The following is a 144,179-nucleotide window of genomic DNA, read 5'->3' as shown; positions in this document are numbered from 1 at the left end:
TTTCAGCTCCTGGTCTAACAAAGTTTGTACCACTGCAAAGTCTCTTCAAAGGGTGCCCACTTTGAAGGAAGTTCTCTGTCTCCCTCAGATGTGTTTCACCTATCCCCACATCACCACCCTGTACCCCATCCCCCTTTATCTGCAGCTCCCCTTACACCCACCCCCAGTCCTGAAGAAGAGTTACACCCAAAACATTGGCTTCTCCACCTCCTGATGCTGCCTGGCTTGCTGTGTTCTCCCAGCCTCCTCCTTATCTACTTTGGATTCCAGCATCTGCAGTTTTTTTTGTTTTTAATCTTCACGAGCCATTTTTATTTTCTCCACTTTCCTTCTGTTCAACACCGCAAATAGTTTTGATAATTACAAACTAGTAATAGATTCATTTGACACATGCACAATGTTGGCTTGGCTTCTATTCCTGTCATCATTTGTAGGTGTTTGAATAGAGAGAGGAAAAAAATACATCTGTGATTACTTCTGAGTGAAAAGCTTTTTTTTAATATTAACGCAGCTTGTATATATTAAAGGGGAGGTGGGTGTATGTAGGTTTGGAATTAAATTTAACTGAATCATTGTAAGATCTGGTGTGAATATTGAAGCAAATCAAGATAATATTATCTGACCTGGTTAGCATCAATGTTTGCTTTTTAAATGTCCAAATTCACAAGAGGTATAAATCAACAACAACAAAAATTGCATTCAGAAAGCACCTGCCAAAATATGCCAGGCAGTTTCACAGGAGCATAACAAGATGGAAATTGATACCAAATAAAAGGAGACATTAAAATGAGTGACACTCTGAGAGATAGAACTTAGAGGAGAAAACATTCAAGGTGGCAGTGACATGGCAGGGAATGCAAGTATGGAGAAAGTTATTAATATATTGAGCATTCCTGCATTTTGTATTACGAGATTGTAAACTTCTTCACAATGAAGTCATTATACATGACACATGCTATCCCCTCCACTGTTTCATACTGGTTGTAGGCAGTACATGTTTTTGTTTCAGTCAGCTGGATGTGTGACATACACTGAAATGTGTCACAATAAATTAACCATTAACTGAAAAGTCCAAGGTGATTTTAACAATATAATCAACCAATAGGCAGAATTTCTTGTGCTCAATAACACACAACCTGTAATTTTCTATATACACATCTAATGGTAGTGAATGCCCAGCCATTGGTCAATCCTGAAGTTATCCTTCTTGCACACCCTCTACAGCAGGAGGTCCTGAAGTCCAGCAGTAGAATCCCTACCTCTTAGTCAGGAGCTGTGGCTTCAAGTTACAACTCAGGCTTGATGGACACAGTGTGTCATGATTCATCCAAACAGCTTGAGAGTCAATCTGTAAATTCTTGGTAGTTAGGAAGAATGGGAGAAGTTCCTGAACAGCCAGAGCCATGTGGTAGCTGCAGCATAACGTCCCCCCCCCCCGCCCCCCCCTGCCCCACCCCGCATTAAAAGTCTCCAAGTGCTGATTCTATGCCATGAGCAAGCATTGTCCTTGTTCCAAGGAATAAACATACATACACACACATTCTGCTCTCCTCCCACCACTATCTACAGACCACACCCCTGGCTCAGACATTAGGCACAGTTTGATAAGAGCTAAGCTTTAGGAAATTCCAAGCTTATTCACTTTAACTAATTCAAAAAGTATCATGTTCCCCAGCAGACAGTAACTGCCAGTTCCTAAAAAGGAGCCAGTATGGATCCAAAACATTAACTTTGGTTCTCCTTCCAGAGATGCTGCCAGAGTTTCTCCATCACGTTCTGTTTTTATTTCAAAACTTCAGTACTTGCAGTCCTTCACTTTCACAGTTATTGTTGTTAACAATCATAGAAATGTACAGCATGGAAACAGACATTCTGTCCAACCCGTCCATGCCGACCAGCTATCCCAAGACAATCTAGTCCCACCTGCCAGCACCCGCCCATATCCCTCCAAACCCTTCCTATTCATATACCCATCCAAATGCCTCTTAAATGTTGCAATTGTACCAGCCTCCACCACATCCTCTGGCAGCTCATTCCATACATGTACCACCCTCTGGGTGAAAAAGTTGCCCTTTAGGACTCTTTTATATCTTTTCCCTCTCATCCTAAACCTATGCCTTCTCGTTCTGGACTCCCCCACCCCAGGGAAGAAACTTTGCCAATTTACCCTATCCATGCCCCTCATAATTTTGTAAACCTCTATAAGGTCACCCCTCAGCCTCCGACGCTGCAGGGAAAACAGCCCCAGCCTGTTCAGCCTCTCCCTGTTGCTCAAATCCTCCAACCCTGGCAACATCCTTGTAAGTCTTTTCTGAACACTTTCAAGTTTCACAACGTCTTTCTGAGAGGAAGGAGACCAGAATTGCACGCAATATTCCAACAGTGGCCTAACCAATGTCCTGTACAGCAGCAACATGACCTCCCAACTCCTGTACTCAATACTCTGACCAATAAAGGAAAGCGTACCAAATGCCTTCTTCACTATCCTATCTACCTGTGACTCTATTTTCAAGGAGCTATGAACCTGCACTCCAAGGTCTCTTTGTTCAATAACACTCCCTAGGACCTTACCATTAAGTGTGTAAGTCCCACTAAGATTTGCTTTCCCAAAATGCAGCACCTCACATTTATCTGAATTAAACTCCATCTGCCACTTCTCAGCCCATTGGCCCATCTGGTCCAGATCCTGTTGTAATCTGAGGTAACCCTCTTTGCTGTCCACTACACCTCCAATTTTGATGTCATCTGCAAACTTACTAACTGTACCTCTTATGCTCGCATCCAAATCATTTATGTAAATGAGAAAAAGTAGAGGACCCAGCACTGATCCTTGTGGCACTCCACTGGTCACAGGCCTCCAGTCTGAAAAACAACCGTCCACCACCACCCTCTGTCTTCTACCTTTCAGCCAGTTCTGACTCCAAATGGCTAGTTCTCCCTGTATTCCATGAGATCTAACCTTGCTAATCAATCTCCCATGGGGAACCTTGGACAAACGCCTTACTGAAGTCCATATAGATCATATCTACCACTCTGCCCTCATCAATCCTCTTTGTTACTTCTTCAAAAAAACTCACTCCAGTTTGTGAGACATGATTTCCCACGCACAAAGCCATGTTAACTATCACTATCAGTCCTTGCCTTTCCAAATACATGTACATCCTGTCCCTCAGGATTCCCTCCAATAACTTGCCCACCACCGACATCAGGCTCACTGGTCTATAGTTCCCTGGCTTGTCCTTACCACCCTTCTTAAACAGTGGCACCACGTTTGCCAACCTCCAGTCTTCCGGCACCTCACCTGTGATTATTGTTGATACAAATATCTCAGCAAGAGGCCCACCAATCACTTCTCTAGCTTCCCAGAGTTCTCAGGTACACCCGATCAGGTTCTGCCGATTTATCCACCTTTACCGTTTTCAAAACATCCAGCACTTTTTCCTCTGTAATCTGGACATTTTGCAAGATGTCACCATCTATTTCTCACAATATATATCTTCCATATCCTTTTCCACTGTAAATACTGATGCAAAATACTCATTTAGTATCTCTTCCATTTTCTGCAGCTCCACACAAAGGCCAACTTGCTGATCTTTGAGGGGCCCTATTCTCTCCCTGGATACCCTTTTGTCCTTAATGTATTTTTAAAAACCCTTTGGTTTCTCCTTAATTCTATTTACCAAAGCTATCTCATGTCCCCTTTTTGCCCTCCTGATTTCCCTCTTAAGTATACTCCTACTTCCTTTATACTCTTCTAAGGATTCACTCAATCTATCCTGTCTCTACCTTACATATGCTTCCTTCTTTTTCTTAACCAAACCCTCAATTTCTTTAGTCATCCAGCATTCCCTATACCCACCAGCCTTTCCTTTCACCCTAACAGGACTATACTTTCTCTGCCTTCTCGTTATCTCATTTCTGAAGGCTTCCCATTTTCCAGCCGTCCCTTTACCTGCGGACATCTGCCCCCAATTAGCTTTTGAAAGTTTTTGCCTAATCCCGTCAAAATTGACCTTTCTCCAATTTAGAACTTCAACATTTAGATCTGTTGTATTCTTTTCCATTACTATTTTAAATCTAATGGAATTATGGTCACTGGCCCCAAACTGCTCCCCCACTGTCACCTCAGTCACTTGCCCTGCCTTCTTTCCCAAGAGTAGGTCAAGTTCTGCACCTTCTCTAGGAGTTACATTCACATACTGAATCAGAAAATTGTCTTGTGTGCACTTAACAAATTCCTCTCCATCTAAATCTTGAATACTATGGCAGTCCCAGTCTATGTTTGGAAAGTTAAAATCCCCTACAATAACTACCTTATAATTCTAACAGATAGCTGAGATCTCATAACAAGTTTGTTTCTCAATTTCCCTCTGACTATTGGGGGGTCTATAATACAATCCCAATAAGGTGATCATCCCTTTCTTATTTCTCAGTTCCACCCAAATAACTTCTCTGGATGTATTTCCGGGAATATGCTCCCTCAGCACAGCTGTAATGCTATCCCTTATCAAAAATGCCACTCCCCCTCCTCTCTTGCCTCCCTTTCTCTCCTTCCTGTAGCATTTGTATCCTGGAACATTAACATGCCAGTCCTGCCCATCCCTGAGCCATGTTTTTGTAATTGCTATGATATCCCAGTCCCATGTTCCTAACCATGCCCTGAGTTCATCTGCCTTCCCTGTTAGTCCCCTTGCATTGAAATAAATGCAGTTTAATTTATTAGTCCTACCTTGTCCCTGCCTGCCCTGAATGTTTGACTCGCTTCTGTTCTCAACTGTACCAGTCTCAGATTAATCTCTTTCCTCACTATCTCCCTGGGTCCCACCCCTGTCACCACCACCCCCCCCTCCCCTTACTAGTTTAAATCCTCCCGAGCAGCTGTAGCAAATTTCCCTGCCAGTGTATTAGTCCCCTTCCAATTTAGGTACAATCTGTCCTTCTTGTACAGGTCACTTCTACCCCAAAAGAGATTCCAATGATCCAAAAATATGAATCCTTCTCCCATACACCAGCTCCTCAGCCATACATTCATCTGCTCTATCCTCCTATTCCTGCCCTCACTAGCTCGTAGCACTGGGAGTAATCCAGATATTACTACTCTCGAGGACCTCCTTTTTAAATTTCTGCCTAACTCTCTGTAATCTCCCTTCAGAATCTCAACCTTTTCCCTTCCTATATCGTTGGTTCCGATGTGGACAATGACCTCTTGCTGGCCCCTCTCTCCCGTGAGAACATTCTGCACCCTCTCTGAGACATTCTTGGTCCTGGAACCAGCGAAGCAACACACCATTCTGCTTTTTTGCTGCTGCCCACAGAAACGTCTGTCAGTTCCTCAGAGTACAGAATCCCCTAACACAATTAATCTCTTGGAAGCCGATGTACACCTCATTGCATTCGAGCCAGTCTCAATACCAGAAACTTCGCTGTTCGTGCTACATTCCCCCTATCACCCCGTACATTTTCCAAAACAGCATACCTGTTTGAAATGGGTATATTCACAAAAGACTCCTGCACTAAGTGCCTACCTCTCTTATCTTTCCTGGAGTCAACCCATCTCTGTGACTGTATCTGAGACTTTCCCCCCTTGCTTTAACTGTCAATCATCACATACTGTTGTTGCAAATTCCTCATCGCTTCTAACTGTCTTTCCAACCGATCCATTTGATCTGATAAGATTTGCATCCAACAGCATTTATGGCAGATATAATCTGCAGTAACCCTTAAACTCTCTTTAAACTCCCACATCTGACAGGAAGTACATATCACTGTACTAAAGACCATTTTTGCTCCTTCACAATCTACAGACCCAGAAAATTAACACTGTCTTATTCCTCTACAAGACACTGCCCCGGATTAAATTAATAGTTATGGCTTATATTTTAAGTTTAATCAAGAGGCATATCTCCAAAAACATATAATCAAGAAAGAACCCACTCTACTCACTACTGCAGCCTTTCTCTTGGACAGACTTAAAACAACGAATAACTTATCTGATTCTGTGCTGTGAACTCAGCCCAAACAGGTTCCTCCAAGATTAGTTGTGAATTTCACTGTTTGGACATCGGAGTGCATCTGGGAAAATTAACAGTGATACATTAATTCAAAACAGCAGAAACTGTGCAGTTGCCTTATTGCACTCAACATGTTCATCCAGAGTTTTCTTGTTCACATCATTGAGTTGAATTGACAGGTTAAGCATCACAGTAGAGTTTAGATCAGAGTGGTCCTGGAAAAGCACAGCAGGTCAGGCAGCATCCGAGGAGCAGGAAATTGACGTTTTGGGCAAAAGCCCTTCATCATGAGGGGCATCCTAAGCTTTGGCCTAAGCATCACAGTAGTCTGGCTGACTGGTCAATCTCCAAAGATTGAGGCCAGCCCCAGTAATTCTCCATTCTCAAGACTTTATTTTTGGAGCAAAACAGGTTCTACATTAATATAGGGGTGGGGGAGACGGTGCTGTTATGCTGCAACTGCCACCTGGTTCAGGCTGGTCAGGAGCCTCTCCCATTCTTCCAAACTACCAAGGTAATTATTGGAAGAATTTACAAACTAGGAGTAGTCCACTCAGTTCTTTGAACCTGTTTTGCCATTCATTAAGATCATAGTTGATCTGATTACTCTGCCGTCGTGCCTAGGCCTGCTGACCTTTCATCCTTTGCTTGTCAAACAGTTATCTATCACTGCATTCAGACTATTCATTTCCTCCATCTCTTCAGGAAGGGAGTTTCAAAGACTCATGACACTCTGACAGAAAAGGTTTCCCCTTACCTCGGTCTTAAATTGATGAAACCTTATTTTTAAACAAAGCCCCAAATTTACATTTGTTTTCCTTCCAAAAAGGGATACTTAGATCATCAGATAACTGACAAGTATGGGCTTGAATCATTGTTTGCAGAAGGAACCAGAAGTCATCCAACATGGCATGGTGAGCAGTGCAGTTGATTATAAAATATGTGACTAAAATGTGCAGCCTGTAATGAGGCAATTTATATGAGCAATCTGTAAAAACAGGAATTGAACCCAAGACATGCATTTCTGTCCTTTATCATGTTTTCTTTCGATTCTGTATACTTTAACAATCTCATTGTGGTTTGTCGAGGTGAAAGATTGATCTGAGATTATTTCAAGACTGGGAAAAGATTGTAATTTACACTTAAAAGATCTTATCCATGGCTCCCATCCTCCCTTCTTTCCAACTCAGTGCCATTTTCACACCAACGTCTCATGGTCATTGGAAATCCCATGTCAACTCAATGCCAAATTATGCCTTCATCCACCTTCATGGCACCTTATGTGCCCAAAACTAACCCAATGCAAACTCATAACTCCCCCAACTCCACTCCTAATGGTTACACAGTACACACTATATATAGAACTAATAAACTTTATAGCAATAAAGACATGAAACTGATTTAAAAACAATTAACTATAATTTTGAGCAAAAACTGGTGTTCCCACAGCATTAAAATTGTCTAACAGTATATTGAACTATCAATGACAACACATAATAGCTCTGAATCTTTTGCAAATAAGCCATTAACAAAAGAGATCATAGAAGGAAAAATTAATCGTAACCTCAGAGATTTTTAATCAAGTAGAATCCGATAGCGAGGAACAGAGGGATATGGACCAAATAAGGTCAGAAGGTTTCGTTTGTAGTTTAGTTTAGGATCAGGCTTGGAGGGCCGAAGGGCCTGTTACTGTGCTGTACTTCTCTTTTTGTTCCTCTGTTCTAGAGTCAACTATTTTTAGTACCTGAATAAACAAGGCCCATGCAGACATACTCTCTTTGGGAGAGTCTAGGCTGTCAACTAAACCTCATTGTGCATGTTTGGTAAGTCTGACTCCATTCCACACCCCTCTTCCTGGACCAAAAATAACATGTAATGGAATACTTTATACCAAGAAAGTTCTGGTGCATCAGGAAACTTCCCAACTCAAACTACCTACCTCGGTAATGGAAAACAAGTCCAAAATGTTTATTATAATCTGTCCAAGCATAAGTATATTATTTTGGGATTTGAATTACCATGAGTGTCTGTAAATGTAATATCTGATTCCGTGTCTTGCTCTTCCATTACTATGAAAGCAATGAACAACATCAATGATGATGTAGTCAGTTTCTATTAAACTTTACAAGCATTTCTCAGACATTCTTCAAAGTTCAATTTAACCGAAGGCAATACCGTTTCATAACTGGCTAAAAAAAAGCAAACAGATCATATTGATTGCAGTGTCGCATTTATATTTCAAACCAATAGAGGAAACAAAAATCACAGTAATACCTATGGGTTATTAATTTCTGAATTGCACCCAAAATATAAACAGATGACTGGAGGGTTATCTACATCTAATGTAGTCTAAATCCAAGTGTCTGTCTAATAAAACTGGAACTTATTTCCTGAGAGCGAGAAATCACTCATTCCCAGGCAAAAAGAGTGGCCTAATTTATGTATCTGTAAATTCTCATAACATTTTCTTTTGGAAATGCAAATTTATTGCTCTTGATGCACAAGCCTGAAGACAAGATCTCAGTGAGAAGAGATTTCCTTCTGTGTCGCTAAACACTTAGCCATGCTGAATTTTCTCATTTAATAAGCAATAGCGTTGTTTTCAGAATTTGCGTGTTCTCCATTATTCCTAATCTCATTTCTTTTGATAAATTGGCAATTAGTACTGGATTTGCAAACTTAATTTTTGCAGTTATTTTCATAGCTAACTGAACTGTGTAGTTTTATTGCTTATTCCTTATAGCTGTTTGTAATACACAGATGCACAGAAATAGGAATTGTCTCTTCTGGTCACAGTTGGTTAGTGCAGTAATAAAACTAATCTGCACTGACAGTTGTTTTCTGCATTAGTTTCCTTCACCATTCTCCTGCCCCTCATAGTTCTGGACTTATGTATCTTTTCCCAAGAAACTGTAAAGGTTCTGGTCAAAAAGGAGGATTTGAGTTACTATAAATGTATCAAGGGATAGGTAGAGTAGACAGACCACAGTCCACCTTCTATCCGCAAGAGCTACAAATGGTGGGACTGGAGCAGGAAGTCATTCCCACTCTCATGTTATGAACCATACCCCATATGATTCTAATTCAAATTTGAACCCCTGGTGGTGATGAGTATATGGGAGGTATGTGCGAGAATGTGGCAGGGGAAGATTTACATTGGTGATGTCCTCCATCAAGGTGACCATACAGCAAGTATAGAAGGAACTCCTGGTCAAACAGTGGAGGCAGCTTATCATGGTCAAACCCCATTGCCTCATTATTTTTATGGTTCAACGATCTTACTGTCTCTCTTCCGACAACACTGCCTACGTTCTCAATCACTGGCAGTCATCATCAAACCAGAGATGTCAGGCTCTTCCCATTTCTCTCTTCTGTGTCTTCAAACTCACTCTACACTACATCCCGGATTTAACTTTGACGTACCCCTACTGGTCCCAAATCTTGGTATAAGCTGCCATCCTCCTGCTCCCAGCGGGAATTTAGTTGAGGAAAGTTTTTGGATGGGCCTTTAATGGTGGAAATGTGATGGGCTAGAATCAAACTTGCAGTTTCTTGGATCGCGGTGCAGAGATGAAGGCAATAATCTGGCAAATGTGAGTTCAGCCTTAAATTGTCATATAATTGGCTCCTGTTTATAACACGTTTAGATGCCAAAGATGTTCATTAAGACCTTTTACAACAAGTAAATGAGAGGGAGAGGGAGAGATGTCCCACTTTCAAGTTTAGTTTAGTGTTCCATGGGCAAAGTGCAGAGAAACGGGGTCTGTGTGGATGGACATTTTGGATTCCATGGACTAATGTGAGCTGAAGGGCCTGTCTCCATGCTGTCTGATTCTATGATTCGATGAGGATTTAATGTCACTGTTTCACAGCTAGTTTAAAGACAGCCTGCAACAATTGGCTTTATGTAGTTGTGTCTTAGATCAGAGGTTTTCTTTATTGAACCCTGCATGTCCAGCCCTGACTCACCCTGGCCAACCTTGAACCTCTGTCTGAGGGTGTCATTCTCCTGCTCGCCTCCCATGAGCCTCGGAGTTCCAACCTTTGACCTCAGGCTCAATTCCACAAAGCTGGCCATTCCATGTCACCTTTAAATAAACAGATCAACATGGATTGTAAAACATTCTTTGGGAATCTTTGATCTTGATAGCAAGCGTATCATCGAGGTGACAACTGGGAATGAAGGGAAATTGTATCTTTTGTGCTATCGAATAAACCAATAAGAAACTGGAGATAGTGGTTAAGAGATTGGGAGAAGCAAAATCCAGAATTTCCATGCAAATCAGAAATTGTAGTGGCGATGAAGAATGTCCTCTCTGCATCATTTATGACCATCAGGCAAGGCAGGGGTTTTCCTGCTCCTCGGATGCTGACTGACCTGCTGTGCTTTTCGAGCACCACTCTAATCTATTCTTCATTGGTGTTTTGTGTGAATTGTTTATCGAGCTGATCAATAATTACTCTTGGTGCAATTTAAACTGAAAAGCTGATTTCATTGGCACAATCTTGTATTTTTCACCAAACTGTACCTCTGATGCCATCAGAATCACAAAGCCGATCTTACCATGGGTTTCCCTCTACCCAGATGAGTTTTGAGGAGGTGAGGAATACTTTGCAGTCCCAAACATCAAATTGCTGCAGTGAGACTACTAGGACAGTAACACTAATTATCATCAAGGCACAATTACATATTAGCTACATTTGCATTAACTTCTTACATCAGAGCTGTACGATGGAATTTTCCAGACCCGTCCAGCAATTTTAAAAAGGCAATTGCACATGGGGCAAAACAAAATCCGTTTTCTGAAAGCAAGTTCTTTCAGAAAGGTCAGGTTTCTTGACTGCCATTGTCAGGGTCTTTCTTTGCATTAATTAGACATATCCTAAATACCCATTAACACCCCAGGCCCTGGGAATTACATCCAATTTTGTCAGTCAAAGACAGAAAACACAACCAATTCACAAACCTGATTATGTAAATATGAGATGTGAATTAGGTGAGGTAGGTGCTTTCTTCCCAGCAACTGAGAGTGTAGCTTTTTTCCATCAAAATGTCTAAGCCTTTTCTTTCTGCATAAGCTTACAGTGTCAGGGATCAAGCCTCTCTATGCTGTTCCAGTCATATGCCAGTATAGCTTGTTTCTACTGAAAATACTGAATGTTGAGTTTGAATCCTAACTAAGTTAGTACACTGGGGCCTAGGTTCAAATTCCATCATGGCTGATGATGAAATTTAAATTCAGTACAACCTGGAATTAAAAACCTAATGTTTACCCTGAAAACGCTATCAGTTAGTATAAGCGCCCATCTGTTTCATTAATATCCTTTAGAACATAGAACAATACAGCGCAAAATAGGTCCTTTGGCCCTCAATGTGTGCTGACCTGTGAACTAATATAAGCCCATCGCTTATGCAATGCCCCGAATGTGGCTGAGTTAAGAACATTGGTCGGCAGGGCATTCCATGCCTTTACCACTCTGAGTAAAGAGGAGAAAGTGAGGACTGGAGATCAGAGCTGAAAATGTGTTGCTGGAAAAGCGCAGCAGGTCAGGCAGCATCCAAGGAGCAGGAGAATCAACATTTTGGGCATGAGCCCTTCTTCAGGAATGAGGAAAGTGGCCGCCTACTTGCGGAACATTTCAGAGAACACCTCTGGGACATCCGGACCAACCAACCCAACCATCCCGTGGCTCAACACTTCAACTCCCCCTCCCACTCCACCAAGGACATGCAGGTCCTTGGACTCCTCCATCGCCAGACCATAGCAACACGACGGCTGGAGGAAAAGCACCTCATCTTCCACCTAGGAACCCTCCAACCACAAGGGATGAACTCAGATTTCTCCAGTTTCCTCATTTCCCCTCCCCCCACCTTGTCTCAGTCCCAACCCTCAATTTCAGCACCACCTTCCTAACCTGCAATCTTCTTCCTGACCTCTCCACCCCCACCCCCACTCTGGCCTATCACCCTCACCTTGACCTCCTTCCACCTATCGCATTTCCAATGCCCCTCCCCCAAGTCCCTCCTCCCTACCTTTTATCTTAGCCTGCTGGACACACTTTCCTCATTCCTGAAGAAGGGCTCATGCCCGAAACGTCGATTCTCCTGCTCCTTGGATGCTGCCTGACCTGCTGCACTTTTCCAGCAACACATTTTCCACTTTGAGTAAAGAGCCTGTCTTAAATTTATCACCCCTCAATTTGCAGCTATGCCTCCTCATACAAGCTCATGTCATCATCCTCGGAAAAAGACTCTCACTGTCCACCCTATCTAATCCTCTGATCATCTTGTATGTTGCTATTAAATCTCCTCTTTACCTTCTTCTCTCCAATGAGAATAGACCCAAGTTCCTCAACCTTTCCTCATAAGACCTTCCCTCCAGACCAGGCAACGTCCTGGTAAATCTCCTCTGCACCTTTTCCAATGCTTCCATATCCTTCCTGTAATGGGGCGACCAGAACTGCATAAAGTATTCCAAGTTCGGCCGCACTAGCATTTTGTAAAGTTGCAGCTTGACATCACTACTCCGGAACTCAATCCCTCTACTAACGAAACCTAACACACCGTATGCCTTCTTAACTGCACTATCAACCTGGGTGGCTACTTTCAGGGATCTATGTACATGGACACCAAGATCCCTCTGCACATCCACACTACCAAGAATCTTTCCATTGATCAGTATTCTGCCTTCCTGTTATTTTACCCAAAGTAACTCATCTCACATTTATCTGCATTGAACTCCATTTGCCACCTCTCAGTCCAATTCTGCAATTTATCCAAGTCCTACAACCAGTGATATTATTCCATGCTGTCCACTACTCCACCAACTTTAGTGTCATCTGCAAACTTGTTAACCCATCTATCTATGTCTGTGTCTAAATCATTTATAAAAATGACAGATCCTTGTGGCACTCCACTTGTAACCAGACTCCAGGCTGAATATTTTCCAACAACCACCACTCTCTGCCTTCTTACAGAAAGCCAGTTTCTAATCCAAACTATTAAATCACCCTCAATCCCAAGCTCCACATTTTCTCCAAAAGCCTACCATGTGGAACCTTATCAAAGGCTTCACTGAAGTCCATGTACACTATATCAACTGCCCTACCCTCATTCACATGCTTGGTCACCTTCTCAAGACACTCAATGAGGTTTGTCAGACATAACCTAACCTTGATGAAACCATGCTAACCATTTCCAATCAAATTGTTGCTTGCTAGATGATTATAAATCCTATCTCTTATAATCCTTTCCAAAACTTTTCCAACAACAGACATAAGGCTCACTGGTCTACAATTACCTGGGTCATCTCTATTGCCCTTCTTGAACAAGGGCACAATATTTGTAATCCTCCAGTCGTCTGGTACTAAACCGGTAGGCAATGATGACTCAAACATCAATGCCAAAGTCTCCAACACTCCTCCCTAGCTTCCCAGAGAATGCTTGGATAAATCCCATCTGGCTCAGGGGATTTATCTACTTTTACACCTTTTCAAATTGATAACATCTCCTCCTTACTACCCTCAATCCTTTCTAGTCTAATAGCCCATATCTCAGTCTTCTCTTCTACAATATTCTCCTTTTTCTGAGTGAAAGTTGATGAGAAATATTCATTTAGCACCTCTCCGATCTCCACAGGGTCCACACACAACTTCCCACTTCTGTCTTTGACTGGTCCTATTCCTACTTTAGTCATCCTTTTGTTCCTCACATACCTATAGAAAGCTTTAGGGTTCTGCTTTATTCTACCTGCTAAAGACTGTTCATGTCCCCTCCTTGCTCTTCTTAACTCTCTCCTTAAATCCTTCCTAGCTAATCTGTAACTCCATCGCCTCATCTGAACCATCTTGTCTCAATGTCACATTCAGGCTCCCTTTTCTGCTTAACAAGAGATACAATTTCCTTAGTAAACCACAGTTCCCTTACCTTTTCACTTCCTCCCTGCCTGACAAGGACATACCTATCAAGGACACACAATATCTGTTCCTTAAACCAGCTCCACAGTTCGTTTGTCCCCAACCTCTGCATTTTGCTACCCCATTCCATACCTTCTAAGACTTGCCTAATCTCATTATAATTGCCCTTCCACCATCTATAACTCTTGCCTTGTGGCATGTACTTACTCCTTTCCATCGCTAAACTAAGTGTAACTCTCTCCAAAGTGCTCACCTACCACTAAATCAAACACCTGGCCTGGTTCATTCCAAGTACCAGATCCAGTGTGGTCTCCCCTCTTGTCGACCCTTCGACATACTGTGTCAGGAAAACCTCCTGCACACATTGATGAAAAACAGATCCATCTGACATACTAGGGTTATAGCATTTCTAGTCAATGTTGGAGAAGTTAAGGTCCCCCATAATGACCACACTGTTCCTTTCACTCCTACCCTCAGAATCATTTTACCAATCCTCTCCTCCACATCACTGTTGTCAGAGGCTGATTTAAAAAAAAAATTCCAAGCAGTGTGGCCAAGCTCCAAGCTCTACTGTTTCTAACCTCAGTCCATATGACCTCAGTAGACCAGTCCTCGTCAAAAGTTATTTCAGCCACTGTTATACCGTCCTTGACCAACAAAGCCACACCTCCTCCTCTTTCACCACCTTCCCTGATTTTAATGAAAGATCTAAACCCTGGAACCTGTAACATCCATTCCTGACTCTGCTCTATCTATGTCTCCAAAATGGCCACAACATCAAAGTGCCAGGTACATATCCATGCTGCAAGCGTGGGGAAGGAAATCTGCCATCCTTACCTGCTCCGATCTACATGTGAGTCCTGACCCATAGGAATGTATTTGACTCTTAACTGCCCTCTGGGCAATTAGGGATGGGCAATAAAAGCTGGCTTACCTCTGGTCAGGTTTGCTGCATCCTAGAGTAAAAGCCGGTTTAAGTGAAGCAGCCAGGCTGGCTGGTGCCAGCAAACCTGACCAGAGGTGGTAATCTGGGTGAACTCAAATGAGACTCAATTCAAAGGGTTTTTTTGTCATTGTGCACTTGTCCTATACAAGTCATTGGTGCAAAACTATTGGATGTGTTCTTTCTCTTAGCTGTGACGAAAAGTCAGTGACTTGATGGTATGTGAATTAATGAGTGCTGCAGTTCCTTTATGATTTAGGTGTGAACCATGGCAGATGTTTGAGAGGCAGGACCACAGTGGTGCCAGTCTTGCTACACTGATGGTACAATGGTGAGCTACATTGATTGAACATGAGGCTCCAGATGGAGATGGCAAGCACCTAACTTCCTATGTTACCACCGTATGCAGTGGCAACCTTTCAATGTTAACACACACTCACAGAAGCATGAAGCACTCAGTAGACATTGGTACCTGCCAGTGTTCCCTCTAGGCTGCATGGCCAAGCAGCCACTCAGAGGGTCAGTATGTACTAATCAGCCCAAGGACACATTGATTCCAGTTCCGAAGTTGCAATAATACATGGACCTTGGAAGTCTGCGCAGCAGTAAGAAAAATTGGAGGAAACATGGCTATATACTCTGGCAGAGTGACCCATATCATTCAGCCTCTTGCAACGGTGAACTGGAGCCACCCAGGAGCACTGATCTCCATTGTTACTTCAGTCCAGGCTGTCTTCATCAGTCAAGATGGCTATTTGGTGCCACCCTTCAATAAAAGTATCTCCCTACTCTCCCAGACAGCCTTAAGAAGAATCTCAAACAAGCCATCCTGAAGTTTGGTGCTGTGTTTTGCCTGGTCTCTGACACCTTCAAGGGTGGGTCGCAATGATGAGCTCAGCTTGAGTGACGTTCCTGGGATCTGAAGAAACTGAAGAGATTTCTGATGCTCATTTTATATACAGCTGATGGATGTTGGAGCCTTGAAGATTCTGGTTCAGTATTTATATGCACACGAACATGTAAGGATCTGATAAGACTGCAATCACAGGTGGAAGCTTGACACCACCACCCTTGTCTTCCGAAGCATATGACCTTCTCATTTTCTGGGCCCACTGTGATAGTTAGCCTCAGAAGAGATAGTTAATCCAAACTGAACATTGTGTGAACTCAGTGATCTCTCCTGAAGGAAATCATACCCCAAGGCTGAGAAGATGGTCATTATTCTTCTGAAATTCACTAATGGCACTTGATATCCAGAAATGTTTGGAGGCACAGGAATCCGCAAAGGCAATGGGCCCTGACATCATTCCAGCTATAGTACGGAAGACTTGTACTCCAGAAATCATCGCTTTCCTGAACAAGCTGTTCCAGTACAGTTACAACACTCTAATCTTCCTGACAATGTAAAATTTAGCTCATTGCTAAATCTGATGAGACCAAAGGAATCCCATTATATCCAAGATATGTTCTTAAGATCAATGCTAAAATGAAGTGTCTTTTGGTGAATTTACTGACCTTTGAGTATCAGTTGAGTACTGAGTATCAGTTGAGTACTGACCTTGAGTATGTGAATGATTGGCAAGAAGCATTCATGTAGGTTAAAACATTTGGAAAGCTACTGTTCAACTTGCTCTCAAGTGCTGCATCTCCTACATTAGTAAATGTATAAATAGGATGATAATTGATGGACAGATTACTGTGGTTTCAAATGCAAGTATGATAATTTATAAACAGGTTTGAGGTAAGCAATTAGACTGAAGCCACTGGAATAATTAGATCATTTCATGTCATAGTCACTAAAAGTAAACCTGTGAATTATGACGGTTTTCAAAGTTGTTTTATAGAAACCTTTGACGTTTCAGGCTTTAGCATACATATCCATGTAAAACTCAAACCTTTAATTCAACGGATATGGTTGACTTTTAGACAAGTAATGCTTTTGAGGATTTATTACATGTTTAATTTGGGTTCAAATGAAATCCATGGAATAAAGTAAATACCTACAACACTAAATCAAAACATGATCTAACATTTATTCATTATATAACATTATGTATTTTATAAATTTAAATTGAATTATTAATATTGTCAAGATACTTGGTTTCTGGAATTTTCGGAGTTTTAAACACTTAGCGTCAAACCTACACTATGGCTGGAACTGTTCTAACTGATGGTCATAACATAAGTAAGTGCTCATTTACCCCTTTGCATTTTTTCCATCAAACATCTGATGCTAGAATCTCTGTGGTGCCTCTGTTGAAAAAATCCAGGTAGGACACTAAGCTGGAGAGGTAAAGCCACATTTCCCAAAATATGGCAACACCAGCTGACTGCTCTTTAAGGGCATTTGCAGACAACATTGGTGATTGTATCTGCAAGGTAATTTCATTTAAAACACTGCAGCATTTTTCATGTATGACATAGATTTTTTTTCCCTGATTCTTTAATATCATTGTTATTTGATTTTTTGAATTACAAATAATTTTTCTTATCAATTTTAAACATTCAATGTTGTTTAATGATTCTAAGTACAGTCATAGAGTCATAAAGCATGGGTACAGATCCTTCAGTCCAACTCATCCATGCTGACCAAATTTCCCAAATTAAGTTAGTCCCATTTGCTTGCATGTGGTTCATATCGCTCTCAACCTTTCCCGTTCATGTGGCTGGATGGTTTGTTTGAAAAACAGAGTGACCTCAACAGTGTTGGTTCAATTCCTATCATTGGCTAAAATTACCTCAAAGAAATCTCCTTCTCAACCTTTTCCCTTGTCTGAGGGTATTGGAGCCCTTGGGTTAAATCACCACCAGTTATGTCTCTCTTTCATGAGAGAGCAATTGTATGGTCTGGTAAGACTATGGTGACACCACAACAACTTGTCCAAATGTCTTTTAAATGTTGTAACTGTACTGCATCTATCACTGCCTCTCCATATACGAAATACCTTCTGGTTGAAAATAGTTTCCCTTCAGGTTCCTTTTCAAACTTTCTTCCCTCACCTTAAAAATATGCCGCCTAGTTCTAAACTCCCCTACCCTCGGGAAATGTTTTTTGCTATTCACCTTATCTACGTCCCTCATGATTTTATAAACCTCAACAAGATCGCCCTTCAACCTTCAAGGCTCCAATAGAAAAAGTCCCAGTCTCTCCTTATAATTCAAACACACCAGCCCTGGTAATATCCTTGTAAATCTTTTCTGTACCCTCTCCAATTTAATAATATCAATAGTCAACTGATTTTCTGTGTAATGTCAATAACAATTCAGCCGTAACATTAAATGTAATGGTTCCTGAGCCAGGAAGGTTTGTTTAACTCAGTTGGTTAGATGGCTGGTCTGTAAAACAGTACAATCTCAACAATGAGAGTTCAATGCCCATCATTGGTTGAGGTTACCATGAAGGACTGAAGTGGAATCATTCAAAATAATATTTAACACTTAAAATTGATAAGAAAAGTAATTTACAGTTAGGATCAAATCATATTAAACCTTTAAAAGAATTGGGTGAAAATATCTGTCGAACATGAAAAATGCTACAGCATTTTCAATAAAATTACCTTGCAATTTCAATCCTCAATACAGTCTGCTAATGCCCTTCAGGAGCATTAATCAGGTGTTCTTGCATTTTGGTCAGCACTCTGCGTGCCGAAGTCAGCATACTGTGAAAATGGCAACATGATAACATTCAGGGTATACAGCGTTCCAAGAGCAGTGAGATGGCAACTTTCAGTTCGAACTTGTGATAGTACAAGGTACTTTGCAAAATTTATAATAGGTCACCCTTTAATATTTAGCAGTCATTGAAAAGCAATTGTGGGAACACAGTGAGTTGGTAAGGGAGAAAGAAGTGTTTGTGTTTGGAGTGCTGAGTTTTTAAACTGTCCTGCAGGGAAAGAGTTATCAGCAGTTGATGATCCCATTGCTGAAGGAACAAACTCGAGAAGAATTCTTGGCATTAGTAAGCAACCCAGAGTTGAAGTCAGGACTCGGAAGATGTCATGGAAAAATTCAGAATCTAGTTTTGTGTTGGCAAGCTGTCAGAGGCTTGGCGAAAGTATAAGCATTTATACTTCAGTGCAACTGAGATGGAGGATATTGACAATCCCATACATTGTATTTGTTTCATATGGCTGAAAAGGTTACAGCTCACGGAAAACCCAAAGACCTATCTGGCCTCATGAAGTTAGCTGTCAGTGAAGTCAGAGCTGTACTTATGATTAAGTACTGTAATAGAGTTTTCAGATTATAGGGAAACATGAACCTATGATAGCAGGGTGATCAAGTAGAACAAGAACATTCATTGAAACAGTCCATGATAGAATGTCTCTTGTGAGAACATTTCAAGGCTAGATAGGCAATAGTAAAGAATTATAACTCCTTGTGAAGCATAATAAGATTTGGTCACTCATAGCCTGGGGAAAATGACTGAAAAATCTATTAGATCTGTTTTGATCATATTTGTTATTTGATGTGTGTTTTGGAGGTTCAACCACAGTATACTATCCATATTTAGTATGCGTTAATTCTAGGTGTTAGAAATATATTGTACGTTTATTGTTTGTATAACTGTGTTAACTTGTGCTTTTGTTTACTCAAAGCTGCAAAATCTTGTGGCTTTATTGTAAGTCCTCACAAACTCACCTTCTGTCTACATTAAAATTTTAAAAATCTATTGGTCCCTAAAGATTATTACATAATTCAATGCTCTCTTCTGAGATAGTAATAATGAAGGGGCAGTCTAGTCAAGAATCATAGGCAGCATCTAAAAGTCCTCAGTAGTAAATGATGTCCTCTAAACATGTATCTGGAAAGATACAATAAAACTATTTTCAGAGTCTGATTAATACTTGGAAGAACTAGCTTTCGAAGAGTTGCTCATTCACAACCTCCTCAAGAAGGAGCAGTGCTCCAAAAGCTAGTGCTTCCTAATAAACCTGTTGGACTATAACTTGGTGATGTGATTTTTAACTTTGTACATCCCAGTCCAACACTGGCATCTCCAAATCATGGTTAATACTTGGCATCCAACAGCCTCTCCCTGCGCATTCTGGACAACAGCAATCCAGTGCAGATATATTTGCTGCTGGTCACACTTCTCATATATAAGGGGATAAATTAGACACAAGGAATTAGGTAAAAATGAGGATTGCAGATGCTGCAGATTAGAGTTGAGTGTGTGGTGCTGGAAAACACAGCAGGTCAGGTAGCATCCAAGGATTAGAGTCAAAAGTGTGGTGCTGGAAAAGCAGGTCAGGAACTAGGGTTCCCCACTCTAAAACCATCTCTGTTACCCCATCATTGCCCAGTATTTCACTTTTTATCATGAGAGATCATTTTGCTCTTTTCATTCCTTTGTGTGTTTCTTATCCATTGTAATATTGACCTCTATATTTAATTGCTCACTGTGTTCTGTTACATTTGACCGGATTTGTTCTTATTTTTGGTATTTATGCCTTCTTTAAATGTACATTGCTCCGCCTCAGATCATTTGCCTATTTGGGTTATGTAGTTCATTTCTAGTTCTCACATTTATTTTTCCTGATTGAATGACATATTTGCAATAGATTTATAAAGCTTTCTGAAAAATGTTATTCACAGAAGAATAAAGAAAAGGGATACAAACTCTTAATTACAGTATCTGAGAACACAAACTTTCACTTGGACAATTGAACTATAAATTTTTCAGCAGTATCTGTCTCTAAAGTGAGTAACTGGCTTGCCTTAAGAGAACAGGTTTCATGTCTTGTTTCAGAAGGGAGTGAGGGACAGACAGAGAATTTACACACGTTAATGTCCAAAAGCAGGAGCAAGCAGGTGATATCTAGCTATCTTGGTGATGGCCAGATTCTGGACCTCCTCATGTGCTCAATGAAGCATGTCTGCATCTGGACCCATGGTGCACTCCTTTAATCCCTTCCTTCATTCATGATGCTAAGTCAGCCTAAGAGCGAAGAATCTGTTCTTTCTGGAACTGTCCAGTGCACAACAAACTGTTACAATTCTGGAAACTCTCACAGAAAGTGCAACCTGACCTGTCCGAGCACTAGAAATTCACATCCTACTGTCATCTGCACTATCTGATACAACCATGCACAGCAACACATCATTCCTGTATTTTGTTGCTGGTCTTCTAATATGGCATCTAGAGCCACATGCTCAGCAGATCTCCCATGACATGCTGAAGAGAGCTGAAAAGTTTTGATCGCATGAACATCTTCTGCACACATACATAGTTGTGATATCCTCAGTATCTATTGGAATGAATATCTCTACATTCAAAGATCTCATCCAAGGTATGTGAAAAATAAGATTTTGGGGTCAAAACTTATGTGAGTGAATTTTACACGAGATGGATTTTTTTTTTTACAAACATATACAGCACTTGCTCTACAATATCTATGGATTGTGGGTTTAAATAATGTATTCCAAAGACAAAAAGAAAGTGTTAAAGAAACTCAGCAGGTCTGGCAGCAACTGTGGAGAGAAAAACAGCGTTAATGTTTGAGTCCAGTGGCACTTCGTGTTCTGATGGATGCGTTACTGAACTCAAAATGTTAACTCTGTTTTTCTTTCCACAGATGCTGCCAAACCTGCTGAGTTTCTTCAGCACTTTGTGACTTTGTTTCCAATCTCCAATGTCCACGGTCTTTGTTTTCTTTTTAATGTATTCCAGAGGTCTGGGACATACATTCTACTGACATAGGTTCAAATCCCTTCGAGTAGCTTGAGAAATTTAATTATTCTAACATAAATCCGTTTCAATAATAATGATCACGCATTACCAGATTGTTGAAAACTCCATTGGGTTCACTATCGTCCTTCAAAGGATAAAATCTGTTATCCTCATCCGTTCTGGCTTTTGTGCTTTGTAATGTCTAATGGTTTGTTTTCATCCACTTTTGATTATCCTTGTTTGATCACTGATCCTTATACATTGCTTGATTACTTAAGTCTGCAAGTATAAACAATTCTGGAAAACCTGTGAGCTGGGCAAAGATAGTTATGTGAAATTTCTGTTGACTTTAAAGTCATAGAGTCATAGAGATGTAAGCATGGAAACAGACTCTTCGGTCCAACCCAACCAGATATCCCAACTAGTCCCACCTGCCAACACCCGGCCCACATCCCTCCAAACCCTCCCTATTCATATACCCATCCAAATGCCTCTTAAATGTTGCAGTTGTACCAGCCTCCACCACATTCTCTGGCAGCTCATTCCATACACATACCACCTTCTGCGTGAAAAAGTTGCCCCTTCGGTCTCTTTTATATCTTTCCCCTCTCACCCTAATCCTATGCCTACTAGTTCTGAACTCCCCCACCCCAGGGAAAAGACTTTGTCTATTTATCCTATCTATGCCCCTCATAATTTTATAAACCGCTATAAGGTCACCCCTCAGCCTCCAACGTTCCAGGGAAAACAGCCCCAGCCTGTTCAGCCTCTCCCTGTAGCTCATATTCTCCAACCCTGGCAACATCCTTGTCAATCTTTTCTGAACTCTTTCAAGTTTCACAACATCTTTCCAATAGGAAGGAGACCAGAATTGCATGCAATATTCCAACAGTGGCCTAACCAAGGTTCTGTACAGCCGCAACATAACTTCCCAACTCCTGTACTCAATACTCTGACCAATAACGGAAAGCATACCAAGTGCCTTCTTCACTATCCTATCTACCTGCGACTCCACTTTCAAGAAGCTATGAACTTGCACTCCAAGGTCCCTTTGCTCAGCAACACTCCCTAAGACCTTAGCAGGACTTATACACTTAATGGTAAGATTTGCTTTCCCAAAATGCAGCACCTCGCATTTATCTGAACTAAACTCTATCTGCCACTTCTAAATGAACTGATATGATTTAGAACCATCCCAGCATTCCTCCAGAAAAACAAGTAGATAAGATGTATAGAAATTCAATCCAAGCATAACATAACTCCAGACCCACAACAACATAAATGACTGTTTATTGATCTCTGCACAACACTGTCTTCAAAGGTATTTCGAATGTTTGCTAGGCGTATACTTGTGTGAATAAACAAAACAAGAGTAAAGCTAATCTTTAATGCGGTGACTGAATCAAATAGTTAAATCCTCTTGCTGCTTCAGCTGTCCTGCCAGGAAATCTGCTGCTATGGTATACCATACTTATCTATTTGTGGCATTGTCACACACTCACCATTGCTCATCTACAACTGCTCTGTACTATCCATCATCCAACTGCACTAAGGTTGACCGAGTGGACAACAACACATTGATATACAACTCGTGATTATTTAAACAACATGAAAATCCAAGTAAACCAATTAACATTCAGGCTGTGTAGCAAATAAAATACTTGTGAAAGGTAGACAGCTATATTTATGATGCTGCATGCTTCCTTTTTATACAAAATCAGTGGTTTTCCAGTTTGTGGGAAAGTATCCAGGCAATCTGAATCAAACAGATAAAACTTTCTGCTATTGACTGACACACTTTCTCAACCAGGGAACAAAAGATAGAAATACTTAACTAACACAAATCTTCATGGTCATCCTAAGTAATATTTTAACTTCATACTTTGCTACTTAATTTTAATTTCTTCAGCTGCTGTGAATTGAAACTGATGTCACTGGATCATCAATTTAAATCTTTTTGAATTAATAGTCCAGTAACATAACTACTGTGCTAACATGCCTCTTCCCATACTTGTGTGAAAATATTATTTCACCAAAATGCCTTGCTACGGGACTCAGGCTTTGTTGGAAATAAATACCTTTAATATTTTTCACGCTATGTTTTGCCTGCCTTTCTCATATCGCCATTCACAAAAAAACTTTCTTCAGCCGGTAGGATGATTCAGTGTAGAAAACAGACTTATGGTATTAAAAATTACACCATTAACAAAGTAAAATGTGGATAAATGAACAATTGGTTGGCCGAGAATTGCAGAATTTTGCTTATGCTTTCTTTAGAGCACAATAAAAGCCGATTTCATAAATCTTCCCACTGTAATTCATTGGCACTTTTTGAGTACATCAATGTTGACAAGACCAAAGGAAAATCCTATCCAATAATTAGATGGTTGAAATCTGTTTCCATCTACAACATAGATCCATGGATTGCTTTTATTGTACTGATTTGATAAGGGAAATATACTGGGATCTGGACATTATTACAAAGTTAAAATTTAACGTTTGGCTATTTGTCGCTCAATTCCAATCTCTATGCTGGAATAGAAGGTCAGAGAAGGGCCGATGAGGGACAGCACCACAAAATTGCTGGTATTGAATGAAAATACCTTGGTTTATGAATCTTATAGAAGCACAACAAGAATAGCAATTATGGTTTTATTCTGTATGAACAATTTACACCTTTGTACATGGCCCATATAACACATGGCACATACTTTGTGTACTATTTGTCTATCATCTAGTGAAAAGATAAACATTAAGATCTTGAGAAACAAAACTTTAAAGACTCAAATTGGATTTTTTTTCAAATTGATTTCCCAGAAACACAATAAAATAGCTCATTAAGTAGATGATCAAGACAAATGAGAAGCTGTATAGCTAACAGTGGGACTAAAAGCCAATTAGAAATCTATTGTTCTGGTAACACTGTTTCTGTGGAGTTGTGTGATTTTTTACTGCTGCCTCTGTCTGCCCAATTTTTTTTTTATCATAGTGATACATTCTGACAGAGCACTTAGAGAAAAGAAAACTTTGGAAAGCTTGTCCTTGTGAAATTAAAGTCACAACTTCCACAACAGGATGCAGCTGGCATAAACTGTTAGAATTTTAAAACAACCTTCTATTTGTTTCCCATATGCTGAACTGAGCTCTCCTCTCTTTATTCATTTCCCATAGTCTCTCCCTTCCTCCTCATTCTCTCCCCTCTCTCTCATACCCTTTCTATTGTCTGAGTACCTGTACTTTCTATTATGATCAAGTGACTTTTAGCTTCAACACCAAATAACTACAAAAAAAATGAAGGCTGTACACCAAGAGGAGCCTGCAAAAATAAAATAAAAGACTTGTATTTATTTATAATGCCTTTCACACGTACCAGATGCCTTGATGTGCCTTAAAGACAATTAAATACTTTTGAAGTATATTCACCATTGTAATGTAGAAAAAACTGTCAACAATATATGCACAGCAAGTTCCCATTTTCAGGTATGTGATGAATGAGTAATGACCAAACAGTTTAGTTATACTGATTGAGGGATAAACATTGACAAGGGATAAACATTAACTCCTCTGCTTCAAAATAATGTCACAAGATCTAGGACATGTATCTATGAGGGTTGACAAGTTCTAATGTTAACATCTCATCCAATAGACAAGACCACCAACAGTGCAACACTGCTTCAGTCCTCAGCTGGAATGTTAACTTTGACTTTTATGGTCAAGTCCTAGAGTGAGCAAACTTGCAATCTCAGTCCTCAGCTTGCACAGCAGTTTGGAATATATCACAACATGTAATCAACCCAGTTTCCATGTGTCTCAGTTTTGTTATCACTAGCTGTATCTAACTCTCCAAAGGCAACAATTAATGGGCCACCAGAAGCTCTATTATATACATTTCTCTTATGTGTCACAGAATTCAATGGTCCTATGGTTCATTATTATTATTTCACCCTTTCCAAATAAATCCATGCCAACTGCACCCTTAGCTGCATTCGACCCACCCCATCAAAACCGTTGGCGTTCATTCTTGTCAAGGGGCAGAATGTAATCCAAGAAGTGCCAATAGGAATTATGGCAGCCCAGTATATTTAACTGCATGAGTAACTATATATTAATCACCCAGCAGCCATCTAGAGGCATCCATCATTCTAGGGCACTCCATGTCCAAACAAGGGACCAGGCATCACGTCATGACCACAACCCCATGTCTCCCTGTTTATGATTCCTGGAGATGTCCTCACAGTACGACTGCCAGCAGCCACTGCTCCTAGTGATTCTACCACCAGTAGACAGCTGCTTGCCTCGGACTGACTTGCAGCTCTCAGAGGGTGAGATGTTTATTGCCAGGATCTGAAATGGCAGGGAAGGCCCTATACTGCACAGCTGACGTACTGAAAGACATTTAATTCATTTGGTGATTGTTGCAACTTCCCTCCCCACTCCTGCCACTTCAGAAACAAACAAATTTCCGATCAGTTCCTCAACTGTTAGGAACGATAAATTTCAAAAATTGTGTGTCGATCGGTAGGAAGGTCAAAATCCAGAGACTGGACAGTTGAGGGCCAAATCATGCAATTTAAGGTGAATGGCTAAAGGACTAAACAAAACATGAAGGGAGGTTTTTTTGCTCACTGAATTCTTAGGATCTGGAATGCACTGAGAATGAAGTGGAGACAATTCAATCATGGTTGAAAAAAGGAACGAGCTAATTATCTGAAGAGATAAAAAAATGTGCACTCTGTGGAGAAAGGTAGAATTTGTGGGACTCAATGATTTGTTCTTGTCGAGAGAGTGTGAACAGGAACACAATTGGCTGCATGTTTGCATCTGTGCTATAAGCATTCCATAATTCTACTTTTGCAAGTAGAGCCACAATTTAACAGGGGGTTGTGGTGTAGTGGTCATGTCACCCCTGTAGTAATCGAGAACCCCAGACTAATGTTCTGAGCTTTGGGCTCAAATCTCTCAATGACAGATGGTGGAAATTTGAATTCAATACAGGACGTTGGTTAAGCCATGTTTGGAATATTGGGTGTAATTCCGGTTTCCCTCCTATAGGAAGGATTATGTAAACCCTGAAAGGGTTCAGAAAAGATTTACAAGAATGTTGCCAGGGTTGGAAGGTTTGAGTTATAGGGAGAGGCTGAATAGGCTAGGACTGTCTTCCCTGGAGCATTGGAGGCTGAGGGGTGACGTTATAGAGGGGCATGGATAGGATAAATAGACAAGGTCTTTTCCTTAGGTTAGGGGAATACAGAACTAGAAGCCAGATGCTTAAGGTGAGAGGGGAAAGATTTAAAAGGGACCTAAGGGGCAACGTTTTCATGCAGAGGGTGGTGTGCATATGGAGTAAGCTACCAGAGGAGGTGGTGGAGGCTGGTACAACTACAGCGATTAAAAGGCATCTGAATGGGTACATGAATAGGAAGGGTTTCGAGAGATATGGGCCACATGTTGGCAACTGCGACTAGATTAATTTAGGATATCTGGCAGGCATGGCTGAGTTGGACTGAAGGGTGTTTCCATGCTGTACATCTCTATGACTCTATGACAGCTTGTCTAATGCTGACCACAAAACAACTGGAGATTGTCATGAAAGCCCACTTGGCCCACTAATGTCCTTCCCAGAAGAAAATCTGCCATCCTTATCTGGTCCCACATGTGATTCCAGACCCCCCAGCAATGTAGTTGACTCTTAACTGCCCTCTGGGCAATTAAGGATTGGCAATAATTGCTGGCCTAGCCAGTGACACTCACCTTGTGGTCGAATTAAACAAATAGACAGTAGTATGCTTATACTGATGAATCATTACAGTAAGCATTTCTGTCAAGCTTTTTTTTGCTGAAACTGAATTAAGTAGGAAGGAAGCACGTACCACTTCAATGAAGATCATAGAGTCATAGAGACATACAGCACGGAAACAGACCCTTTGGACCAACTCATCCATGGGTCTCAATAAGAACAAGGCATTGTTATAAAAACCTGAACCAATAATATCTTTGCTCATTGAGCACTGTTACTGATATATTAATATAGTTGTGAAATACATACAAAATAGATACCGAATGTTAGTTGAAATGTCCAATTCATCCTTTCCAATTCATCATTCAATCCCCACCACCAGAGAGTCTAACTGCTACTTAGATAATTGCAGAGAATATGCTCGAGTATTCTATACATTTTACATTTGTCACAAAGGTGTCTTTTGTTGGTTTCATATTACCTCCCTTCCTTAAATTGCCATGTTGTCATAGAATAATTTGAAGCAAAATTCCAGAAGTATCTCCTATTTACTGTCAATATCATGGAGAACTGCCCCTTTGGGTACTGGTGAGATGTAGGATGCACATTGAAATGTTAAAGCTTTCCATTAATTTAGCCATCTCCCAAGTTGCCTGTTGGTTTGTGCTGGTTAAAACATGTTGCTCAGGGTTCTATCCTGCACAATGGAGAGGTGCGTATTCTTGTCTTTTTTGGCAGTTTGAGGTCGGTAATGGTTTTCCCTTCTCTAAAAGTGAAAGAAAGAAGGCAAACTGTATGTTGGCCTTCGTAACAAGAAGATTCGAGTGCAGGAACAAGGATGACTTGCTGCAATGATACAGATATTGGTGAACCCACACCTGAAACACTGTATGTAGTTTTGGTCTCCTTATCTGAGGAATGATGCCCTTGCTTTAGAGAGTGCAGTAACGGTATACCAAATTGATTCCTGGGAACGAAATGACTGACTTATGAGGAGAAATTGGGTCGAATAGGATTGTATTCACTGGAATTCGGAAGAATGAGATAGGATCTCATAGAAACCTATGAAATTATAACAGGACAAGACAGGTTAGATGTAGGAAGGATGTTTCTGATGGTAGGGGTCCCAGATCCAGAGATCAGAGTTTAAGGATAAGGGGTAAACCTTCAGTACTAAGATAAGGAGAACTGTTTTTTCACTCAGAGAGTGGTAATCCTATGGAATTCACTACCATAGAATGTGGCTGAGGCCAAAACATTATGTACTTTCATGGAGGAGGTTGCCATAGCGCTTATGGTTAAAAGGATCAAAGCAGATATGGGGAGGACAGGATTAAGATATTGAGCTCGATAATCATCCATGATCCTATGAATGTCAGAACAGGCTCAAGAGGTCTAAAGGCCTGCTCCTGTTCCTATCTTCTGCGACTGCCTGACTCTGGTATGTTTCTGTAAACTCTTTTAATTGTACAATTGTACATAAGCCTGTTCTACACCTATTTCTCACGAGTGCATGCTTTCTTCAGAGTTCCTTGCACTTGACTTATGATGTACTGCTCCATCATGATTTACAGTACCATCTCATTATTATATGCTTTAATACAATGAAGGAACAATCATAACAACTGGCCATGTGGAATCTCCAAACCTGCATAATTCAAATCAAAAAGAGTAAGAAATCAAAAATTGCAGATAGGAGCCAAATTGTTGGGCCAACCTAGACCAGATTGCCAAGGGTTAGAAACCACCGATACCCTTTGAGGTCAAAGGTAGTGAGCCCCAGAGTGATAGAGTTGTACATCACAAAAACAGAGCCCTTGGTCCAAGTCATCCATATATATTAGATAAGTCGTTCTGTTTGCCAACACTTGGCCCAAATCCCTCTCAAACCTTCCTATTCTTGTACCCATCCAGATGCCTGTTAAATGTTGGAATTTTACCACACTCCAACACTTCCTCTTGCAGCTCATTCCAGACACTTACCATTTTCTGTATGAAAATGTTGCCCCATAGTTCCTCTCATCTTAAACTTTAAGGGAACTATATGGTAAATGGAAAAGTTGATGTATAGAGAGATCTGGGTGCTCAGGTCCATTGTACCCTGAAGGTGACAACGCAGGTCAATAGAGTGATCAAAAAGCCATACGACATGCTTTCCTTCATGGACAGGATATTGAGTACAAGAGTTGGCAGGACATGATTAGATTCAGTGTGGAAACAGGCCCTTCGGCCTAACCAGTCCATATCGACCCTCTGAAGAGTAACACATCCAGACCCATTTCCCTTTGACTAATGCACTAGCATTATAGGCAATTTAGCATGGCCAATTCACCTAACCTGCACATCTTTGGACTGTGGGAGGAAACCCACGCAGACACAGGGAGAATGTGCAAACTCCACATGGACAGTCGCTTGAGGCTGGAATCGAACCCGGGACCCTGGTGCTGTGAGGCAGCAGTGCTAACCACTGAGCCACCGTGCTGCCCATACTTGTATGAGACTTTGGTTCAGCCACATTTGAAATAATGCATACAGTTCTGATCGTCTCATTACCAAAAGGATGTGGAAGCTTTGGAGAAGGTGCAGAGGAGATTCACCAGGATATTGCAATGAAGAGAGGCACTAGCTATGAAGAGAGGTTGAGTAGATTAGGATTATTTTCATTAGAAAGACAGAGGTTGAGGGGGGAACCTGATTGGGGTCTACAAAATCATGAGAGGTATAGACAGAGTGGATAGCAAGAAGCTTTTTTTCCCAGAGTTGGAGGGGGAGGGCTCAATTACTAGGGGTCATGAATTCAGAGAGAGGGGAAAAGTTTAGGGGAGATATGCGTGGAAAGTTCTTTATGCACAGGTAGTGGGTGCCTAGAACACGTTGCCAGCAAAGGTGGTGGAGTTGGATGCAGTAATATCATTTTAGATGTATCTAGACAGATCCATGAATGAGGATAGGGATACAGAACTTTAGAAAATAGGTGACAGGTTTAGATTGAGGATCTGGATCGGCGCAGGCTTGGAGGGCTGAAGGGCCTGTTCCTATGCTGTAATTTTCTTTGTTCTTATGCCCTCTTGTTATGGGCTCCTCCACCCTAGGAAAAAGACCTTGTCTATTTACCCTATCAATGCCCCTCATGATTTCATAAACCCCAATAAAGTCACTCCTCAGCCTCCGACACGCCAAGGAAAATAGCCCCAGCCTATTTAGCCTCTCCCCATACCTCAAACCCACCAACTGTATCAACATCCTTGTAAATCTTTTGGGATCCCATTCTAGTTTCACAACATCTTTCCGATAGGAGCGAGACCAGAATTGCTCACAGTATTCCAAAAGTGGCCTAAACAATGATCTGTACAACCACAGCATGACCTCCGACCTCCTATTCTCAATTCATTGACCAATAAAAGCAAGCATACCAAACACCATCTTAACAATCATTTCTTCAGGTGAGTCCACTTTCAAAGAACTATGAACCTGCACTCCAAGCTCTCTCTCTTCAGCAACACTCTCCAAAACTTTTACCATTAAGTGTCTAAGTCCTGCCCTGATTTGCCTTTCCAAAATGCAGCACATCATATTTATCTAAAATAAACTCCATCTGCCCCTCCTCAGCTCATTGGCCCATCATCTGATCAAGATCCCATTGTACTGAGGTACCCTTCTTCGCTGCTCATTACCCTCCCAATTTTGGTGTCATCCATAAACATACTAACTATACCTCCGATGTTCACATCCAAATCATTTATATAAACTATGAAAAGCAGTGCATGCAGCACCGTACTTTATGTGGCACACCACTGGTCACAGGCCTCCAGTCTGAAAAGCAACCCTCCACCAATAGCCTCTGTCTTCTATCTTCAAGCCAATTCTGTATCCAAATGGTTAGTTCTCCCTGTATTCCATGTGACCAAACCTTGCTAACCAGTTCATCATGAGGAACCTTATCGAACACCTTACTGACGTCCATATGGATCAAATCCACTGGTCTGCCTTCATCATCCTTTTCATTATTTCTTCTTCAAAAAACTCAATCAAATTAATGAGACATGATTTTCCACACACAAAGCCATGTTGACTATCCCTAATCAGTCTTTGCCTTTCCAAATACACATAAATCCCATCCCTCAACAACTTTCCCACCACCAATGTCATGCTCACCGGTCTATAGTTCCCTGGTTTTTCCTTACCACCTTTCTTAGATAGTGGCACCACAATAGCCAACCTCCAAACTTCCGACACCTCACTTGTGACTATCAATGATACAAATATCTCAGCAAGGGACCCAGCTATCACTTTCCTAGCTTTCCACAAAGTTCTAGGGTACACCTGATCAGGTCCTGGGGATTTATCGACCCTTATGCGTTTTAATCCATCCTGTACCTCCTTCTCTGTAATATGGACAGAGATTTTCATGATGTCGATATTTATTTCTCCACGTTCTACATCTTCCATATCTTTCTCTGTGAACACCGATGCAAAATACTCATTTAGTATCTCTGCCACCTCCGGTAGCTCCAAACATAGGTGGCCTTGCTGATTTTTAAGGGGCAAAAAGTGTGGTGCTGGAAAAGCATAGCAGGTTAGGCAGCATCCTGCTGAGGAGGGGAACTTTAAGGGGCCCTATTCTCTCCTTAGTTACCCATTTGTCCTTAATGTATTTATAAAATCCCTTTGGATTCTCCTTAACTTTATTCGCCAAAGCTATCTCATGTCCACTTTTTGCCCTCTTGATTTCCGCTTTAAGTATAAGCCTTCTCAGGAATCACTCAATTTCTGCTGTCTACACCTGACATATACTTCCTTCATTTTCTTGACCAAAACCTCACTTTCTCTAGTTCTCCAGCATTCCCTTCACCTACCAGCCTTGCCCTTCACCCCTAATAGCAACATACTGTCTCTGGGGTCTAGTTATCTCATTTTTGAAGGCTTCTCATTTTTCCAGTCATCCCTTTACCTGCAAACATCTGCTCCAATCAACATCTGAAAGTTCTTGCCTAAAACCATTAAAATTGGCCTGCCTCCAAGTTAGAACTTTAACTTTTAAATCCAGTCTTTAACTTTTCCATCACTGTTTTAAAACAAATAGAATTATGGTCACTGGACCCAAAGTCGTCCCCCACTCAAACCTTAGTCACCTGTCCTGCCTTACTTCCCAAGAGTACCTCTCTATTAGGCTACCAGGTTGTTTCTTGTTTTATTCCTTTCAAGGCTGAAATTATTTAAATCTTCAGTGTTAGAATCTGAAAATAACTATTAGTCTTGTTACTCTTTCCTGCACTGATTCTAAGGTTTTAATATCAGCTTAGCATATGTTTGGCTTAAAACTGAACAGTGTAGACAAGATTCCAATGCTTTTTAACCAAACAATCCTCCAATGTGTGCTGTTCAAATCGTGTAATTCAGTATTTTATTTGCTTTGTTCATTGCTGGTGTAATAATTGGATATTCCAGGATTTTTCATGTCTCCATCCAAAGCCGTTTCAATCCCTTTCATGGAAAATGTCTATTCTTCGTTTTTTTTTTCCCTTTATATATAGTCGGGAGCCAATATTATTTGCAGCTGTCAAGAGCGATCACAATATTAATATCTTCGGTCCCGACTGTAACAGAGCCTGCAGAAGCCACATTAGACTGTATAGCCACCCATGAGAGTGGAAGAGAGTCATCCTCATCTGCGAGGGATCGGCAATGATTGCAGTCAAAATAGCAGCATAGTTTATATCACCTTTTCCTGCCAATTTCTGGATCTCATTTGTGTGCTTGGTAGCCTTGAAATTGGAAGCTCAGGTATCCTACGAATACAAGAAGCCCATGGAAATTGAAGTTTCCACGGTGAATCCTGAAGTGCCTGTGGGTGTATTGTATATTTTATGTATTGAAGACACGCACAGCATTTACAATGCTTTAAACTGTCCACTGTGTCATGCTTCTAGCACCAAGCTTCTATCATCGTTTACCTTTATCTGAGTCCACACCCAGCCTTAACCAATCAAGCATAATGAGCATCAATTGCAAACTTAATCAAGTACAGAATAATTAAACATGATAGGGTGACCATGGAAGGTAAATATTGTTACATTCCTGAACCAACCTGTGCGCTTATTCAGGAAAAATAATGAACAATTTTCAGAAATGATTTTAAGTCTTTTCCTGTAGTTTCAAAAGAATCAATTACCTCTGCCCAAACTCCTGTAAAGCCCAATTTCCACTTGAGAATATTCATGTTGTGATGGTAATGAGGTCAGCCAGGTGGACCTCATCGAATGGGTTCCCTGATTGGTCCAGATTAACAGCCCCAATCAGGGAACTCATATACTGTCAGCTTCAGCTGGTTGGCCTCATTACAATCACAACAATCTTTTCAGGTTTGTGAGATGATCCAAAAGTGTCATTATCTGTTGGACAATTACTGCTGTAGTCCATTTATGAAAATGTTCAATCCTCAGTATGCTTCCACAAGGCTCGTTTTACATGTGCCTCACCTAATGGAAGGGATCATATAAAAACCTACTCAAAGTTTGGGAGAAGATTTGTAGCTCGGGTGCTCGTTGTGGTTCTGTTCGCCGAGCTGGGAGTTTGTCTTGCAAACATTTCGTCCCCTGTCTAGGTGACATCCTCAGTGCTTGGGAGCCTCCTGTGAAGCGCTTCTGTGCTGTTTCCTCCGGCATTTATAGTGGCCTGTCTCTGCCACTTCCGGTTGTCAGTTCGAGCTGTCCGCTGTAGTGGCCGGTATATTGGGTCCAGGTCGATGTGTTTGTTGATAGTCTGTGGATGAGTGCCATGCCTCTAGGAATTCCATGGCTGTTCTCTGTTTGGCTTGCCCTATAATAGTGTTGTCCCAGTCGAATTCATGTTGCTTGTCGTCTGTGTGTGTGGCTACTAAGGATAGCTGGTCGTGTCGTTTCGTGGCTAGTTGGTGTTCGTGTATACGGATCGTTAACTGTCTTCCTGTTTGTCCGATGTAGTGTTTTGTGCAGTCCTTGCTTGGGATTTTGTACACTACATTAGTTTTGCTTATGTTGGGTATCGGGTCCTTCATTCTGGTGAGTTGTTGTCTGAGAGTGGCTGTTGGTTTGTGTGCTGTTATGAGTCCTAGTGGTCGCAGTAGTCTGGCTGTCAGTTCAGAAATGCTCCTGATGTATGGTAGTGTGGCTAGTCCTTTGGGTTGCGGCATGTCCTCGTTCCGTTGTCTCTCCCTTAGGCATCTGTTGATGAAATTGCGCGGGTATCCATTTTTGGCGAATACCTTGTATAGGTGTTCCTCTTCCTCTTTTTGTAGTTCTGGTGTGCTGCAGTCTGTTGTGGCCCTTTTGAATAGTGTCCTGATGCAACTTCGTTTGTGTGTGTTGGGGTGGTTGCTTTCATAGTTTAGGACTTGGTCTGTGTGTGTGCCTTTCCTGTAAACCTTTGTGGTGAATTCTCCGTTCGGTGTTCTCTGTACCATCACGTCTAGGAATGGGAGTTGGTTGTCCTTTTCTTCCTCTCTAGTGAATCGGATTCCTGAGAGTGTGGCGTTGATGATCTGGTGTGTGTTCTCTATTTCTGTGTTTTTAATGATTACAAAGGTGTCATCCACGTATCTGACCCAGAGTTTGGGTTGAATTTGTGGTAAGACTGTTTGTTCTAACCTTTGCATTACTGCTTCTGCTATGAGTCCAGAGATCGGTGAGCCCATGGGTGTTCCGTTGATTTGTTCGTATATCTGGTTGTTGAATGTGAAGTGTGTTGTGAGACACAGATCCAGTAGTTTAAGTATGCCGTCTTTGTTGATAGGTTCAACGACCTGTTGTCTGTTTTGTCTGTCCAGCAGGTTGGCTATTGTTTCTTTGGCTAGGGTTTTGTCGATGGAGGTGAACAGTGCCGTTACATCGAATGAGACCATAGTTTCTTCTTTGTCTATGTGTATATTTCTGATGATGTCCAAGAATTCCTGTGTCGATTGTATAGATTGTCTGGATCCGCTGATCAGGTGTTTCAGTTTCTGCTGTAGTTCTTTGGCCAGTTTGTGTGATGGTGTCCCTGGTAGTGATACTATGGGTCTGAGTGGGATGTCTGGTTTGTGCACTTTGGGTAGTCCATAGAATCTGGGGGTGTTGTTGCTTTCAGGTTTCATTCTTTGTAGGTCAGACCTGGTTATCTGTTTTTTTGTAGATTCCTCAGTGTGTTGTTTATCCTATTGGTGAGCTGTGGAGTGGGGTCAAACTCCCTCTTTTGGTAGGTGTCGGTATCTGCAAGTAGTTGTTGTGCTTTTTGCATGTACTCTGCTTTGTCCAGGATGACCGTCATTCTGCCTTTGTCTGCTGGTAGTATAATTATGTTCTTATCACTAAGAAATGATAATGGCTGGTCTCTTTGGTCCACCCTCGTGGTTTTGTTGGTGACATCCAGAGAACTTTGGTTCACTTCTTCTGAGACAAAAAGATGCACTGGGTCACGACAGAGGTTCTGATTCTCCCAATTGAGGAGGGCAGTCAGTCACTGGTGTGCGTTCTCACCCAGGTGGCGACTTTCCGCCTTCAGGCCTTAAAGCGATACCTTTACATTGTGCCTGTCCCCTGGCAACGTATTCTTTTCTGAGTTTTGAGAAGATTTGTAACTCAGGTTGAGACTCTGGATATAGGTTTGCTTGCTGACCTGGAAGGTTCATTTTCAGATGTTTTGTCACCATACTAGGCAACGTCTTCAGTGAGCCTCCAGACAAAGCACTGCTGATCTTTCCTGCTTTCTATTTATATGTTTGGGTTTCTTTGGGTTGGTGATGTCATTTCCTGTGGTGATGTCATTTCCTATGGTGATGTAATTTCCTGTTCTTTTTCTCAGAGGGTGGTAAATGGGGTCCAAGTAAATGTATTTTTTTCCGCCTGGTGTGTAACCTGAACTAAGACATGTAGCTCCTGTTGATCGACCGTGACGGTTTGGAGGTCAGTCTCAGGATGCTGTCTGTCTTTTACCAGGACCTGATCGCTGTCTGGAACATGGTTGAATTGTGCACACCTACCCTCCAGCAGGATTTGCAGCTGTCGTCAGGGAGCCATTGCTCAGGAATCCACACCACCACTCGCTGGTTCGAGTGGCTGTCAGAGGTGAGGGCTGTGGCTGCGAGGGTGACCAGGGTCAAGAATGTGCTGGGTGGTGGGGTTCTGGACTGGACACTGCAGCAGGAGATAGCGAACAGCGCAGTGGTAGATGTCCAGTTCATTGCCACTGGAATTTGACGCGTTAAAACGGCGGTGCTTGGACCCAGCATAGTGCACCAGTTGGAGGATGCTCAGGTGTGTGGTAGAATCCTATCTGCGCTCACCCCTGCCCAGATGGAATTTCACTTATGTCCCTTTTAGGGACATAAAATGGCTGGCCCTGTATCGACTGCTGCTGCACACCGTCCACCTCTTCTCCCTCATCCACCTCCCGGACACGTTTGGCGTGCCCAATTACCATCGGGCAGTGAGGATCCCCAATGGAAGGCTCTCGATATGCAAGTCCTCCCTCTTTCTCTCGGGGATCTGGGTGGACAGTGCTGAACATGGCAGTCCCCTGCAGCCAACTGTTTGTTCTGTGGTGCTGTGGAGTCCATGGACCATGTTTATAAAGGGTGTGGGCACTTGCACTCCCTTTGATTTTCTTAAAAACCTTCTCCTCTGTTTTTGGTTGCACTTCAGTCCCACTCTCCTGATCTTTGGGCACACGGTGCTGAGGGGAGAGGGTAGATCAGAGGACCTCCTCGTGGGTCTGCTCCTGGGCATGGCCAAACTGGCCATAAACAGGTCCAGGCAGCGGGCCGTAGAGGGGGTCATTAGGGCCAACTGCCTGCCCCTCTTCCGCGGTTACATTAGAGCCAGGCTGTCCGTGGAGAAGGAGTATGCGATGTCTACCAACACCCTTAAGCTGTTCAGGGAGATGTGGGCACCATAGGGAGTGGAATGTTTTATTTCCCTCTCCAACTCTATTTTGATTTAGTCCCTGCCCTCCCCTTCACTGTTTGATCACACAGCATTGCCCTTTTGTGAAGGGCACTGCTTGTCACTGGCCACGTGGGTGTTTCCTTTCTTCCTGGTGGTGGTACCAAAATAAAGATTTACACACTTGTTGTTCTTCACTGTCTGACACCTGCACACACATGACATGGGTGCTGGGGAAAAATAAGCACTACCACTGTCAGGCGGTAGTGAGGGAATAAAAGAAATTTTAAAAAAAGGAGTTTCAGGGGTTCTTTTCACTCTGAAAGCTGGCTCTGAGGGAGCTGGATCAGTAAGGAAAATAAAAGAACCACTTCCCATTGGAAAAAGCTCAATCTCTCTTGTAAGTTGTCAACAGGAAGGTCCACACATTCCAATTACTCAACATTTTTGCCCATTTTAACTTCTCTAACCTTAATAATATCTGACACTTTTCAGCTTTAATTGTGTTATTAAATTATTTAATTATTCAATTACCAAGAGACATCAACATAGTCAGAATAAAACATCATACATTTTGAACTCAATAGTGCTGACGATATAAAGATTCTGCACAACAAAATTGCACTGGAAAACTCTTCAGTTCAGTGAATAGAAAGTGATTGCTCCTTCTACCCCTTGCTGTTCATATTTCAGGCTGTCTGTCATTATGTGATAACTCTGCACACTAGGAAATCAGAGCATTCAATATACAACAGGCACTCCATATTTCTGTTATCATCTCTGGCTGGGACTAATTATAGCAAAACCTTCAGTTCCTGTGCAAACGACTGAGCAGTTAGTGGTAGCACAAACTTCAGCCAGTCCTGGTGCCACTTTGGAAAATCGTGAGCATTAATGTTTGAAACTCTTTGCCACGTGCTCTTAGTGGATGGTATAATTCTCCCAGAAAAGTGTCACTAAATGTTTCAGATCATTTTTCTTCAAAAGCAAGCTTAGAATATTCAAATAGCATTTCAACCAATTTTTGATTCATAACTTCATTGACTACTGCAGGTTTTCACTTTTGGTGTTATTAGCACCTGTTATTTTGTGCTATTTTATACCTTTTCATTGTTCAATTATTCTTAACTCGTCTCTGTCCGAATGTGTACCATTGTAAGAATATGATATGGTGTAATGAAAGGCCTTTAAATGTTGCCAATTTGGATCCACAGGTAGAAATGGTCTAGCTGTTTTCACCCACCCTGTTGTGATCGTTCATGATGTGGCACTATCCTATTTAAATAGGTTGAAGTTTGCTTTATGTTCACATGACCTAATTCTCTAATATATTGAATCGCAATGGGCACACTATGAATGGTTCCAGACTCTGATGTGCGGGCAGTTCTCTCAATCCACACGATAAAAAAGGTTCTGAAGGATTTAATGCTCATAATGCTTTGACATCCAGAAGATAATAAGATAAAGGAGCAGAATTAGGCCATTTGGTCCACCAAGATTGTTCAACCATTTGATCATGGTTGGTCTGTTTCTCAGCCCCACTCTCCTGCCTTCTCCCCATAAGCTTTGATCCCCTTCCTAATCAAGAGACTAACTATATCTGTCTTAAAGACGTCCTGTGACTTGGCCACAACAGCCTTATGAAGCAATAAGTTCCACAGATTCACCACCCTCTGGCTGAAGAAATTCCTCTTCATCTTAGTTCTGAAGGGTCATCCCTTCACTCTGAGGCTGTGCCCTCAGGTCCTAGAGGAAACATCTTCTCGACAAGTACTTTATCCAGGTCTCTCAATATTCTGTAAACTTCAATCAGTCCCCCTCCTCCCCACGCCTTATTCTTCTAAACTCCGAGTACAGACCTAGAGTTCTCAAATGGTCCTCAAATGAGAATCCCTTTATCCCCTGGATCATTCTTTTCACCTCCTCTGGACCCCCCTCCAATGGCAGCACATTTTTCCTGAAAGATAAGGCCCAAAACTGCTCATCATATTCCAAATCCAGTCTGACCAGAGCCTTATGCAGCCTCGACAGACCTGAATTTTAGCCCCCTTGAAATTAATGTTAACATTGCATTTGCCTTCCTAACTGCCAAATGAACTTAATTTTAAGAGAATCCTGAATTTCCAAGTCCCTTTTTCCTTCTGAAGTGTGTCCCAGTTTAGAAAACTGTCGACTTCTTTTTTCTGCCTACCAAAGTGATTAACCTCAACTTTCCTACATTTTATTCCATCTCCCATTTCTTTGCCCATTGTCTTAGCCTGTCCAAGTACTTCTGCAGCCTCACTGCTTCCTCAATATTACCTGTACCTCCACCTATCTTTGTGTCACCTGCAAACTTAGCAACAATGCCTTCAGCTCCTTCATCCAGGTCAATATTGTGAATAGTTGTAGACCCAACACTGGCCACTGTGGAACTCCACAAGTCACCAGCTGCCACCCTCCAAAAGACTCCTTTATCCCTACTCTCTTCCTTCTGCCAGTCAGCCAATCCTCTATCCATGCCAGTACCTTGCCCCTAACACCATGGGCACCTATGACTTGGCCACAACAGCCTTATGAAGCAATAAGTTCCACAGATTCACCACCCTCTGGCTGAAGAAATTCCTCTTCATCTTAGTTCTGAAGGGTCATCCCTTCACTCTGAGGTTGTGCCCTCGGGTCCTAGAGGAAACATCTTCTTGACAACTACTTTATCCAGGTCTCTCAATATCCTGTAAACTTCAATCAGTCCCCCTCCTCCCCACGCCTTATTTATCTTATTTAACAGTCTCCTGTTGGGCAGCTTGTCAAAGGCCTTCTGGAAATCCAAATAGATCACACCCACTGGCTCTCCTTTATTCACCTTACTCATTACCTCCTCAAACAATTGTAACAGGTTTGTCAGGCATGATCTCACCTTGACAAAGCTGTGCTGACTCAGCCCTAATTTACTATGCACTTCCATGTACTTTGCAATCTCATTTTTAATAATGTACTCTAAAATCTTACCAATGACTCAGGTTAGGCTAACTGGTCTATATTTTCCCTTCTGCTTCCCTCTCTTCTTAAGCAGGATGTTACATTAGCCACGTTTCTGTTCTTTGTGACTCGCGCCCCCCGTCTCTATCCACCCCCTCCCCACCACCACCCTCCCTTCCCCCAGACACTGAAAATGTGTCCTGAAAGATCAATATCAATGCATTTAAAATCTCCTCAGCTGCCTACTTCAGAACTCTTGGATGTAGTCCAGTTGGTCCAGGTTATTTGTCCATCTTCAGATCTTTTAGCTTCTCCAGCACCTTCGCATTAGTGATGATCATTTCACTATGCCTCCTGACTCTTTTGAAGTTCTGGTACACTGCTGTTGTCTTCCATTATGAATACTGATGCAAAGTTCAGTTTCTCCACCATTCATATTCCCCAATACTACATCCCCAGCCTCATTTTCCAGCAGTCCATTGTCCAATCTTGCCCATCTCTTACATTTTTATGTCTCTAAAATAAACTTGCAATCTCCCTTTATATTACTAGCTACTATTCCTATTTTCTTTTTACTATCAGCTTCAGTAAACATATGGAATTAAGAGTCTAATGATTTCCATGAATCCGTTGTCAATTGTCGGAAAAAGTCATCTGATTCACTAATGTCCTTAGGGAAGGAAACTGCCATCCTTACCTGGTCTGGCCTATACCCACAGCAATGTGGTTCATTCTTAACTGCCCTCTGCACAATTAGGGATATGCAATAAATGCTGGCCTAACCAGTGATGCCCTCGTCCCATGAATGATTTTTTAAAAAAAATACCATTAGTAGCCTTGTCCATTCTAAAGAAGTCATACAGCTTATTCTTGCTTTAGGAAGGGAACAGATATATATCAGATCCTTAAGGTCCTAGTAATTATGCCAAATTAAAATTATCTGAACTTATTGATATTAGGCAGTAAGCCATCTATCTAAGGAAACTGCCTCATCTGTAGTTACTCTCAAGTGGTATATTTTCTACCACTGATATGAGATAGATCCAAGGCAAAGGAAAAACAAATAAGGATAGATGGCAGCGAACTGTCTCGGGCAGCCCTTACCCAGTGCCTCATGTTATGTGGAACACAGTGGTCATCTGGGAAAATGTCATGTATGGGTCAATGCAATGTTGCCCAAGATGATTCAAAATCACAGCTGACTGAACTGCCTTTACATGATTAACAGTGCAGTTTAAAGCTGCTTAATCTGATAGCTGCTAATAAATCTGGCTCTGTAAAGGCTTTTTTTTAACCAAAAATACACTATATGCATAACATTAAAGAAATGCAAAGTAAATCAGTGTTTTATAATATGTATATTATTTACTGCATTTACAATTATAGTTAATATTTTATAAGATTCATTAGATGTCAAGCATACAACTCGAGGGATTTTACCCAGTTTCCAACCCCTTGGTATTTAAGCACTGGCCTTTTTTATATTCCAAGGTTCTACTGATGCTAATACAACTATTTATTTGGCATCAATCCTGCCCACTCATGGTGTAAGTGCTTTCAAACTTCTATTACATGGAGGTATTTGCTTTCCTGCTGAAGCAATGGGGCAAATTATAACTTTCAAATTAAATCCATTCTAATAAGGGTTCTACTGTTCAAACTATCAAATATATTTGAAACGCAAATACCACTCATTTTTCAGGTACAAGAATATTTGAATAATTATTTGTCATTCCAAATGCAAATTCTGAATGTTGTAAGAAATGATGTTAGTGGTAGCAGGAAAGCAGATTAAAAAATGAAATAGCTCAGTATGTGACTTGTCGTAGGATGGCCGCTGTTGACGAGATGAAATATGGACACTTATACAAGATATGGTTTGATCATGCACATTAAAAATATGTAGGCCATATTTAAGGCTGAAAATCTAAAACTCAAATACAGGCAGGTTCCTTCAGATGGAGCATCACTCTAACACAAAAAAAAAACAAATAAAAGTTAATAATGGCAAAATTGCTTCAAAGGTACAGCCAGATTATTTTACTGTGGCACATATTGACATGAAATTCAATGTGTTAATTCTGTTTTATTCTTTTTTTCCAGGCTAGATCTATGATCCTTTTTGCTGTTGCCAGGTAACAAAATATATCTGTCTACTAAATGCGGGGCTTTGCATTTGTATCCTGCTGGTTGCGTGCATTAGAATCCTGGACCATATAATCTCAAGTTTGATGCTAATTGGTAATTGATCATACAATTGAAATTTAGTGTGAATCCCGATCATGAGTTTAAAAAAATAGAAGTAAGTTGAGAAAATTGAAGAACAGAATAGCAGATGGAGTGAACTGTGTAAAATAATTCCTACAATATTGCAGTGCAAAAGAAATGAAATAAATCCAGTAATAACATTATCATATTAATCAATATGGCACATATAGAGATTGGTTTTCAATAGTGAATACTAGTTTAATGTGCACTCGTCATATTTAGCCAAGGCTCCCAGCCCTCTAATGGTGGAATCTGTTATTAATGTTAGCTGCAAGGTTTCCTTTCATGTCCATCTGCCTCGTTCAGGTTTATCTTCATCAAATGTCTTCATAAATCTGTGAGGCAATGTTTTAGTGTCGACCAATGACTAAGGCAATTGTATTCTTAGAACATAGAAACATAGAAAAATACAGCGCAGTACAGGCCCTTTGGCCCTCGATGTTGCGCCGTTCCATGCCCACCTAAGCTACACTAGCCCACTATCCTCCATATGCCTATACAATGCCCGTTTAAATGCCCATAAAGAGGGAGAGTCCTCCACTGCTACTGGCAGGGCATTCCATGAACTCATGACTCACTGAGTAAAGAATCTACCCCTAACATCTGTCCTATACCTACCACCCCTTAATTTAAAGCTATGCCCCCTCGTAATAGCTGACTCCATATGTGGAAAAAGGTTCTCATGGTCAACCCTACCTAAACCCCTAATCATCTTGTACACCTCTATCAAGTCACCCCTAAACCTTCTTTTCTCCAATGAAAACAGCCCCAACTGCCTCAGCCTTTCCTCATACGATCTTCCTACCATACCAGGAACATCCTGGTAAACCTCCTCTGCACCCGTTCCAGTGCCTCCACATCCTTCCTATAGTATGGCGACCAAAACTGCACACAATACTCCAGATGCGGCTGCACCAGAGTCTTATACAATTGCAACATGACCTCAGGACTCCGGAACTCAATTCCTCTACCAATAAAAGCCAGTACGCCAGATGCCTTCTTCACAGCACTATTTACCTGGGTGGCAACTTTCAGAGATCTGTGTACATGGACACCAAGATCCCTCTGCTCATCCACACTACCAAGTAACCGACCATTAGCCCAGTACTCCATCTTCTTGTTACTCTTACCAAAATGAATCACTTCACACTTACCTACATTGAACTCCATTTGCCACCTTTCTGCTCAGCTCTGCAGCTTCTCTATATCCCACTGTAACCTGCCACATCCTTCCTCACTGTCAACAACTCCACCGACGTTCGTATCTTCCCCATCTTGCTCACCCAACCTTCTAGCCCCTCATCCAGGTCATTTATAAAAATGACAAACAGTAATGGGCCCAAAACAGATCCTTGCGGAACACCGCTATTAACTGCACTCCAAGATGAACCTTTACCATCAACTACTACCCTCTGTCTTCTTCCAGCCAGCCAATTCCTAATCCAAACCTCCAACTCACCCTCAATGCCATGCCTCCATATTTTTTGCAGTAGCCTACCATGGGGAACCTTATCAAACGTCTTACTAAAATCCATATACACCACATCTACCACTTTACCCTCGTCCACCTCCTTAGTCACCTTCTCAAAGAATTCAATAAGGTTTGTGAGGCACGACCTGCCCTTCACAGAACCATGCTGACTATCCTTGATCACATTATTCCTATCCAGATGTTCATAAATCCTATCCCTTACAATTCTCTCTAAGATTTTGCCCACAACAGAAGTGAGACTCACCGGCCTCTAGTTACTAGGGTTATCCCTACTCCCCTTCTTGAACAAGGGAATCACATTTGCTACCGTCCAGTCTTCTGGCACTATTCCTATAGACAACGAGGACATAAAAATCAAGGCCAATGGCTCTGCAATGTCCTCCCTTGCTTCCCAGAGAATCCTAGGATAAATGCCATCAGGCCCAGGGGACCTATCTATTTTCACTCTTTCCAGAATTTCCAACACCTCTTCCCTACATACCTCAAAGCCATCCATTCTAATTAATTGTGACTCAGTATTCACATTGGCAACAATGTCCTGTTCCTGAGTGAATACTGACGAAAAGTATTCATTCAGTGCCTCCCCAATCTCTTCAGCCTCCACACGCAACTTCCCACTACTATATTTGACTGGACCTATTCCTACCCTAGTCATTCTTTTATTCCTGACATACCTATAGAAAGCCTTAGGGTTTTCCCTAATCCTACCAACTAAGGACTTTTCATGTCCCCTCCTTGCTGCTCTTAGCTCTCCCTTCAGGTCCTTCCTGGCTACCTTATAACTCTCAATCGCCCCAATTGAACCTTCACGCCTCATCTTTACATAGGCCGCCCTCTTCCCTTTAACAAGGGATTCCAATTCTTTATTAAACCACGGCTCCCTCACACGACCCTTTCCTCCCTGCCTGACAGATACATACTTATCAAGGACACTCAATAGTTGCTCCTTGAACAAGCTCCACATATCAATTGCGCCCTTCCCTTGAAGCCTACTTTTCCAAGCCAAGCATCCTAAGTCGTGCCTCACCGCATCATAATTTCCCTGCCCCCAGCTATAACTCTTGCCCTGCAGTGCACACTTATCCTCTCCATCACTAGAGTTAAAGTCACCGAATTTATGGTCTCACCTCTTGTTGGCCTGTCTATATATTGTGTCAGGAAACCCTCTTGCACACTTTGGACAAACACCGACCCATCTAACGAACTCGAGCTATAGCTTTCCCAGTCAATATCTGGAAAGTTAAAGTCCCCCATAACAACCACCCTGTTACTTTCACTCTTCTCCTGAATCATCCTCGCAATCCTTTCTTCTACGTCTCTAGGACTATTAGGAGGCCTGTAGAAAACTCCTAACAGGGTGACCTCACCTTTCCTATTCCTAACCTCAGCCCAAACTACCTCAGATGGCGAGTCTTCATCCATCGACCTTTCCACCGCTGTAATACTATCTTTGACAAGCAATGCCACACCTCGCCCTCTTTTACCCCTATCTCTGACCCTACTAAAACATTTAAACCCTGGAACCTGCAACAGCCAACCCTGTCCCTGTTCTACCCATGTCTCCATAATAGCCATAACATCGAAATCCCAGGTACCAACCCACGCTGCAAGTTCACCTACCTTATTTCGTATACTTCTTGCATTGAAGTATACACACTTCAAGCCACTTTCCTGTTTACAGGCACCCTTCTTTGAGATTGATGTCATGTTCCTAACCTCCCTACACTCCAGGTCCTGCACCCTAAAGCTACAGTCTAGGTTCCCATGCCCCTGCAGAGTTAGTTTAAACCCCCCCAAAGAGCAGTAGATTAGATTAGATTAGATTAGATTACTTACAGTGTGGAAACAGGCCCTTTGGCCCAACAAGTCCACACCGCCCCGCCGAAGCGCAACCCACCCATACCCCTACATTTACCCCTTACCTAACACTACAGGCAATTTAGCATGGCCAATTCACCTGACCTGCACATTTTTGGACTGTGGGAGGAAACCGGAGCACCCGGAGGAAACCCACGCAGACACTGGGAGAACGTGCAAACTCCACACAGTCAGTCGCCTGAGGCGGGAATTGAACCCAGGTCTCTGGCGCTGTGAGGCAGCAGTGCTAACCACTGTGCCACCGTGCCGCCCACTAACCTCCCCCCAAGGATACTGGTGCCCCTCAGGTTCAGGTGTAGACCATCCTGTTTATAGAGGTCCCACCTTCCCCAGAAAGAACCCCAGTTATCCAGACACTGGAACCCCTCCCTCCTGCACCATCCCTGTAGCCACGCATTTAACTGTTCTCTCTCCCTATTCCTCGACTCTCTATCACGTGGCATGGGTAACAAACCAGAGACAACAACTCTGTTTGTTCTAACTCTGAGCTTCCAACCTAGTTCCCTGAAAGCCTGCCTAACATCCTCAGCCCTCTTCCTACATATGTCGTTGTGCCAATGTGGACCACAATTTCGGGCTGCTCTCCCTCCCCCTTAAGGACCCGGACAACACGATCAGAGACATCATGTACCCTTGCACCTGAGAGGCAACATATCAAACATGAGTCTCTCTCGGCCCCACAAAACCGCCTATCTTTCCCCCGCACTATTGAGTCCCCAATAACTATTGCTCTGCTCTTCTCCACCCTTCCCTTCTGAGCAACGGGGACAGGCTCCGTGCCAGAGGCCTGAACCCCATTGCTTACCCCTGGTAAGTCATCCCCCCCACAAGTATCCAAAACGGTATACTTGTTCTTGAGGGGAACGGCCGCAGGGGGTCCCTGCACTAGCTGCTTCCTCCCAGTCCCCCTCACTGTCACCCATCTGTCTGCAGTGTTTGGAGTTACTATTTCCCTAAAGCTCCGATCTACGACCCCCTCTGCCTCCCGAATGATCCTAAGTTCATCCAACTCCAGCTCCAGTTCCCTTGGAGGAGCTGGAGATGGGTGCACTTCCTGCAAGTGTAATCAGCAGGGACGACCATGGCATCCATCACCTCAAACATGTTGCAAGAGGAACATTTCACTGCCTTCACTGCCATCCCTCTAAAAGTAACCTTTCAAAAAAAAACTAGGTCCAAGAATAGAACAAGCAAAATGCAGCACTTACCTACTTACCACAACGGGTCTTATTATTAGGTTAAAGGAGGAGGGCGGGTGGGAGGCACTACCTCTGTAGTGCCTCAGGTTCCTCTCCTGCGCGCTTTTATAAGGAAAAAAACCTACCCAGGTAAGCTTGGGCTACACCAGCTTCCAGGTCCGCTCTGTGCTTTTTTTAAAAAAAAACTTTCAAATTTAAACCGTTAAACAAACGTCACCGAGCCTTCAAGCAGCCACTGCCAAACAGCCCTGACCTGCTCCGCTGAGAGAGTGAGTGAGCAGGTTAACTGTTATAAATTTCTATTTGGGCAAAAAATATTAATACCCAGTTATTCTACATTCTGCCAGCTACAGTTATAGAACTCTTACCTTTTTATCCTGTCTTACTTGAAGATATTTTGTCCTGAAGAGAATTAGATCAGGTGTTTGATGCTGTTCATTCTCCATGGCTCAGGCCATGCATTCCATTGTTCATGTTCCAAACTCTGGGCTATAAAATTGGTGCTGGATCCCTCAGCCATATTGAGGGTAGAGTTTTAGAACTATATCAATGATTAGATCTGACACCTTTTAGATACCCAGTGCCCTTGACTAAAATTGGTTTTGACACCAATTTACTTGGGCAGCATCTTTTGACAATTTTGGGTGACTCATCCAGTGGTGACAGATCTACTGCTCTTTTGGCTTTCGATCTGCTGCTTCCAGACAACAAAGAATCATCCCTGGCACCACTCATCCAAAGTAAAAATTAAACTTTCCCAGACTTTTCAGGTTATACAATGTTGAAATACCTACATGTCCTGCAATTGACAATATTAATCCATGCTTGGGAGAATAATGTTTAATTGAACATTCTGCATATCCTAATGTTTAAAAGAAAAGTTCTTCCTATGATTTTAACACTTACATATTCAGACTGTTATTAAATGTCTGTTGATGACACAATTATTCCATTTAATAATGAACCATCCTTTCAAGGATCAATAGCTTGTGCTTTGTAGATTCCATGACACCAATGCTTCACTAGTAAATCATAGAAAACAATGAAAGCTCACAATATCTCTTCAACTACTTCAAGACACAGATTTTCTGTTGCATTTCCTTCCAAAGTGGTCACTTGTATTTTGTCACTATTACCTTTATTTCAATAAAAGGTTTGTTGTACACCATTGTTGGTCATACTAATTCAATTATTTTGTTTTTCTTTTATTTCCATCTGTGCAACATTCCATTTGTCAATATATTTTATGTATCTGCTCAAATCAGCCATTTCAGCTTGAGATTTAATGGTAACATGTATAAAAGTACAAAAATGGGGAGGCAGTGGCGTGATGTATTATCTCCGGATTAGTAATCCAAATCCTATGCCAATGCTCTGGGGACAAGAGTTCAAACTCCACCATAACAGATGGTGAAATTTAAATTTAACAAAATCTGGAATTTGTTACTGTAGTGGTAACCACTGTTGGTTTTCACAAAAACCCTTCTAGTTCACTAATGTACTTCAGAGAAGGTAATCTGCCATTCTTACCTCTATGTGACTCCAGACCCACAGGAGTGTTGACATTTCACTGCCCTGTGAGCAGTTAAGGATTTGTGATATTCAGCCTGCTCACATCATGTGATTTTTTTTAAGATGCACCATAAATTAATATGGATCTTGATAATTGAATTCTTGGGATCATGTTTTCCAAAATGGAATCTTCCAACACTCCAAACTAATTTGCCCACAATAAAATATTCCTGTCTGGGCTCTCTGCAGTGCCTTGCATTCTGGATCTCTTCCATAAAAGCCAATAATCTATCCAGTGATACATTCCACCCAAGTCTCAGATTTTAACGTTTCTCAGGTCTCTGACCAACTTCCACGACCAATTTGTAACAAGTGCTACAACCATAATAATGATATTTATCTTGGCACTTCTGCTTTTGTAATGACAATGTATTTCTCATTTGTAGGCAAATTTATCAACATTCTTCATCAATATTATTTTAATTAGTTGTTACTGTTGATCTACAAAATCTGTACACTCTGCAAAAATCTCTCTTTTATTTATCAAGTTAACAATAATAATGATTATTGGGCAGAGTGATCAGATAATACATCTTCCACCAGTGAAATGTTTTGTCTTATGGTAGCTGACTGATGTAGAATAACAGATGGATCTTTCTTCCATGTTGTTCAAAAATCTATACAAAATGCAAATGTACACCATATTTCTTTCTAGATAATTTATTCAGCAAAGATTATGAACTCCAACAAACCAAATGCCAACATTACAATTTTCAAAACATGCAGACTTGATAAGAAATTGGCACTCTGTGAAAAATTAAAATAGCCAATCGCCAATAAATGCAATGTCCTGTGCTTGTTTGTCAATTGAAAAAAAATGAAATAAATTAGACAATGCAAGACAAAGAAGAAAGTAAATACTTATGCAGTTAGACTCCAGATAAAGTAGTCACAGGACTTTAGTACTGAGTGTCAATACCTGCCAATATATCAGTGCTTGACTGATGCTACAAGAAACCTTCCTGTTTAGAAAGGGTATATTTTTACAAACTGTTTTGAGGTGTGCAGATTAGTTTAATGTATGGAAAAAAACTGCTCCTTACCTCTCCACCAAAATGCAACATCCTCCGTCACAGTTTGATTCAGCCCCTTCGCCATTTTCATGCATTTTTAATCTTTTATGCCTTAAATCTTCTTAAGATGTTCTCCACAGATAAGCCACTTCTTTAAATAAAATTACTCTCCAGTGGGGGCAGACTTACCTTTCTTACATTTTGACAAATAATTATGTGCAAAGCATAGAGGAAATACACAGTTAGACTTTCCGCAACTGTGAAGAGAAAAGATAGGTCAACATTATTCGAATGGTGGGCACCCAAAACTAGAGATGAGAAGATAAATACAAGAAACCTCGATTATCCCTACAGAGGGGTGTACCCTAAACCCCACCCTTCCTCAGATAATCTCTCCAACATTGTCCTGTACAAGGGCAAAGGTGGAACCTGTCAAAAAGTTGCAGTAAGATGTTGTGTGTGTGGCTGTGGCTGTGGCTGCGTGTGTGTGCGCGTGCTATTTGGAGACTTATCCTACAAAGGCAACTGCAGTAACCTTGTTGTTGGTGTCCAGTCCGGCTGCCCATGAGAGGGTACGGGTGTGTATGGGTTTGGGGACAGGGCAGTGTTGTACGAGGTTGGAGGCGGTGCGGGGGGGGGGAGACGGTGTTGCACAGGGTTGGGGGCGTGATCTTGCATGTGGTTGGGGGAGGGTGGTGGTATTGTACGTAGTTGGGGGCGTGGGTGCAGTGTTGCAGCGGGGGTGGTATTGTACATGGTTGGGAGCGGAGGGCGGTGTTGCACGGGTTTGGGGTGGTTGTGGCAGTGGGGGGCGGTGGGCATTGCACAGGGTTGGGGCCAGGGGAGGTTGGGCGCTTCTGCAGTCTCCTGAACTGGGAGCAGACTTTAAAAACTCCGAACCTCAAAGGAAAGGCATTTAATCGATTAACCAATTAATCAATTATCCAAACTAAATAGTGCCCGCCTATCACATTTGGATAATCAAGATTTCCTTGTATTAATCTTCTCATCTCTAGTTCTAGGTGTCACCAATTGAATAATGTTGACCGATCTTTTCTCTTCACAGTTGCTGAAAGTCTAACTGTGTATTTCCAAATTTATGCTTTTCACATCAATTCTATGCAGCTGCAGTATTTTTTAAAAAAGCCAAAAAAACTGACAGTTTTTCTTTCTTCAGATAAATCATGCAAATTAGAAATAGTCCACAATATCTTATTCAGTCTAGCAATTTTATTTCATAATAATACATTCTGGAACTGTTCCCAGTCTTTAATAACTGAAAGCATGAATGACTGCAATAGGAAAATTTGCTTTACAACTAAAAGTTGCATGCCAGGGTCTAATGATGTGCAGGGGAATTAAAGCATTGTAGAAATTAAGTTGATAGGATAGGTAGTGGAAAATGGAATTTAATATGCATAAACACAAATTAATGTACAGTGGTGCAGATTAATTGGCGTGCTTGTACATGCTACATGAATGCCAAGAGAAAAGGCGTAGAAAAATAATTTGCATATGAAGACAAATATCCAGCCAATGCAAAATTTTTATTTACATAATTGTGTATTCAGATGGACATATGATCAGCTAGAAAAAGTTAAAATAACACTGTGTAATTTCATCAACAAGGTTACTCTTGGAATATTAAATTAAGTTTTCCACCTGAGTTCCCCTCATACTGAATTTTGTCTGCCAAGGTCACAGATCAGGATTTCATACACATATGGTCCTGTGGCTTTGTGTCCATTAGTTTTCTCAGATATAGAAGCATGGGTTACATAATCAACATTTGCATTCCTGGCAAGAGACACTTCATGTCAGAAGCACGCAAGTGAAAAATATGCCACAACACAGATCCCTTTTCTTCTCCAGGACATTGATGCACTTGAAGATGGAGAGGAAAAATGGTGACAGTGAATCAGATTCATCAAGAAAAAAGGAAGTAAAAATGGCACCAGTATTTAAAGTACTGAAAACCATTGACAGTGTAATCAGTTTAATAAAAACCATGAAGCCAAGAGGTCTTTGGTATTACATGTGAAGGTTTCTAGGTGGCATGGACCTCAAATAAAATAAGCTCCTGTTATGCTGATGAAATTGTTCCTGAATGAAACTGATGAGGCATTTTAATCAACACATTCAGAATAGGTAAGCATAAGATGAACATAACCTTTAAATAACAAATATAACTGCCACCCTGTTGGCACCAAAGAAATACTTTATGGAATGCAGCCATTCAGGGCTGAGTAAGATCACTTGGAAAATTAGGTTCTTGTTCTGGATAATATTGTATATTGTTAATGGATTACATTTGTTTCTGGTATGCAGAAGTTTGATCTGTATGTTGGTGTCTTCTCTCAGGCAGTCGAATATTTTGTTTAATTATACAAGTTCTCCACAGTGTGTTGGGAGGATTGAGGCTGATAGCTAATCTCATTCTATAGGATGACAGGTTTTCCTGCACTATCATCCCAAACTCAACTCATTAATTACCTACCTTTCCTGATGGTGCCCCACTCATCTAATATTAGTCTGATTCAATCACTCGTCATAGCCAGAAGAATTCACCTTTACCCAGATATCCTAGAATAGATTGTAATTCTTGTCTCTGCCATTTTTAAAAGTCTGTTGTACACCTGGATAAGCATTGTCTGTGCAGAGCTGTCCTGCACAGATCATGACATTTTCCCCAGACATGACAGATATGGGAATTTTCAGAGGACTGGCCATAACACCAGACTTTTACAGCATGTTGCACCTCTGACTAGTGCAGTCTCAGCTATCTAGTGGAATGCCCAGTAGTGTAGAAAGAAAGTCAAGACTTTCTTGGATCCACCAAGATAAAACTGATTATCTACTCTGTGGTACCTCACACTTGTTCTATCTCTGCTACTGCACCTACTTTCCACAGAGGCCCATGATCTACCATTCCCATTACTGAATGCAACCTCTCTGCTCATTCTCAATTAACCAAATCCCCACATCATAAACTTTGTGCTGCCTACTGAAGTACTCTGGGCTCCACGACACTTCCTGCCTGCCTGTTCTGGCAATGTCCATTGCTGTTAAAGCACCCTTTCTCTCCGAACAGGAGGAAAGCAGCCCATAACAGAGCAGAAGACTGGAAGGCTGCCTGACATTCAGCTCCTCCCCCCTTATGATGAGAGGATCTAGACTCTAACCCACACGTGACCATGGCCAGGTCCCCGAGTGGGTAAAAGAGGCTGCTCTTGACTTACTGTACTGGAATACTCTGACCACAGGATGTCTCCGTTGATGCGACTGAGGACTATTGACAATGAGGACAAGCTGCCTGGCTTTGCATCTACACTAAACAGCAAGGCAAGACAGTAATCATGCCAGCCTTGTATTACTGGCTGAGAGGGCATTACACAAAAAGATGAGGTGAAGATGTGATCATCCAGGTAGGTTCAAAGTAAATGGGTACTAAGATAGTAACCAAGCAGCCCTGAGATGCAGCCTGGCCCAATCTGTCAGCGAGATACCTGTCGTTGTGTGGCAATGTCCTCCCAGAAGCTCTGCAATAAAAGTTGGTGCTGTGCCTCAAGGAGCAGCCTTAAAGTACAGAAGCATCCTGGAAGTGGATTAGAGATGTGCCATGACAGTGAGGAGAGGCTGGCAATTGTCCGATGTGGTACATTCTGTGTTACCCTTGGAGTGTGCTCCAAGCTGCTGCTGCTGGGTGTCCAAGATGGAGGTCTGGAGGGGCAGGCAGCAAGCTGGAATTGCTAGTCTCTACATCAACTTCCAGGGTTGAGAGTTCTCATCTAGTCTCCTCACAATGGTTGATGGGGCAGCATGATAGGGCACTACATTAAATTAAAGAATAAGAATCTGCAGTTAATTGGATTGACAAGCAATATTCCCCTCTTATAATGTTCAGAGATGTGTAGGTTAGGTGCATTAGTCAAAGCTAAATGTAGAAAAATAGGGTAGGGGAATGGGTCTGCATGGGTCTTCAGAGGGTCAGTGTGAACTTGGGCCAAATGGCTGATTTCCACACTGTAGGGATTCCATGAAAATTTCTATGAATAATCAGCATATGTCCTCTTATATTGCAAGTACAAGGATGACTTTCTTCCACTCTGGTTCAATAGGCTCTGGTCACATCCATTTGTGATCTGCAGACTCTGCCACATACAGGGCAGATGAAATGGTTGGATAGATGAGATGTTTGGAGTGTTGTGTGCCTTTTTCAACATTTTAGCTTTTTCTCTGTGTTCCTAATGGAGGCTATCAATGTGTTTACTGCCTTCCCAAAATGAACACTCTCTATTTTGGTAGTCACAAGCCAGGGATCTCACTAGCTGTCAAAGGTGTTTGAGGACATCTCTAAAAATGTTTCCTCTTCTGTGAGTTTGTGACCAAGCTTCAAGTGGAACAGTTCCTTTGGGAATGTGGTGTCAGGCATGTGAGTGATATATCCTGCCCTGGGAGCTCGTTTTGACTACTAAGCTTTCAATGCTGGGCATGTTTACTTGGGACAAGATGCTACTGTTAGACAATCTTGCTTGCTAATGGATTTGGAAGATCTCACATAGTGAGCACTGATCTTACGTCTCCAATGTTTTGAGGTGCTTGTTGCAGGTGATCCAATTCTCTGAAGTGTGTAGGAGTGTTTCATATTTTCCAGGAACTCACTATCAATCTCAATCAATGTTGGGATAGGAGCAGGGCAAGCATTGGACTGTGGGAACTGCATGCAGGAGGGTATAATTTTTTTGAATGTTTGTAAAAAGCATATTTTCTCAATTGACTGGACAATGACCTGGAGCTCAGTTTCTGAGTTAATGCCCACATAAGGACGATCTGATAGTGGATTATCTGTACAACGGTGAAACCAAAACAAAAAACCCATCGCATAAAAGCAAAATGCTTCAAAATCAGAAAACAACCTTATTAATATTGCTTATTTCATCTTACTGAGAGTGAGTTTGATATGCACTATTTGATAGACCATTAGTTTGTAATACCATTGTAGATAATGTGATGATACTATGGCTTCAAGAAGTTATTTTATTCTGGTTTCTTTTAAAATAGAGATTAAAAGGGTGATACTGAGTAGTCTGTGAGGCTTTTTTTTCTTTAAATCTTAGAACAATAGAAGCAGCCTGAATTGGTGTGGTCAAGCTCCCACAGAACTCGAGATTTTAGGTTTACCTTTCAGCAGTTGGGGTCATGAAGTACAAGTTATTTTGTCCCTGTCTCAACCTCTCTTGGTTACAGCCAAAAGCTGGGGGTTCTGTACCTGCTACAAGATTTGCATGTGAGACAATCTATGTTCTGAATTTGCCTTTTGCCAATGGGTGTGTTTATGGGACGTTACTATTGGAACAGTTAAATACAGGTAGTAACTGAGTCTATGATTCTGTTAAGTTTACCAATAGAATTAAGTTATCCTTTTTGTTGTATTTTAACTATCGTGGATCAATAAAGTGTGTTTTGCTTTAAATCCAATATTTTGACCCCAATGAATTGAATCTGGAACACACCACCTTATATTTACCTTTTAGGGTCTAGACTATCTTCCGAATATTCTGAGAGGGCTAGGTCTGGTCAATAATAATATTTTTAATCAATCTGTTCAGATACGCTATAATATACCTCTGGATCAAATGGGTCTTGAATGTGGTCCTTCTCAACCAGAGATAGGAACACTACCGCTACACCACAATTGCATTATGGTTGATAACCTTGTGTAATGAACAGCCATGAGTAAAGCATAGAGAAGCTGTTTCCACTAGTAGGACAGACTAGGACTCAAGGGGACAGCCTCAGAGTGAAGGAAGGACTCTTTAGGACTGAGATGAGGAGGAATTTCTTCAGCCAAAATCAGTTTGTGGAACTTATGTCTGCAGAGGGCTATGGAGGCCAAGTCATTGAATGTGCTTAAGACAGGGATGAGTTCTTGATTGGTATGGGGACCAAGGGTTACAGGGAGAAGGCAGGAGAACGGGATTGAATAACATATCAGCCATGATTGAACGGCAGTGATGGGCTGAATGGCCTAATTCTGCTCCAATGTCTTATGATGTTATGGTTGAAATGCAAAGCCACTTATATGCAAGACTTTATCTTTTTCATTTCAGTCTCAGTCAATAGCCAAAATGTTAAAGTTAGTGTTAAAGTAATTCTGTGCTGCTTTTTATGCTATCAATTTTCTACCCTTTATTCTTGAAACTGCTTAATGTTGTCAGGACATGATGTCATTTGTGTCAGGTCTTCTATAGTATCTGGTCCAAGTGGCCATCCTTCATATGTGAGCTTTGACCCCAAAGGTGTCAAATTATTGAAAATATTGGAGTTCATTGGAACTTCTGGCCTAAGTATGCTTACAGGTTAGATTCCTTGAGTGGCAGGATGAATCTCTGCCTCGTAAAATCAAGGCAGGATAGTCAATGATGTTGTATCAACCAATTCCATGGCAATAGTAGTACTTCAGCGTTTTGAACAGTCAAAATGAATAGGGGTTGAGGAGTGAGGTGTTGGTTTGCCATCCTTACCCTTTTCTGGACTTGCATGTGACTCCAGATCCCCAGAAATGGGGTTGACTCTTAAATGCTCTCTGAAATGCCCTGGCATTCAGTTCAAAGGAAAGTAGGGATAGGTAACAAATATTGACCTTGTCAATGACACCTATTTCCCATGAAAGAATAAATTTAAAACTAATCCCATTCCTGATGAAGGGCTTATGCCTGAAATGTTGACCTTCTTGCTCCTCAGATGCTGCCTGACTGGCTGTTTTCCAACGCCACAATTTTTGACTCTGCCTCCAAATGAATGCTTAATGGGGAGGGAGCAAACTGATAAATAAAAGGTGGGGGACAGAGAAAGCATAAAACGCTGGGCAGGACTTTTTTTTGATAGCCCAACACCAGGATCAAATCTGGGTCATGGCTTTTTTTATTATTCAAGATGATTGTCCAAAGAAAGGTCAGTAAAGGCCAGGGATGCTCCTGCCACCGAAGTAGAAATGCAAATGGTTATTGACACTGAAGGGTCGATATTAAGCCAACCACGACTGAGAGAGCACAGCATTTAGGGGCAAATGAGATGGAGGTACCCCTAAAAATGTCCATAGCAACCAAACTAACTTTGTGGAGGAGAAAGCCATTATGGGGTGGCCTGTAATTGTGGTCATCTCTGAATACTGGCAGAATGGAGTAGTGAGGGTGTGTGTCTTAAATGTCCAACACCAAAAGGCTATCTCCTTTCATTGGCTCTGTTTGGTTACCTGATGGCATCCTTGTGTCAACTAAAAAATTTGGTTCAACCATGTAGCCTTAAAAAGACTTTAAATTGCCATTATTGGCCATGAACTCTTGTGGGGGAAATGTTTGAGCAGCTGTTTTTACATAGATAAAACACCAGAACATAATGCACCCATATGAAATGGACATCAATGTTGTCTGGGTGATCCAGCTACAAGTACAATATATTTTAATGTGCATACCAATAATATTAACATATTTGGAGTCATTAGTTTTTGTTAATCTTTTAGCTTCGACCAGTTGGGTTGCCATAAGTCTTTGTGATAATGTATTGCTGTGTGCCTTTGCTCTCACTGCCCCATTAGTGCTACTAATGGATTTTCTATGGGATTATCCATATAAATGGGAGAGTGATAACAAGGGCATTGACAACAGCAGGATGGTTGGGAAGTTAAGTTGCACCAGACCTGTGTGCCTATTCAGCCTCATGCCTGTCAACAAATGTCTCATTTTGCAGAGAATTAGGGCAAGTAAAGCTGTCAAAGTGGGCTATAATAGAAGACTTGACTATTTACAATCACAGTATCCCATTTTTTTCCCAATGGTACAGCATGTAAAGGGACAAAGCAATCAACATCCCACTTCGTCTAATTGGTTACCTCTGTCAAAATAACATCAACCATATCAGCTGACATGTTGCACTTACCTGGCACTGACTGCAGGGATGTCTTCGAAACCTTCAGGGCAGCACAAAGTCAGAAACAAAGTTGCATCAGACTGAAACAGGTGGGTTTTCAGATGCCAACAGGGCCACGACTCATTGAAAGACTCAATATAAGAAGTGTAGTCCTGGAGGTTATCTTCAGATTGATACCTCTAGTACAGTCTACAATTTTCAAAGTCAGACCTGGGATGAGGGAACAGGGAGCTCCTTTATCTCTAACGATTGACCTGTAAGTTCCTGCTGATGCTTGACACTGTAAATTAGGCACCAAGTCTGCCAGTACCTTTTCGAGGGCTATTAAGGATAGACAATAAATGCTGACCAAGCTAGAGATGCCCACATCGAATGAAAGAATAAAAGAAGTAATCTATATTTTAAAATATCACAGTTGAAGCATTTATCTGGGAGTCTGATTCCCAATGCCAATTTAAAAAGACTATGTCCTTAAACCTATCCTTTACCTCTCAATATGTTATAATACTGGCCCAAGGGGATGGTGCTCTGGGATGGATGATGTTTCCCTGCTTGAGTCCATTTCATATAGCATCACTTGTAATTCAGCAGCTATCTAACAGCAGGTCACTCATTCACACACTTGCAAACTCATTCCTACAGATGCGATCCCATTTCATTTCTCGTTCTTTCCTTCAATTTTGCTCATGACCTTTTAGCATTTCGTCCTTCAATCTTATCAAAAACTCTCAAGTATTGAGATGCCTTTTCAGTTTTTGCAAATGTCAGAATTATTCCTTTCCATTCTACTCCCACAGTTGTACAATTATGCACCAATTCAGATCTGCAACTTGAGTTGTGAATAATAATGTAGTTAGCTGACTTATGAAAGATGGACTGTTATTGATATGCTGCCCTTATGGCTACTGATTGAGAATAGCATATGAAAACAGGCCCCAATTTACCAAATTTGAGACCTACTGGTCCAAGTGGTGTAGTGTTTTATTTGATATTACTTTTACCCAAATCATCACGGAAAAGCTTCATGTTTAACACACTCCTGACCTTAAGGCAAAGATAGTAATTGGTTCCTCTTCTCAAGAACTTTATTTTAAAATGTTTGGTGCAGGCATTTTTAAAAAATGCTCTTGGGTGTTTCTTGTAAGGCCAGCATTTAATACATATCTTGAGTGGCTAGAAAGGCCACAGTTAATCTCAGTGCCAGTCAAAGGTTAATTTATTCTTTATCACATATTATGTATAAAAAAAGTACTAATTCTTCCAATGTCAGTCTATGTTACAACATCTGCCACTAGCAAGGACAAACTGTGCACTGACTCGACAATTCCTGCTCACTTGTCATGCTGCATCACCATTAGTTTCTGTTGCAGAGAAGGTTTTGTTCCTGCCACCTCCTCTGTGCTTAAAACTGCATTCAGTTTATGTGCTTAAGTGCTTTCTTTTGTCAGATTGGAAGACCTTTATGCAGACACAATTCTCTTGAGCTTCTCGTAATGGGGATTGATTTAGGCCAACACCAGCCTTTTTTTTATGTGCATGTTTGCAGACAGCTTCTTGTTTAAATGATAATAATTCAACATGCTATACAAGTATCATCAAATTCAAAGTATTTGAATTTGGCTTGATTACTTCTTGAAATATTTTTAGATACTGTACAGTAATTTGTTTCTTGATGTATTGATTAACCTTGTTACCATTTGTAGAAAAGAGGGATGATCATTGCAGTGCAGCACACACACAACCAGTTGGAGAACAGACCTTTCTGCTGATAGCACTTTAAAGCACAGATGGAAGTGAGAACAACCCAGAGAGAAAGCACTGAGTGGAAGATTGAGGCAGGGATCAGCAGCAAGTTTCAGAAGAAAATAAATCGAGTGGAAAAGGTTCTCTAAGATACAGTCTACAAGTTTGTTTATATAAAAGAAGCTCAGTTCTCCACAACATTATCAGAAAGGTCTAAGATTTGTGGATTCTTGATCTCGTGATTATAAGTAGGAAAACTCAATATAAACTACAGGATGGACAGGCTTGAACGGTGTGTTAACTACAAATACAAAAATACATCAGCTCACCAGAGGTACGGCTCTGAGATCAGCTTTAGCTCTGCAATTTTCAGACAGGCGCCAAGGAAGATAATCAAAGCCATGTTGAACAATGAATCTGACCACGATTACTTTTTGTGAGATGGATAGATTTAGATATGACATTTTGCAGACGAGGTGAGAGCATTGAACAAGATATTTGCTGAGGCTCATATAACTGTATACTGAAGGTCGTCGACCACGTGCTCTATTGCTCATTTATTGATTCATGTTAACTAATGCTTCACTGTGGGAATGAAAAGCAAGACATTTGTAGCCATTTAAAAACATAACAGGAGACTCAAATATTTACAGATCACCGTCACCAAGCCAGTCAAAATCATAATGATGAAGAAGCCTTCCCAAGTGGAACAATTTGGCGTGGTGATGGCGGAATGGCAATATCACTAGACTATTAATCCAAAAATTCAAATAATTAGATTCCCTACAGTGTGGAAACAGGCCCTTCGGCCCAACCAGTCCACACAGACCCTCTGAAGAGTAACCCACCTAGACCCATTTTCATCTGACTAATGCACCTAACACTATGGGCAACTTAGCATGGCCAATTCACCTAACCTGCACATCTTTGGACTGTGGGACAAAACCGGAGCAAACCCATGCAGACACGGGGAGAATATGCAAACTCCACACAGACCCGATGCTGGAACCAAACCTAGGAGCCTGTTGCAGTGAGGCAGCAGTGCTAACCACTGAGCCACCATGTCACCTGCAAATGTTCTGGGGATCTGGTTTAAATACTGCCATGGTAGATGATGAAATTTGAATTCAAAAAAAATCTACAAGTACAAGTCTAATAATGACAATGAATCCACTGCCAATTGTCAAGAAAAAAAAAATCCTGTTGGGAAAGGAAATCTGCCATCCTTAACTGGTCAGGCCTACATATGACTCCAGACCCACTGCAATGTGGTTAATTACCCTCTGAAATGGGAAAACAGACTATTCAGCTGTTACAATCACTGCATGAGTTCAAAACAAACTATTAAAATGGATGGATCATCTGGCATCGACCTAGACACAAAAAATGACAACAACAAAAACAACTGTGAGAACATTGTAAAGTCCTCCACACTAACATCTGGGGTCCAGTGTCAAAATTGAGAGAACTGTCTCACAGACTAACCATGCGACATACTCATGTAGTCATAGTCACAGAATTGTATTTTATAGTCAATGTCCAAGTCACTACCATCGTCCCCCCCAATATGTCCTGTCCAACCACAGGACCAACCCAGTCGAAGTTGGACAGAGTTACCTGGGGGTCCTCAAAATTGTCTCTGAGCACCATGAATTTCAATGGCATCAGAATACATATGGACAAGGAAACTTTTTTACGATTACTACATACCATCCTCCTTCGATTGACGAATCAGTGCTCCTCCATTTTGAACAAAACGTGAAGGAAGCATAGAGGTTGGCAAAGATGCAGAATGTGCTCTGGGAGTGGGGGACTTCAAGAGTGCCTCAGCAGCAGCATTACTGATTGAGCTGGTTGAGACCTAAAGGACACAGCTGCTAGACTGTGTCTGTGGCAGAAGGTAAGGAAATCAACAAAAGGGAAAATCATGGTTGTCCTCATCCTTACCAATCTTCCTGCCATGAATGCATCTGTGCATGACAGAATTGGTAAGAGTACCCACCAGATAGTATGCGTGGAGATGAAGTCCCACCTTCACTTTGAGAATATCCTCCATTGTGTCATGTTTCACTGTCACTATGCTAAAGGGGACAGATTTTGAACAGATCTAGCAACTTAAAACTAGGCATCCAAGAGGTACTGTAAACCATTATCAGAAGCAGAATGTACTCTAACACAAAGTGCAACCTCATGACCTAGCATAACCTCACTCAACGATAACCATCAAGCCAGGGGATTAAGCCTGGTTCAATGGAGGGTAGGAAGGCAATACCAGACATAATTTTAAAAAGTCAATCTAATGAACTTACCAAACAGGACAACTTGCATGCCTAACAGCATCAGGAGCAAGTGACCAACAGAGCTAAGTGATCCTGCAAACAATGGATCAGTACTGAGCTCCGCAGTCCTGCCACATCCAGCTCACTGGAGAAGGAGGAGGCTTCACAAATAACCCCATCCTCAATGATGGAGGTGCCGAGCACATCCATTCAAAAGACAAGGCTGAAGTATTTGCAACACTGTTAAGGAAAAGTGGTAGATTTGTTTGTCGAGCTAATGTGTTTTTTGTAGAAGTTTCATCACCCCGCTAGGTGACATCGTCAGTGCACCTCCGATGAAGTATTGGTGGTCTGTCCCACCTGGTATTTATGTGTCTCTGTTTTTTGGTACTTCCAGTTCTGTATCTGAGTGGTTTATACATGGGGTCCAAACTGGATCCACATTATCACCCGTCTATTCATTGTGTTTATTGTGAGACTTGTCACAAACCCGGAAAGTAATTTTTTATCTCGATTCTTACAGCACAAATACAGGCCCTTTGGCCCAAGTTGGTCCATGCTCACTAAAATGTTCATCCATGCTAACCCTATTTCCCTGCACTTGGCCCATATTTTTCTAATCTTTTCCTATTGGGGTATTTGTCCAAATGACTTTTAAATGTTGTTTATGACTTGCCTCAACCATTTCCACTGGCAGCTCATTCTATATGTGTACCGTCCTCGGTGAAAAAATATAATTGCCCCCCCCCCAGGTTCACTTTTATTCTTTCCCCTCTAACCTTATACTGATGCCCTCTAGTCCTCAATTCTCCAACCTTGGGAAAAAGACTGAGTACATTCACACTATCTGTGCCTCTCATGATCTTACACACTTCTATAAGGTCCTCCCTCAGTTTCCTATGCTCTAAAGAAAAACATCCTAGCTTGTCCAACCTCTCCCTATAACTCAGCCCATTGGGTCCAGGCAACATCATGTAAACATCACTGCACTCTTTCCAGTTTAGTAACATCCTTCCCATAGTAAGCTGATCGAAACTGAACACAATACTCCAAGTGTAGTATCACCAAGTCCTGTACAACTGCAACATAACTTCCCAATTTCTATACTCAATGCCTTGACCAGTGTGCAAAAAGCCTTCTTCACTGCCTTGTCTACCTGTGACTCCACTTTCAGAGAATTGTGAACCTGAACCCCAAGATCCCTCTGTTCCACTACACTCCTTCAGGCCTGACCATTCACCATGAAACTCCTACTTTCCAAAATGCAAAACCTCACACTTATCTATATTAAACTCCATTTGCCATTTCTTGGCCTACTTCCCTAGCTGATCAAGGGGTCCTGCTACAATTTCTGATAATCTTCTACACTGTCCATGATACCACCTATTTTAATATCATCAGCAAACTTACTAATCATGCCTTGTATATTCCCATCCATATCATTGATATAGATAACAAACATTATTGGGCCCAGCACTGACTGCTGAGGCACACTAGTCACAGGCCTCCAGTCTGACAAGCATCCTTCCACTATTACCACCTGCTTCCCACCATCAAGCCAATTTTGTATCCAATTTGCCAGCTCACCCTGGATTCCATGCAAACTAACCTTCCAGAGCAGCCTACTATGTGGAACCTTATCAAAAGCCTTACTGAAATCTGTATAGACTACATCAACCACCCTGCCCTCATCAAATATCCTGGTCACTTCACCAAAGAGCTTAAACAAATTTGTGAGGCATGATCTCCCACTCACAAAGCCATGCCAATTACACCTAATCAAACTCTGTCTTTCCAAATGAATGTATATCTTATCCCTCAGAATCTTCTCAAATAACTTCCCCATGACAGATGTTAAACTTACTGGTCTATAGTTCCCAGGCTTTTCTTTGCAGTCCTTCTTGAATAATGGCACAATATTCACTACTCTCCAGTCTTCTGGGACCTCATCCATGGCTAATGATGATGCAGAAATATCAGCTAAGGCCCCCACAATTTCTTCTCTCGACTCTTGCAGTGTTCTTGGGTATATCTGGTCATGATCAGGAGATTTATCCACCTTGTTACATTCTAATACAGCCAACACCTCCTCTACTGGGATATGGACTGACCCCAAGATATCACCACTAACTTCCCCAAGATCACAAATCTTCATGTTTTCCTCCATAATTGCCAACACCTGCAGTGTACTGCCTTGGTGAACTGTAGATCTTCAATTTGATTTCTTTCACCACTTTGGGCTTTTCTTTCGGGATCTTTGGATTAATCAGGCTGTCTTTCTGCTGTTTCTTTCGGGGAATGAAAGGCTCCAATACAGCTACAACACTGGCATTTCTCCAACACTGTGGAAGATTACCCTGTACACAAAAAGCAGGACAAGTCCAAACTAGCTAATACCACCCATCACTCTACTCTCGATTGTCTTCAAAATGTTGGAAGGTGTTATCAATAATGCTATCAAATAGAACCTTCTCAGCTTTAAACCAGTCTAACTTCCACCTTTTGTCATTCATTGGCATTACAATCACTGAGTATGCTATTATCAACATCCAGTAAGCTATCATTAACCAGAAACTAAAAACTGGACTAGCAAATAAATATCTTGCTGCAAGAGTGGGTCGGAGGTTAGGAATACCATGGTGAGTAACTCACCTCCTGACTCCTTTGCTTCTTGTGTTTCCACCATCTACAAGGCACAAGTGAAGAGTATGATGGAGTACACCTTGGATGCCTGAATGAAGGCAAGATAGTGTGGGTGCTAAAGATTTGAAACAAGCACAGAGAATGCTGGAGAAACTCAACAGGTCTGGTAGCATCTGTGGAGATAGAAAAACAGAGTTAATATTTTGAGTCTGATTTGACTCTTCTCCAGAACACTCAAGAACTACTTAGGTAAAATTAGCTGTTTGCTTGGCACCAATTCTACAAACATTCCAGCACCGATGTTCAGGAGCAGCAGTATGTACAATCTACACGATGCACTGCAGAAATTTACCAAAGATCCTTCGGCAGCATTTTTCAACACCACAGACTGCAAGTTGCCCCCAAGCCATTCACTATTGTGACTTGAAATATATCACCATTCCTTCAGTGACAATGGGTCCAAAACCTAGAATTCCCTCCCAAAGTGCATTATGGGTTGACCTATTGTACAGGGACTGCAACAAGGGTTCAACAAGGCAGCTCACCACAGCCTTGTCAAGGACAACTAAGGATCAGCAATACATGCTGGCCTAGCCAGCGATGCCAATGTCACACAAGTGAATAAAAGAAAATTGATTTATAGTAACATACTTTGAGAAAAAAATTATAACTTAAAATATCATCAGACATGCGCACCCTACAGAATAATTCTTTCAGGAGAAGGTGAGGACTGCAGATGCTGGAGATCAAGAACTCCCGGCACTCCTCTCTGCAACCGCAAGAAATGCAAAACTTGTGCCCACACCTCCCCCCTCACTTTCCTCCAAGGCCTCAAGGGATCCTTCCATATCCATCACAAATTCACCTGCACCTCCACACACCTCATTTACTGTATCTGCTGCACCCGATGTGGCCTCCTCTATATTGGGGAGACAGGCCGCCTACTTGCGGAACGTTTCAGAGAATACCTCTGGGACACCCGCACCAACCAACCCAACCGCCCTGTGGCTGAACACTTTAACTCACCCTCCCACTCTGCCAAGGACATGCAGGTCCTTGGCCTCCTCCATCGCCAGACCATGGCAACACGACGCCTGGAGGAAGAGCGCCTCATCTTCCGCCTAGGACCCCTCCAACCACAAGGGATGAATACAGATTTCTCCACCTTCCTCATTTCCCCTTCCCCCACCTTTTCTCAGTCCCAACCCTCGGACCCAGCACCACCTTCTTGACCTGCAATCTTCTTCCCGACCTCTCTGCCCCCAACCCCTCTCCGGCCTATCACCCTCACCTTAACCTCCTTCCACCTATCGCATTCCCAACGCCTCTCCCCAAGTCCCTCCTCCCTACCTTTTATCTTAGCCTGCTTGGCACACTCTCCTCATTCCTGAAAAAGGGCTTAAGCCTGAAACGTCGAATCTCCTGCTCCTTTGATGCTGCCTGACCTGCTGCGCTTTTCCAGCAACACATTTTCAGAATAATTCTTTTGTTTGACATGTAGTGAGAGGAACCTTTAACATTCACAGAACTTTTGAGAAATGTATAATATCCCGTATTAATTGAAAACAAAGTGAAGCTGTTGAATTTGGTATGTGTCATTCTCAAAGAACAAAAATATCTGGTCATTTTTGTCATATCAAAATAGATAGGAATTACATCCAGCCACCCTCCCCTTCCTATACATATATATATCCATATTCTGCAGGAGCTATCAGATCCCTTTATTATTGACAGTGCCACCATGTTTTAATTTGGACTTTAAGAGCTAACAGAGAATTGAATCAGTGGAGATTGACAGACCTGAACAGTAAATTGACAAATGGTGTGTTATTTTCAGGTCCTGAGAACAGTGAAGCTGTGATTGATATTTGAGGTCCCTTAATAAAATCAATGACAAATCAAACCTTCCTTTTACATACATCTGATTATTACTGTCTATAGTTAAGAATGACGAGGCACCAGGACTGGATAAGATGCATCCAAGGATATAGAAGGAAGTGAGAGTTGAAATTGCAGAGGGATTGGTCATAAGTGTTGAGTCTTCTTTAGTTTCAGTGGTGGTGCTAGAGGACTGGAGAATTGCAAACATTACGTCCTTTTTCCTACAATTACAGACCCGTTAGTTTAGCTTTGATGATTTGGGAAACATCTAGAAACAATAATTCAGAGTAGACTTAATAATCACGTAGACAAATGTAGGTTATTAAGAAGAGTCAGCAAGGTTTTATTAAGGGGAAATCATGTGGTTTTAAAGGTATTCCTTCATGGGATATGGGTGTCATTGGTGAGGATACATTACCTATCCCTAATTGCACTGGGAGCTGCTTTCTTCAACTGCCGCAGTGCTGGAATATGGGGACACTCAGAGCGTTGTTTGAAGATCAAAATCCAGGACATTGACCTAGTGACCATAAAGGCGCAGCAATAAATTTTCAAGTCAGGATGGGATGTAGCTTGACAACGAGCTTTCACTTGGTGGTCTTCCTATGCGTCTGCTGCCCCTCTCCTTCCAAGTGATAAAGTTTGTAGTTTTGAAGGTTCACTTGTTTATTGAAAAGGTGACACGAAGTGTTGGGTGATTAATGTTGTTGATGTGGTCACTATAAACTTCAAAAAGGCGATTGATATAATTCTGTACAGCAGAATTGTGAGCAATTGTGAGAACTTATGGAATAAAAGTGACAATCTCAAACTGGATAGAAAATTGCCTGAGTAACAGGAAATAGAGTAATGCTTAATAGGTACTTTCAGACTGGAGGAAGATTTATAGTTGTCCAGGTGTCACTATTGGAACCCTTGCTTTTCCTAATGTATATTACTGACATAGACCTTGGTGCACACGACATCATTGCAAAGTTTGCGGATTATACAAACTATTAAAACACTGTAAAGTGTGAATACAACAGTGTAGAATTTGAAAAGGATATGGACAAGTTGGTGGAGTGGGAAAGTAGATGGGAGATGAAGTTCAGTGATGTATGAGGTGATACATTTTTGTAGAAAAAACACGGAGAGATAAGATAAAAGGTACTAATCTAACGGGTGTGCAGGAACAGAGATATCTGTGTATACATGTGTATTAGCCATTAAACATGGCAGGACAGTTGGAGAGAGTAGTTAGTAAAGCTTCCTGGCTTCATTAAAGGAGGCATTGAATACAAGGGCAAGGTAATTATGGTGAACTCTTTAAAACACTAATTAGACCTGAGCTGGATTATTGTACAGTGCTGGTGCCAAATTTCAGGAAAGATGAGAACACACTGCAGAGAGTGTAAAAGAGGTATACAGGAATGGTTCTGGAGATGATAATTTCAGTTGTGAAAGTAGTCCAGGTTGCCCCATGTAGACTGCACAAGAAGACAGTTCCCATTGCCTCTCAAGATCAGACAGTGTCACCCCAGTCAAAACAGGCTGTACTTTTCGACTTTATGTCAATTGCTCATTGTCATGTGCAATTAACCCTGAATGATTAACCTTTCATTGTGTTGTTTGAAGATATCATTGTTGCCCACACTACAAGCTTGTGGTCACTCTCTCCACGACCAATTCCTGGTATAGAATTTGAACCTGGCACTGCAGGTCAGAGGCATTAGTGCTATCAAAAGAAACACAAGACCTCCCTATGACAAGATTGCTTATAGTTGGGAAATAGACTGCCAATTCAAATTGCTTGTTTCATGCTATTGCCCCTAAGTAAAATAATAACACTTGGTTTTGACGGCAGTAGTTTCAAACATTGCTTAGGCTCAAGTGTCTTTTGGTTTGAAGTCATATCTCCTCTACAGTGGAGCAGTTAGATGGCAAAGACACATTAAAAACAAACAGACTAGTAAATCACTCAATCATACATGTTACATTTAGTGATAAACCTGTGTTCCAGACTGTTTTTTTTCTCAGTGGTAGAATATTACAGCTTTCTTTGATGCTTAAAATGCAATGCCATTGGATGCATTGGGATTGAGTTATGAATGGGTAAAAAAAGGTCCCTGGAATGGGAATTTTAAATTTACCCCTTCATTCCTGAACCACACCATTTTTCCTCATCAGGAAATGTGTCAGATTATGATTCTGCATACATGTTTCATGTTGTAAGGGCCATTAATTATGAAGGCTCAGGGCAAATTTGAATTTTATTCTCCATGCTATTTTTGTTTTAACAGGAATGATATGGAAGCATGTGTAATGGTCTACAGGTCAATTCAAAAGCTGTCATAAATGTCCCTCAAATCTCGTATACATCGTCCAAACTCCCTTACATCCCAATGCTCTGGCCATGCCCTCATTTTTTTTTAGATTAGAATACTTACAATGTGGAAACAGGCCCTTCAGCCCAACAAGCCCACACCTACCCTCCGAAGAGCAACCCACCCAGACCCATTCCCCTACATTTACCCCTTCACCTAACACTATGGGTTAGCATGGCCAATTCACCTAACCTGCACATTTTTGGACTGTGGGAGGAAACCGGAGCACTCGGAGGAAACCCACGCAGACACGGGGAGAATGTGCAAACTCCGCACAGACAGTTGCCTAGGCGGGAATTGAACCCGGGTCTCTGGCACTGTGAGGCAACAGTGCTAATCACCGTGCCGTCCAAATGTCTGCTATACATCCTCTAATCATACTCTCCCTACATTTTCATGCCCTGTCCATGGTGCCTCATATCCCCTATGTACCCTGCAATCCTCTTGCATTACCATGTCCTGTCTATGGCATCTCATATATCTCCATTACTCTCATGATCTCCATAAAATTAAGTTGGTACTCATTATATGGAAAACCAGTGATCAATATGATAATAGTAAGAAGTCTCTGAAATGCTTCAGCAAAAGTCAATATAAACAAATAGACTTTGAAAGTCTCCTGCCTAAAACCTTAAATGTATGTTCTTAGTGCTTGTACCATCAGCCAGTAAGAACACCATTTTCTGGTTTACTTCATCCAAACCTGTCTTAATCATATACACTTTCATCAAAGGGCCCTTTGATCTGCTCTGCTTCAAGAAGGACAATTCCAGCTTCTTCAAACTAATCTTGTGTCTAAAATCTCCCATTCCTGGAACAATTAAATATTCTTTATATCTTCTCAAGATTCTTTCTGCATCTTTACTACTAGGAATGAGAAAATTTAGATTCAATGGAAAATGAGATAAATTGTGCCTATTATCCTTGCAGCAATAAATTAAAGAGGTAAGCTTATTGAGATGTTCAAAATTATGAACAATTTTGACAGGCTAAAGAAGGGTATTCTATTTCCACTGGCTGATATGTCAGTAACTAAAGGTCACAATTTTAAGACTGTCAGCAAGACAGCTAGGAATGAAATAACGAGAAAGTTCTTTGTGCAGAGAGTTGTTATGATTTAGAACACACACTTTGGGAGAATGGTGAGGGTGGATTCCATATACGATTTCAAAGAGAGCAGGATATATATTTCAAAGTCATGATCTTAATGGGCTACAGAGATAGGGCTGGAGAATGGGAGTAATTAGGTTGCTCTTTCTGGAGTTAGTACATGCATAATGGTTTGAATAGCCTCCTTCTATAATTATAAAACGCTTTAATTCTATGAATCCTCACATTGATCCTAAACACGGTGATCAGAATGGGATACAATTCTTCAGCTGTAGTCCAACCAGAGCTTTAAAAAGGATCAGCTTAACTTTCCTGTCTTTGTAACTAATACCTCTATTTATGAAGCCAAAGATCCAATATGCACCTCCCCAGCTGACAGTGGAGATGGATTATTGAATATATGAAAGGCTGACTGAGGCACGGTTTTGACTGACAAGGGAGACAACAGTAATTGAGGATGGACAGGAAAGTAGAGTTAAGGACATTATCATATCAATATTGTTCTTATTGGCTGGAGGAATGAGCTCAAGAGGCTGAATGACCTTGTCACGTTCACTTTTATTATATATTTATGTCCTCATTTCTGCTAATTACTTTCTCAATATCGTCTGACACCTTCAAAGATTTATGCACATGCACCTCCAGGTTCTTGTGTCCCTGTACACTCTTTAACATTGTGCAATGATGAATATTGCCTCTGCCTATCCTTTCCACCGAAAGACATCATTTCTAGATTAAATTCCATCTGCCTTTTGTCTGCTGAAACTGCTAGTATGTTTATGTCCTGTTGCAGTCGATTAATATAATCCTTTCAGTTTGCTACTCTCCAGGCTTGACAGTATTGGCAAAGTTTAAAGTTTTACTCTGTATTCCAATATCTAAGTGCTTCATTTGTATCAAAAAGATACTGGTCCAAGCACTGACCCTTGGCGAATATCACAGCCCACCATCCTCCTGTTCTAAAGGAGGATCACCATGGCCTGCAGCTTTGAGTTCTATTTTCCATTTTCTATCTGACTGATACGGACTATCTTGGCCCATGAGCCACAAGTTTCTTACCAATTTTCATTTGCACAGTCAGTCTGACACTGGAACATAAAATAGGTCAAGAATAAACATTTCTCTTGTTAGAGCTTTCTTCCTCTCTCTCTCTCTCTCCTTTATTTAAGCTGTGAAGTTACATTTACCACTCTCCAATCTGCTGACACTGTTCCAGAATTTACAGCATTTTGGAAGATGACAACCAACACCTTTAGTAGCCTGGAAAGTAGATTATCCAGCCTTAGGTATTTATTACCTTTCAGTTCCATTATTTTCTCTTTTTTTTTTCCTAATACCAATTTTCTTCAATTCTTCCCTTCTAAAGGATTTTTGCTTCCCTAGCACTATTATGTCTTCTTTCATGAAGACAAAACATGAGCAGCTGTTTAATTGTTCTGCCATCTCATTGTTCTCCATTATCAATTTTCTCATTTCGAATTAAAGTGGTGTATATTTGTTTTCCCTAACCTTTTTCTTTTGACATGCTCATAGAAACTTGACAGTCGAGCTTCATGGTCCTTGCAAATTTATTTTCATACCCTATTATTCTCCTCTAAATCAATTTCTTATTTCTCCTTCAAAGAATTCTAAACTGCTCCCAATCCTCAGGCTTGCTATCTTTCTCACATTCCATGATTTCCCTTTGGTTCCAGTACCATCCCTTTTTTTTGTTAACCATGGTTTGGGCATTTTCCTCATTGTGTTCTTTTGCCTAAAAGGAATGTATAATTGTTGCAATGCATGCATTGATTCCTTAAAATATTTGCCATTGTCACTGCCATGATGTTTAATGAAGTTACCCAGTTTATCACAGCCAACTCACCATCATACCTCTATAGTTTCCTTTAGGACTACAGTTTTAGATTAGACAGCTTCACGTGTTATCCCAATGTAGAAATCTATCATGATATAGTCACTTTTTTCTAAAAGGACCTCACATAGGTTATTAATTAACCCCTTCGCCTTGCACAAAACCAAATCCAGGATACCTGTTCCCCAGCTGATGCCTCAATGTACTGGTCTGAAAGAATCCATCTTATACACACTTCAGGAATTTATCTGTCACAGCATTATTGCTAATCTGGTTTGCGCAGTCTATATATAGATTACTGCAGCACATGATTACTTGGTGCATGCATCTCTAATATCCTGCTTAATGTCACCCCCAAATCATCATTACCTTGTGGAGGCTTGGACAAGTCCTTTTGCCTGTTCACTTTGGGTGAAATAGATGGGTGAGAGAAATTGAGTGGACATGATGCATGCAACTGTGACAGTTGTAGTCCACAAACCTTGGTGAGGTGAGTGTGCTATGGCAGATCTTGAGTGAGCAATAATCATATGACTGTGATGTAGGAAACAGAAGATGGTGTCACTTATCATTGCAAAGCACCAAAGACTATGACATTCCTCTTGCATTGTTAGTCATTCAGCTTCAGTTGAGACTGGTGATGTGACTTCCTTTAGCAGCCAGCAGAAAAGACTGTCTTTCTCTTCACCACCCTATCCACCAATGTCTCTAGGTCACCGTCTGTGGAGTGGGGAGCAAGCTTGCTTTCCGCACTATGTCCTCAATGACAAGGCCAGGTATTCTGGAATAGAGGGAACGGCACCAACAACATGAGATACTGAGCATCATGGTAAATGACAGTAGCCCATTCACTAAAACCTATGCTGTTTACATTCTGGAACAGGCAAATCAGCTACATAAGAGGCTTGGGCTCCGGCCCAAAACGTTGATTTTCCTGCTTCTCGGATGTGGCCTGACCTACTGTGCTTTTCCAGCAACACACTCACAGCTTTGACAAAGTTTCAGCATAAATTTCCACATAAGTGCAACAAGGAAATTTTAGGCTTAGATATTCAAAGCCGGTTGAGTTCATTTATGTACAATTGCAATAAAAGTACTGATTAAGTATTTAAAAACTCCAAATGGTTAATTCAGTGTAAAATGTTTACCATAAATGAAAATGTATTGCACCTCTGTAAGTATCAGTCCATGTTACTACTGCCAGTCATTAAAATGACAAGGCTGTGCTGTGACTCTACAATTTACGATCGGTTGTCGTGCTGCTTTACAATTATTCCTACACTGCTGCAGAAATTATCTGTCCTGACCCTCCCTCTGCACAAACTGCTGTCTAGTTCATGTTCTCTGCTGCCACCTTTTGGTAGATTAGCTCAAAACTATAAATAGATCTTTCATCATTCAGAACTCCGTTATGCCAGTAAACCATTGCATGGTTTATATGGACACTGAAGACAAACAAAAGACATTGGAGCTATTTCTGGTCCTTTATTTGATATTTCAAAGTATTTTTACCCAGCAATCAGTGAAGAGAAAAGCTGCAGCTATCCCTGAGACAATTTCATTAGCGTGAAAGACAATAGACCAGTGTGCCTGACAGAAAGATAATCAGTTCACTATTTCTCATGTTCCAGCTTGGGAATCAATTTGGTTTTCTATTGCAGCAAAGGCCGACAAATACTTTCCTCTTGATTAATGGCACAACGCTTATGTTTGCTGTGTTTTCTTTGTGCCATTCTAAACAGCTTTTGCAAACGTCTGAAACAATGACAGAGCGCAGCATATTTAATTATTCATTTCTTGTGATTTATGAACATGCTGCTAAACCCAGTGCATTTTTAAAATCAGGCAAAAATACGGTTCTTAATGGGATTAATGAATCCTCAATGGAATTGTGAGATCTCAAGTTTTTGAAATTCAGTGCTTTCTGAGATTGCAACGTTGTTGGCAGCATTGAAGGACAAACATGATGCACCTACATAATCCTTTACTAATCTTCAAGGAGTTCATTAATCACCTAACTGAAATAAATTATGCAAATGGGATGAGAGAACACAATGCAACTTCTTCAAGTATGCCGATGACACAAATTGAATGGCGTTAGGATTTGTGATAAGGATGCAAGAAAAATTTAAAGGTGACTTAGTCTAGTTGAGTGAATCCATATCAGATGCAATACAGCGTGGCTAATTGTGAAGTTATACACTTTGGTGTGAAAAACAGAAAGGAAGAGCACTTTATAAATTATGGTATATTGGGAAGTGTGGATGTATAAATGGATATGGGTGTCCTTGTACAGTGCTCAACAAATGGATTTAGGCAGCAAGTAATTTGGAAGGCAAATTGTATGTTGGCTTCATTGCAAGAAAACTTGCATTCAGAACTAGGGATGTCTTCATGCAGTAATGTAGGGCCTTGGTAAGATGAAATCTGCTTTGTAGTGTTCTGTTTAGTTCTCTCTATACTTGTCATGGAGGGAATGCAACAGAGGTTCACCATACTGATACAAGGGACAGCAATACTATCCAATGAGGAAAGATTGGATCGACTGCACCTGTATTTACTAGAATTCAGAAGAATGAGAGGGGATTAGATTGGAACATATAAAATTCTAACATGGCTAGACAGACTAGGCGCAGGGAGGATATTTTCACTGGTTAGGGAGTTGAGAACCAGATTTGAGGTAGAGTACTTAGGACTGAATTGAGGAAACATTTCTTCACTTGGAATTCTCCAAGTCACTGAACATAATCAAGAAAGAGATAGATGATTTGTTTTAGATTTTAAAAGCATCCAAAGGTATGGGGAGAAATCGAGAATAAAGCATTCAGATAGAGGATCAGCCATAATCATATTGAATGATAGAACAGGCTCAAGGGACTCATGATCTATTCCTCTCATGGTCTTCTTCCTCATCTGTACATAAGGATACTAGTGAGAGTGGGTCATGTCTTTTTGTGGCTAGCTGATGTTCATGTATCTTGGTGGCTAGTTTTCTGCCTGTTTGTCCAATGTAGTCTTTGTTACAGTTCTTGCAAGGTTTTTTTTGTAAATGACATTAATTTTGCTTGTTACAGATGAGGAAGGACACCACTTCAGCTGGGACAGCACATCCATCCTAGGACAAGCCAAACAGAGACCATGCACAAGAATTCCTAGAAGCATGGCATTCCAACCAGAAATCTATCAACAAACGCATCGACTTGGATCCCATTTATCACCTCCTGAGAAAAAGAATTGGAAATGACATTACCACAGGAAATGATGTCACCACAGGAAATTACATCACCAACTCAAGGAAATCTAAACACATAAATAGAAAGTGGGCCATACTAGCAGTGCTTCATCCGGACGCTAGCTGACGTTGCTACCTAGTATGGTGACAAAATATCTGAAAATGAACCTTGCAGTTCAGCGAGCAAACCTACATCCAGAACCTCAACCTGAACTACAAATCTTCTCAAAACCCCCAGCATCTTGATTGGTATATGAATAAGAACGGTTTAAAAGGATATAGGCCAAGTGCTGGCAAATGGGACTAGATTAGGTTAGGATATCTGGTCGGCATGGACGAGTTGTACAGAAGGGTCTGTTTTCATGCTATACATCTCTATGACTCTATTTCCCTCAATGATATTGTTGACAGCGTATGCAGAATGGAGTAATACAAGGAACTGCGAATGCTAACGATCTGAAACAAGGACAGAAATTGCTGGAGAAACTCAGTAAGTCTGCCACATCAGTGGAGAGCAAGCATAGTCAATGGTTTGAGTCCAGAACTGGACTTCTGTTCTGAAAGGGTCACTTAATTTGAAATGTTAATTCTGCATTCTCCCCACAGACGCCAAATCTGCTGAGCTTCTCCTTTAATTTTGGTAAATGCAAAGAGTACTTCATTAATGAAATGAACTGATATCCCACTATTGGGGCCAGGAATCCCACATGAGCCTTTTTCACCCTCCAGCTTCATCAGGGGATGCGTCACCTTGGTCAGGAGACGGATACAAGGCCCCTTCCACCATGCAGTGGCATCAATGGGCCATCATGTGGAGGTAATTGCCTTGTGATATTACAGCTGGACTGTTAATCCAGAGACCCCAGGTAATTTTCTGGGGAACTCAGGTTCGAATCCCTCCACAGTAGATGGTAGAATTTGAATTCAATAAAAATTTGGAATTACGCGGCCAGTGATGACCATGATTCTATTGCTGATTGTCAGAAAAACCCCATCTGGTTCCTTAATGCCCTTTTGGGAAGGAAACTGGCCATCCTTATCTGGTCTGGCCTACAATGTGACTCCAGACCCACAGCAATGTGATTGACTCTTAACTGCCCTCTGGGCAATTAGGGATGGATAATAAATATTAGCTAGTAACCCCCTCACCCCATGCATGAATAAAAAAAAAGCAGCTATGCATTCTGATGCGAATGCTAAGAAAAATTGGAAGATTCTTAACTATGTTTGGCTACTATGTTTAAAGATGTAATATTGTACAGGTAGCAGAAAAAAAAACTGCATTTTATTCAACTTTGCATCCCTATTAATTAAAAGGTTGAATGGTGTCTCTGTCCTCTCAGTACTGAGGGGTGATTTGGTGTGTAGAGTTCAGGAATTACATTTATGACCTTTTGTATACATATCACAGTGGCTGTCATGAACATTTGGTGGCCACAGCATTGAGAGGCTACAGTAACATTCGTTAGGGTCACTAGTATTGCTTTTACGTTAGTAGATTCTGAATTGCAATATTGATTAGCCCATCCTTGAGGTATGGACCATTGTAGATGAGGCCTTTTTATGAAGTCCCAAATGAAGGAGTTGGTTGCAGGTTTGGGAGAATAGGAAAAGAAACAGTAGCACTATCCAAAAAAGAGCAGAAACCAGTCAGTATCCCTCCCTCTAAAAGAACAGATTCCATTACTTCTGTTCACTCTTTGGCAAATCTGATCGTTTTATATTCGCCTATTTAATAATAGTGATGATGTTACACTTTAGAGTAACTAATTCGGCTTGAAGCATTTTTCGATGCATTGACAATGTGAGATAGCACCGAATAAATAAAAGCTGTTACTTCTTAATTTCCTGAGGCTTAGAACTACTGGAGAATGTAATCACAGTATATGACTTCTAAATGCCATTTGTATGCTTTTAATTCTTTTTAATCATAATTTTCCCATATGGTGCAAGGAAAGGAAATGAACTTAGCAAATTATGTGATTGTTCATGTGCTACACTCGAAATGCAATTATACTAATTTGCCAGGGAGTTTTTGGATTATTTACCGAAGCAAACAGTGCATTCCACTTTGCTGCTAAACTGCATTACCACACTTCAAAAACACCTAAATGACTGATTAAAATGTCTTGTGGCCATGAAAAGTGTGACTTGAATGCAAATATTTATTTTGTTTGGATGTCCTGAGAAGTGTTTTGGGCACCATTTAATTCGTTGAGCTGTTCGACATCCAAACTACAAGGCACCTCCTGGGCACATTCCTTAATGTAGGCCTTAACCTAAGATAGTAATTTTCCTGAGCAGATAGAGCTTCGCTGTCAGGAGTCCTCTGTGATTGACAGCTCAGTGTGCAGAGATTTCAATTCTCAAATTATATTGGCAATCTACAGGCCATTCAGGGTTACGGAGTCTGAAATTCATGGCCTACTGCCAAGATACTGTCTGTATTTTAAAACCTTGGGTCAGCTTAACCAGCATGCAATGGGAAGAGAGAGTTTTCAGGATTATGCTTATATTAAAAAAAAATCAAATTGCTTTCATCTTTTAAATATCAAAAAGTCCAGGGAAATGTTAGGTCTCGCCGTTAAGTGGTGTGCTGTTTGGACATCTAAGTTATGTAAATAATGCTGTTTATTGTTTTCACTGCTGTGTCTTGAGTTATTAAATGTTATTCACTCAATATTTGTAAAGAAAGGAGAATTAAAAGTTAACTGTGTTTCAATATGGGTGTGAATGATGGATTATGGATGGTGTGTTATTCACCAATATAGAGGCTAGCACTTCTAATGATGAGGGACATAAAACTCTCTTGTTGAAGTGACTAGATACTGAACTTGATTTTAAAAATGTGCCATAACAAAAGATTTATGGAAGTAATAGCTGAAATGGCTAATTTATGAGAAACATAGGACTGAATGTCATGGTTTCATTTTGGCTAAGTCCTTAAGGGAACCTCGCTGCAAGCAAGTATTCTCGCCTCGTCTTTTCAAATTTGTCACAGTCATTGCCAAGCCCAACTCTGTGGTTTCCGTCATGTCAATTTTTTTTCCCCACCTTACTGAAGAATTTGCCACTCAGCAGACATCAAGCCAAAGGCAATATCACTTGATTCGGTGCCATCTATAAAAGGTATGCATTGGCATTCAGAAGCTGCTCTGCTCTCTCAAAGAAAGATGGTTGAGAAGGGGAATTTGGCACCATGTTTCTCTGACAGGAAGCTGGAGGTCTGCATCGATAGGCTGGAGTCCTTCTGAGGAGGCTGTGCCAACCTGATTCAAGGTCATAACTTGGGACAGTGCCATCTCAAACATGCAAAACAGTCACCTGCAGCTTCAAAAGAAGGTCAATCACCTGACTGGCTCCATCAGGTTAAGGGTCAATCTCGGCTCTCTGGAACTCATATTACCTCTATCTCTACCACTGGACCTACCTCCCAACAAGGTTTATGCTCTAACACTTTCTCCGTTGCTTTTGTTGCATGTAGTGTCTTCCCTCACTCACTGTCATTGTCCAAAAGCCTCTTCAGTGCAACAAATTATATGAACGTGTGTCTTCCTGGTTGGTGGCTGTCATAACAACAGGCCCAGCACCCTTAGGGAATGCTAGAGGTACACACAGATCTGCACTCCTTCAGCCCTTACATTGGTCCCCGGAATCAAAGATATGGTGAAAGTGGAGTGAGGAATGTTGACCTCCAAACAAGGTGTCACTCACAAGGAGACAGGGCAGCCAGAAGAGGAAGCACCAACAAACTCCACAGCAGTTTCCACTCACAACAATGCAGAAGTGGTCCCCACTCCGCTCACCCTCAGAAGGTAGAGCTGAGGAGGTTCAACTTGCCTCCATTTTATGAATAATTGACAAATGTTTTGTAAATGCTTGTGTTTTCACCGTTCATGTGTATGTTAGTTTCTGTGTTAGCTTAAAGCACATTGTTGCACCTTCCTGCATCACTTCATCAAAGTGAGGATCCCGCCCCCACGGTTTGGGGGGGTCAGTGCTCATTGCCTACTTCATCACATGGGAGGATGGGGAACAAAGTGTGAACTAAAACAGCAACACCTTCGGCATTCTTCGTTCAACCTCCCTTCTATTCAGCTGGCTGTGCATGTGAAAATGTATCTCTCAGTGACATCCCCAGCAATGGCTGTGCCACGGATGTGCAACACCAAGAGGGTCATTGCTGTAGGTTGGCCAGGAACCAGGCACCTTGAATGCCTATGTCCCCAACAGAGAGGGGATTTTTAAGCAATTTTCTTTTCCTGCAAAAACCCTATGATCCCTGGCTGCTGCAGCCCCTTCATCACATGTCTGGTCACTTATCCAACTGTCTATCAGAGTGTTTACAGCTATGTTCCTTCCCATTATGCATTTTCTATTTCCAAAAGGATGGAAGGATACAGTGACTGCTCTTCTGCCAGTGAATTCCAGCCTCAGCCTGAACGTGCCAGGGAGAGCTCAGACATCTATGTCCCATATTTCATAACCCATCCCATAACTCCATAGGCCTCTCGCTTGCCAACTGTCTACATACCCTTCCCACCCAGCCCCTGGCACACTGGGTGACTATACCCAATGTGATCATACACTTGATTCCCCCATCCATTTGATGTCAGGTTGCTTCTTACTGTGGGTGACACCCCACCCCTCTCGCATTGCCCCTTTCCCAGCCCTGCTTTGCTGTATATCCGACCCCCGATGTTTTGCCTCTCCACAAGGGGTTCCTGTCCTTGCCCAGAACTTTTTGCAGGTCTCAGTCACGAAGACCAATCTATCAAGGTGCAGTCTGGCAGTGACAGCTGCCCTTTCCCATCAACAAACCAAATCACCCCCTTTTCCTTTGGATAGACCAACTGTGTCTCACCCTTGAGTGACCTGACCAAGCAGCAGCAGCTGGGAAAGAGCCAAGACCTCTGACTGTTGAGTACACATGTCCAGGGCTATGATTGGTCTCCCTTCCCCAGATGGGAAGCAAAGGATTGAGTGTAACCTGCTCATTGGATCAGACAGGCATGGATCTCTGAACAGACATCAGGCTGTGGCAGGTCCCCTGGGACTACCAAAGGAGGCTACCTTTACTAATGGTGCAAGGTGTCCCTGACCGATAGCTGCCCCCCACAGTCTTCTCAACTAAATTGACATCTTGATCCATGCTGATTGCTGATGCAATGTGTTTTGGCAGAAAAGTTGTGGCACATGACAAATGTGATATTGCCGTGGTACACTGATGTACATCTGATGGACATCCTCTTGACTGAGGATGGCTGGCTAGTGTGGCAAGCTGCCTGGTTGAGTCATTGCACTAATTGGCACTGCAAGGCAAAGCATTCATGCTGCGGGAATGCCAGTGGGTGCGAAGTGAATGCCAGTTGGTGCTAAGATAGGAAGCGAGTCAGTCTTGATATGCAGCAGGGTCAAAAGCCGTGAGCCGAGCACCTGTGTGCCAATTGTGTGCACTACAGCTTTTCAGTCTTATTTGCTGATGTGCCCTGCAATGCTAATCTGTTACCCTACAGATGGTTTAAACCACAAATTAGCCTTAATTGTGTATAGTCAAAACTTGTCTCACATACACACACACACACACACACACACACACATACACACACACACACACACACACACACATACACACACACATCTCCTCCACCCATAGTCTCAGGAAAAAGTTGTGCATCGGAGAGCTACTGGCCAATGTGAGACAAACCAATGTTAAACAAGGCCACCCTTGCCTGACCCCAGCCCACACTGTAAAAGCTGCTGAGTTACTGACCTGGTGTGGGCCTCTCTGTCCTGCTCCAAATAATGGCGGAGGTGGAATAAGGCATTGAATTGGTCAGCAATTGGCCAAAGTGGGGGTTCGGCCATCTTCATATCTCCCTCACCCATATTAAAATGTAAGAGAGGTCAGGGGTGAGGGGTCAGCAAAGGCCATATGCTGCTATTTATGGTCTCCCAGCTTCAATTAATCTAGAGTGGGACTGTAAAATCCTGATGAAAGGCTGTTGCCCGAAATGTTGATTCTCCTGCTCCTCGGATGCTGCTTGACCTGCTGTGCTTTTCCAGCACCCCACTCTCAACTCTGATCTCCAGCATCTGCAGTCCTCACTTTCTCCCTGTAAAATCCAGCTCATGGTTAAGACAATCCCTCGGGGTATGTGGAAGTACAAATGGGGAAAAACATATAATCTATCAATCCATGTTGATTTTCCATTTAACTTCACCTGTATAACCATGAATTAATCCAATCTCATCCGGACTGAAAATAAAAGTAAGCAAAAGGTGCAAAACAAAACAGGTGGGTTGGGCATCATTGTGTAAAAATGATTAATCTTTCTATTTTCTTTTCCTCTGGGCAAGTTACGCAGATCAGATTTAATTATCATTTATCAACATGTAACATACCTTCAGATCTTAGGCTGCTATTGCATGTGAACTGTTGCTGTGGTAACCGGAGAGGCTTATGACCCTGCAGTTCTCTGCTGAGGTTCGGTGTGTTCCTGCTGCCCTCCATCAAGGTGTTTCTCTGTCAAGACTTAACGCTGTGCAAATCTCATTGTGTATCTTATCTGTACTTGCTTTACATTTGATGGGCTACAAACTTGTGTCATCATCAACTACATTCAGTTTGTGTTTGGGTCCACTGGGAACGTGAGCATTACAATGCAAGGAACGTGACTAACGAGAGACAGCCTAAACGTTGATTGGAAGCCAAGCTCAAAAGTAAATGCCAAATGTTTAAAGATTGCACCTGCACAAGGAGACCTCTACTGCTTGAAAAGCTAACTACGTCAGCTTTGAATTGGAGATTAAAGTGACATTCTGCTTCTTTAGCATAAGCTGCATTTACAAGCTCTGACAATGCTTCATTTATCTTATACACTTGTACTAGTTAACCTTCAAGTATTAGAAACAATGTAATAGCCTTCCTGAAATTTGTTGGACAGATCCATAGGCTTTTTTTCATTTGTTCACAGGATGAGAGTATCACTGGCTGGGCAGCATTTATTGCCCATCCCTAATTGCCCAGAGGGTAGTTAAGAGTCAAATATTGCTGTGGGTCTGGAGTCACATGTAGGCCAGATAATGATAGCAATTTCCTTCCCTAAAGGACATTAGTGAGTCAGATGGGCTTTTCCGACAATGGATTCACGGTCGTCGTTAGACTCTTAATTCCATATTTTTATTGAATTCAAATTCCACCATTTGCTGTGGCAGGATTCAACCCTGGGTCCTGAGAACATTAGTTGTATCTCTGGATGAACAGTCCAGCGATAATGGACTAGGGCTATCACCTCCACTGAAGACAATGGAAGGTGGGGTCTGTAGTGTTGAGCTCTGCAGTTTCCTTTACCCATCCAAATCTATCTATCTCTGTCTCTCTCCAGTGTTACTGGGGAGTCCAATTTAAATGGACAAACAGGGCTAGATTTACCAAGACACAGAAACTCTAAATAGAGATAGGAGTTCCTGCCCCATGTAGATACATTTACTTTGCAACTTTCCCTATCGACCTGTAGGAGCAGTTGGAACCTGACCTCTCTTCGGTTGTTCACGGCTCCTGCTCCCTGCTACGATCAGCTGATTTGACTCCACGATTTCTGGCCTTGCCCCAATTCTCTCTCCAGTCCCAAACCCTCACCATTACTGAGTTCCCTCCTTAACGCCCAACTCTGTTCTGTTCCAAGTGCCAGGGATCTTCCCAAACAGTGCCTGACAGTGGTGATGTGTCAATTGCTTTCCAAGCATATCCATCAACTTGTACTCATTGCTAACTTGGGAAGGGAAGAAAATCATACTGAGGTACCAATATCCCTGGAATTGATTCATAGCTATCTTCCATCCAACCACCTGCCAGTCTCCATTTCCAAACTTGCCCTTGCTCCCCTCCCTGCCTTCCTATCAATTCTTAGGCCAAAGTTGCTGGAAGACTTCAAAACTGTAGCTAAGCAACACATTAATTTACAGCCTCTGTTGACTAGCTTGTTGTGACTTGGAGATGCCAGTGTTGGACTGGGGTGTACAAAGTTAAAAATCACACAACACCAGGTTATAGTCCAATAGGTTTAATTGGAAACACACTAGCTTTCGGAGTGCCACTCCTTCATCACAACCACCATCACAACTATAACCTGGTGTTGTGTGATTTTTAACTTTGTTGTGACAATTGTCTTCTAACCTTCGAAAAACACAGTGGGAGATTTCAGCAATGTCACAAATGTGACATTTCATCCAGGTACTGAGTGCACCGAGATTCCTACTACACCACCACACACCTATTCCCAAGTAATTATTATGTTATTATTAGGATTACTGGAAGAGTTAGATTCTTATCAAGCTTTAATAAACTGAGTCAAAGGTATTGGGATGATTACCATACTTAAAGATAGTAAGAGGCTATACACAGCATTGTCTGTTTCCAGAGTGTCTCTGTCATGTGATCAAATACATTGTTACTGATGTAGGCTATTTATATTTTTGAGTCATAACCCTTTACCCGACAATTATTACATTCAAATTTATAGCTGGACAACTTAACATATTTTAGAAATTAGCTGACGGTTACATTGTCATCTTAAAATACACTTAACCTTCATCACTGAGGTTTTGTTTAATTACCAAATCATTGTTGTTAACTCACATATTTTCAATCCCTTTCTCCCTAATGTTGAAAATCAAATCCTGCTTCAGTCACAACGTTAGAATAAGCAGTATGGCTTACCTCTGCCACCTGCAATTTCAACTTCTACATCATTCTGTCACTTGAGGTACTCATGGATTCTCTGGTCTTTTCTAATATAATTGCAGTATATAACTTGGCTTTTGCCATTCTATGTATTTAAATGCTTTGAAAGAACATTATTTAAATGAATATAATGCTATTAATATTCCATTAAATCAAGTGTGTATAAAATAACATAAATATAGTTGAATAAAGTTAAATCATACCTTGCCTAATCAGCTTAAAATGTATTGTGACTTCCTTCACAGTGAAAACTAATAAATCTCTCCAATTACATTGTTTACAGTCATATCACATTTGACAAAATGTAATAGTGTAAACTTCAGAACTGTTCATGGATTGAAAGAATCAAAAAAGATAGACTGTTACACATGAAAGAAGCAGCAACAACTCTTCTGGAATAAACTATTAAGAGATCAGGACAAACTGATGAAGGGTCATGCCCAAAACGTTGACCCTCCTGCTCTTCTGATGCTGCTTGACCTGCTGTGCTTTTTCCAGCTCCACACTTTATTGGCCCAAATTTATACAAGATGCCTGAAACGTCGATTCTCCTGTTCCTTGGATGCTGCCTGACCTGCTGCGCTTTTCCAGCAACACATTTTCAGCCCAAATTTATACAAGTATTGAAAGGAATTAGTCATGTCTGGGAAAAGAGAGAGTTAAAGCTACATGAACAGGACTGCTTTGACATCGGCTTGTTAACTGACTGCTTTATTCTACGAGGACAGCTGATTGCCCTGCAGAAGATTTTAAGGAGTTAATCACAGGAAAGTTGTGCCCTCATACAGTCAGTGCCAAATGTAACAAGGAACAGGGAAGCAACTATGAATGAGAAGGCAAGCTGAGAACTTGCAATATTGTGGATGGAAGAATATAAGTAATCATCAATAATATCACAACAAAGACCTGAAGAATAAAAATCTGCATAAGAATTCAACTCCAGAACCCCTCATTAGCAGCATTTTGAAGAAAAACATTGTACGAGAATTGAACCCTGGACACTTTCAGAGACAGACACTATTGGATGAAATTGTAGCTAAGTTCCACCATCGATTGGGTAATCTCCAAGTTGAGCTGCAAAGCTTAACTTGTTTACTTGAGGGGTCTTAATTTGGTTGTCACATGCAATAAAGTTTGAATAATATTTTCAGTAGTTGATGGTGAGATTTCTTAATAAGTAGCCGAATTAAAAGTAACTTGTGCTGATTTACTCGCAACAAAAATATGGATGCATTGTAGAGCAAAATGACAATTTTTCTTCATCATAACTTATAGAACATATTCAGTTCATCTCAAATTGTGAGACATGTCAGTCTTCAGTTCGGCAAGTCTACTTCAAATACTTAGTCTCATTAAGTTAATATAGGACATATTACAGTTGGAGTCAAATAAACATGCAACACAATCAGAAACCAACTTTCTTTCAATTCATTCACAGCTGTAGGTGACCTTGAGTCAGAGTCGTACTGCATGGAAACAGACCCTTCAGTCCAACTCATCCATGCTGATCAAGTTTCCTAAACTAAACCAGTCCCACTTGCCTGCATTTGGCCCATATCCCTGTAAACTGTTCTATTCATTTACCTAACCAATTGTCTTTTAAATATTGTAACTCTACCTGCATCTATTATTTCCTCTGGTAGATTATTCCACATATGAATCAGCTTCTGTGTGAAAATGTATCCCCTTCTCAATCTTTCTCCTCTCACCTTAAAAATATGCCCCATAGTTTTGAACTCACCCCATCCTAGGGAAAAGACCTTTGTTATTCACCCTATCTATGCCCCTCATGATTTTATAACCCTCCATAAGGTCACCATCCTTCAATCTCCTACACTTCAGGGCAAAAAGTTCCAGCCTATTTTATAACTCAAGTCCTCCAATCTTGGCAACATTCTGATAAATCTTTTCAGAACCCTCTCCCATTTAATAATGTCCTTCCTAGAGCTGGGCAATCAGAACAGTACACAGGAGTGGCCTTAACAAAGTCTTGAACAACCTCATGATGTCCTAACTCCTGTAGTCAATGGCCTGAGCAATGAAGGCAAGTGTGCTAAACACCTTCTTAGTCACCCTATCTACCTGTGATGCCACTTTCAAAGAACTACGTACCTGAACATCTAAGTCTCTCTGTTTGACAACACTACTCAGAGTCCTACCATTAACAGTACAGGACAGTACAGTACAGTTATTTATATTACCAAAATACAATACTTGTACTTACCTGAAGTAAACTCCATCTGCCACTCCTAATCCTATTGGCCCAATTCATCAACATCCCATCGTAAACTTAGATAACCTTTGTCACCATCAACCACACATGGTGAACATGGTGGCTCAGTGGTTAGCCTCACAGCACCTGTGACCTGGATTCGATTCCTGCCTTGGGCAACTATCTATGTGAAGTTTGCACATTCTCCCTGTGTCTGTGGGGGTTTCCTCCAGGTGCTCTGGTTTCCTCTCACAGTCACAAAGATGTGTGCGTCAGGTGAATTAGCCATGCTAAATTACCCTTAGCGTCAGGTGCATTAGTGAGGAGTAAATATTGGTTAGGGGAATGGGTCTGGATCGGTCCACTGTCCGTGCGCAAACTCATGTGCATATGTGAACAGTTCGAACGGGCCTCGGGGGCCAAAGTAAACCGAGGCAAGAGCGAGGCCATGCTCTTCGGGAACTGGGCCGAACAACCTTCGATCCCCTTCACCATCAGGACCGACCACCTGAAGGTGCTGGGTATTTGGTTCCGGGGGGGTGCTGGGGCATGCACCAAGTCTTGGGAGGAGCGTATCAGCAAAGTGAGGCAGAAACTGGGCAGATGGAAGCGACGGTCGCTCTCCATCGCGGGAAAAAACCTGGTCATCAGGTGTGAGGCACTGTCATCGCTATTATACGTGGTACAGGTCTGGCCTATTCCCAGAACCTGTGCCGCTGCAGTCACCCGGGCCATCTTCCAGTTTATATGGAGGTCAAAGATGGACCGGGTCCGAAGGGACTCGCTGTACAAAGATCTGGGCAACGGGGGAAAAAATACACCCAGTGCCACCCTCGCCCTGATGGCCACCTTTGTGTGTGGCTGCATCAAGCTGTGCATGGATTCCCGGTACGCAAACACCAAGAGTCACTATATACAGAGGTTCTACCTGTCCTCGGTGTTGCGAAGGATGGGCCTGGCCTCGCTGCTGCGGAACGCTTCGAGTAGTTGGACCGTTCTGTATCACCTGTCCTTCGTGGAGAAGTTTATGAAGAAAAACACCTTTGACCACAAGTCCATCAGGAAGTGGTCAGCACGTAGTGTCCTTGAGACCCTTCGGGAAAAGGAGAGGGCAGATCCTATCGAGCAGTTCCCTGAGCAGACTGTCAAAGCCATTTGGCGAATGCCTCATCGCCAGAACTTTCTAACAAGCACCAAGACGTGGCTTGGTTGGTGGTGAGAAGGGCTCTGCCTGTAAGATCCTTTATGCACGCCCGGACTCTCTGCCGCACCACATGCTGCCCTCAAAGCGGTTGCAGGGGGGACGAGACTGTCACACACCTCCTTCTGGAATGTGCCTACGCAGAAGAAATCTGGAGAGGAATGCCATGGTGTTTGTCGAGGTTCGTCCTGAGCAGCGCCGTGACGCGGGACTCTGTGCTCCACGGCTGTTCCCCGGGATGCACACTGAGTCGAACATCAACTGTGCCTGGAGGATCAACAACTCGGTGAAGGGCACTCTCTGGGCGGTCTGAAACCTGTTGATCTTCCAGCTGAAGGAGTTGACCCCGACTGAGTGTTGCAGACTGGCACATTCCAAGGTCCAGGACTATGTGTTGAGGGACGCGCTGAAGCTTGGGGCAGCTACCGCCAAGGCACAGGGGGAAAGACCACCGTGTAACATCTGCCTGCCTAAAGAAGAACAGGGGGCCCACGCAGTCATTTGGGCTCTGCTGACGCCTCAGCTAAAAATGTAATCGTACCGATCTGTAAATAGGAATGATTACTCTGTTTTCAGTATGCAAACAAATGGAATGTTTACATATGTATGGCATGTCCAACTGTACAGACCATTAAAGTATTTTATGAATAAAGTATATTTTTGAAAAAAATTGGGTCTGGATAGGTTGCTCTTCAAAGGGTTGGTGTGGCTAAATGGCCTGTTTCCACACTGTAGGAATTCTAATCACTCCATACCACCAGGACGCTCAGGAAGATGTTGATAAACTGCCTTCTTGAATCTGACCAAATGGTATGTTAACACATTTAAGAGAGCAAGTAAAAGTCAAAAATATTACAGGGAATCTGGAATCACACACTGAGCAATCAGGTAAATACAGCAGATTTCGTTTCCTAAACAACATTAATGAACTAGCTGAGTCCTTGTGGTAATCTGGAAGCTTCATGATCATTATTACAGATATTTTAAATTAATTGAATATTTCCTAACGGCTACAGTGGGATTTGAATTTATGTCTCCGTGTCACTTATACAGGACTCGGGATTACTATTACTCGATTATCATGATCACAATTGTCACTATTAGGAACAAAGGAATACTAGGATTCAAAACAAGCCTCAGCATTCAATACAATCATGGCCAATTAAACATTTCAATATCTTTTACCCACCTCACCTCCATACAAATTACATTGGCTAGTTAGGCATTATTATTAAGACTAATGGGTGAAATGAGATGTCAGACCACATCAGGATTCCTTGATACTTCACCCAAGACTCTGTGACATCATCACACTGGGTAGAGTCTAATGCAATCTCCAACTTTAATCCTTTCAGAAACATCATTGCATACAACTGGGTCAGTAAAGTGTGTGATACAGAGGCCATAGAGTCAAAGTCATGCTCCTCGGCTGCTGACTGACCTGTTGTGCTTTTCCGGCACCACACTTTTCAACACTGACTCTCCAGCATCTGCATTCCTCACTCTCTCCTAATTTTGTGGGATTGTGCAAAATAGGATTTTCCAATTAGCCTCTTGGTGTCGTTAGACCATGACAGCCAGCGCAGCTGCTAAATGAAGAGGAAGACCCCCTGCCTCTGCCCGAGACAGATCCAGGGACCCTATTGGTTCAGCTATTGCTTCAGGGTACCTGTGAACAGTGGAAGACCAGATTCAAAGGCCTTCTTGATAAGATTTCACATTTTCAATGTTGGGGTGAAGGTGTATCCATTTTGGAACACTCCCTTCCCCTTTTACCTGCTGTGTGGTATCCTCCAGCTGCTTCTGAGCTGGAGGGTCACCTGCTAGCCCACCTTACATTCTAGTTGGACAGCAAGTCCGCACTTTGGTTGATCAACTTGAGGAAAATCCCAAGTTTCCTACACTCTCTCATTTCAGTCTGATAACATGGTCTTAATTTCCTCAGGAAAATCCCTGCACCTTGTGTTCAGCAGATCAATCACCAGATTTGATCCAAACAACATTAAACTCTCATGTATTTTGCTGTCTCTTATCAACACGTTTTGTTGCCCTGCCATCATATTGGAAGAGGACAATAAACCCTGCTTCAATAAACTAACTTGAATCTTCACAACCAGAAGGTGCTCTCTCCCCCCTTCATTGTGAGGACTGAATGATATCACAGCAATTACTTGTTTTCACACTTCCCTCCTTTTTGGCTATAGGCTTCCCATATAACCTTTAACTGAAAGATTATCTAGATTGCTGATTCTTATGTAATTTCTTGTGACAGTATTTAGTTCCATTTTAATTATGCAGATTATCCAGTCAGTGCCAATGCACAGGGTGGCACAATGGCTCAGTGGTTAACAATGGTACCTCATAATGCCAGGGAGCTGGGTTAGATTCCAGCCTCAGGCAACTGTCTTTGTAGAGTTTGGTCATTCTCCCTGTGTCTGTGTGGGTTTCCTCCAGGTGCTCTGGTTTCCTCCCACAATCCAATGATGTGCAGCTTAGATGAATTGGCCATGCTAAATTGCCCATAGTGTCCAGGGACTTGTAGGTTAGGGGTAAATGTTGAGTAATAGGGTAGGGGAATGGGTCTGGGAGGATTGGTGTGGACTCATTTGGCCAAAGGGCCTGCTTTCACACTGTAGGAACTCTAATGCTCTATACTCAAGGTTTTCTGCATACAGACAGAATTGACTACTTACAGTCAGCTCTTCCCATCCTGGTTCAGCTAGAAATGGATCAGCACAGGGTCTCCCAGGAAAGTCCAAGGAAGAAGAGGATATACTCCCATTTACAGCATCTGCAGCCATTGTTATAAAAGTCTCAAGTCTGTTAATTAGAGTGAGTAAGTGAGTGAGTCAGTGAGTCTACAACAGTCACTGATCTTATTTCATCTGGTGATCTTCCCTCCCCAGCTGCCTCGAAGCTTATAACCCCCCCAATCGCACACAGCTTTGTTGCCTCTGTTCGCCTTCCATTCATGTGTCTGACAAATATGCCCCGAATGTGCCTGCTTCCACCACCTCCCAGTGGTGGTGCATTGCAACACTCCATCCCCCACTGGGTGAAACATTTTCATGCACTTCTCCCCTAAACTTTCCCTCTCTCACCTTGAACCTGTACTCTATTGTAATTGACCTTTCCATCTTTTGGAAGAAGCCACTGTATCCACCTGAGTTGCCACTTTCAGGCATCTGTGGACCTATATGAACCTCTGTATGTTAATGCTCCTAAACATTCTGCCATTTATTGTATATTTCACACCTGAATTTGATCTTCCACATGATCAAATTACATTTGTCTGGATTAAACTCCACCTGCCATTTCTCTGCTGTAATCCTGTAGGATGTCCTCCCTGAACATAGCTGTGATATGCTCCCTAACCAGTAATACTACTCTCCCACCACTCTTGCTTCCTCCTCTGTCTTCTCCAAAAAATTGATATCCTGTCCCTCTTTTGACCATGTCTCTGTGATAGCAACAACATCACAATTGCATGCATTAATCCAGGCTCTAAATTCACCCATTTTACCTGTTATACTTCTTTCATTGAAGCAGATACAATGTCACCTGCCACTTCATCACCCCACCATGTTCCCTGGCCAACATCTCTGTCTCAGGTTCGCTGCAATGCTTCAGTGAAGCTCCAGTGCAAGCTGGAAGAACAACATCTCATTTTCCAAAGACCCTGCAGCCTTCAGGACTCAATATCGAGTTCAATAATTTTACAGTCTGAGCACCTTCTCCCATCTCCTTACCCAATCCCCACACACCAGACTTCGTCATCAAAGGACTGTTTCTACAACCAACCCATTGTCAGCCACTAATGGTTCCCATTAGCAGCTACCGATTTCCTGCATTAAGCTTTACCCATTCCTTTGTCTGACCAAATGTTCCTCTTTGTCTCTCTCTCTCTCTCTCTCTCTCTCTCTCTCTGGGATCCATCTACACCAATCATTTACTCCTCGCTCTCCCCATCCCATTGTTAGCATGTAGACCAGCATTTTCATAGCAGCAAACAGCTCTGAAGAAGGGTTACTGGGCCCTAAATGTTAATTCCGCTTTCACTCTGCATATGCTGCCAGACTTGCTGAGTCTCTCCAGCAATTTCTGTTTTGGTTCTTAAATTCATTATTTTGTTAAATCCATAAAGCCAGAGTACAAACCCTTTTTTAATTTCAAAAATACATTTTATTCATAAAATGATCTACAAGAGCATAACAAGGTTCTAAATCATATCTGGAGAAATTAAAAAGTTACGCAACACCAGGTTATGGTCCAATAGGTTTATTTGAAAGTAAAAGCTTTTGCAGCGCTGTTCCTTTGTCAGGTAGCTAGTGGGGTAGGATCATAGGTCACAGAATTTATAGTAAAAGATCAAAGTGGAAATACTGAACAAACTTAACAATAATCTTTGTTAAATCTTTGATCACTTAGAATGGGGATGCAGGTTTCAAGTGATAAATATGTAAATCCCTGAACTTCTTTCAAGTCACAGTCCTGAGATAACTTAAAACTTATTTTTAAAAATGGTGACATTTCAGCTCAGACAATGCATTCAAAATGTACCGTCTTTGCAGAGGGTAATAATAATACATTGGAAAGCTGACGTTGCTCAGATCTTCACCACAGTTGAAAAAAAAAACACATTTTCCAGGTAACTATTTATGTTCATTCAGAGCTACTGAGGGTCTGTCAACTGAATGGACTTTTATCATATGCTTTTCAAACCCCATTATAATTTGAATGAAGTTTACAATCATCTGCCTGGCTGGTTGTCACTGATGTCGATTGTGGGCCTAAATTTGGAGATGACGCTTGCTTCATCTACTGACTGCAGTGTCCACTCCTCAATGCTGTCATCCTCTCTTGAGTCCCAGTCAAACTATCAAACATCTTGGCCTGAGGTGCAGATTCAGTTAACAGCCTGCTTAATTACTGGCCTTTTACACACCTTCATTTTGGTCATTCGGTCTCCTGTGCTTCTCAGTACAGCAAGGTCAAAAGCATTTGCTAATCACTTCCCACACTGTGCCCACAGCAGAAAGATAACGTCACTTTCTCCACAACAGAAAGGTAACACAATTTCAGCTATTGCAATGGACACTTTGCTTATAGCCTGTTCAGGTATCAATGATCCTTCCTTTCTTGACAGGATCTGATAGTAATGCATAATTGCAATTAACTTACAGCATTGTCCAGATATTTAGGTTCTTCGGTTAGCTATTTCTTTCAGTGTGTTGAGGTTAACTGTTTTATGTGTGTGGATAGCCCAATGGCAGGATTTTAAGTAATATTTTTCTGTGACATTCTTGAAATTTTTCAAGGGCCACTTGTTTTTAATGGGGGCTATGTTTGTTTTTTTTACACTTTTTTCATTCTCATTAACTCTTTCATTAGATGAGATGCAATCAGATAATAACAACTGGCAGAATCTTCCCAGGCCCTAAACAATGTGGGCATTGGCAGGAAGGCTAGGAAGCTCACATGAGATCAATAGTAAGGAGATTCCCAACATTGAGAGTAAAATGTTCTATATTCCCAAGAAGCTTTAAATATGGAGACAAGATTCTCACTAGTGGGAGGTGAGAGGTCTATTTACAAGTATTAGCATGCATTAATATCCTCATAATGTCATCATCTCACCTCATTGTTATGCAAGTTCACATTATACCATCCATGAGATAAGACAGTCCTCGACATAGCAGTCATAGAGATAACGTGACAGCTGCATTTCACTGCCAGCTCCTCTAGGCTTTCATATTGGACTCCAGGCACCAATATCTCAGAGTACACTCCAATGACCCCAAGCAACTTCCAACCACCAGGACATTCAGGTCCCTGCCAGCAAAGCTGGGTGCCAATTTCCCTCTGCCCAACAAGTCATGTCTGTAAAATTGACAGAAATCATGCAAAAAAGCTGCAAACTGCCAGCTTTTGACCAGGTGCAAGATTGGGTTCAAAAGATGGTGTGGGACCAGGAACCCTGAGATGTCCTGGCATTAGCCATTCTGTCTGTTACTCATACCCACTACCTGTGATTACCTATCATCACCTCACCATTCTCCTCCTCTCCCCACCCCAACAACACCCTTTCTTTACCTGTAGCTCCGCCTAACCCCATATCCAGTCCTGAAGAAGGATTATACCTGGAATGTAGACCTCTCCACCTCCTGGTGTTGCCTGGCTTGCTGTATTCTTCCAGCCTCCTGTTTGTCTACTTAGCTATTGCTTCAGTATTTGACAAGCAGGAGAACATGACAAGTGGGGGCCATAGAGGCATGGTACATAGGTTTGGGAAGTTAGCATGAGAAAACTCAGGAGGACCCATGGAGAGAAATATTCCATAAAACTGACACTTTGCGTATTCCTGGTATAATTCAGACTAATACGTTCTGTATCTGTGGATGGTGTATTTGGACCGGCAAAGCAGAATTAGAAGAATTCATTAACATTCTATGTAATTTGGAATTCTCAGGTAAAAGTTCATCTGCACTCCATATGAACGTAGGTAAATGGGCAAGTGATAACGTGGATGGGTGAATCAATGGATAGTTGGTTCAGGAGGCTGATTGGGTTGGGGGGTGTTTGGAGGGGTTGGGGCACATATTCTGGTTGGGGTAGCATTGAGAGAGAAGCTCAGGTCAGATCAAGTTTGGTAATCAAGAGAGAGCATTGCGTTGGTTGGAATAGTTAGGTTTGGTTCTAGGAGCTAGTGCTGGTATTCAGTTCAATTTTGCTGGCTAATCTTTGAGTTAGACCAGATATTAATCAGTGTAATAGTTCCAAAGTAAGCATATAGATAAATCTTTCCCTAAGTTCAGGGTTGCAGAGGTTCCAAGCATCACAAATCATCCCACTAGAAGTTTAAAACTTCCTGAGCTAATGCAATGTATATGTGTATGCACCAGGACTGCTGCACTGTGCAGATACAAATCAGAGACTTAAATCCCAGGTTTTTTTTAAGATTAGATTTCCTACAGTGTGGAAACAGGCCCTTTGGCCCAACATGTCCACAGCGACCCTCCACAGAGTAACCCACCCCCCTCTGACTAATGCACCTAACAACTATGGACAATTTAGCATGGCCAGTTCAACTGACCTGCACATCTTCACTGCTCTGAATGTCAGATTTTTAAAAAAAATTCATTCATGGGATGTGGGTGCTGCTGTTTGGGCTAGAATTTATTGGCCATCCCTAGCTGCCCTTGAACACGTGGTAATGCACTGTCTTTTTCAATCACCGCATTCCATATAATGTAGGCAGGCCCATGTACCATTAAAGAGGGAGTTCCAGGACTTTGACCCAGCAATACTGAAAGAATGATGATGTGTTCCCAAGTCAGGATGGTGAGTGGCTTGGAGGGGAACTTGCAGGTGGTGGTGTTACCATGTATATGTCATTCTTGTCCTTCTAGATGGCAGTGGTCATCCGTTTGGAACTTTAGTGTAGTTCTACAGTCCACTTTGTGTCATGGTGGAGAGAATGGATGTTTGTGAATGTGGTGCCAATTCAAGTGGCCTCTTTGATCTTGGTGGTGTCAAACATCTGAGGTGTTGTTAGAGTTGCGTTCATCAGGGCAAGTGGGGAACATTCTATCACACCTGTACCTTGTCAATGGTGAACAGGCTTTAGGGAGTCAGGAGATGAGCTACTTGCTTCTATGACCCTGAGCCTCAGACTTGCACTTGGGCAGAAAGATTTGGGCAAAAGTGATTATTTTAGATTATCATTAGATTTTTATTGTATAAATCATCAAAGCCATATTAAGTTGGTTGGAGTTTAAGATAAGAATAATAAACACACTTTGCAAAATCTGGCTAAATTTTCCACTTCCCATTTTCTATTCTATTTGGTAGATGCACTGCAAACAGATTTTATCAAATTCTGAGTAACAGAGAACAAGTGAGTTTAAACTCAGGATGACTTAGGGATTTATACTAATTTAATGACAAATCTATCTAATTTTTGAAAGCAAAGTAAAATTAATCTGAAGTATTCATTCCTTGACTTATCTACTTATATGCTCAGAGTAAAGTAAACACTATATCTGACATGCAAATCCAAAACTAAATGGATTCCTCAAATTTCATTCAATGTGATAGTACTGTAGACTTCTATAAATAAGGTACTTAGAGAACCTTAGGCTAGAATTGCAATTACTTAAAGCAGCCCAATTTCCTGTCATACTGTGTTGCACACAGTCTTCACAAGCTCCTTCTGGTACCCCCTATGTTGTCAAGATGCACAGATGGCTGTCTGATCAACTACTGGCCTGTGTAGAATAGTAGAATGTAACTTTGCCTCTTCTGTTGCTGCTAATTTCACAACAGTGGGGCTCTGCTGGCCAGCTAGGAGGCACTCTCAGGAAATATATTTCTACTGGCAGTATTGTGTGCCAGACCTGTCCAGAAATGAGGCTGGTGTATAAGCTCAGGCTGCACTGAAACTTTTTGCTTCCTGTGGAACAATTTCTGACAAAATTCTGGAAGTTTACATTCAAATATTTAATAAAAATAACTTGCAGAATTGTTAGTGTTATAGTGTGAAGAACTTGGCAGTCATTTTTCCCATAGTAAGCTCATACAAACAGCAATGCGATGATGACAAGACAATCCGCTTCAGTGAATTTGACTGATAAATATTGGCTAGACCACAGAGAAGAGCTCCCCTGCTTACAACTGAATAGCCTCAGGAGATGTTTCACAACCACCACAAACTGAAACTTGGTTTAATATCTCATCTGTCATTGTGACAGTGGGGCATTTCTTCAGAACTGCAATTGAGTGGCAATCGAGAAATTTATTCTCAGGTCATTCCCATGGGACTTGAACCTGCCACCTTCTGCCTCCGTGGCTGCGGTTCACCTCATGAGAGGCTAAATGGTGTATTTTCAATGTCAGATGCATTGTTGGGCACCAAGGCAAGCCCTTTACAGAGAAAACTGCATCAGTTACAACAAACAGCAAGATGACATATTCTGCTGCCAAACCATACAGACATCTCTCAATGAGTCTTATTAATTGGGTCTTAGATTCTCTTTTAATGGTACAATGCAGAGAAGACATTGGCTTGAACGTTTTTATGAGTGTTGTGGGTGCTTAAATCTGGAAGAAAAGCAGAAAACAGTGGAATTACTCAGTAGGTCAGGCAACATCTGTGGAGACAAAGAAAAAAAAACAGGGTTAATGGCCTGGACTCCCTTCCTCAAGGTGAGGAGCGTGATTGGGAAACTTCTCGGCTTGGCCCGAGGGACTAGAGAGAAAGAGTGAACCAGGACACAGCCTTCAGTTTGGTCAGGTTGGGCAGAGGAGGGGTGCTCCTAACAGTTAGGCATGGAATGTCTAAAAGGTCTAAAAAAGCTGAGGGATTTCATGGAAGTTATGACAAAACTAGAAAGTCCCTCAGTCCACACCCTTAACCCTCATATATTCTCACCACCACCTCTCCCTTTCCCACTCCCATCTCATGCCTCCTGAACAACCCATTTGGTGCCTCATGCCGCTCAGGTCAAGGAATGCTCCTCATGACTCACCTATCGAGGTACTACTCAAACCTCTCAGACCCATTCTGCTTGAACCAAATCCAAGCTATTGGAGTTCCAGATCAATGCACACACAATAGAATGCAAAGAACAATTGAAACGCATGGTGAACATAGTTGGTGGTTGAAAGGGTAGTGTTGTCAGGTAGGTGAGGGATTATGGGGTCATGTCAGGTGGGAGGAGTAGGTGGAAGGATGAGCCAAGAGTTGGTATCAGGTAAGTGGATGAGGGTTGAAGGGTTGGGTTGAAAGTTGTAGAGTGAGAGTTGTCAGGAGATTGGCAGGGTGTAGCTGGAGGGTGGAGTGGGGTCAGTGGTGAGTTAGGAGTAAAATTTGATAGTTATCCAAGAGTTAGAGTACATTTTTAATCATCTAATATTTCCTGAGTAACAACTAAGCTGAACTGAGTCAGAACCCTCCAAACTCTCTGACGATAAGGGACTGTTCAGAGCTTCCAGACATCAAGTAACTGCTGCAAATTACTTTCAATTTCCTTAATGATTACTGCAGAGTCAAGTACATTGAAACTTCTGCATAGTCCTGATGTGCAATCCACCCAACAAAAATGACTATCTGGCCATCAGTGTTTCTGGACCATTCTTTAATGCGGACACCAGAGGCTGATCTTTGATGAGATGAATGACTGTCAGGTAGATTGTAAATATTCAGTAGGCTATCACACAGTCTTGTTTACACCAGTCCATATTTTAAAGGCATCTGTCTCAAATCTCCTATTCAAGACAGCTGTGAACATATCACCATGAAGCAACTGGAGGATTATGATATTTGGGCGTACAAATCTCTGGAGCTCAAGCCACAGAGCCCTCTCATTACTGAGCCAAATGCTTTGTTCAGGTCAGTGAAGCGTTCCCAGAGTTGTTCTTAATACTCATCTTGGATTTGTTTGGCAATTGTCATGATAGTGGTAAAATATGGACTTCCATCATAGAGGAATTGCTGCAGAACCCCAATAGGTCTGGGCAACAGCTATGGAGTGAAAACAGAGTGACCATTTAGAGTCCAGTGACTCTTCTTCAGAAACAGACTGGTTTCTCTCCACAGATGGTGTCAGACCTGTTGAGTTTCTCCAGCAATTTCCATTTTTGATTCAGATCTTCAGCAACTGAAACTCTTTGTTTTATTTTAGTTTCTAACTAGAATGATCTGATTTTAATAGCTGAAACTTCCCATGGATTGAAATGGTTTTAAAAGTACAAATGCTGATCTAAATTGGCTGCATCAATCCAACTGACCACAGAATAAGGCAAGTTCAGGAAACTAAGTTGGAGGAAAATAATTGTCTAAATTACGATCACCATTTTATCGAAAGACAAATAAACCTGTCAACTATGTCAGGTCTCAAAAAACTTGCATCTTCTGTTGTAACTTACAGTTATGAGAAGTTGCATATATTTGACATGAAATAGTAGCCTGCAGCTATCCACTTTGGAAAGACAGTTTAGCTAGACTGAGAAATACATAAATGAATGAGTTGGAGGTGCTAGTGTTGGATTGGGGTGGACAAAGTTAAAAATCACACAACACCAGGTTATAGGATTAGTGGTGCTGGAAGAGCACAGCAGTTCAGGCAGCATCCAAGTAGCCTGAACTGCTATGCTCTTCCAGCACCACTAATCCAGAATCTGGTTTCCAGCATCTGCAGTCATTGTTTTTACCAGGTTATAGTCCAACAGGTTTAATTGAAAGCACTAGCTTTCAGAGTGCTGGTCCTTCATTAGGTAGTTGTGAAGGTTAAGATCATGCTCACAGAATTTATGGACAAATGAGTATAGTGTCATAGAAATAGATACAGTCAACAATCCTAAAACTTTCATCTTTTATCATGGGATATGCTGGTTTCTGTTCTTCGATATGTAAATCCTAGAACTTCTTTTAAATTACATATTCAAGAAGCTTTTTAAAGAAGACGTGTGAAGTCTGTCTGTGTCCTAATGCCAAGTCAACTGACAAGCCCTCTGTATAGTTGTGTGTGTGATGCAGTGGGGTAACCTGTAGTGTAACATGAACCCAAGATCCTGGTTGAGGCCATCCTCATGGCTACTGAACTTGGCTATCAACTTCTGCTCAAAAACTTTGCGTTTTTGCTTATCCAAAGTCTGCTTTGGAGGATGGTCACCCGAAGGTCTGAGGCCGAATGTCCCGGACTGTTGAAGTGTCCCACAACAGGGAGCAAACACTCCTGCCTGGTGATTGTTGTACAGTGTCCGTTCATCTGTTGTCATAGCGTCTGCTCAGTCTCGCCAATGTACATTGCCTCAGGCCATCCTTGCCTGCAGTGTATAAGATAGACCACACTGGTTGAGTCACTTGAGTACTTGCTGCGTACATGGTGGGAAGTGTCTCCACATGTAATGCTGTGGCAGGCTTGTATGGTGTTGTCCTGAAGGCTAGGCAATTTGCAACGAATCATGATCTGCTTAAGGTTTGGTGGTTGCTTAAAGGTGAGAAGTGGAGGCGTGGGGAAGGTCTTGAGAGATGCTCATCCCCATCGATATTGAGTTGCAGTCTGCGGAGAACATGGCATCGTCGTTCGGCTCCTGGGAAGTACTGGACAATGAAGGGGACCCTGTCAGTCACAGTCAGCATCAGTAGTTGTTTGGCAGTAGCTGTGGTGTTAGGTTGAAATTTAACACACTAACGACCCTGATGACTTCAAAAGAGTGTAGTCTTTATTTTGCCTGTCTGTACTAGGTACGCTGTCCACATTTTAACCATATTTGTCTTATATATTTGATGTCACGGTTTCATTATTTTTCTTGGGTTTAATGAGTGATAAAACTCCTTTTCTTATCCTCTGCAAGAAAACCTTGAAATTGGCTCTTTAATTTTGAACTAGCGCTACATTTTGATTAAAGTGTGATAACTGTGTATTAAAAAGAAATAAAATCTTGGTGGCAAGAGGCTGAGAGAACGGGGTGGAGTTTCAATCCCTACCCAATCTCACTTGTTTGTAATGCAACAAGGATCAAACTGGAAGCTCCTTTGGCAGGTTTGAAGGCCCACTGGGTCTCTGCAATTATCTCCTCAATCGTTGGACATAGGCAGTTTAGGAGAACATGTGTCGTAATTTTCCCTTCTAAGGATACATGGAAATGCTCCAATCATTTCTGTAGCATCTCCCTTCTTGAAAATAGATACATTTTTTGCATTCTTGAAGTAGAGGAGTTTTATTTTAAATGTCTTCTCAAATCTGTGGGATGAGTGGGGAATGGAGTCTTGATGTGAGGAAAATCCAACTAGCTTTGATACCTCATTTGAAACACGAGTTGGGCTACAGTAGGGTTGTAATAGACAACAACAAGCAACACCATGGTGGCACAGTGGCTCAGTAGTTAGCACTGCTGCCTCACAGCGCCCCGGGACATGGGTTCGATTCCTATCTCACAGAATCAAACCCTGGGAATCAAACTGTCTGTGTGAAGTTTCTCCCGTGTCTACACGGGTTTCCTCCGGGTGTTCCGGTTTCCTTCCGCAATCCAAAGCTGTGCAGGTCAGGTGAATTGGCCACGCTAAATTACCCATAGTGTTAGGGGTATATATAGGGTGGGGGAATGGGTCTAGGTGGGTTACTCTTTGGAGGGTAGGTATGGACTTGTTGGGCTGAAGGACCTGTTTCCATACTGTAGGTAATCTCATCTCAAAAGATCCAAGACAAACTGAAAGCCACAGATAATCAACAATATTTATTAATTTAGACACTCTGGGCAGGCAGTTCAAAGATGACCAAAAGAAAATGCATCTTCAATTAAGCAATAGCGACCTTGTTTCCCTAAATCTGTTTGAGATGATCTTGTATGTGTTTATTAATGGTCTGTTGTGAAGCTTCTAATGCTCAATGAGGATAAACTCTCTTCATTTAATTGCACTGTTCACTCATGATTGTCAGTTTTGAAGGTCATGGAGATCAATTACTTGTAGCATGTATAGTGGAAACTGTTTACTATCCCAAACTTGTATTACTCTGCTGCTTATTACCAGAAACTTTCAAACCTTCTTCCTGCTTTTGTTTATTTTTGTACAGTTCATGCAATTTCATCATATCGAGCGTTCACTATTGTATTTCATTTCGAGGTTACACTACTGAGCATAACTGAAATTAAACCTTTTTGCCCTAAATTTAGTAAAAGTCTTTCAAACAGTTCCAAGTGGGATTCTCAACCTGGTCTAGGTTCAGGATTCCAGAGGTGGAAGGCCACTTAACAAGACAATCCCTTATTATAAACTTTCAGAACTGACACTACTTGCTGATGAAACTTTACCATGATTGCAAAAAAGGTCAAATTTGATGCAAGGAAATGTTCATTTCTCTCAACCACTCAACTTCATTTAAATTTCATTTATCATTATGCTGCTACAAATGATAACTTGTCCTCTCTTTACCATTCCCCGGCACCATCTCCATCACTACCAAAACAATTTGCCATTATGTAACATTTTTACCGTAGTGAACCACCCCGAAGTCCTTCACCAGCCTTCGGCCCAAGCTATGGGGAACATAAGATCATGGACTCACACCTGAAGTCAAGAAGACACCTCAAGACTGAAAGAGAGGAAATAAAACCAATTTTATTCGTTCTTGGGAAAAGTTGTCATCTCATTTATCATGTGGCATCAGTTATACTTGGCTTTGCGTTTCGATAAATGACATCATTCTGTTTTCAGCATATCACATGCTTCTGATTTATGATGTGGAGGAGCTGGTGTTGACTGGGGTTGCAAAAGTTAAAAATCACACAGCACCAGGTTATAGTCCAACAGGTTTATTTAGAAGTACAAGCTTTCAGAGCACCTCATCGGGTAGCTAGTTTTGGGTCTAAACCTTTCCATTATAACCCTTCATCAGACCAACTACCTGATGAAGGAGCAGCATTCTGAAAGTGTGTACTTCCAAATAAACCTGTTGAACTATGACCTGGTGTTATGTGTTTTTTAGCATCTGATTTAGTCAGAGTTTCCGACATGGTAAATAAGCATAAATACTAACTCAATTTTGGAGCCCCATTTCAATATTCTTATTTCCTTTCCACAGTCGAAAACAATTATTTCTGATACTTATTTATGGAGACAATGTATATCAGTCAAAAATGGATTTTCAGACTTTTTAATCATACCATTTACAACCTGCATGAAATGTGATGGTGCAGAGGAAGAGAGTATTAAAAAAAAAACAAAACGAGAACAAAAGTTATTAAAATTGATTTGCATCCTTATAATGATGATTATAAATCAGGTTACAGAACTAACTAACTAACTGTGCCTTTATCAAGGTGTTACAGTACATCTACAGCATTGACACCTACAAAGTGGAAAATTACATCGGTATCTTATGTCCACAAAACAAGATTAAACTAATCCAGCAATTGCTGCTTCATCGGTCTGCTCATAACTGTCAGAAAAGTGATGGAAGATGTCATTAATAGTGATAGCAAGTGGCACTTACTGTTTAATAACCCCTCAGCAACCTCTCCCTGATTGCTCTTAGTTGTATGGACGTTACACTCTAGCTCTTCCCCAGTCTATATAATTACTGACCTGCTGCTCCGCTTCCCCAGCCCCCCACCCCACTCCCCGCTGCCACCCTAGGTTAACCTCTCCTGAGTGGCACTATCAAACCTCACTGCAAGGATATCAGTGCTCTCATTTTTATATGAGTCTCACCTTCCCTAGAAAACATCTCAATGAAGCATATATCTGAAGCCCTCTCTCCTACACAAACTCTTTAGCCACATGTTCAATTATATTCTGTCTCTATTCCTAGCTTCAGTAGCACATGGCATGGGTAATAATTCTGAGATTATTTCCCAAGATGTCCTGCTTTTTGGTTCACTCTCTGGAATGGACATTGCAGGACTTTGTCACTCTACCTACCATAATGAACAAAAAATTCTATCTGTTTATCCTTCTGTTTCAGGATGCCCTGCACCTGCTCAAGACACCCATGACCCTGGCACCAGAGAGGCAATATATAACCCTAAAGTCTCTCTTGCGGCCACAGAAGCACCTCTGCGTGCCCCTGACAAGTGAATCTTCAATTAGTATTACTCTACTATGTCCCTCCCCTCTATACAGCACGGCTAGCTGAGGTGCCACTACTTTAGTGCTGCTGCTGTCAACTGATGGCTCATTCCTCCTCATCCAGACGGAATACGCGTGTGTCAGGGAGACAACAGCAGGGGACTCCTGCACCGACTGCCTGCCCCATCTACCAGTCTATCTTCCTGTGTCTTGGATGTGACCCACATTTCTATAATTTCTGTCTATGACACTGTCCGCCACTTGTGTGCTTCTTAGTATCTCCAACTGCCACTCAAGCTGATCCATTCATTCAGTAAGCAACTGAAGCTGAGGACATTTGCTAAAAATGTAATTATCAGCGATGCTCTCAGCCTCCATGACTGACCACCTCTTGCAGGCTGAACACAAAATCCCACCAGCTGGCATGACTGACCCTCTGTTGGCTGTTAGCTTGTAAGTTAAATTTAATTAGTTACCTAAAAATTACAATTATTACTTTTTAACTATTAACACCCCCTAACTTACTCATTCCCTGCACTGACCAGAAGATGAAGTAACTGGATTAACCCTTTAGAAAGACTGAGACACACTTTGCCCGTACTGCAGTGAGATTTCCTCACTAGTAGCACCAAGGGCATCAACAGGTTTAACATAAACTCGTATGTGACCAGCACCAGCCAATTAGAAGCCATGCTCCTTTTTTCTCTGTGATGTCAGAGAGATTGCTTCCCTGGATTGGATGGCTTTGGCTCCTCCTGAAAGGAACATGCCCAAATTGACAAACCTGGCCCAAACAAGGACAATAAAACTGAATTTCAAAGATGCAGTGAAAGTGACTGCTTTGACATCAAGGCAGCATTTGACTGAGTGTAACACTAACATGCCCTCGTAAAATGGAAGTCAATGAGAATTAGGCAAAGTCTCTTCAATGGCAAGAGGGACATCAAGAGCAAAAGAGGGTAATTGTAAATGTTGGATGCCTTATGCTCATTGAAACCTCTATTATCAGTATCTTGAGGGATGAAATTTAACTGAACCCGCTACAAAAAGATTGTAACTACAAGAAGAGATGGAAGATTGGGAATTTGACAGTGAGTAACTTGCCTCCTGACTCCCTAAAGCCTTTCCACTATCTAGAAGTCACAAGTCGTCTATTATGGAATACAAATAGTTGGAGACTTCACAAATATTCCCATCTTTAATGATGGGGCAGTTCTGCAGATCAATGTGAAAGACAAAACTTTTCACCCAGAAGTGCTGAATAGCTTATCCAACTTTTATCGTCCTCCCAAAGTTCCATTATCACAGACACCACTCTTCGATTGATTGAATTCACTCCATGTGACATCAAGGACATGTTGAAGGCACTGGATATTGCAAACACTATGGACCCTGACAACATTCTAGTACTGTTCCTGAAGACGTGTCACATCCCTAGCTAAGCTGTTCTAGTACAGGTACAACATTAGCATCTACCCAACAATGTAAACAAACACTGTTTCAAGGACCCCTCAGCAAAACTGAACTGAATAGTCATCAGGGTGTAATGATTCAGGAAATCCAATGAGAAAGGAGCACCATTTATTGTTCAACACAGGACTGTCAGTTATACAGACCCATCCTTGGGTCAGATTTTTTTTAACTAAAAGTGCTCCCATCACCAAACCACTGTGGGCTTATTTTTATCTATTAACCACAACCAATGAATTGCCGAAGTTTCCAACTGAATAATTTACATGTGAAGCCCATTAAGGGCAGTGGAAACCATCAAGGGTGAGGGAGAGGTAGGAAGAGCAGGTATAATCACTGGATCTGTTCTATTATAATTTCCCCATCAACCTGTACAGAAACACCTTCTGGCTCAAATTAACCTGTTTAGGCATGTAATGACATGCCTCTGGAGCAGACCTGGGCTTTTGCTATGAATGAAATTGTGTGCAAAGCCTGTTAAGGGCAAGGCAGACCATCAAATGTGAGGGAGAGGTAGGAACAAAGGTGGAGGAATTAAATCAAAATGGAGTAGTAAGGGGAGATAAGACACTTTATCCTCTGTGGCACCTACATTTATCTAAAAACACAGAGAGTATTGGAAATTGCATGTTCTATCTCCAAGGTCACCAGAGAGTCATGGTAACCTATTTTTTTCTAATCAACTAGTTCAGAGAAGTTAGTAACCACCTCTGGAGCAAGTAGAATTTTAACCCAGACCTCTTGGTTCAAAAGTTAAGGATATGGGCCCAATATCATGGTATTACGCATCGTAAAATGCATTGCATCGGATTTCTACGACCATAGTTGTTTACTTTCTAATTTGCAGCTTAAAACAAAAAAGTACTAAGACACAAATCTGCACTTTTCCTTCACCATTGATGAATAGTAGTGAATATACTGGTTGATATGAATGCTGTTCACTGAATCAGTTACGGCATTGAATGAAGGTCTGACACTATTTTATGCAGTAAGATTTTGTCTACATTTAGAAATGGTAGGTTCACAGCATTCTAAACATTAACAACACTTACTGTTCGCATTCATGCTACATTTTGGTACATCTCACTGGTCACACAAATTGCTCTCTGCACCAGACACATTTCCTGGCTTTCTGCTCAATGTTCCATCACATTTCATCAGCTGAAAGGTCTAGGCAACCATTGTAAGGCACACAGCTACAGCTGCTGAATGTTAAAACAGCAAGACCGAGCATAAATTGCAGGCTGGAAGAGCAGTCTTGATCCATAATACATATTTCTTGACAATAGTGAGGTGATGTGTAAATATCACCATCATCTCGGCTGACTGGCTAAAACAAACATTCAGCTCTTGAATATCAAACTTTTTCTTTAAAAGAAGAGTCCCAGGCACTGCTGGAATCATCGCCCTAAAGCAGCCAAATGTGTGTAAACTCTAACCTGATATGCTGAGTCTCCTGGGTATGAAAACAGTTGGCCTGAGTTTAGAGACTTATGATAATGTTTCAACAACTATCTTGGTTTTATTTGCATACTTTGAAATAAAATCTCTCTTTAAACTCTCTGAGGAATACATTTAAGGATGGACAGTAAATCAAAAATTACACAGTGTGGATTTATATAAGGCGACAATAAGCCGTTAAACACTAATATCAGGGACTAACTCAAGTGCTTAAATAGTAGATTTTGCCAGGCATATAAATCATAAAATTGTTCAACATAATAAGTGCCACAGAATTACTTCACTGCTTGAAAACTGGATAGTTGTACCAACAATGACATATGTAAATAATGCCTTTAGTTTAATTAAATTTCCCAATGTACTTACAGAAATGTTTCAAAACAAAATGTGGCACTGAGCACATAAGGAGACATGAGGTCAGGCCAACAGAATGGCTTGGATAAAATTGTTTGGTTTAAAGAATGTCTTAAAGGAGGTGAGGTGGAAAGGTTTGGGGCGACATTTCTCGATCTTGTGGCATGACCAGGCTGTCACTACTGGTGGAGGCATTAAGGTTGGGGATGCTTAAGTGTCAGAGTAAGAGGAGTGCAGATATCTTAGAGAGTTGTGGAAATTGGCATTCCTAGTGCTCGAGCAAACATGAGGTTGAAAATCTATTCTGGGTTAAATATGTGAACAGATATGGTGTCAGGGAGATGAATGGAAACACTATCGAGAGGGCAGAATTTGGACTGAGGACTGAATACAATGGATTTTATCTTTCTATGATGGAAAATTAATCAGTAAAATAGGCAACACATTAGTCATAAAATAAGTTCAGAAAAGGAAGGCCTTTAAGTCCTTCTCCTGACATTTGTGAGATATGGATTTTATTGGCTGAGCCAGCATTTATCACCTCCCCTAATAGCCCTTGAGAAAGTAGTGGTGAATTTCCATCTTGAACTGCTGTAATCCATGTAGTGTAGGGACACCCATAGTGCAGTCAGGAAGGGAGTTGCAGGATTTCAACCCAGCGATGGTGATAGAATGGCAATATATTTCCAAATCAAAATGGTGTGTGACTTGAAGGGGAATGTGCAAGTAAGTTTTTCCCTTCCAAAATAGCAGTGTGACAGTGTCCAATTACTGCTTCCATATCCTTTTCTGGCCAACTATTCATCAGTCATTTCATGAAAAAATCATTTCTAGTAGGAGTCCTAGCTATTCCCTTTATAATTGTGAACCTTTACTCTCTTCCCTGCTGTCCTGTTCATCTGAATATATTATTCTGGTTTTACTTATTCTATTCTGTGAAGTGTCTAATAGATATAAAAAAATCCCCTCTGAGATCCATTTTCAAGGTTGAAGAATCTTTATTTTCAGGTCATTCCTTATAGCTATTTCCCTTTGTCACTGCTATAATGCTGTTCAGGCCCATTCAGGCAGAGTTATTCAAACATAATAGAAAATGGTTAATAGAAGGCAGTCATCAGTAATTGCAGGTTTCACTTGAGATTGTGATCCTTTTCTTTGCTATATATTCCATGTTTTGAAATGATACATATCTGTGAGAAACCACATCTGGGAGGTAAACAGCCCGTTCCTGTGACGGACTGTTCTTTATTCTATATTGTATTTCTGAAGTTTGAAGATACGTAGGACTGAGGTTCACATCCAGTCCCCAAAGGATAGAATGGAAGCGATGGTGTAAAAATGACAACAGCACTATACCGGTTTCTTACTCATCCTTATCCTGGGTATTTTATCCGCAGCATAAGAAGCATAAAGTGGTCAATTCACCATAGGTTAAATGTAGCTATAAATGATCAATTAATGGCCTTGGAACAGCCTCTTCCTGTCACATCAGTATTTTACCCATGCTAGACAAAGTTGGTGCCAAGTTTCCTAGCTGATAGGTGAAACTGGGCGGCATTGTAACAACACTAAGGGACAATCTGTGTTCGGGGACATGGCTTCTGAAAGTAGGACTCACTACCTCATGACAAAGCTTCAGGACTTCTGACCTGGATTCTGTTCTTGACCCTGTTTCTTAGCAACAAGATGTTGCTACCATAATGTTTGGTTTTGACCCAATCAATCATCTGGTTGAAGATTGTTCCACAGTGAGATGAGATTCCTCCATATAATTCCCTCCGTCATATGGACAAGATACAACTCCTGCTGCTCTGCTGCCTCTTGAACAACATTAACATTTTAGTTAGGCCCCCCGTCCATTTCGATTACATTTGGTACTAAATATGACAATCTTTGTCCATTATAGTGGTTCACTGCTACCCCCAGTAAGTCTGCTCCTTTGTACAAACATTACAATAATGCCATTGACTCGCCTGTAGAGTCAGTTTCTTCGGTAAGAGAGGAAGTTGAGTTGTTGGTTTGCTAATCGGTACTTTGATGACAATAAGCCACTCCATAGTGGACTGGACTGGTAGCTTTACAAGGCTCTATAAAGTCAACATTTTTCTCTGAAAAAGGGTTCAGTTGTCTCGGTCCATGCTCAAATTCCCAATCCTCTGTAGTACCTCTGCAATCTTGTTACCTTTTCAAATCCAGAACTAGCAGCAAAGTGGCTAAAGGATTTGTTCCAAACTGTAGTCCATTATCTAAACTGACAAAATCACATCAGGAACCCCGCATGCAGTGAATATTCCAGACAACTACCTCTCTGGTGGTAGTACATAACGGTTTCTCAACAATTCATCAAGAAAAATAGCTAGCAGCAAGAAGGAAAGAGTATCTGTTAAACATAAATAGGTCTGTTCCCTGTTGTTCCTGTGATCGAGTGGAGAAGGTTCTAGAGGTAAGTAGTCCTTCCTGCGAATGAAACAAGTTTTACAGTCGGCCAAGAGGTTCATGATCAATTTCTAGATCCCTGATCCCCACATTAACTGAAACAACGTATTGTTTACTTTTGCATTATATTAAACGTCTTGAATCATATAATTGTTCTTTTCTTTCACATGAATGACTGTAAACTAGTAAAGGAAGAGTCCTATGTGTTGAGGTTGTTGTATGGTTATGAAATTAAACACCAAAGGAGACATGGTACTCTGAAGGCATTCAGATGAGTATATGAATAGGAAGGGTTTAGAGGGATATGGGCCAAGTGCTGGCAAAGGGGACTGGATTACATTAGGATATCTGTTTAGCATGGACATGTTGGACTGAAAGGTGATGTCACCTTTTTTTTATAAAACCTTAAGTTATTTCAGGACTGTGACTTTAAAAAGTTCTGGGATTTACATATTAACCAATTGAATCCGGCATCCCCATTCTAAGTGATGAAAGATTTAACAGCAATCTAGGTTTACTCAATACATTGCATCAGTTGTACGAGACTTTAATCTTTTACGATAAATTCTGTGTCCTATGATCCTGCCCAATTAACTACCTGATGAAGGAGCAATGCTCTGAAAGCTAGTCCTTACAAATAAACCTGTTGGACTATAATCTGGTGTTCAAAAAAAGAGTGTCTTTGGAGAAACTGACTATTGGGGAGAGTGTTGACATTTGATGTATGTTTGTGAGATGTGGACATTGCTAACTAGGTCAATCACAGCAGGTCAGGCAGCATCCAAGGAGCAGGAAAATCGATGTTTCAGGCAAACGCCCTTCATCAGGAATAGAGGCAGGGAGCCTGCAGGGTGGAGAGATAAATGAGAGGGGGGTGGGGGTGGTGAGAAAGTAGCATAGAGTACAATAGGTGAACGGGGGTGGGGATAGAGGTGATAGATCAGAGAGGAGGGTGGGGGAAGGTAGCAAAGAGTACAATGGGTGAATGGGGGTGGGGATGAAGGTAATAGGTCAGAGAGAAGGGTGGAGTGGATAGGTGGGAAGGAAGATAGGCAGGTAGGACAGGTCATGGGGACAGTGCTGACTGGAGATTTGGAACTGGGGTAAGGTGGGGGGAGCGGAAATGAGGAAACTGGTGAAATCCACATTGATGCCCTGGGGTTGAAGTGTTCTGAGACGGAAGGTGAGGCATTCCGCCTCAGAAAACTTCAACCCCAGGGCATCAATGTGGAGTTCACCTGTTGCCTCATTTCCCCTCCCCCCACCTTACCCCAGTTCTAACCTTCCACCTCAGCACCATCCCCATGACCTGTCCTACCTGCCTATCTTCCTTTCCACCTATCCACTCCACCCTTCTCTATGACCTATTGCCTTCATCCCCACCCCCATTCACCCATTGTACTCTTCGCTACCTTCCTCTACCCTCCTCTCTGACCTATCACCTCCATCCCCTCTCCCACTCACCTATTGTACTCTATGCTACTTTCTCACCACCCCCACCCCCCTCTCATTTATCTCTCCACCCTGCAGGCTCCCTGCCTCTATTCCTGATGAAGGGCTTTTGCCCGAAACATCGATTTTCCTGCTCCTTGGATGCTGCCTGACCTGCTGTGATTGACCTAGTTAGCAATGTCCACATCTCACAAACATACATCAAATGTCAACACTCTCCCCAGTAGTCACTTTCTCCAAAGACATTCTTATCCATTGGAAGAACACATGATAATCATGATGAACACAGTCACTCGTGTCTCTTGTTTACTTCCTTGCAGAAACAACATCGGAAAGAGGGAGGGAACCAGAGGAAATCACACCGCAGAAGGCAATGGTGATCAGTGGAGTCTCGATTGTCTGTTGCAGATTGGGAGATTGTGAGTTCCCAGATACCCTACATAAAAAGCCATTTAACTTAATAATCAGCAATCCTTCATGTCAAGAGTGAAATATGATCAACTTCACAACGTTAATTTGCAACATACAGGGAGCAATTTCAGCTTTTTTTTCTTCCTAAGTGTCTTTGCATGTGTAGCACCTGTCAGCAACCTCTTCCAATAATGATTCATCAGAAGAAACGTTGCCTGCTGAGTGTGCACCATCACAGCAACCTTTCACACAATATTCAAATACTCAACAGTGAAGATACTCCATGCCTTTGAGACCAACAAAGCAGAGCATTGCGTTCTACACCAGCCTCCAGGCAGTGTTTTGCTTCCTGGACCGTGAGGTACCCACAGAGTGACTGGAAAAAAAATCCAAATCTTTGATCACTGGTTTCAATTGGTGCTTTGATAAACTTAACCATTTGCAGAAGAAAAGCTGTTCCACTCCCCTGACTCATGTCTAGCAAAGGTTCGGACTTGGGATGATGTTGGTAAACGAGCACACTGGCAGGCTGCTGTGCCTTTCCAGCTCCACATTTTATCGATTCTGATTTCCAGCTTCTCCAGTCCTTAGCATCTCGAAAGCATATTTTTGCCTGCTTTCTATTCCTGCCCCAAACTCCATTGACCCAGGTGAAGATCCTGCACTGATTTCGTTTAAAGGAAACAAGCAAATTCAACTGGCTTAATTTAACCTAATTACTGTTCGAAATTAAAATATTTTTACTAAGCTTGGAAATTAGCAACATAATGAACAGATTCCCTACAAAAAACTTTCTTCCAACTCTTTCTCCATCCTCTTGATAGAACTTAGAGAAAAAAATACAATCATTTGGCCCATTATATCTGTGCTAGCTCATTCTATTGAACGAAGGACTAAGAACAAAGAACATTAAAGCACAGGAACAGGCCCTTCAGCCTTCCAAGCCTGTGCTGATCCAGATCTTCTATCTAAAACTATTGCCTATTTTCTAAGGATCTGTATCCTTTTACTTCCTTCCCATTCATGTGGTTGTCCATGTTACATCTTAAATGATGCTATGGTTCCCGCCCCTACCACCACCGCCGGCAATGCATTGCAGGCATGCACCACCTTCTGCATGAAGAACTTTCCCCTCTCACTTTGAACTCGTGACCCCTAGTAACTGAGTCCTCTACTCTGGGAAAACGTTTCTTGCCATCCACCCTGTCTACACGTCTCATGATTTTGTAGGCCTCAATCAGGTCCCCCTTCAACCTCCTTCTTTCCAATGAAGATAACCTTAATCTACTCAACCTTTCCTCATAGCTAGCACCTTCCGTACCAGGCAACATGCTGTTGAACCTCTTCTGCACCACGTCCAAAGCATCCACATTCTTTTGGTTATGAGGTGACTCAAACTGTCTGCAGTATTCCAAATGTGGCCAAACCAAAGTCTTATACAACTGTAGCATGACCTGCCAACTCTTGTGCTCAATACCCTGTCCGATGAAGGAAAGCATGCTGTATGCCTTCTTGACTACTTTACTGACTTGTGTTGGCACCTTCAGGGTACAATGGACCTGAACACCCAGATCTCTCTGTAAATCAATTTTCCCCAGGACTTTTCAATTCAATATAAAGTTCCATTGTTCTTAGAGTCATAGAGATGTACAGCATGAAAACAGACCCTTCGGTCCAACCCATCCATGCTGACCAGATATCCCAACCCAATCTAGTCCCACCTGCCAGCACCCAGCCCATATCCCTCCAAACCCTTCCTGTTCATATACCCATCCAAATGCCTTTTAAATGTTGTAATTGTACCAGCCTCCACCACATCCTCTGGCAGCTCATTCCATACACGTACCACCCTCTGCGTGAAAAAGTTGCCCCTTAGGACTCTTTTATATCTTTCTCCTTTCACCCTCAACCTATGCCCTCTAGTTCTGAACTCCCAGACCCAGGGAAAATACTTTGTCTATTTATCCTATCCATGCCCCTCATGATTTTGTAAACCTCTATAAGGTCACCCCTCAGCCTCCGATGCTCATGGGAAAACAGCCCCAGCCTGTTCAGCCTCTCCCTGTTGCTCAAATCCTCCAACCCTGGCAACATCCTTGCAAATCTTTTCTGAACCCTTTCAAGTTTCCCAACATCTTTCCAATAGGAAGGAGACCAGAATTGTACACAATGTTCCAACAGTGGCCTAACCAATGTCCTTTACAGCCGCAACATGACCTCCCAACTCCTGTACTCAATACTCTGACCAATAAAGGAAATCATACCAAATGCCTTCTTCACTGTCCTATCTACCTGTGACTCCACTTTCAAGGAGCTATGAACCTGCACTCCAAGGTCTCTTTGTTCAGCAACACTCCCCACGACCTTACCATTAAGTGTATAAGTCCTGCTAAGATTTGCTTTCCCAAAATGCAGCTCTTTGCATTTATCTGAATTAAACTCCACCTGCCACTTCTCAGCCCATTGGCCCATCTGGACCAGATCCTGTTGTAATCTGAGGTAACCCTCTTCGCTGTCCATTATACCTCCAATTTTGGTGTCATCTGCAAACTTACTAACTGTACCTCTTATGCTCGCACCAAATCATTTATGTAAATAACAAAAAGTAGAGGGCCCAGCACTGATCCTTGTGGCACTCCACTGGTCACAGGTCTCCAGTCTGGTCTATTCTCCTATTCCTGTCCTCACTAGCTCATAGCACTGGGAGTAATCCAGATATTATTACCCTTGAGGACTTCCTTTTTAAATTTCTGCCTAACTCTCTGTAATCTCCCTTCAGAATCTCAACCTTTTCCCTTCCTATATTGTTGGTTCCAATGTCGACAATGACCTCCTGCTGGGCCCTCTCCCCCATGAGAACATTCTGCACCCTCTCTGAGACATCCTTTATCCTGGCACCAGGGAAACAACACACCATTCTGCTTTTTCTCTGCTGGCCACAGAAACGTCTGTCTGTACCTCGGAGTACAGAATCCCCTAACAAAATTGATCTCTTGGAAGCCGACGTACCCCTCGGTGCATTACAGCCAGTCTCAATACCAGAAACTTGGCTGTTCGTGCTACATTCCCCTGAGAATCTATCACCCCCTACATTTTCCAAAACAGCATACCTGTTTGAAATGGGTATATCCACAAAAGACTCCTGCCCTAGGTGCCAACCTCTCTCACCCTTCCTAGAGTTAACCCATCTATGTGACTGTATCTGAGACTTACCCCCCTTCCTATAACTGCCATCCATCATATATTGTTGCTGTGGCAAATTCCTCATCGCTTCTATCTGTCTCTCCAACCAATCCACTCAATCTGATAAGTTTCGCATCCAACAGCAGTTATGGCAGATATAATCCGCAGTAAATTTCTCTCTCCATCATTGTAAGTTTTTCTTTTCAAAGAGCTATCAACTTAGTTTTGAAAACAGTTATTGTTTCTGCTTCCATCAATTTAATAACAAGCCCACCTTCACACCCTCTTATCCTGGCTAGAATTAAGGGTAGCATCTGGTTGTTCCAAAATTCGAATTTCTATCCGCCCAGTTACAGATATGTACCCAAACTAGGATACAATTCCATAGGTTGACAGCTGCCTCTGCTTGGTTCCTAACTATCATGCTGTGTATGTACAGGTTACAATGATGGTGAGTATCAATGAGCTGAGTGCACCTCAGATTACAATGGGATCTTGATCAGATGGGCCAATGGGTTGAGGAGTGGCAGATGGAGTTTAATTTAGATAAATGTGAGGTGCTTATTGGCAGGGTCCTAGGGAGTGCTGCTGAACAATGAGACCTTGGAGTGCAGGTTCATAGCTCCTTGAAAGTAGAGTCACAGATAGAAAGGATGGTGAAGAAGGCATTTGGTATGCTTTCTTTTATTCGTTAGGGTATTGAGTATAGGAGTTGAGAGGTTATGTTGCAGCTGTACAGGATGTTGGTTTGGCCACTTTTGGAATATTGCACGCAATTCTGGTCTCCTTCCTATCAGAAGGATGTTCTGAAAATTGAAAGGGTTCAGAAAAGATTTAAAAGGATGTCACCAGGGTTGGAGGATTTGAACAAGAGAATGAGGCTATTTTCCCTGGAGCATTGACGGCTTAGACATTTATAAAATCATGAGGATAGGGTAAATAGACAGTCCTTTCACTGGGGTGGAGGAGACTAGAACTAGAGGGCATAAGTTTAGGGTGAGAGGGGAATGATATAAAAGGGACCTAAGGGGCAACTTTTTTACACAGAGGGTGGTGTGTGTATGTAATAAGCTGCCAAAGGAAGTAATAGAGGCTGGTACAATTGCACCATTTAAAAGGTATCTGTATAGGAAGGGTTTAGAGGGATATGGGCTAGGTGCTAGCAAATGGGACTAGATTAGATTCCCTACAGTGTGGAAACAGGCCCTTCAATCCAACCAGTCCACACCAACCCTCCGAAGAGTAACCCACCCAGACCAATTTCCCTCTGACTAATTGATCTAACACTATAGGGCAATTTAGCGTGGCCAATTCACCTAACGTGCACATCTTTGGACTGTGGGAGGAAACCCACGCAGACACGGGGAGAATGTGCAAACTCCACACAGACAGTCACCCGAGGCTGGAATCGAATCTGGGACCCTGCTGCTGTGAGGCAGCAGGTTGCTAACCACTGAGCCACCATGCTGCCCTTAGGTTGGGATTAGGTTGGCATATCTGGTCGGCATGGACGAGATGGACTGAATTGTCTGTTTCCGTGCTGTACATCTCTGAGTCAATGAATCTATGTGGATTCAGTGAATAGAATCAGTGGATTTCCTAAAACCTGCTCTGGATCCAGATAACTGATTGCTCATGCTCACTACTGCCTTCAAATCTATGAGTTCAATGGATATAAACAGATTTCCTTTAAAAGTGATTTTGATATTCATACACAAGAAAAGAAATTAATGGAGAATTGTGAAAATTCCAGTCTGCTTTTCAATCGAGAGAAGTCAGCTATCTCATCATTCTTCACAATAAATTGTGATTCTGAGAGTAGGCTGCAAACGAAATAAAGTGCATCTGTTGACATTTCTAAACAGATTCAACATTGAAAGAGTTAAAAACAAATACATAAATTGCTGGAAGAGCTGAGCAGGTCTGGCAGCATCCGCAAAGTGAAATCAGATTTAATGTTTCGGGTCTTCAGTTTTGAGGAAGGGTCACCAGATCAGAAACATTAAATCTGATTTTGCTTTGCAGATGCTGCCAAACCTGCTCAACTCTTCCAGCAATTTATGTTTTTGTTTTTGATTTACAGCATCTGCATTTCGGTTTTTATTTTGAAAGAGTTAAATTGGCTCAAAAGTTATTCAAATATGTAATTGCTTTTAAATTTACGTTTGATGTTAAAAGCAATTTGGAGTTGGAAATAATCGTGACTGATGCACCACACGCTCCTTCTCTAAGAAATGTCATTAAATTGTTTTGAACAATCTGACAGAGCTACAATATATTTGATTTGGTCTGCAAGGGTTAGTGAATGCCCTCCTTAAAGTAGCAGTCTTACTATTAATGCTCCTTTTAAAATATAAATTGTTCCATAAATTAAGGAGAGCTTGTATGTATTTTTCATTTTGCCAATTTCTGTTTTAGAATTGTCATCATGAAGCCTCTAATTAAAATAACATTTGAAAATCTCACCTGCAAGGGTGATGCACACTGTTCATTAATTAGCGCTAAGTTGACTTTTCGCATACATGTGTTTTTCATTTCACTACAAATGATGAATAGCAAAAAGCTAACACATCAGGCACGTAAAAGGCTGAGAGGAGAGGGATAAAAAACATAAATCTTACTGACACGGTTGTTTGCTTCTTGGCCATATATTGCTTCAGCATTATGAATGGAACTTAATCTGTATTTACTGTCAGGCTATTGCTGGAGTTTATGGTGCTGACACTGGGCCCCTGCACCAGAAAGTGTTCCTCTTCTATTGCAAACATCTCACACAAAATTCAAACACAATCAACATTAAGTTAACCACTGAATGAAATCACGCATTCAATAATGCTGACGAGGCCAAAAATGTTACTATAGCAACATTGTAATGGGCACATGCACTAACTGAAGCAGAAAACACCTGTATTCAGTACAGGTGAAAGCATTTTCATGCACATTATTTCTTAAGAAGTATTAACAATCATTCACTAAGCAAGCACTCAATCAATTGCACACTCTCTTTATTGTCTTCCCAGAAACATACGGAGATTTAAGCAAAAATGCATAGAGCAAGACGCATGTTAAGATCACCTGCTCAATCACTGTAACCATGACTGATATTTATTAATTATGAAATTCACATTTGGATTTCACAAGTGGCTGAATACAGATATTAATCTGTGATGCTGACACAAGTAAAGCAGAAGCAGAAGTAATTGGACAACACTGGTGTACAAATACAACTTACATGGGAATTTTCAAACTGCAGCAGTTTTAAAACCATTCCTACGACCAATCGGGAGATTTTATTTCATTTTGTATATTAATAGGAAAGTAAAATACTGCAACTTTTAAATAAAAGGAAAAATACTGGGAAGGCTCAGCAGATCTGGCAGCATCTGTGAAGAGACAGAGTTAATGTCAGAAAGGTTGGTGAGTATCATGGAAAGGCAGGTCCAGCAGAACATTCATTGACTCCCAGAGATGCACACTGTCGTTGCACATCAGCATCAGCAACAGGGTAACAGGAAAACAAGGGACCTTGACCATACGCCAGAAGCCCCTTCCTCACAAAAAGACACCAGACAGAGGAAGAACCACGTCTAGACACTTCCAGACATTTCCACACAAGACACAAGAGAGGTCCCCAGTCACTGCACCTCCACTCTGACTGCAACTCTTCAATATTGTGAAATTTCAAGCCAAGGAAGGTGAGAATGCCTCTAGCTAGAGCCAAAACTTTGACCTGCAGACACCACCTGACCCCCTGCCTGAAGGTTGTCTGCTCAAATATTCAAAGGCAACAAGTTCTGCTGTTGGGCAAGTTTTGTCCACTCAAGCTGTGGATCCTGGGATTGCTCCCTCATGCAGCGGGAGGGAAAGGAAAAATAAATACTTCTGAGGTTACAAAAGTCATATGAGAGACATCTTAATGTAAACAGATTCTCATATTTGTAAAAGTGCTTCCATTTTACATCTTCATTTTAGCTGCTGGTACTAGAAGGAGGCTGATGGGGTTACTTGTCCTTGCTAGAACTCAGTCTGAATCAGTGCTACTCTTTCCCTAATGCCCATTGGAGCAGAACATTTTCTCATGTTTGATTGTAGAAGTATCAGATATTGTGAAGCCTTTCAACAGTTGTTAACAGTAACTTTTATTTGACAACAGGAAAATCAAAGAAAGAAGAAATCAAAGATGCTGTGTTTGCATTTGGGAATAAACAGGGCTGCTTGCCTTTTCACCACCAACACATTTACAAACAATGAGTAATGATTTCATTGACCTCGGTTCCATTGCAAGACATGGTCAATGAAATCCTGTCTGACTTATTGCATGCAGCTACTGCTGCACTCTATCATGGCGAAGCTACTGTTCATCCTGTTCAACGTCCTCATCTCTCTTTGTGAGCCACTCTCGCAGTTCCATATTGTCTATGACATTCCCTCTTTGCAGTTGTCCAGAGCACGGCATGTAAGGGCTTTGTGGCACACTTTGCCTATAGTATATTGCGAGGAACCCCTAGAATTGCCCAAGCATCAGAAGGTCATCTTGCGAAGTCTATCATCTGCCTCACAATATACCTGATGAAAGAATAGGCTGCATTGTATCTTTGTTTAGCCACCAATGGGGGCATTATGCAAAAGGAGTCATCAGCCATGATTGGTGAGGGTAGCCCTTTTCCCTCTGCAACAATCCTTGTACGGCACCCAACTCTTAGAATGAAACAAGGAACTTTAAGAGTTACCAAGGATATAAGGATCATGGTAGCTTCTAGAGTGTCTGGTGCAGTCTCCTAAGGCATGATTATGATAATAACAAATCAGTTGGACATTGACTTATGGTACGCTCTCCTGTTAATCATGTCAGCCATGTTGTACTGCAGCTCTCAACCTAATATGTATACAGTCTAGAGCAAGCTGCACCTGGGATGCTTCATGAAATGACACAGTTCTTTGGTGGTATCTTGGGACATCCTTATTCAATGGTATTACTGTATCTCACTCATTTGGAAGACATGACATTGAGGGCAATGGACTGTGGGCCTCCTACCCTTTCCCTACACGCTGCAGGGATCTGCAGTTACAAATTTCCATTTCAAGGCTATGGGGCAGCTGTTGGCATTTGATGCTGGCCCTGAAAATTTAGATGCATGTCTTCCTCCTCAATATCTGTGGCCATTCATGACACAGCAGCCAAGGATACAATGGCAACTGCAGTGCCTGAATCCCTTGGTAATGGTTCCGATGATCCTTTGTGGAAAGTATCAGGAATAAAGCAGCTCCCTGGTAATGTGATCCATCAGCCATTGCAGCACACACAAATGACAGTTTAATACTGTCCTCAACACAGTGGACAAAGTCAGAAGTCACACAACACCAAGTTATTGTCCAACAGGTTTATTTGAAATCCCAAGCTTTTAGAATACTGCTCCTTCATCAAAGCATCAGCATTCCAAAAGCTTGTGATTTCAAATAAACCTGTTGGATTATAACCTGGTGTTGTGTGATGTCTGACTTTATCCATGCCAGTCCAACACTGGCACCTCCACCTCAATATAGTGGGGCAGGGAGACCATGAAATAAGGGTCATGGAATGCTGCTATATGGATGGCTCTTTAACATAATAAACCTTACTCAGATGTATGTTGAACAAGTCATGCTGTGTGCCCATGATAGGAGATTGTTGTCAGGGGATCAATGCAACCGATCCACTATATTACTCAGTGCTGTACTGCAACATGTTCGGCCCTTTGACTGGTGATTACTGGCAAACATCAAATACTGCCTGGCTTTATGTTGTGCTGGAATATAAGGTTAAAAAAAACAGCTATGAAGCTGCAAGCTCTGAATGAAGTGGCAGTGTGCTGAAAGTCAAGACAAAACAGATTCTGTGAGCATCCGTGCAGACAAAGTGAGTGAGCACTAAGAAGCAAGTGTAAAGCTCGGACTGTAACCTATTCTAGAGCATGTGAAGGTAGTCTATCTTCTGCGTACAAAGCCACCTATCAGTAGCATTGCATTGTAAAATGTCAGAGAACTTCAAAGCGAAACAGTGAAGCGTTGAATTGTATCATAATTTAGTCTCTCGTGAGCTGTGGTGTTGTGGGGAAGCTGGTGCTTTGCTGATGTGTTGAGAAATGCTGGTCATGGTGGAAAACCAGAAATGATGCCAGCAAGCTGTCGCTACCATCGAACCCACCCCCTTGACTGGTGGGTGCCATCTAGTGTCTCTGCACGCCTGGGAAAATAGCAACCTGCATATCACTGAGGTGAGATTAATGAGACACGATTGCATCCAGATAGGACCCTTACAAACTCACAAGTGAGACTCTTCTTCGACTCTTGACAGAAAATTGGATGTTTCTTTTTCAATGTTGAAACTTTCATTTTTTCATTCTCCCCACATTTCCCAAATGTCTTGTTACTGCCTACCTCTGCCCACTAACTTTGGTTCTCTCCACAGATTCTGTTTGCATATTTTTAAAAGTTTTTATTTTTATTTTTCTTTCATGTATTAATGTTTATTCTCTATTCATAATGATAACCGGGGGGTCATGTAGCTGGTTGGCTGGTTTGCATTAAAGAGTGATGCCCAAAGCATGGGTTCAATTCCCACAATGGCTGAAATTTCCAACCTCTCCCCTTACCTGAAACATGGTAACCTTCAGGTTAAAACACCATCAGTCATCGCTCTACAGGAAGAGCAGCCTCCTAAAGTAAGATCAGATTAACCTATATACTCTTTATTGTACTATCTTCCACATGCCAGTCCAAGTGGGTGGCACGGTGGCACAGTGGTTAGCACTGCTGTCTCACAGTGCCAGAGACCTGGGTTCAATTCCCACCTCAGGCAACTGTCTGTGCAGAGTTTGCACATTCTCCCCATGTCTGCAGGGTTTCTTCCGGGTGCTCCGGTTTCCTCCCACAGTCCAAAAATGTGCAGGTCAGGTGAATTGGCCACGCTAAATTGCCCGTAGTGTTAGGTGCATTAGTCAGAGGGAAATGGGTCAGGGTGGGTTGCTCTTCGGAGGGTCGGTGTAGACTTGTGGGGCCAAAGAGCCTGTTTCCACACTGTAAGTAATCTAATCTAAGAGTCGCTTAAATGTTCCTAATGTATCTGACTCTATTACCACAGCTGGCAGTGCATTCCACGCGCCCACCACTCTCTGTGTAAAGAACCTACCCCTAAACCTTCCTCCAATCACCTTAAAATTATGCACCCTCATGATAGGCTCTGGCTATCCACTCGATTTATGCTTCTTATCATTTTGCACACCTCTATCAAGTCACCTCTCATCTTTCGCTCCAATGAGAAAAGTCCTAGCTCCCTCAACCTTACGTCATAAGACATGCCCTCCAGTCCATGCAGCCTCCTGATAATTGTCCTCTGCAGCTCTCTAAAGCTTCCGCATCTTTCCTATAATGAGGCAACCAGAACTGAACACAATATTGCAAGTGTGGTCTAACCAGGGCTCTATAGAGCTGCAGTATTATCTCGTGGCTCTTAAACTCAATCTCCCTGATAATGAAAGCCAACACACTTTACACCTTCTTTCCACCTTCCATCAATGTGGGTGGCAACTTTGAGTGATCTATGGACATGAATCCCAAGATCCCTCTGTTCCTCCTTACTACCAAGAATCCTCCCTATAACTCTATTCTGCATTCCAATTCCATCTTCCAAAACGAATCATTTAACACCTTTCCAAGTTGAACTCCATTTGCGACTTCCCAGCCAGTTCTGCATCCTGTCAATGTTCTGTTGCAACATACAACAGCCCTCCACACTATCCACAACTCCATCAACCTTCATTTCATCAGCAAATTTACTAACCCACCCTTCCACTTCCTCATCCATGTCATTTGTAAAAATCACAAAGAGCTGAGGTCCCAGAACAGATCCCTGCGGAACACCACTGGTCACCAAGCTCCAGGTCAAATCCTTGCCATCTACTACCACCTTCTGTCTTCTATGGGTTAGTCAATTCTGTATTGAAACAGCTAGATTTCCTTGTATCCCATGCCTCCTTACTTTCTAAATGACCCTACCGTGAAGAGACTTATAAAACGCCTCACTAAAATCCATGTACACCACATCTATTGCTCCACCTTCATCAATGTGTTTTGTCACATCCTCAAAGAATTCAATAAAGTTTGTGAGGCATGACCTGCCCCTCATAAAGCCATGATGATTATCTCTAATCAAGCTATGCTTTTCCAAATAATCATAACTTCTGTCTCTCAAAATCCTCTCCAATACTTTGCCCCCCACAGACGTAAGACTGACTTGTCTGTACTTCCCAAGATTATCCCTATTCCCTTTCTTGCCACCCTCCAACCATCTGGTACTACTCCAGCGGACAGTGAGGAAGCAAAGATCATCGCCAAAGGCACAGCAATCTCTTCCCTCATTTCCCGTAGTAACCTTGGGAATATCCTGTCTGGCCCAGGGGACCTGTCTATCCTCATGTTTTTCAAACTTTTCAGCACATCTTTCTTCTTCACATCAACTTATTACAGCATATCAGTCTGTTTCATGCTATACTCACAAATGACAAGGTTCCTTTCACTTGTGAATACTGAGCAAAGTATACATTAAGGATCTCTCCTACTTCCTCTGACTCCAGGCACAAGTTCCCTCCACTATCCCTGATCAGCCCTACCTTCACTCTGGCCATCCCACTTGTTCCTCACACAAGTGTAGAATGCCTCAGGGTTTTCCTTAATCCTGCCCTCTAAAGCTTTTTCATGTCCCCTTCTAGCTCTCCTAAGTCCATTCTTCAGTTCCTTTCTCTCTACCTTGTAACCTGTCTGACCTTCGCCTCCTCAACTTTAAGTAAGCTTCCTTCTTCCTCTTGACTAGATGTTCCACATACGTTGTCACTCATGGTTCTTTCAGCTTACCATCCCTTCCTTGCCTCAGTGGGACAAATCTGTCCAGCACTATCAACAAGTGCTCCTTAAGATCTTTGATATTTCTGTCATGCATTTCCCTGAGAACATCTGTTCCCAATTTAGGTGCCCCAATTCCTGCCTAATAACATGTAATTCTCCCTTCCCCAATTAAATACTTTCCCATTCCATCTGCTCCTATCTATCTCCATGAGTATAGTAAAGGTCAGAGAATTGTGATCACTATCACTGAAATGCTCTCCCACCAAGCGATCTGACACTGCCATGGTTTGTTGCCAAGCACCAAACCCAATATGATCTCCCCTCTAGTTGGCCTATTTACATATTGAGGAAGCAACACTTCCTGGACATACCTGACAAAAACTGCTCCATCCAAACTACTTGAAACAAGGAGGTTCCAATCACATTAGGGAAGTTATATTCACGCATGACAACAACCCTGTTACTTCTGCACCTTTCCAAAATCTGCCTCCCAATCCACTCCTCCCTGTCTCTCTTGCTATTGGGGGGGAGGGGGGGGAGGGGTCTATAGAAAACTCCCAATAAAGTATCTGCTCCTTTCCTCTTTCTGACTTGCACCCATCCTGACTCTGCAGACAAACCCTCCTCGACGACCTCCCTTTCTGCAGCTGTGATACTATCCCTGATTAGCAATGCCACTCTCCCACCTTTTACCGCCACCCTCCCTCCCCCTCCCCCCCCCCCAATTCCTATTGTAATATCTAAACCCTGGAATATCCAACAACCTTTCTTGCCCCTATGATATCCAAGTCTCCATAATGGCCACAACATCATGGTTCCAAGTACTGATCTATGCTCTCAGTTTGTTGCCCTTATTCCAGATATTTCATGCATTAAAATAATCACATTTCAACCCATCTAATTTACTGCACCTTTGCCCTATCAACTGCCTGTCCCTCCTCACAGACTTCTTCCTTCTCTGTTGTAATTTACATTTTCTTCTTTTTTCACCAAACATATTTCTTTCTTATTGGAATACATTTCACAGGTACCAGTTCATTGTCAGTATATTGCCTGAACAGCTATTATTAAGGTGTAAACCATAACAGTGAATGCAGGTAGTTTTGAGAATTGATAGCACAGGATGAGCTTAGTTATGTTTTTAATTGAAAGCCAACAATATAACTTGGCTGCAAAATTTACTGGATAGTGTTCAACAGTGACAAAAAAAAACCCAAGTGATAGTCTTCCAGTAAACCAAAATGATTGAGCTCAAATATATCCCTAATGTCAGTCATCAGCCCATTCAGCATAGCAGAGTGATCAAAGCTGAAATCACCTTACTCTGTGAGATTGAATTCCTCACTGCATAAACCCAAGGCAGGTTAGTTATCTTATTTATTTTACAAGCAAATGAAAAGATAAATAAACTGGATGTAAATGAATTGTGTACATTAATATTTCTACTGCATAATATTTTCCAGACAAATGCTGCACAACAGCCTCTGGTAGTATTCATCTGTTTAAATGGACGGCATGGTGGTTAGCACTGCTGCCTCACAGTGCCAGAGACCTGGGTTCAATTCCCGCTTCGGGCAACTGTCTGTGTGGAGTTTGCACATTCTCCCTGTGTCTGTGTGGGTTTCCTCCCACAGTCCAAAGATGTACAGGTTTGGTGAATTGGCCATGCTAAATTGCCCGTAGTGTCAGGTGTAGGGGAATGGGTGTGGGTGGGTTGCTCTTCAGAGGGTTGGTGTGAATTTGCTGGGCTGAAGGGCCTGTTTCCATACTGTCAGTAATCTAATCTAATCAAAAAATATTGGAGCAGGACTGAGGGGCCATCTGATGCACTCCTTCTCTAATTTCCGAATATTGTTAATCCAAATGCAGCTATCCTTCCGCCAACATAAAAAGCTAAACATAGACTGAGATTGAACGAGAGCATGCATGACTCACCGACCGAGAGAATGAGTTTGGTGAGGTATCAGATAGTATTAATCAAGCTCTATAATTATTTTTTCAAAATAATATAAATAAAATGGTAATAAATTATTAAAACGTTAACAATTATAATTAAAAATAAAAGCACTCTAAAAGGTTTTGCATTACAACAAAAGAACAAAGGCTCTCATCAAAACGTTATTACTGTGACAGGTTCCCTCCTATGTGGTCAATTGTGGTTTCATTCTACATTATATCACTGCTAGCTGAAGAAATTACATTACAACCACTTTCTTTAAAAGCCTTGGGGTAAGGCTATTAAATTTAGTAGATACGATAATATAATTGTTGATAAAGATTACCCACAGAAAGAGCTCTCTGCAGTATTGAATGACTCTCCACAATGCAACACATCAAGTAGCCACACACATAACCACTTTATCCAGAATTATAGTGTTCTGTCCAAGAATAGAATGACAGAAGCACCCAATGTATGTGAATTTTTATATTTTTTCAAAGTGTAAATATCCCAGATAGACTGGCATTTACTACCTAGCCTTAATTGACCCTGTGAATGGAGGGTCATGCGGTTGCTATCCACGATGCTCTTTTGGGTGGCTTTATTTATCAGAGTGGCTTGTGGGATATCTCAGGGGGCTACTTCAGAGCCAGACGCAGTTGAATAGGCTAAACCCATATGTTATCTAAGATCGAATGAAAAGTAATTGGTCTGAAAAGTGAATTCTCTCTCTTTTTGTCTGTCTCTTTTTTTCTCCACAGATGTTGACTGAGACCTGCTGAGTATTTGCAACATTTTGCTTCCTTCGTTTCAATTGTGTACTCCACAACGAACAGATGAAGGAGCGGCGCTCCGAAAGCTAGTGCTTCCAATTAAACCTGTTGGACTATAACCTGGTGTTGTGTGATTTTTAACTTTGATTCCATGTTCACCTGTTTCTTAGATTAGATGGATGACAGGTGAACCAACTGACTTAATATAATCTGAGAGCTTTATGTTCATCTTTATGGATATTAGATATATATTTTTAAATTTTTAAAACTGAATTCAGATTCTCAAACTACTTCTCATGATAAATCTTATTGAGTGTTCTTTGCTATCATCCTCCATCTTTCACTCACAGAGGCAAGAATGGGAATTGTAAGTTACAAAGTGAAATGTACTTACCCTAATCTTAATCTAATTGAAGCAAAGAAGATTAGGAAGATATGCTGTCAATTCTCAGAGCGAAATATACGATGAATTTTCTTCTTCATGGGGAAACTTTGGAAATGAGTTCTGCTTGTGGTTGAATAGAAAATAATTTTGCCCAGATTTAAAAGAAGCCTGCAGGTTCTGAGAATGACGAGGGTCGTGTTATTTTGGTCCCATTACAAAAACAATCCTCCAATCAAGATGGCAGTGGAGTAGGGTGCTTCAGCCATAGCCTATCTGCTCCTTTTCTTTTCTTTTTCTCTCTCTGTCTTCTTTTTTGTCCTCTTCTTGGCCTCCCAGTCTCAGATCTCGCTGCCTCAGATAGAGTCATAGAGTCATAGAGTCCAATCTGTCCATGCTGACCAGATATCCCAACCCAATCAAGTCCCACCTGCCAGCACCCGGTCCATATCCCTCCAAACCCTTCCTATTCATCAAATCCTCCAACCCGGGCAACATGCTTGTAAAACTTTTCTGATGTCATGGCCTTTCACCTCCTGGCCTCAGCACACACCCAATGAGGCATATTCCTGGCCTGGTGTGGAATCCTCTCTGCCCGATGTGGCCTCAACGTGTACTTCCAGTCTCGAGGTGATTCCAGAGCGGTCTGCCAGCCTCGGAACCCTGAAGTGAAGCCCTGCCCAGTCTGAAGGCAAGGCACAGTGAGGACTGGAGGCTAGCTGCCAGCAAGGACTGGGTTAGAAAATGGTTGTTCCAAACTTTCTTTTTTCTTCATTTTATAATTTATTCCTTAAAACTGAAGAAGCTGTACCTTGGGACCTGAGCACCTCAGGTGGCACCATAAGTGGTGACTTGTACACTTTTCAGTGCACTTATTTAAGAACATGTGGCAATAAAACTAATTCTAATTCTAATTAGAAATCTGAAGCTGTTTTGACATTACGCTCAAAAGGAGGATTCTAGGAAGGAAATTAATATTAGTATTAAATTGAAAGAAAATAAGTATACAATGTGGCAAAGATGAGAGGTAAATCAGAGGATTAGGAAAGCTTTAAAAGCTAACAAGAAAAATAAAACAAATTATGGAGGGAGACTCGATGCTTACTTCTGCTGAATACAAAGAATGTGAAGAAACTTTCTCTCTTGAGTTTCTCTTGAACTGCATCCTTTGTGTATATTAGTAGACTAAAGCTTTAGCTTTATTTTATCTCTAACTATCTTTGTGTTGAATGCTGCAAGAAACACAACAACAGTCTTTCTTGGACGCAGTTGGAACTTGATTACTTCCAAGACTGTTGTTGAAATTTATGGTATTGGTTTTCCCACAATCTGGAGCAGAGGAATGGAGTTGGAATTGAAGAGAGGTATTGCTTCATCACGTGATCGAGCATTTTGAAATTCTGAAACAGTAAGGATGAAATTCCTGACCCCATTATGGTAATGAAAACACGTCAAGGGCTAACACTATCACTCGCTGCTTTAAGGGAAGGTGCCGGTACATCACTAATATCATTGAACCAGTAATGCAGAAGCTCCAGGCTAATGTTGTGGAGACAAATGGTAGATGGCAAAATTCAATTTGATGATAATCTGGAATCAAAATCTAGCCTAAGGGTGATCACATTGATTGCCACATGAATCCACTTGGAATCTGGATTACATATGTTCATTGGGAAGGAAGTCTGCCATTCGTACATGGTGTGGCCTAAGTGTAATTCTGAACCCACCGCATTATGGTTGAACTAACTTCCCTCTGGGCAACAATGGAAGGGCAAGAAACTCTGGCCTACCCAAGGTCATTCAGAGGCCATGAATAGATAAATAAAACTTATCCCGAAACTTACATATGAAGGGTAAGCCATGCATTCCTGTAGTGCCACAGCTAGGAGACTAGACCCATCTAGTTAGCAGAATTTGATGTCCCTCTGTGAGAGTGAGCTAGAGGTTCGAATTGGGCCAAATAAATGGGCCACATGTTTTTTAAACTTCTCAACGAAACAGCAAGATCATTTTATTGTAATGTTTAAGGTGCTGGGGATTGGTTCTCATGTTTCCATTTCAAGGGTTTCACAGTAGTTCAGTGGTTAACACTGCTGCTCACAGCACTGGGACTCCGGTTTGATTCCAGCCTTGGATGACTGTCTGTGTGGAGTTTGCATATTCTGGGTGCTCCAGTTTCCTCCCACAGGCTACAGATGTCCAAGTTAGATGGATTGGCCATACTGAAATTATCCATAGTGTTCAGGGATGTGTGGGGTGGATGAATTAGCCATGGTAAATATGGGCTTACAGGATATGGTAGGGGGTAGGGTCTGGGTGGGATGCTTTTCAGAGGGTGGGTGCAGATACGATGGGCTGAATGGGCTCCTTTTACACTGTAGAGGTTCAATGAACCTATGCATCACTGGGTTTAGAATAGACCTTGACTGTCAGGGGATGTTAAGTCCTGTTAAATTTCCAACTTGCACAGTTGCAAGACTATTCCTGGAATATTGTCTGATACCTTTCCCAGACACATTCCTATATATTAGAGCTACATTACTGAGATGGATATATATCTTGCTTCCAGAATATTGTGCTGTGATCTCACTTAAATTCCTTTAGCTATCCCAGAAATCTGCAGCATCATGGCTGTTATCTTTACTAATTATAGTTTGAAATGAATGTCCTCTTGTATTTCTTAATCTTACGTGCATTTGCTCATTTTCCCAGAATCAGCAAAAGTAGCAAAGTAGGTCACAAACTATTTTTTTCTCTCTTTTTATATTTGACAATTGGAGGAAAATAAAATGCAGAGTGATTGCTTTTAGTCAGGGTCAGCAGCTCAGCCATGGATGTTACCGTGGACTCCCAGCCTCAAGGTGAAGCTCAGTGTGGATTCCCTGCTTTAGAAAGACTTTAATACTGAATTTTTACCTTTATTTCTTCATTTTTCTAATTTACACCTAACATTTTGTACCTAGATATCTTTGTACCTAGCTTTATAAGAACTGTAATGCTGATTTATGGTTGAATTTTACTAATTAATAATTAAGATTTTGTACCTAGATATCCTTGTATCTAAGATGGCACCGGAAAGGTGACTTTGTACACTACTCATGTTCCCCTGTACTTGAATACATGCAACAATAAACCTAACTGTAATTCCAATTCTGGTCTACTAATTTATCTCAACCTTTTTTTCAGAGCTGGGGAAAAATCATTCTGAAACACTTGTGATTTCAGCTATAAATATTTTTGTTCACTGCTTCAAGCAGAACAGAAATTCATATATAAAAACTGGCCTATTGGCATGAAACATTGTGGAAGATTATAGAGAATGTAACATGTAAAGAGATGATTAGTGGAAGGAAATCTGATATCTTGAAAATCAAATTAGCATGACATCTTTCACTGACCTACAAAAATACCCAACTTGCCAAAATCAGAATGATTTGCCTGTGCATAAACATTTCAACATACAATAAATCTTTTCAAGAACAGGACCACATTTGCCATTCTTTTTTGTTAGAGGCAAAATTAACATTACCCCGAATAAACTTTGAGCAGAGAGGTCACTTTGCAGAAACTGGTGAGTGACAGAAAATACTGTGTTTACATTTTACATTTAATAGATAAGGACCTCAGACAAAATTGTGTAATTACAATACACTTTGTAAAGAGTAATCAATCTTGAAAATGACCACAAAATATTACAAGATAGCTCCCAGAAGTTATATGATTGCTGTAGTTGACTCACTACAGCCAAGCAAAGACATATTGATATTTTATTTAAGCATCAATCACAATAGGATATATTTAGAATTCAGTTAACTCTTAGATAGCACATTGAGTCTTCCTCAAAGGTGTGAGAATCAAAAACTTCTGAGAAAACAGAGTAACAGACGAACTCCACAAGGAAATTAGTATAATCAACTTTGCATTGTGGAACAATGATTCATCAAAATCACCAATTTACTTTGGTTGTGATAAGATAAAGTAGATTTCCACAGTCTATCAGGACTCTGAGAAAAACCCAGAGACGCCATCAGCAATAAAAAAGGTTCTCAATAGGGAGATGAACAGAGAAGCCAGTGTTCCTGATGAAGGGCTCCTGCCCGAAACGTCGATTTTCCTGTTCCTTGGATACTGCCTGACCTGATGTGAATTTCCGGCAGCACTCTAATCTTGACTCTAATCTCCAGCATCTGCAGTCCTCACTTTTGCCGAGATGAACATAGAAGCCAAATTAGCTAAAAGCCTGCTTACTGAACCAGACAGCTAAGAGCTGCAACCTGCAAGGCTGATAAAGTAAACAAAGAAGCTTCCATTTGTTTCTGGATGACAGACGCTATTGTAGCTGCTGAATTTTGACTTCAGCTTTTTAACCCTTTCACTTCAGAACGAGAAACCTTCAAACAAGCAAAGCCTGCAACAATAACAGACTGATCTTATTTTCATCTTCATAAATATCTAATATCTATAACTATTTATGATATTCAACTCCACATTTTACCTCACACCTTTATCATGTTTTACTTGGTAACTTTCAGCAACAGTTGTGCAATACAGAACCTCGATTACCTGAATGAGATAGGCGGGGTGTACTTTGTTTGGATAACTGTTTGTTCGGATAACTGATTGTTCGGAATACTGATTGTTTGGATAACTGATCTGATCGTCAACAAAGGTTGCCATACTGAACATATGTTTTTAAAAAAGCATATTTACAGAGCTTTTTATTTTATTCAATTGACAAAATGTGTTATATTAAAACAAGGTGTGAAGTTTGAATGGTTCTTTTTCCCACTAGTGGTGTATATGCAGTCAAACCTTTTTCTCTCTCTCAGTGACAGTAAGACCTCTTTGTTGTAATGTTTTCATATTCTACTGCGTAGAAGCTAATGTGAAACAATGCTGTTGTGTGGTCAGGCCTGAAAAATAGTAGATTTGAACTGCCTGTACAAACTTGAGCTATCTTTGTTTATTTAAAAGATTAAAATACCAGGTGGGGATTTTTCTTGCTGATAGTTCTCTTTCTCTGAGTAGTTAAAAGGCCAGCAGTTTCCACACACGCTTGCTGTTGTGTTTAAACTGACGCTGGTGTGACCTCCAGTTTAACACTGGGGAGTCTGTGATGACTGAGTAAATATGGTCTTGATTTGAGTTTCCCTGGGCCAGAATGTGTCTTGTTCTTCTGAGTCTTCAAGTGGTAATTGAATGGTCCCAGTCTTTGCAACCAAATTGTAGCAGGCTAGGAAAGCTCCCACTTTCATTCTTAATTTTGTTCTTCTTCAGCTTGTGGCGCCGAAGGCGGGGGTTGGAGGGTTCTTAACCATTAGAATGACTGACTGGTTTTGAGAAAGAGGGGAATCAGCGAGGGGGCCCATGTTAATCCTGTCTTTACAGGACTTTGAGATCTTGTTCAGATAATCCAAAATTCGGATAATTGATGTTTGGATAATCTAAAATTTGGATAATCGATGTTCGGATAATTGAGGTTGCTCTATAAACTGCAGGATTGAGCAAAAGTTCCTAATATCTAAAATGCTGGACAAACCCTGGATTTTCAAAACTTTTAAAAGTAAAAGGGACAACTGGCTTAAACTCTGGGGAAACTATACAAACACTGCTCACGGGAATGGAGATGGCTGTCTGAAACCATTGTTCAGCCTGGAATTCCAATTTACACCTTCTCTCTAAAAGGACAATCGACCAGATCTAATGGAGTCTATCCCAAGAAAGCTTTTGTACCTCAGACTACCCAGCTCAGACAGAATGGGCCCACAGAAATATTGAACATTCAACCTCAATCAAAATCCATTCACACCTATGATCGAAACATCTTCAGATGAACTCACCAGAAATGCAATGGAAAGCACAAATTTGGTGTGATGATAAGGACCCAAAATCAGCATAATTGCAGACCTCAATCTCATTTGAGTGAACAATCTGAGAGTTTTCAAGGAATAGCTACCAGACAGAGGCCTGTTCTCAACTAAGAAAACCAACTGCACCAGACCAAGAACTGACAAACTGTGCAAACTGACCAACACCATCAAGCCTCAGACACATTCTAAGTGAAAACCAGGCCAACAAAAACAGCAGAAAGTAAAGAAAATCAGCTCCTTATCTGATAGATCCAATAGGCACCTAACCGCATCAGCAGATTTGAGCCAAACTGAAAACCCCATGCAGTCCGAAGTTTTCAATCAAGCTCCAAGTATGGCAAAAGGGAACAGCTGGGTGTATTTCAAAACCATGTTTTCTCAGAGGTGAGCTTAATCTCCTGACACTCCAAAGTTCTGACCTAGCTACCAGGGAGAGGAAGGTGGGAGACCCCAAGGTAGGAATTCTAATTAAAGACTCTGTAGTTCAAACTGTTGTTTTCTCTGTGTGTCAGTGGGATAAGGCTCTAATAATATTTAATCTATCAAAGGGTATATTGAATTGTATTAATGTTTTCTGCATAATTGTTTGTAAATTTCCTTATTTAATGCATTTACCTATGTTTCTTGTATTTAAATAAATGCAGATATTCTTTTACCCTGAAATACCTGTCTACTGCCCTCTTCATGCATATTCCCTAAATAAGTCTAGCATCTAAAACAAGGGATCTGGGGTGATTTGAACCACCTAACAATCAGAAAATAACTGATTCTGATCGCTCACTACCTTTTCTGCAGCTGTAACACTGTACTCTGCAAGTTTTGTAGCTCAAGTTGAGGTTCTGGATATAAGTTTGCTTGCTTAGCCGGAAGGATTGTTTTCAGATATTTCATCACCAGACTAGGTAACATCATCAGTGAGCCTCCAGATGAAGCACTGGTGTCGGTGACCTAGTGTTAGAGAATTCCTAGAAGCATGGCATATCAACTGGAACTCTATCAACAAACACACTGACTTGGACTCCATTTATCTCCTTCTGAGAAAAAGGACTAGAAATAACATCGCCGCAGGAAATGACATCACTAACCCAAGGAAACCTAAACACATACATAGAAAGTGGGTCACGAACACCAGTCCTTCATCTGGAGGCTCACTGATGATGTTACCTAATATGGTGATGAAACGTCTGAAAACAAACCTTCCAGCTCAGCGAGCAAGCCTCCATCCACTGTATTTTGCACTCTGTTCTGTTACTCAGATGCACTTTGTGTGGTAAGAACTGTCTCAAAACAACACTTTTCACTGTATCTCGATACTTGGACTTCAGTAAAGCCTTCAACAAGGTTCTGCATGTCAGAATAATTTAGTTAGATCACATGGGATTCATGGTGAACTTGCCATTTGGATATGTGATTGGCTTAACATAATTGGCAGGAGACCAAGAGTGGTGTTGGAGGGTTGCTTTTTGGACTAGAGGTCTGGGGATCAGTTCTGGCCCTTCTTTTGTTTATCATTTATATCAATGATTTCAGTGAGAATATCGAAGACATGGTTAGTAAGTTTGCAAATGATGCCAAAATTGGTGGCATTCTAGCAGTGAAGACAGTTTTCTAAGATTACAAAGAGATTGTGATCAAATGGGTCAATGGTGGACAGAGTTCAATCTGGAGAAATGTGAGGCATTGCATTTTGGTAAAACAAACAAGGGTAGGACTTATACAATTAATGTAGGGCCCTGGGTGGTGTCGTAGAACAGAGGTACTTAGGGGTGCAGGTACATAATTCTTCGAAGTTTGCATCATAGAGTGGTTAAAAGTCATTTGGCATGCTTGTCTTCATTGCTCAGTTCTTTGAATATCAGAGTTGGGAAGTCATGTTGAGGTTGTACAGGGCTTTGGTGAGGCCTCTTCTGGAAGAGTGTGTCCAGTTCTGGTCACCTAGCTATAGGAAAGATATTATTAAGCTGGAGAGGATTCAGAAGAGATTTACCAAGATGTTGCCAAGTATGGAAGATTTGAGTTATAAAGAAAGGCTGGATAGGCTGAGACATTTTTTCAAAGTGTATAAGGTTGAGAAGTTACTTACAGAAGTTTATAAAATAATGAGGAGTATAGATAGACTTAATGGTTGTCTTTTCCCTAAAAGGGGGTTGGGGGGGGGAGGAGGTTTGAAGACTTGGGGGTAAATTTTTAAGGTGAAAGGACAAAGATTTAAAAAGACATGAAGAGCAGATTTTTTACACAGGGGGTGGTTTGCTTATGAAATGAATTTCCTGAGGAAGTGGTGGATGTGGGTACAATTACAACATTAAAAAGACATTTGGATAAAGACATGAATAGGAAAGGTTTGAAGGAATATGGGCCCAGAGTAGGCGGGTGGAACTAGTTTCATTTGGGATTACGTCTGGCATGGACTGGTTGGACCAAAAGTTCTGTTTCTGTACTGTATGACTCCATGTGACAACAATAAATCAAATGCAAACTCAAACTTAAATGCAAACTCAAACTTTGTAGGCTTCTAACATTGTCTTCACAACTCACTTTCTTACATTTCTTTGTGTCATCAGCAAATTTAATTACCATTCCTTTGGTCCCTTTATCCAAATTATCCATATAAAGTGTGAAGAGTTGATTCCCCAGCACTGACCCATGTGGCACACCAATCATGACATCCTCCTATGGCTAAAGTCCATCATATTCCTCTTTATCAAGGATAAAAATCAATTTCTTGCTGAAGCCCATTGGTCAAAACATCAGAGATAGATAAGCTAACATTCAATAGTGGATAATAAGAATGATACTGCTCTGTTGAAATCAAGTTTATATAGAAACTTTGCAGTGCCTCAGTCTAATTATTATGAGGATGACTATAATGCAAGTTCTCTAACGCCTCATAAGTATAAACAGGCAAAATGTTTTCTTCACTCATCAAGGTTATTTCATAACAAAACAAAATATTTTCTGGCCCTGTTTTTTGTGAATTTGTTTTATATACAGTATCAGCAATTGAGAAACTCATTGGAAAGGTCAGTTTTGATTAAATACTGAGAGGTGAATGCAGCAAAACGTAGTAAAAGCAGTCAAATCAGACTGTGGGGTAATACAACACAGCACACTCCATCACATGAAGTGATGCAATGTCACATGATCTTATTCCCTCTTGCAACAAAATGAAGCTCCAATCAGATGTTTCTTAATAAAGTTAATGTTTTCCTCACCTCAGTTGGCTCAGTAACTATTGTTTAACAGAACAAGGCCAAGAATATTAGACAAAATAAGGGGAGTGATGAAGAGGTTTGTCATTGCAAACTGTGGCTCTGTACTTGTCAAATCCAAGCCCTACCTCACCCCCCCACCCCCTCAGCCTTTCAGGTGCAAGGTGTTAATTTATATTTGTCTCCCATAGAAACTAGGTTAAAGTAATAATTTGTAATGAACAGCTGTCAGAGTACTCTTGCTGTGTCTTTTCAGCCTAGGCACAAGATCAGATCATCTTGGAGCTGTGACATTTTATTAAGGTTATAATAAGCACTCATCTCCCATGGGGTCACAATGTCACAAGCCATTTTGGAATGTAAACAAGTTTAAGGCTATTCTGTTAACATTACATTCATGAGTTGTATTTTTCACTTTTGACAATCTCATTACAAAGAAGATCAAGATAACTCACTTTACAAATATACCTGTCAAATGTTGTACACTGCTTACTGTTGGATATAATATGTTGTGGGGTCATGATGCAGTCCCTGAAACATACTGCACTGTACTGTAAGAATGTTTTCAAAAACTGTTCAAATTGATTGTAACAAGAAAGAATATTGCAATATTTCACAGAAACAATTTGAGGTGATAGCTGAGACGAGCCCCTGACACAATGCTGGTGATTTATATTGATACAATTTTTCAAACAGCCATTTTCAGATTGCTGGTTCAATCTCACTTTTCTGCAAAATGGTGAGTTGCTGCGATACAATCTTTTGCTGAGTCATGAGTTCCAGCTTGAAACCAGAATCTGCTGCACTAACCTGGGTTCTTGCACACAGGGTGTATGCAATACTACTTTGTGAGTCGTGAAAATATTATGCAATTAAATTTAACCATGATACTGTCAAATTGGTCAGTTCTTGCAAGGTGAACACTTGTTGTGCCAGATTTTATTCACTGAACTTAAATATTTAAACTTGAGGCATTGGAGCAAAGAATGAAGAATGAGACAAAGGTTTCCATAAAAATAAAGGCGAGGCTCATGAAGTTCTCCATTATTAATGTGTATTTTGTACAGAAAGTTGAAGCGAGCAGTTGATTTGCGGTTAAATGATTATATGTAAAAACTGCTGTGCAAGCTGTGCTGCACCATCATTAGCTCTGCAAAAACAGGATTTGGCTTTCTTCCACTACTTTGAAATGTCTTGAATAGTGAGAGGTTGCTGCGTTTGTATTGTAGATGTGAATGGAGCTACCCAGAGAAAGTCAAACCTCAACAGTTCAAGCAAAACTCAACTTTATATGATGTGATAATTATTAATTACAGTCAATCAACTTCTCTGGGATTGGATATGAACTAGTGCTTACGTGAAGTTTCATTCCTTCAGGCTTCAAATTTTTTGGGGAGATCTTAAAAATACCAAAAATTAGATATAACTTATATTCTTACCTTTTCTTTCAGGTTTTTATGCCCACTGCTAATCCGTTCTTTCACTTTCAATTCTCCTTTCTATCCCCGATTTGACATCAAATTCATCCACTCTTCAATCTATATTTTCTGCTCATCCTTTTACTGTTAAGGAGCTACACAGTTGGTTGGTTTCCTCACTCAGATCCCTGAGGGGAGAGTTTGATGAACAATTAATATGCAAATGAAGCAACTTTATGAAACTCACGGGGAGATTAACTGATCTTTTTTGAGTGAGAATACTTTCCTCACCATGAACTAATGACTAATTTGCACATTAATACAATGCGTAGTTTACATGCATTTACATTTTCAGCAAATTCTGCTGCATTTAATTAAGACTTTACTGTTATAGACCTCAAAAACTGGCAGTGACAAATATTTATCTATTTAGGAATCCTCCAAGATCCCTTCATTCCTTTTGAATTATTTTAGGTTTGCGGCATTTTCTGTAAGAAAGATTATACACATTCTTTTGAACAATTTACACTTTTCCTTTTTGGGTTTATTTAAATTTGTTGTATCTTACATCTTTTAATAAGACACTAAGAGCCTCATTACTAAGGTCAGAGCATGTAGAGTCAGAGGACGAATCGCAGAATAGATTAAAGACTGACTACAAAACAGAAAAGGGAGTGAAAGTTAACATGGTTCCCACAGAATGCTAAAAATATGGCCAGTGCTGATCCACATAGATCAGTGCTAGGACCACTGATGTTCATCTTTCAGGATGTTCCACTCTTCCTCAGGCTGAGAGAAGGAAAGGGCATTAAATCTGGGGAGGCAATGGCCTATTGATCTTATCATTGTACTGTTAATCAAGAGATACAGGAACATTCTAGGAACTAGGGTTTGAGTCCTATCAAGGCAAACAGTGGAATTTGAATTCAATAATGAAAAGCCAAATCTGGAATTAAGGGTAACAAATCCATTGTCAATTGTCAGGAAAAAAGTCCATTTGATTCAGTAAGAATGGGCAATAAATACGACCGTGGCCAGCAATGCCCTCATCCTATGAATGAATAGAACAAAGTAAGAAAAGAATAAATGAGGTGAGTTAACTGTACCCTTTTGCATTCTGGCTTCTGCAATAATTAATGTCAGGATGGGGAGGCTGATGGTTAATCATCCCAATTTGCAGCTAGTTGAGGCCTTTAAGTGAGTCATTGCCAAGACTCCTGGAATAATCTCCTGTTGTAGCAGGGGTAGGGGGGTAGACATAGAGCACGCTTAATTTTTAAAACGGTGTGGCCTGCTTGGCATCTGCCTGGGTCGAAGCAGCAGCCAAAGTCCCTCAGTGGGCCTGACAGTCAACACACTGATACTGCTGCCAATCCAACTCCACCTCTTTCGCTGTGATACGTACTCCTTAAAATACCTCCTCACATTACCAACCTATCACCTCGGTCACTCCTCAGGTCTGTAACACTGCTACTTGTCACGTGGCATTAACCACGGCCTTCTCAATGGCAGTGCTGAGCAAAACTTCAGTCAGCTCAATCTCTATTCTGGTGATCACCATCTCCTCAACAAAATTTCTCAGACCTGGATCCAAGTCTCACTGGCCCCAAAAATGTGCAATAACATCTCTGAACAGTTGATTAGGAAGTATCTTTAAATAAATGAGCTAGATTCTGGAATCAGATGTCAATATAAACATTTGTAAATGACAAATTGGACGATGTATTCTGAGGGGTTCTATGTTAAAATAACAAGAAACCGCACAGGGGAAAGATATCCCCATTGATCGGGTGTGTAAGTGGCAAACACGTTTCAATATGGATGAAATGTGAGGTGGTGTGTTCTTTTTTGTTTAAATAACCAGCCCCTTTTAAGGTGCAAGACAAATTGGGATAGAGGAACCACAAAATACAGACGTCAAACTCATTAAAAATCACAAACAAAATACATTACAAAAACAGAAAAAAGTTATTGGTGTCAATTTATTGAGAGCCTGAATTCAAAAAGATTAATGAGGCTGACACCAGCATTGATAGGATACAACAGTCAGGGAAGACAAAATAGATCTGGATCATTTTGAAAAACAGAAGCCTGAGGTCTGACCTGATAGAAAATTTTAAAATTATGACAGGGTTTGATGGGGTTTGTGTTATCATTACAGTGTGTCTTCAGGGAGTTTGTCCCAAGCCAGGATCAATGCAGACTGCTAGAAGCTAGGATGCTGGTAAGATTACCTTTTACTAAAGATTCTTCCGACAATATTTTAGAGGAGAATGTTAAGCATGAGATTTAACATGGAATCATTTCTCTCCAAAGTCTGTTGTTATGTGATCTCATCAGTCACTGACGTTGTATCCTGACTATTTACATATTTAGCAGTAAATCTTTTTACACTATAGGCAGAAGTAGAAATTATGTCCCCATGCTAAGAGCGGTCCAAAATTAGGTGTCATAACAAAGGATAATCACAAAAAATCCATAGAGGAATTCAGGAGAAAGCACGTTTGAGAGGGATTAAAATGAGGTGACTGTCATAAATGCATTTAAGGGAAAATAGATAATTCTATTGGGAAAAATAGAAGAACCAGTTGCTGACTGCTAACTGACCTACTAACTGAAGCCTCATTCCTGATGAAGGGCTTTTGCCTGAAATGTCGATTCTCCTGCTCCCCGATTGCTACCTGATCTGCTGGGCTTTTCCAGCACCATACTCTTGACTCTGAGTTCCAGGATCTGCAGTCCTCACTTTCATGTCCTTGCTAACTGACCTAGTTAGACCAAAAAAAAAATGTGTTGAGCCTTGTGTGGAACTTAATGACTACCAAAGACAAATGAGACGGGAAGACCAATTTTTGTACTTTAGATTCTATGAAGTTCTCTGTAACAGATAATAACATTTGGAGCACAGATTACACAGAATTTCAGACCTACATTGATTGTTTCCAGTTGATGAGAAAACATTTTAAATGAGAATATTAGAAGCAGATTACTGGGTTCTCTAATTATGTTTAAGAAATATTCTGAATTCCGAGGCCTAGCTCTAAAGCAAAACATAGAAAACTTGAATTGTGTAGATTGCAACTTTCAACATCAGATAGTAAACTCAGCATTATAGTGGCCTTTCCTTATTTCTATATTCTACCCATTGACTCAATGCTGAAAAATACTCAGGTTGACAGTATAATGACCAGTTAATCTACATTGTCAAGTCTATTACTCCAACCTTAAAAAATAAAGTCAACAGTGCCTTATCATATCTCTTTACGTGTCTAGAATGTTTGTCATTGTGACATGCAGTTAAATATGGCAGACATCTCCTGCACAGAAAAAATTCACAAGCAGAAGTATGATGAATGATCTGTTATTCTGGCTTTTATTCAGCTACTTTTCTTGAGAGAGAAAGGTTGGAAGAGAAAGTTTTGACTTCTTTTTGAAATGCTGCCATAGAATCGTTAATTCCAACCTTTTAACATTTCATCAAAATGTAGCAGGTCATCTGTTATCGCTCTGAAGTGTCACCTTAGATTAAAGGCTCATACCTGGCAAACTTCCAGAAAACCTCAAATACACTGTATTCTACTTGATTGAAGCTACTCTGTTTATTGGAATTAATCTGAAGACACAAATAAACACATGAAGTGTGTGAAGAAAGTTAGTGAACCAAAAGCACAAATATCCATAGGGGAATACAGTGCATTGGCAATGTTTAAAATATGGGTTAAAAATGGTGAGGATACAAAGTACTCACCTAAGGGGCAATTTTTTCACACAGAGGGTGGTACATGTATGGAATGAGCTGCCAGAGAAAGTGGTGGAGGCTGGTACAATTACAACATTTAAAAGGCATTTGGATGGATATATGAATAGGAAGGGTTTGGAGGGGTATGGCCCAGGTGCTGGCAGGTGGGACAGGTTCAGTGGGGCTATCTGGTTGGCATGGATGAGTTGGACCGAAGGGTCTGTTTCCATGCTGTAAACTCTATGACTCTATGCCTCTACCCAGAAAGGATAAAGAAGAAAACAAAAACAAGATGGGACATCAATACAGATGTGGTTAAATATTATTGTATTGGTAAAATCTCTGAGGTTGTCAAGATAGAGTGCATTTGGTGTAAATTGAGAAGCAGAAAGGGGATGATCATATTCTTGATGGCACTCTGTGGGTCTCTAAACAGGGAGAGGCAGAGAGAGTAATGAGCGAATATGCAGGCAAATCACAAAGATGTGCAACAATTGCAAAGTGATGATATCAGGCACTTTAATTTTCAAAATATCAATTGGGATAATGCTACAGTAAAGAATAAGATGGGTGGGTGATAATGGAGTAAAATATTAAATCCATTGATATTGATGAGTGATAATCATGAATGAAACTTTGATGTGTTTCAGGAAGGATTCTATTCAGCAATTGTACTCCTTCCAGTTCAGAATGTTGAGAGATGATCTTACTAAACTGCTTAAAATGGATTAAATGAACATAGATACAGAAGAAACATTTTCTTCCAGCAATGAAACCCCAAGCAATGGACAAATGTCAAAGTTAGAACTTGAGCCATTAAGCAATGAAATCAGGAGGTACCAAAGCAATTTGACAATAAAACATTCATATTCCCAATTGAATTTGAATTATGGGTCAATTACAGGCTTGGAATTTTATGAGATAATATTTCCATGAGATATGGAACTAAGGTGATCAAATAATGTTGAGGTAAAGGCCCTTCCTATTGTCTCATTGAATGGAGAAACAGCATTGAGGGGTTCAATAACTTGTTCCTGTTCTAAATTATTTCAAAGAACTACAACCATTTTTAAAAAATGTTAATGCTGCTGTGTTCAAGAGGGGCTGGAGTACGTCCGAACGCTGCAATATCCTGGTAACTATAACCCCAATCCCACCTCCAAATCATCCCATTGCCACAGCTATTGCTCAATGGCCTCATTTATGAGGCCTCCAACAGCTCCTTCAATCCTTATTAATGACACAAAGCCCAAACTTGGGCATCTATTAACTCAAGCTCTTAATTTGGATGCAACCTGGTGCAACTTGATTGTATTCTTGCCTAAAAGCCAAGCATCCATTAATTTCTACACTACTGGGAATCTTCACAAAGAACTGAGAGAGAAATCTCATTTATATGTAAACAGCCTTGGGTAGCATACATCTTGTTGGAGATTTTAGTCCATATTGATTTTAGTTGCACATTGTGCAAGGTCATTCTAATACCACTGCAAACCCCCCTCCAGCACTTCTTGAGCATATCTAAGTTGGGGTCTCTACACCAAACATTAATGAAGTCTTCAATCAGCTTAAGAGCAGTAAGAATGAAAATATCAGGGAGCCTCGAGGCTCTGAAACTAGTACTTGAGAGAAAAAGTAATATATTCCATCAAACTTTGATTTGGGAATGAAATCTTTTTTTTCTCATCTGTTTATATCTGAAGGCTGGTTTGCTTTGAAATCCAATTTAGGTTTGTGTTGCAACCCTGAAAATATGACAGACAATCATGCATGCTGAGGAGCAGTCAATGCTAGTGAGCTCCACTCTCCCACTCTCACTAATCCAGTGAAGAGATATTGATCAGATGTAGAGAATCACTTTGAAGTTACAAAGGGGAAAACTCATGCTGACTTTTCATTAAATGCATTCCCAGTATGAAAGACTCCAGAGATTTTTTCTTTTTCCTGCTATTAAAGTTGAATTTCTTTTTATTTCAGTAGCAGAAGAGCTTGGGACCGCTACACTGATCAGATAGAAGATGTGGGTGCATGACCACCCAACACAAGTCATGCACCTCAGCAGGGAATGAGATGAATTCCTAGCCCAGAGAATCAAGAGATAATTCATCCAAAATATTTAAAATGGCAAAGTATTGAAGTCATGTGGATGTAGGAAACTAGTTTCCTTCCTGATTTAATTCTGAACTTAACATTGGCCCGAATCTTCTGATCAATGACAGTGATGAATGGATTGCCACTGTACTCAAAGATTCCCACAACTTGATGTTGCTGTGCACTTCTTCTGGAATCTTCCACCATGAAGAATCATCTGGGGAATTGGGAGTTCCCGAGTTTCCTACCATTTTGAGTGAAGATATGCTTTCTGAATTCACTTCTGTATGGGTTCACTGAAATGGGACACAATCTCGCGTTGAACCCCATTTGATGGCACCAGCTGCCATTTCATGTGTTTAAAATTTCAATCTTTGTTTATGTCTGTGAATGGAGAAGTGAATGTGTGAGTGGATGAGTCAATGGTAGAAGCATGGGATTGTTAGGATAGGTAGGGGTGGTGAAGTGAATGAGTGAGTAATTGAGCCAGGATTGAGTCAGTTCACAATAGGTGGCATTCAACTCATTGAGGGCATAAGCAGGTAGTTGATTTGGGTCAAGAAGAGGTATTGCTGGATAATAATCAGGTGGTGAGGGTGTCATCAGATGACTGGGGGGCTATTTGTTTTTTTTTTGGAGGATAGTCCGATGCTGATGGGAGATCAATGGAGTTGGGATGGGGAGAGCTAACAACTTTGGAGATACTCAGGAATTAAATCAGTTTTTAATTTATCTAATATTTCCCTAACAGGTACCCAGGTAAGTGCTATGGATCTTGCCCACGTCTCTAACTCCAACTCAGACTTGAAGAGATTCATGGAAGGTCCTGAGGTGACACGCATCATTAGTCAAAGAGACCAGTCTGCACTAATCTAAAGACCGGAAGAGTTGGCCCATTCCAGCAATTCATGTAGGAGTGAAATCGGAAGGCACAGTTTCACACGAACTGGTAGGAAAAAAGCTGAAATTAACTTTCTCAAAAGTTGGATTGATTAAAGTTTTCAACCATGAGATTGACTTTTCTTTTTTAGCACGGTTGGTAGGAACTCATATATACCTGTATACAGTAGCTTTCACAATCCCAGCCCAATATCCTGATATAAAAACAGAAAGTGCTGGAGAAACTCAACAGACCTGCCACTACTCTGATAGCTGGTGAAGGTTCTGATGAGGTTCAGAGTAGGTAAGCTCCACCAAGTTTTCTCAAGGGATGGCGGAAAAGTGCAGGCATTATTTTAAGCAGCTGATCTCCTAAAATGGTATTCATTTAATTATTATGAGTACTGATGTAAATTTCATTGTCTTTTCTCTTTAACATCCAGCGCCTTGAGTTTCTGTATGGGAACGGCAGTGCTGCATTGACTAGCACTGGCGAAGCAGGGGAACATGCCAAGAGACATGAGTTCCCCTTCCACTCCACCCACCCTGACCATGTAAGTAATCCTTTGCCCATGATTTGAAGTGAAGTCAATAAGTAAGGGGCTATCCTACTCTGCTCCATTCCATAAGATGAAAATGAAATGCCAGAATTTTAATGCCACTTTGTAGAAAAGCAGAACTGGTGAATTGGAATGTATTTTTCACTCAGTCAACATCACAAAAAAACAGACAATCTGCTCATTTTTAGTGTTTGTTGAGCACAAAATAGCTGCCACATTTCCAGGTTTACAAAAGTGACTAGACTTTCAAAAGTACGTTATTGTCTACAAAGCACTTTACAATGTCCAATAGATGTAAAAAGTGCTATGTAAATGTAAACGTTTATTCTTTATTTTTTGAAATTCACAGCCAGTTTGAAATAACCTCGTAGAGAATCAGCAGACTGTGCTAGTTTTCCACTGACTTAAAAAATATTTTTAGTTTCAAGCTGAATAAAAATGAGAGTGAGATGAGGTGATGTGCTTTTAAAAAGAATTTGAAGAATTATTTTGTGAGCGTCAGTGGATAGAAGATGACATGAAATGAAACACCAACTGCAGCTATAAAGCTGTTTAGTGCTGCTGGGGTAGTCCAATTTCACCGCCAGAGAGTGATAGGGAGGGAGTATAAAATAAATAGGTAGAACTAGCCGTCGCAAGACTGTCAGTCTAATAGTTAACGGATATTACAACGCCAGTAATAATACCTTAAACTGTTTATTTTACAGGAGGCTTTTGTGAAATAAATGTCATGATGACATGAACCCAGAAATTCACAGCTAGCATCCCATGTTCTATTTTATTTCACAAGAAATCATTATAATTCACCAGCACCCCAGGCACTCATGAGTAAAACATATTTGTGAGAGACCTTTGTTCCATTGTCACTAGTCTTTTATCTTGGATGCAAACCAAGTGTGAACTATTATTCAAGTTGCCACTAAGTCTCGAACAATTTTAGAATCATCCAGACTGCTGTGGAAGTCTGTTCATAAAGGATAAAATCAATATGTTTGTTTCTAATTTATCTGGCATAAGCTCACACTTTGGAGTTACTAGAAATAACACACAGGTTATAAGATCGCGTTTTGTATCTCACTGCACAGAACTGGTGATCTAACAATGTGTGTTCCTCTGATTATATCAGAAAACTATGGCCTGACAGACTAATAGAAATTTCATTTTTACATTAGTTCAATGTGAACTTTAATTTCAGTCACAGTTTGATCCCAGGATATTGTTGATCCCATTATATTTAACATGCACTGGCACAATTGCACTTCAACTAGAAATTAATCCACACCAGCAAAAAAACTACTTTGCAAGAATGTTGCCAGCTGCAATATTATAAAAGTGCAATAATATGCTACT

The sequence above is a fragment of the Chiloscyllium punctatum genome, chromosome 23, assembly GCF_047496795.1.
Source record: "Chiloscyllium punctatum isolate Juve2018m chromosome 23, sChiPun1.3, whole genome shotgun sequence".
In the NCBI taxonomy this organism is placed as follows: Eukaryota; Metazoa; Chordata; class Chondrichthyes; order Orectolobiformes; family Hemiscylliidae; genus Chiloscyllium; species Chiloscyllium punctatum.
The sequence above is the reverse complement of the archived record's forward strand: the minus strand, read 5'-3'. Positions refer to the sequence as shown.